The sequence below is a fragment of the Labeo rohita genome, chromosome 16, assembly GCF_022985175.1.
Source record: "Labeo rohita strain BAU-BD-2019 chromosome 16, IGBB_LRoh.1.0, whole genome shotgun sequence".
In the NCBI taxonomy this organism is placed as follows: domain Eukaryota; kingdom Metazoa; phylum Chordata; class Actinopteri; order Cypriniformes; family Cyprinidae; genus Labeo; species Labeo rohita.
This window is the reverse complement of record NC_066884.1, coordinates 36,731,377-36,863,462: the sequence shown is the minus strand read 5'-3', so window position 1 is coordinate 36,863,462 and position 132,086 is coordinate 36,731,377. Positions and strand designations below refer to the sequence as shown.

General features: G+C 36.3%; 4 protein-coding genes and 1 non-coding gene across 8 annotated transcripts; 3 read left to right on the top strand and 2 right to left on the bottom strand.

Annotated features, from left to right (window-relative positions):
• Positions 1-46,243: 46,243 nt before the first annotated feature.
• Positions 46,244-74,042, bottom strand: ube3d (ubiquitin protein ligase E3D). 3 transcript variants are annotated; one of them, XM_051132377.1, is made up of 10 exons: positions 73,865-74,042; positions 72,820-73,022; positions 70,696-70,786; positions 70,342-70,555; positions 68,020-68,095; positions 65,742-65,844; positions 65,552-65,660; positions 64,698-64,867; positions 54,502-54,640; positions 46,244-46,568 (listed from the first exon to the last, which is right to left on the bottom strand). In XM_051132377.1, the coding sequence occupies exons 1-10, from the start codon at positions 73,939-73,941 to the stop codon at positions 46,548-46,550; spliced, it is 1,203 nt and encodes a 400-aa protein (XP_050988334.1). In that variant the 5' UTR covers positions 73,942-74,042; the 3' UTR covers positions 46,244-46,547. The 3 variants fall into 3 exon arrangements, with proteins under 3 accessions (XP_050988334.1, XP_050988336.1, XP_050988337.1); XM_051132379.1 differs by having other exon boundaries at positions 68,020-68,092; XM_051132380.1 differs by having other exon boundaries at positions 72,820-73,019.
• Positions 74,043-74,533: 491 nt separating this feature from the next.
• Positions 74,534-99,999, top strand: rpa2 (replication protein A2). 2 transcript variants are annotated; one of them, XM_051131682.1, is made up of 9 exons: positions 74,534-74,665; positions 74,915-75,006; positions 75,854-75,955; positions 78,107-78,220; positions 83,112-83,186; positions 84,426-84,542; positions 88,090-88,218; positions 90,645-90,739; positions 99,694-99,999. In XM_051131682.1, the coding sequence occupies exons 1-9, from the start codon at positions 74,653-74,655 to the stop codon at positions 99,779-99,781; spliced, it is 825 nt and encodes a 274-aa protein (XP_050987639.1). In that variant the 5' UTR covers positions 74,534-74,652; the 3' UTR covers positions 99,782-99,999. The 2 variants fall into 2 exon arrangements, with proteins under 2 accessions (XP_050987639.1, XP_050987638.1); XM_051131681.1 differs by lacking the exon at positions 74,534-74,665 and adding an exon at positions 74,688-74,838.
• A 74-nt stretch (positions 100,000-100,073) lies between these two features.
• themis2 (thymocyte selection associated family member 2) lies at positions 100,074-112,948 on the bottom strand. The gene is made up of 6 exons (XM_051131680.1): positions 112,800-112,948; positions 110,271-110,411; positions 108,003-108,428; positions 104,305-105,482; positions 100,350-100,458; positions 100,074-100,216 (listed from the first exon to the last, which is right to left on the bottom strand). Exons 1-6 carry the CDS (start codon positions 112,894-112,896, stop codon positions 100,134-100,136), a joined length of 2,034 nt encoding a protein of 677 aa, XP_050987637.1. The 5' UTR covers positions 112,897-112,948; the 3' UTR covers positions 100,074-100,133.
• Positions 112,949-113,423: 475 nt separating this feature from the next.
• On the top strand, positions 113,424-124,881 carry ppp1r8b (protein phosphatase 1, regulatory subunit 8b). Its single transcript, XM_051132347.1, has 7 exons — positions 113,424-113,539; positions 113,849-113,909; positions 116,376-116,529; positions 116,612-116,829; positions 121,360-121,504; positions 123,404-123,468; positions 123,558-124,881. Exons 1-7 carry the CDS (start codon positions 113,490-113,492, stop codon positions 123,909-123,911), a joined length of 1,047 nt encoding a protein of 348 aa, XP_050988304.1. The 5' UTR covers positions 113,424-113,489; the 3' UTR covers positions 123,912-124,881.
• Positions 115,516-115,686, top strand: LOC127179207 (small Cajal body-specific RNA 1). The gene has a single exon (XR_007829507.1). It is a non-coding gene; the product is annotated as a small Cajal body-specific RNA 1 (non-coding RNA).
• Positions 124,882-132,086: the final 7,205 nt, after the last annotated feature.

The following is a 132,086-nucleotide window of genomic DNA, read 5'->3' as shown; positions in this document are numbered from 1 at the left end:
TTCATCATTTTTATCAAAGTGTAATCATTTTGCCATCTCTTTCAGCTGACGTCACATCTCCCTCCCCTCTAAACCACCTCACTCCAATCTTTTACATAACATGTGCTGCTTGTGATTCAGTCGAATATTTTTCTCATTCAGACTCAGAATTCTGTTGCACTTAGAAGTATGTTAGACTACAGAGCTGAATACTTGACTTGAGCCATAAGCTCCCTCTCATATGTTGGAATCGTTGTTTTTTCTTTTCATAGAACTCGTTGTTAAACAATGAGGAAAATATGATTAATTATTCAATTAGGTGACGCATTAATATTTGGAATGCAAAAAGGCAACTGAAAATGAATGTTACAGAATCTGCAAGCTGTGAGATTTCATAGGTTTCATTAGAACTAATGATAAGACTGGTAGCAGAACTTGAGCTGAGTGCTATACGAGATACTTGTGGGCCACCCAAACAACAGCGCATATATACATTTCATCTCCATTCAAGCTTGTGTATCCACATGTCATTTTACCCACACTTGGCTGTGCTCTTTTAGCTTCGAATGAGCTTAACACAAAAATGATAGTTTTGTCTACTGTAGATTTATAGTGATTTGCATTTGAACTGTATTCCAGGTTTGGATGTCATGACATGATCTTTGACGAGGTTAATGGAGTTAACCATACATTATTCATTTAGCATTCAAGGAATGTAATGTATCAGTATGTGCATTACCTGGGAATTGCACTCTTGACCTTGGCATCGCTAAAAACCAAAACAACCAAGCATTCAAGCGTACTTGAACAGTATGTTTCTGGCCTAATGTTTGTTTCTGGTTTATTCAGAATTGCCTGATCGAGCTAATACCACCAAGTTCTCCCAATTGCAAGTCTTGCACGGTAAGCATGTGTATCAGCGCCGTCAGCTCTGATGGTTTGTTGACATTGTTCACCCGCTGAGCTGAGCAGGAGCGTGATGGTTGTATCAGATGCGGCTCTTTCTGTTGGGTTGAATCTGGCAGCCGATGACACTCCAAGGAATCGCCACACCTTCCCTAGAGGACGGGGCTCGGTCGCCCCTCTCCAGGGAAGGAACAGGTGCTTGCTATCTGACGTTTCCACGGTGACAATCTCGACCTCATACGCTCGCTGTGCGGCGGGTGACTCTCGGCAGACTTTTATTAACTACAGTAGCTCAGACGTGCATGGCAGGGCAGGTGTAATTTGGATGGAACAAAAAAAAAAGGCTGGAGAACCTTTAAAGGAGGGCTGGTGCTTTCACTTTGCTATTGCAACCCCTTGTGCATATTAAACCTGGACTCCAGATAGATGAAAGCAGCACTGAACATTTCAGCCAACTGAGACTTGACATCTTTTTACACTGCTATTCATTTCCCAATGTAGAAATACTCGGTTTTCTTGAATCTGCTTCACTTCCCATCACTTCCATCTTCTTTTGTTCTCGCCTGTTTTCCAATTAAGTTTTAACTGTCCATTTATTTTAAATGTACAACCGGGAATACATAGCCTGCAGCATGTGACATTCTTTTATTATTATTTTATTGTAGGGCTTGCCTAGACTCGCATAGCAGTGAAATGGCACAGAGTCTGGTCCACATTGCAGCTTATTCACCCCACAGGAAGAGGATGTTTTCTCATTGATACAGTATGTAAGGTAACTGATTGTAGTCTATTTGTGACCCTGGACCACAAAATCAGTCTTACGTAGCATGGATATATTTGTAGCAATAGCCAAAAATATCATTGTATGGTTCAAAATTATTGATTTTTGTTTTATGCCAAAAATCATTAGGATATTAAGATCATGTTCCATGAAGATATTTTGTAAATTTCATAACGTAAATATATCAAAGCTTCATTTTTGATCAGTAATATACATTGCTTTAAAGGTGATTTTCTGAATATTTAGAATATTTTTTTTTTCTCAGATTCAGATTCCTCAGATTCATCTAACAAACATCAATGGAAAGCTTATTTATTCAGCTTTCAGATTATGTATAAGTCTCAATTACCAAAAAACTGACCCTTATGACACCAGAGTCCAGAGTCACATTTTGTTTTAATGTCCTCTCTAGGGCTGAGAATATTTAAAACTACATTTAAATCATGGGTGGGCATGAAAATACTTTAATTACTGGCATGGCATTCCCCACAAATGGAATATCTGTAGACTTAGTAATTAAATTTTGTTAATTGAAAACTAATAGATACTGATGATTTTACAAAGGAAACTTAGGCCCTCACAGATTCACCTAGTCCATATATACGACCAGTCAAAAGTGTTTTTTTTTTTTACGATACTTAATGTTTTTTTTGTTTTGTTTTGTTTTTTTTAAGAAGTCTCTTCTGCTCACCAAGCCTGAATTTATTGGATCCAAAGTACAGCAAAATTTTGAAATATTTTACTATTTAAAGTAACTGTTTCTATTTGAATATATTTTAAAAAGATGAATTTTTAGTATCATTACTCCAATCACATGATCCTTCAGAAATCATTCTAATATTCTGATTTGTTGCTCAAAAAGACATGTATTATTATTATGCTTAGTAGATTTTTTTTTTTCTGGTTTCTTTGATGAATAGAACGTCAGCATTTATTTGAAATATATATTTTTTTGGAACATTTTAAATGTTTTTATCATCACTTTTGATCAATTTAAAGCATCCTTGCTAAATAATAGAACAAAAAAAATATATATATATATATATATATTGACTCCAAGCTTCTGAATAGTATAGTGTATAATGTTACAAAAGAATACTGTTACAATAGAATAGTGAACATATTTCAAAATCTTACTGTTTCTTCTTTGGATGAAATAAATGCAGGCTTGCTGAGCAGAAGAGACTTTTTAAAAAAAAAACATTATAAATCTTACTGTTCAAAAACTTTGGACTGGTAGTGTATAACTGCATGTGGAGCCATACTGCAGAGTTTAGAATAACATTCTCCTTAAAAGTATTGTCAAGTTTTGAAGATTTACAGTATATAATGTATTACTGGCTAGACCTTTTGTTGGTTCGAAATGCAGCTTTTAAAGTCCTTAACACATAATGTGATCACATTTTCCACATCATTGCTTTTGACTACCTGTTGTGTTCTGATGAAGGATAATGATAAATGATATGATAAAATACTGTAAAGCTGATAAAGGAGAAGTTCAGTTCCAGAATAAAAAAATTCTGATAATTTTCTCAATCCCGTGTGATTCAAGATGTTCATGTCTTTCTGTCATCAGTCGAAAAAAAAAAAAATGTGTTTGTTTTTGAGAAAAATATTCAGGATTTTTCTCCATATAGTGGACTGAGCGGGTTAGAGGTCCAAATTGCAATTTCAATGCAGCTTCAAAGGACGCTAAACAATCCCAGCCAAGGAATAAGGGTCTTATCTAGCAAAACTGTCGAATTGTCATTTTCTAAAAAAAATGTAACCTCAAATATCCGTCTTCCACCACCTCTGCAATGCGCATGCATGTCTTCACGTATTATGTAATCATGTTGCAAAGAGCGGACGTTTCCAACACGATTACGTAATGCATAAGGTCGGGCTGGTGCAAAACAAGCATTTGTGGTTAAAAAGTATATACATTTTTATTGTTAAGAAAATGATCAATCATTTCGCTAGATAAGACCCTTCTTCCTCGGCTGGGATCATGTAGAACTCTTTGAAGATGCACTGAGACTGCAATTTGGACCTTCAGGAAATTTTTATTCGGGAAGTGAACTAATTCCTTTAAATACATAATTATCTTCATGATTTAAGCACTGCCATCAACTAAACATCATCTTTGTGTTTCTTTTCTAGATGTGTGAAAAAAAAGATTGATTTAAGAATATACTGTATCTATACCCTAGTCCCATGTCTGTAATTATGGAATTAAGGGAAAGCTTCTTCTGCTTAATATGGCCTTATGATGTATTTTGCAGTGCCAGTTAATGACTCCCTGCTGAGTGTTATTAAATGACCGTAACAATAAATGAAGACAAATACGAGTCGACAGCTATGCCGGTCCAATGCGGCAGTTCTCTGGACTCCACTGGGATAACATGAGAACTAAATGAGACATGTGCCTGCAGAAAGGAAAGAATGGCCTTCATTTATTCTGATAAAACACTATTCTCAACCCTTGAAATAATAACCTGTAGTTACCAAGAAAGGTCAGCCATTACTGTGAACAGAGCGGAACTGTGATTCCAATTTGAGTGAATTTGGATAATGATGATTGAAAGGCATACTTCATTTCTAATTAAAAGTGCATGGTACATCAGTACCATTTCCAGCTTTTGTTACCTGAACTCTAAAAAAAATCAGAAACCATTTAACAACAACTTAAATACAGCTGTAAATGCAAGGTTTCATGGAATTGAAACACATTTATTGATTTAATTAAACCTTTTACTGCAAACATTATTTTCCCATGCACAAATGTAGTATTGACGCAGTTTTGTTTACTACACAAATACGGTGACGCTCACAGTATTTTCAGCCTCTGCCGACTCTGAGAGTCACTTCGTGAGCATTTTACCGTTTCTTTTGTGGAAAACTATCCTCATATAATGAAGACCCTAAAGGTCTCCACAGCAACCCGTCAAAATAAAAGTTCGGTTTAACTTGACAGTCAGAAATATATTAATATATTACTCAATGTAAAGACACTACGACTAAAACAATGTTTTAAGGAATATTTACCAGAAAAAAATATATATTTACCAGAATTTCTTTACCAGAATATTGTAAGTGCACAGCCACAGTATTCCTGAAAAAGAAGAATTACCCTATAATAAATTAACTCTTTATCGAATCTAATTATCCATTATAAATAAATAAGACATGCTTTTGATTATTAAAATGTAATGAAACAATTAAAATAGAATCCAGAAAATTAATGGAAAACCGAGATTCACAAACAAAACTGAATTTGAGAAAAAAATATTAAAACGTATTTCATAGGGCCTTAAAAACGTGTTTTTTTGTTAAACATTGTTAAAAATAAATTGCTGTTAAATTCTGCAAGTTTTAAGATTTCAATTCATTAGATATGCTTTTTTTTGATAAATCTTTTTTAAATGTAACCATTAGAGTTTAGAAAAATTAAAATGGAATATTGTGATATTTTAGTCAGGTGTCGTATCGAAGTCAAAATTTTGGTATCGTGACAACACTAATGTCTAATGCATTTGTGTGGACGCATGTATACCTATCCTAAAACCCGTCAATACATGTTGATATGATATAAAAGATAAACATGTATTTAAATGGTTACAAAAATATACAGTATATGAACATACTGATTTATTTGAATATGTTATTTTAGTAATGTTGTATATATAAATAAATATGTAGTTGACATATATGGTTGCTTCATAAAATACTATAATAAAAGTCACTGTATAGCATATTGTTAATTATTAGCATATACTGTTAACTATGGGGATTTTATATATGTTATAAACATATATCTTCATCTACCCAAAGAATGTAAAAATCACGTATGTGGAAATATCACTCTTGATAAAGGGCAATATATATGCCATTTATTACATTTCCATATGGATTGATGAGTTCTGTTGACATCATAATGTTGATCATTATTTCAGCTTAATATTGTGTGTAATTTAAACCTTTTTTTTAACCGAAAGTTTATTATTCTTATTTCCTTTTAAATAACTTAATTAAACACTCTTGCTAACTGAAAGCTACTTCCGAGCATGCTTTGCATAGGACTAAATCAGGAGAATAAATGTTTTTGTGTTTTCTACTGTAAGATCTGTTAGTGTTAATGCTGCTATGTTTCTGTTATGTTGAAGTTCTTGCATTTCCCATTGTGCTGAAGAGCCAGAAGTGAAGAACATCCATGTATCATCAGTTCATACCACAGACCTTGCTTTACTTATAAACTGAGAACCCCATAATAATATCCCATAGGAAATTCTTCCGGGTTTTGACATCACCGCTGCAGTTCTCTAAATATGAGGTATTTTCGAGTAAACTGGTTTGATTAGATAACAATTTTGGTGTTGAACATACTAGTCCTGACCCATTTAACCTATAAGTGGAGTTGTACGGTTGGCACAAGCCCAGCCCAGCTCATCGCACAAGAGCCCTCAACCCACCGTCAAGTACTGCGCTGATAGCAACATGCTGCGGCCACATTTCTGGGGTCTTGTACGTCATGTCATGGTATTTAAGATTTCTATTTTTAATTGAACTTGACTGCAACATACCCACATGTTAACCTTTAAAGTGTGGTAGTGCAGTACATAACGTTTCAGAGAGAAACACTTAGGAGGTGCATTCAGACACAAACGCTGCCTGACATCTTGAATTTACACACACAGCTACAGTCGAGCTGCAGTGTCAAGTATACATGACAATGCATTAACAGTTTTGTAGGTTTATGCACAAGCGCACAGTGCCAAGGCCAACTGTAGTCTCATTTACATGTATTTGATTCTAAGTTTTTTAGTCTAAAATGTTTGCCACTTAAATTTTGGTCTTCTTCACACAAAGCATATGACTTATGAAATATAGTGCACAATTCATAGACTATTTTAAAATCTGATTTGGAGTTTGAAAAAGAGCAGCTCTCACATTCTGTGTTGAAAATAACATAATATGCTATTGGAACAACATGAGGGAGAGTAAATGTTCATTTGGGAAAACTGCCCCTTTAATAAGTATAGTAGACTAAAAAAAATCAAATATGATGTGAATACACAGGATATCTTCACCGCCAGGGGTTGTGTTTTCAAGTTTGACGTGGATCAGAGTTTGAGTCACAGGTTACTCATGAGTCTTCCCTGCTAAGTATGGCCCTATTTGGACAAAACTAGTTTTCCATGAGGAGGTAAATGACCTAATGTGTGTGTGTTTTTTTTTTTTTTTTTTTTTTTTTGTTTTTTTTTTTTTTTTTTTTTTTTGATAAGTCTGTGTCCTCTGAGAAATCTAATCCTGTCCAGATAAGAATATCTGTGACTGAGATATTTTTTTCACAGTTCTTCTCATTTATTTTGACCTTTGTCAAATACAGTAACTCAAGCTAAATTTCCCTTTGCTCTGCTTGATTCACCTTCATTATGGATTTTGACCTTTTTGCCAACTTTATGGGTAAAATAACAGTTGGTGGTTCAAATATTGCTGGAATCCAATCTGACAAAAGGAAAATGAAATCAATAAGCACAGTTTGATCCTGGAAAATGAGCAGAGCGTCCACTTTATCATACAAGAACTACATCTGAATCATTTTCTTTCTTGCTTTTTATATTTTGATAGTTACAGTTAATGTACATTTACAATATATTTCATATTGAATAAATTAATACTAATTTATTAAGAAAAACAAACATGACTTAATGAAAAAAAGTGTAATTCTAAATTAAAGGTGGAATAAGTGATTTCTGAGAAACACTGTTGAGATTTAAAATCACAAGCCAAATGCAAAACAAACATGCCCCTGGCCAAAAGGTCACTCTCTTATCTTGATAGCTCCGGCCCCAAATGTGCAAACAGGCCTGACCCTATCACACTTGGACACGCCCCTTACTGCTGATTGGCTACAAATGTGTTTTCTTGATCGGTCTTATCCACTTTCAACAGCATTTCTCAGAAATCACTTACTGCTTGACTTAACCTAATTGTTATTCCATGATACTTACATGATAATGCATGATAATGTAATTCATAACTAATGAGTTATAATTTGAGTGGCTCATTTTTTTGTCTTTTAAGAGCTGCTTTACAGCAGAATTAGATTCATCGCAAAAACATTATTTTTTCTGTTTATCACTGTAGAGCTGCTTGACAACTTGTATTGTAGAAATAAAGGTGAATTGACCTGACTTTTAAATAAAATGGCCAATAGCATTTTGTTTACATTACAGCCCGACAAAGCCGTATTTGACAGCTTGTGACAGCTGCCGTTGTATTCAGTTGTGTTCTGTAAGTCTAAAAGATTCCACCTTTAGATTTAATATGAAAGTGCTACTATAAAGTGACAAAAAAAGCAGAGAACCTGATGGGAACCAGAAGTGCCAAAAGACTTCATCAGTATGGAAACTGGTAACTATCCATATGGAAAGAGACTTTCAAATGCATATTTCTTTAAATGCAAATATTTGCTTTGATTTGGATCACATTAGCTTACATATAAACTTAAGGCTGACATTGTTTCTATACTGCAAATTTTGGTATTGATTCGATCTCAGATACTGATACCGATACTTTTACCTTTTAAAAACATACATTTAAATGACCAATTACACTTTGAAAACTAACAATAACTAATGCTGAAATGAGTTCACAAGCAGTAATGCTTATAGTTTCATGTTAAGTGTTTTCCTCCCATGGAGTTACAAAGAAAAATTTAACTTAAACTAGTGCTTAATGCATTAAGAAAGTAATATTAAAAATCCAAACTTAGTATACTGATGATGAAGCAAACTATATGGAGGCAGTCATCCCAGGATATAAACACAAAGTGCATGCATGTTAATGGTTTTCCGCTGATTGAAAACATTTATAAAGAAAATGAAATTAGATAATTTTAATGGGTCTGGCCTCTGGTCTCATCTGCTTCCAGCAATTTTTAGCTGAATAAAACAGCTTGTTTTGCTTCTTGATATTGAAAACCGGTGTTTCTTATCATATTATTTTAATGTATTTTCTTAATTATTAACACACAGGGTGAATAGCACAAACAATTTCGCCATTTATTGAATTGTTATTTTTCTTATTATTATTTCTTCTTATTTCTATTTGAAATAAGATGGATAGTGGTGTTGCCACAGTAGCGAATATTTACCGTTTCATCTCTCACTGTAGCCAATAGTATCCGCTTGCGTATCCGCGGCATATACACTGACATGTCTATCTTTGTTGAATGTATTAAGCAATGTATTAAGTGTAGAGGAGAGAAAAAATAACTTGAAGTATTAATCTCAGCAGGCTAGTATCAATCCAATACCAATACCAACGTTGGTATCAATACTATTGATATTAGGATCGATCCGCCCACCCCTACAGGTGATTGTGAGATTAAAGTGGCAGAGTTTAAAGAGCAGGTAATATGGTTTTTCAAAGTGTCCTAATATTGTGTTTGAGTCCCCTACAACAGGTTTAAAGGAGAAGTCCACTTCCAGAACAACAATTTACAAGTAATGTATTCACCCCCTTGTCATCCAAGATGTTCATGTCTTTCTGTCTTCAGGGCTGTAAATGATCCCAGCCGAGGAAGAAGGGTCTTATCTAGCGAAACATAAAAAAAAAAAAAAAAAACAAGACTATGGAAGTGCAAGTAAGTCAAATGTTGTTTACACACAAAAAGGTACAACGATGTCGGACGATTCTGAAGTTGTAGGAGAAAATAAAATGGAGTTTTTCGACATACTCTACCTTTTTTCGGATTTTTATTTTCCAAAAAAAAATGACCGATCGTTTCGCTAGATAAGACCTTTCTTCCTCGGCTGGGATCTTTTAGAGCCCTTTGAAGCTGCATTTAAACTACATTTTGGAAGTTCAAATTCGGAGCACTAATGAAGTCCATTATGTCACCCTGGACCACAAAACCAGTCATAAGGGTCAATTTTTTAAAATTAAGATTTATGCATCATTTGAAAGCTGAATAAATAAGCTTTCCATTGATGCATGGTTTGTTAGGATATATTTGACCAAGATGCAACTATTTGAATATCTGGAATCTGTTGCCCAAATGAAGTTCTTGCCAATGCATATTACTAATCAAAAATTAAGTTTTGATATATTTACGGTAGGAAATTTTCAAAATATTTTCATGGAACATGATCTTTACTTAATGATTTTTGGCATATTGCTATTGCTACAAATATAGCCATGCTCCTTAAGACTAGTTTTGTGGTCCATGGTCACATATCTTTATGTATAATGCAATATTTTTATTAACAGCTTTGCAGACTGTTTACATTGAAGGATAGCTACATTAGAAATAAAATTTACCAATAATTTACTCACCCTTTTGTCATCCAAGATGTTTGTGTCTTTCTTTCTTCAGCTGTAAAGAAATTGTTTCTTGAGGAAAATATTCAAGAAATTCTCTCCATATAGTGGACTTCAATGGTCGCCCCAAGTTTGAACTTGTAAAATTTAGTTTAAATGCAGCTTCAAATGGCTCTAAACGATCCCAGCCGATGAAGAAGGGTCTTATCTAGCGAAACGATTGGTCATGTTTGAAACAAATTGACAATTTATATACTTTTTAACCTCAAATGCTCGTCTTGTCTTGTCTCTGCAATGTGCATGCATAGTCTGTGTAATCCGGATTAATACAGTTAGGGTATGTTGAAAAACTCCCGTCTCGTTTTCTTCTTCAACGTCAAAATCATCCTATGTCGCTGTTTTACCTTTTTGTAAAGGGTATTTGATCTTTTTTGCATGTTCACTTTGTAAACACTGGGTCGGTACTTCTGCAGCAACGTAGGATGATTTTGAAGTTGGGGGAAAACAAGATTTTTCAACATACCGTAACTGTATTGACCGCATTGAACCGAAAAAAAAAAAAAACAGAGTTCGCGCAGACTTAGACAAGACAAGCGTTTGAGGTTAAAAAGTATATAAATTGTCAATTTGTTTAGAAAATGACTAATTGTTTTGCTAGATAAGACCCTTCTTCCTCGGCTGGGATCCTAATCCTGTCTGAATCAGGACACGCAATAACAGGTTTCATATGTTAATAATAAAGAAATAATTGTCAGAAGTCATAAACTGTGTTATGCTGAGTCAGACTGCAGCAGCTGTGTTCTGTTGTGTTGTGCTGGAGGAAGACAGCTGTGCTGTGAAGTGTGACAACCGATAGTGAGCTTGAGCACAGAGAACATTGCCATCAATCTGTCCACTTACTGGCTGACAGAGGGTCTGTGATAGAAAGCAGATTCAGTGGGAGTTTTGGAGGATGTGTTTCCATTCTAAGGCTCTGATGCAAAATCTAGTGAGCTGCAGACTCATATGCATAGGCAGCATCTGAAATGAAAGCTCATCAGCGACTGATTTGATCACTGTAGCGGCGTCATGCTAATAGAGCTCCTCATGTGAAGTGTACTCGACTTGATTGATTTCAACAGCATGTTGCTAAGCCAGTGATGCAATATTCTAATCAGCATAAAAATACACAGCACACACAAATATTGGGAAAAATTCTGTTTTATTTAGTTGCATTCTGCAATTGCCTACGTGAGCAATATACATGCTGCTACCTAACATGCATTCACACATCTGTGTAAACTTGTTCCCACCATGGAATTAAAAAAATTGATAAAATAATTGTGACTTTTTATCTCAGAATTCGGACTCTTTGTCCGAATTCCAAAATATAAACTCAGAATTCTGATTTTCTTTCTCGTAGTTTCAACTTCAATTCTGAAGGTTTTGTTTCCACCACAAAATACAAAATAGAAAGAAAAACTGTTACTTCTCACAATTCTGATATTATATCTTGCAATTCTGACTTTTTTCTCACATAAAAATACTTCATACACATACTTCATTCATTCATTCTGCAGCGAAAACAGGGTTTCACACACACCCCTTTAAAACAAACAAAAGCCTATAATTTGTTACTGTGATTTCTGCTAGAGATTTAACTTCTGTCTTCATCAGTAAGAAATTCTGCTGCTGAACAAAAATGCTGTTGAAGAAATATATTGAAAAACTTAACCAGAAACTTTTCAGTATTCAGTTTTAGAGTGGCTTATTATATTATCTCTTTTTTTTTTTTTTTTTTGAAGCTGTTCAAGCATTGGGCAAAATAAAAGTTGGCAGGGGACAGGTCCGGAGAAAAAGAAAGTCTATTTCATGCCTCATTATGCTAAAGCATAAGGTGCTGATAAACACTGAATATTGCTTTTTCTATAAAAGTGAAAAACTATACAAATAATCATATTTAGGAGCAGCTCTGTGCGGCAGTCCTGAACCCACATTCACCATCATCTAACTCAAAGACACACACACACATTCAGTGTGCTGACAGGCACTGAGAGACAGATAAGTCCACCCTGCAAATACTTCCTTTCATGTCCAAACAAGAGCAGCTCAGGTTATGTTCTGGAAGTCAATGAAAGCCAAAAGAATCAGTAAGGGTCAAAGAGCAAAATTCCATCTTTTACCATGTAATAGTTTCCCCTTAGAATCACTACTAATAATCTCAATGTTTTATGCAGCAAACACTTTTCCACCCTCTCTTCGAACCTTAAAATAAAAGTCGGCATTAAATTAAAATTGGCACTGTTTAATTTTTTAATGCATGCTACAGGTCTTATTATAAACAATTCATCCATGCATTTAAATTTTTATATATGATTTTTTTTATATACACTGTAAAAAACAATTTGTGAGTCAACTTAAAATAAATTGTAACCTGGCTGCCTTAAAATTTTAAGTTCAGTCAACTCAAAAAAAAACTCACACTCACTGATGTTTCAGAAGGAAACACAATGCATTAAGAGCCGGGAGTGAAAACTTTTGAACAGAATGAAGATGTGTACATTTTTCTTGTTTTACCTAAATATCTTTTTTTTTTTCATTTAGTACTACCCTTTAGAAGCTACAGAAGATACTTACATCAGTGAGTGTTTGAACCTTCTGTAATAGTTGCATATGAGTCCCTCAGTTGTCCTCAGTGTGAAAAGATGGATCTCCAAAATCATAGTCGCCACACTGTTGGAAAGAATTTGGGACCTGAAGGATTTTTCTAAAGAACAGCAGGCAGTTTAACTGTTCAGGACAAACAAGTATCTAACAAGTAACTATCACTAAACAAAAAACAAAAACAAAACAAAAAAAAAACACAGCTGTGGATCATTCAGGTAACAACACAGTATTAAGAATCAAGTGTATGTAAACAGGGCCATTTTTATCAATTCAACTATTATTTTCTCTTGTGGACTATATGAAACGTCTTTTATGTGAAATATCTTTTTCAGGTCAGTACTAAATAAAAAATAGCATGCATTTTGTATGATCACTCTTATTTCGGTTAAATAATTAACATTTTGCAGATTCTGCAAGGTGTATGTAAAATTTTGACCTCAACTGTATAATCACTTATTTAGGCATAAATGTTAGGTTTATCACTTCATAAAACTTTTGGCATCTGGTTGTTCGTTAACAGTATATCACTCCAAAGGTACTTCTAAGCATAGAACAAAAAAGAGTGAGTGCATCTGTGCCTTAAATCGCATTGAGTCTCTAGCACAAGCAATAAGTTGCTGGCTGAAGTTCACTTAACGGCCACCGTTGTAACTAATAACAAGGGTTCCCCTTCAGTCGTTTCACTACAACGTTACATATGGGAACTCGCTTGAGAGTCCAATCATCTCCAAGCCTTATTCAAAAGGCCAATGAACATTCATGAACATTGGCGAGTGGTATTTGCATGCCGAGCCACTCCCCCGTACATACGGGTATATAAGATGGCGGCGTGCAACCACTCATTCAGACTTTTGCTTTTGGAGCCTCGTCTTCCTGAGCCGTAATATATAAAAAAAAAAAAAAGAGTTCCAGAGTTTCCACTCTCTCTACTGACGTGCTGCCAAACAACTAAAAGAGCTAGCTTCTGAAGAGCGTTTGGCAGCCGTCAGCAAAATCCTGCGGGCTGCCGTTTTCACGGCATCAACGCCTCCCGCACTCCAGCGAGCGCCCCGTCTGAGTGCACAGTTGTGCTGCGGTTCCTCCCTGGGCGGACCGGGATTTCAAAAGAGTGAATTTCTCACGGCTGTCGAGGGCATCTTCCCGGTATGTCTCTCCGGCCGTGCGCTTCCGGGTGCAGTAGTTTCCTCGCTTCTGTGGACGGACATGATCGCTGTCTCACGTGCCTGGGCCGAGAGCACGCTGAGGCAGCGTTCACGGATGGTACATGCGTTCATTGCGAGCGTATGTCCATGGCCGCATTAAAGTCCCGCCGCTCATTCATGAGTAGGCACCCCTTGTCGTCTTCCCGCGGTAAGTCGTTGAGCCATCAGGGTTTTTCGGCTGCCGCGGCAAGGCACTCGGAGGACATTCAAGTGACTGTACAGAATGTTCCGTCGGCCCTTAAAGCCCCGCGGACTTCTGTGTCACTGCGCGGTCCTGTTGAGCTGCCAGAGCAGTACACCTCCCCGTACAGCGGACTGGGTGTCTCCTTTGGCGCTCCCCAGGACGTCGAGATGTCTGCTGCAACATCAGAGGGAGAGCCAGGCGGTGAGGCTGACGACTCGGCGGATCGGTACCCCTCTGCGGTTGCCGCCCCGTCTGAGAACTGACGGCTATGCTCCTCCGAGCCGCCAAGGAGATCGGTCTGGAGGTGCCCAAAACACCTCCGGCCGATCCCTCTAGGCTGGATGATTGGTTTCTGGGGAGGGCTCCTGCGGCGCCGCCGCGCTCTCCCCCAGTGCCTTTCTTCCCGGAGGTGCATGAGGAGTTGGTGAGGACTTGGCGAGCCCCGCACTCTTCTCGTCCACGTCCCAGCTCCTCTCCCCGCACCTCTCTTGATGGCGGTGCAGCCCGGGGTTATGAGGCGGTCCCTTAGGTTGAGCGCGCTGTCGCGGTGCACGATCAGCTTCATCTCCCCTCCAAGGCGTGTAAGTTCTCGTCCGCTCTCGCGGGCCGAACTTATCACGCCGCTGGACAGGCTGCCACCACCTTGCACGCCATGGCCACCTTACAGGTGTACCAGGCCAAGGTGTTGAAACACCTGCACGAGAAAGGTCCTGACCAGGTGCAATGGAGGAACTCCGCGCCGCCACCGACTTCGCCCTCCAGGCTACGAAGGTGACGGCGCGTTCCCTTGGTCAGGTAATGTCCACCATAGTGGTCCAGGAGCGACACCTATGGCTGACCCTGGCCCAGATGGCAGACGTCGACAAATCGCAGTTTCTCGACGCTCCTATCTCCCAGGGTGGCCTATTCGGCGACACCGTCGAGGACTTCGCCCAGCAGTTCTCGGCGGTTCAAAAGCAGACGGAGGCGATTAAACACATCATGCCCCGCCGTGACATTCCATCCACGTCCGCCCGACGTCGAGCTGCCCGCAAGAGAGGGGCGCCGCCCGCGTCTCAGGGACCGGTCACCCGCAAAAAGATCTGCGAAGCGTCCCTGACGCGGGCAACCTGGAGGTGGAGAGAATCGCTCTTTGGGGGACGACAACATCAACGTCCCCACTCCCGGTGGAGGGCCGGGAGCTGCTGTGTGCTCAGACGCTGCCGTCGGCCTACGGGTCGGCGGTACCCACAAGGTCACAGAAAGAGCCAATTTTCTCACCTCCGGGGTTCAGGCCCCGAGTTCCCTCTTTGAGCAGCGCCCAAGAAGTGTCGACTCGGACTCGGACTCGGAGCCTGATGTCGCCAGCGTGGGAACCAGGGAAGCAGGTAAGCACTGCTCAGTGCAGACTGACTTTTCTCCAGGACGTTCTTCCTTCTGGGATCAGTCCCCTTCCCCTTGCCCCCCCAGTCTGCCCCACTGCGGTCACGTCGGTCAACGTCCCTTTGATACCCCTGGCGACCAGGCTGGGGAGCCTGGCTTCAGTTTCCCAGCCCCTCGCGGTGGTTGATTCGGACGGTACGTCTCGGCTATGCGATTCAGTTCGCCAGGCGTCCGCCCAGGTACAGACGCCCTTTCCACTTCTGTCTATTCGGACACACATGCCAATGTGCTTCGTGCGGAGGTTGCAGTCCTACTGGCGAAGGACGCAATCGAGCCTGTCCCTCCAGCCGAGATGAAGTCAGGGTTTTACAGTCCTTACTTCATCGTGCCCAAAAAGAGCGGTGGGTTAAGACCCATCCTGGATCTTCGAGCTCTGAATCGGTCCCTTCTCAGATGATGTACGATTGCAGTAATGCTTTCCTTCCTGCAGGAAAAGTTGGAGCGCAGGCTGTCCCCTTCAACTCTCAAAGTGTACGTTGCTGCCATTGCAGCGTACCACGATGCAGTGGATGGAACATCCCTAGGTAAGCACCAACTCATCGTGAGGTTCCTGAGGGGTGCGAGAGGGGTTAATCCCCCCAGGCCGCACCCCATACCCTCTTGGGACCTCTCCGTCGCCCTCCAGGGTCTGCGGGAGGCCCCATTTGAGCCACTTGCGTCAGTTGAGCTAAAATATATGTCACTCAAGACAGCGCTCCTGACCACACTGGCCTCCATCAAGAGGGTAGGGGACCTACAAGCTTTCTCTGTCGACGAAGCGTGCCTAGAATTCGGGCCCAGCGATTCTCACTTCATCCTGAGACCCCGGCCTGGTTATGTGCCCAAGGTTCCCACCACGCCTTTCCGTGATCAGGTGGTGAACCTGCAAGCTCTGCCCCTGGAGGAGGCAGACCCAGCCTCTGCGCTGCTTTGTCCAGTTCGCGTTCTGCGTATATACGTGGACCGCACTCGGCACTTCAGACGCACCGAGCAGCTCTTCGTCTGCTTTGGAGGTCAGCAGAAAGGGAATGCTGTCTCCAAACAGAGGTTGGCCCATTGGGTGGTAGATGCCATCTCCCTGTCGTATCAAAACCAGGGAGAGCCATGCCCCTTAGGTGTTCGTGCCCACTCCACACAGAGTGTTGCCTCATCCTATGCGTTGGCTCATGGCGCCTCACTAGCAGATATCTGTAGAGCTGCGGGTTGGACGACACCTAATACCTTCGCCAGGTTCTACAACCTTCGCGTAGAGGCCGTATCCTCCCGTGTCTTAACATAGACATCACAGGCGAGCGGGAGTCCGGCTGGTGTCGGCTTGCTGCGCCATTCCTAATGGATCCGTGCACTATTTCCCTCAGTTGTTCCCTCCTGCGAACCTGGGTCCTCCATACCCCGCAGTCAGGCCTAGTGCGGAGTACTGCTTGTCTGTGCTCCGGTTGGGTCTCCTTCGCCCAGCAGGTTGTGGCAACATGTTTCTTGTGTTCCACATGTAGAGATTTCATGTGCTCCGCCCCCCCAACTCCTGCTTCAGTACAACTGGCATCCCTGTGGGGCCCCCTATTGGGCCCCAGGGCATTGGGAAGGTTACGCTCATATCCGTCTGCTGACACGTCCGCCTGTCGGCACGCGGTGTGTTGCGTAACGCGACGTCTGGTTCGTGGCCTGTTCCATGGGTCTGTTCCCATATGTAACGTCGTAGTGAAACGACTGAAGGGGAACGTCTAGGTTACGTATGTAACCCTCGTTCCCTGAAGGAGGGAACGGAGACGTTACATCCCCTGCCACGACCTGACGTCGCGCTGACACCGGGCTGCAGCTCGGCTCCTCAGCAAAAGCCTGAATGAGTGGTTGCACGCCACCATCTTATATACCCGTATGTACGGGGGAGTGGCTCGGCATGCAAATACCACTCGCTAATGTTCATGAATGTTCATTGGCCTTTTGAATAAGGCTTGGAGATGAATGGCCTCTCGAGTTCCCATATGTAACGTCTCCGTTCCCTCCTTCAGGGAACGAGGGTTACGTACGTAACCTAGACGTTTCTGAATTTTTTCATATACACTGTAAAAAAACAATTTGTTGAGTCAACGTAGAATAATTTGTTACCCTGCTGCCTTAAAATTTTAAGTTTAGTCAACTCAAAAAAAAAAGTTTATTCAACTTGAAATGTTAAATTATACTAAGTGACAACTTAGATATTTGGGCTGAATCAACTTAAAATTTTAGGCAGCTGGGTTACTTACACATCTGTTACGTTTAGCAAACACAAATATCTAAGTTGTTACTTAGTACAACTTAACATTTCAAGTTGACTAAACTTATTTTAGTTAAAATTTTAAGGCAGCAGGGTAACAAATTATTTTAAGCTGACTTAACAAATTGTGTTTTTTATTTTTTTTACAGTGTAGGCTAGTGTCTTTAAAGCCAAGTGCACACTACAACTTGAGCCTTTGATGTTTTTAGTTGCTGATTTGTCTGTTGTAGTTCGTGCACTTATCATATAACTAATGGCAGTGTCATGTCAGATTTCACCTGTTTGATGAATGCAGCTTAACTACATGATGCACAAGAGCACCAATAAACAGCAGCCAACGAGTGCAAGAGGAAGGGCTTTGGGAGGTGGGAGTAACAAGAAGAAGAAGAAGAAAACATCTAACTGCACTTTTCCCCAAGCATTGTCTCATCCACATTTTCACCCCTTTTTTTTCTTATGTTTATCTTGTTCAGTGCAAAAAAAAAAAACATCCGCAAGCCTTCCCTTGTTGTCTGTTGGCATGTTGTCAAGAATCGGCTCTCGCGTTGCTGTTTGTGCGAGAATGTATTCAGGTTCAGTCAGGGTGAAGAATGATTATAATTGACTATAATTGAATCCTCGTAGTCTGTGATTAGTACTGTAGTGTTTGCACCGACATGACGCATTACCAGAGACTGAGAGTCTTTATATGTGTGCATGTGTTTTGGATTAGCAGCATCTATTCACGTCCTCCTCACTGTGATGGGTGAGCCACGTTACTGAACATGTGTAAAACTGAACACTCGTAGGTTAAAGTTGTAAGATGTCAGAAAACCAAACATCCCTGAACAAGACATTTAAGACAGCTATAAGACAGCTTATAGTTTCAATACATTTTTCTGAAAGTTCTGAAAGTTGTTTTAAAGTAAATTTAGTTCAGTGTTATTGATATGCTATTATAGTTTTATGCTATTAGTCTTAATAATTTGAATTTATTGTTATATATTTAGAGTAATAGAATTTTATTATTTAATTATTTATTTTACTATTTTTTATTTCATTTTATTGTTTTAAATGTAATATTAAATTATGTTTTAATTTAGTCTGTCATTTTATTTGTTTTTTAAAGTTAGTACTTCAGTTCAGTGTTATTTTAATATCACTGAAATAGTGCAAAAACAATAAAAAACTATTTGTTGAATCAACTTAAAATAATTTATTACCCTGCTGCCTTCAAATTTTAAGTTCAGTCAACTCAAATAAGTTTAGTCAACTTGAAATGTGAAGCTGTAATAAGTGACAACCTAGATTTTTGAGTTGACTAAACTAAAAATTTGGATTGTTAAACTTAAAAGCTGGGTTTGTTACCCAGCTGCCTTAAAATTTCAACTCAAATATCTAAGTTGTCACTTAGTACACCTTAACATTTCAGACTGACTACACTTTTTTTATTTGACTGAACTTAAAATGTTAAGGCAGCAGGATAACAAATTATTTTAAGTTGGCTCAACAAATTTGTTTTACAGTGTACTGTAGTTTTTAGATTATATTAATATTTCATGAATATATTTCAGTTTTTATTTCATATATTCTGTTTAAATTTTGATTTCAAAGGTTTAGTAGCTCATTTTTTGTATTTTTGTAAGTTTTAAAGATATCTTATTTCAGTTATATTTCAATTTTATATTTTTTATGGTTTTAGTTAATAGTTTTAGTTTTCGAAAATTAAATATTAAATAAATTATATAAATATTAAATATAAAATTATATAAAATTGAGGTGCATCTCAATAAATCAGAATGTTGTGGAAAAGTTTCAGTTTTATTTCATTTCAAATTGTGAAACTCGTGTATTAAAAAAAATCAGTGCACACAGACTGAAGTAGTTTAAGTCTTTGGTTCTTTTAATTGTGATGATTTTGGCTCACATTTAACAAAAACCCACCAATTCACTATCTCAACAAATTAGACTATGGTGACATGCCAATCAGTTAATCAACTCAAAACGCCTGCAAATGTTTTCTGAGCCTTCAAAATGGTCTCTCAGTTTGATTCATCAGGCTACACAATCATGGGGAAGACTGCTGATCTGACAGTTGTCCAGAAGACAATCATTGACACCCTTCACAAGGAGGGCAAGACACAAACATTCATTGCCAAAGAAGCTGGCTGTTCACAGAGTGCTGTATCCAAGCATGTTAACAGGAAGTTGAGTGGAAGGAAAAAGTGTGGAAAAAGCTGCACAACCAACTGAGAGAACCGCAGCCTTGAGAGGCTTGTCAAGCAAAATGGATTCAAGAATTTGGGTGAACTTTGGCTACAGTTGTCGTATTCCTCTTGTTAAGCTCTTGTTAAGGTCCTAGAGTCTGGAGGAAGGGTGGAGAAGCTCATAGCCCAAGTTGCTTGAAATCCAGTGGATGCTAATTTCATTTTCCAGCAGGATTTGGCACCTGCCCACACTGCCAAAAGCACCAAAAGTTGGTTAAATGACCATGGTGTTGGTGTGCTTGACTGGCCAGCAAACTCACCAGACCTGAACCCCATAGAGAATCTATGGGGTATTGTCAAGAGGAAAATGAGAAACCAGAGACCAAAAAAATGCAGATGAGAGGCCACTATCAAAGAAATTGAATTGCCAAATTGAGGCAGTAATTAAAGCAAAAGGAGCTGCTACCAAGTATTGAGTACATATACAGTAAATGAACATACTTTCCAGAAAGCCAACAATTCACTAAAAATGTAAAATACTTAAAATACTTAAAATACTTATGAAGTATTCTAATTTGTTGAGATGTGAATTGGTGGGTTTTTGTTAAATGTGAGCCAAAATCATCACAATTAAAAGAACCAAAGACTTAAACTACTTGGTCTGTGTGCACTGAATTCATTTAATACACGAGTTTCACAATTTGAGTTGAATTACTGAAATAAATGAACTTTTCCACGACATTCTAATTTGTTGAGATGCACCTATATATGCAATTCATGTTTATTTTATTTAAAGTAACAATTGTTTAGTTTTAGTTAACTATAATAACCCTGTTTTTTTTTCCTCATGATATGAGCCCTCAAAATAAACCAAATATTATATTGCAAGAGATGTTACTTGCAAACAGACCAATTATTACTGTATTTTCTAGGCAAGTGTTAATGTTGGCTCTGCCTATAATTAATAACTACTAAGTGCAAGGAACAAATGTTTTGCACGAGAACAAATGAGTGTTGGTTGAACTCATAAAGAAAAGAGCGTCTCTGGAGCGTCACGACACACGTTATTAAGCATCTGGTAATGAGATGTGCATCAGTGGTGCATGCGAGAGAGAGTAATGATCACACAGGCCCGTACACAGACGCACACTCTTACATTACCACAGCATATTAGACTTATTTTTCAGGATATGTCTTTTCTTCTTATTAAAACACTCAGCGTGACTGAACTCCCCATGATGTGAACAGTGTGTCCCGCTCTCCCGCGTCTCTCTGCCCTGGAGACACACGCAGGTTTACTCAGCCTGACCCTGTCGACAGGGACATAAAGCACTGTTCTTTGGGATACACAGTATGTGGGAGAAATATAACGAACTGCTTTTAATTACTTCAATGTACCGCTTACCTTCTGTTCTCAGGAGAAATGAACAAACAAGTTCCACTGTGCCAGTTTACAGAGAGGACTTCACACACCTGAATACCTGCTTAGACTTTGGCAGATTTTTGTTTAAGTGCTGTGCGTTTAATTCATATATTTATATTTTAATATTAGTATATAATAGTTTAATTCATATTTTATTCCATTTAAGCTTTATTTTAATTTCCTATTTTTTTCTTTAAATGTAGTTTGTTAGCAGCATCACTGGTGGTCACTTCAAAATGTTGTTGTTTGAAAAAGAGCAGCTTTAAGCATCTCTGAAAATGTCCAAACTTGAGTAAATGATGACATGATGCTCGGTTTTAGTTGAATAAGTCCATTAAAAAGCTTTAGTGGTAAATTCCCATGTCACACTGATCTAAGGACCGATAAAACGAGGGGCTCCAGAATGGTTTGCAATATAATCTTGTTAGGATGCTTTTAAGCGGGACCCTTGCTGACTGTAATGGAGTGTACAGCGCACGCCTGAGTTGTGGTATTACGACTAATGACTTCTCTCAGAATAAATCATGAGCTGGACTCATTCATTACTTTGCACTTGTTCTAGATCATGCGGTATTGACAAAATGGAAATACCACTCTCTCTCTCAGTCATTTATTTGTCATTGGATTTGATGGGGATACTCCAGTTGGGACACAGTGCAATCAGCATGACTTCACTCATACTCTCCATGCTGAAGAGAAAATAACAGGATTTTAGCAGGAGAAACACCCTCAGTTGCTTTGCTTTTTAACCCCATAAAGCCTGCTGTATCATATTTGATGCACATATTTCTAAGGCCACTAAACTTTGCTGTTAAACCTGTTGCACACAATCTACTGCATGCCTTTTAGACGTTTTCATCAAGTACAAGTTCTTTTAGTATAGTTGTACAAACATCCACCTTCAGCTTGTGCTTCACATATTTCCATATAAACACTTACTGGACTAGCAGTAAATTCCCATTACGTAAGCTGAATTCCGGGCGCTGATTCAATGTTTGTATGTTAACGAGTCTGTTGAGCAGATTTTTAAAAGTGTTTGAAGTGTTTTTAAAGTGTTTTAAAGCAAAGACGATAAGCCTGTGGAAGACTGTGCTTTTGCTGCTGATTTATTGCGGAAGAACATTCTCAGTTCTGGCGCAGTTTTGGCAGAGAGCGTGCTAGTGACGAGTAGGGAGTTTTTGTTGGGTTTGCGTTCGAATGACGTCTTGCTTGGAATATTCTTGAATAACTAATGCTGCATTGTCAGTATTAGTGCAATTACAAGATTTCAACTTGTAAAAAGCATTCACATTCTCATAGACCTCATAATTACAGCTTGTAGGCTTAGAGTTTTCTGAGAGGTACGACTTGTACCACAACCACAGCAGATTCATTTAAAGGAGTCCTATTATGCCACTTTTTGCAATTTGTAAAATAAGTCTGAAGTTTCAGCTCAAAATACCCCAAAAGTCAACCGTTTTAAAGTCATGTTTAAACTTCTGATATAGGGTTTTCTATGGAAGCCCATTTCCGCCACTGAATTAAAAAATAAAAAAGGTAATTGCGACTTTTTATCTCACAATTCTGACTTTTTTCTCACAATTTCAAGCTCACATCTTGCAAGTCTGACTTTTTTTTCTCAGAATTGTGCGATATAAATGCACAATCGTAAGTTATAAAATCAGAATTGCTAGACGTAAAGTCAGAATTGCGGGATATAAACTCACAATTACAAGAAATAAACACTTTTTCTTGCAATTGCAACTTTGTATGTCACAATTCTGACTTTCATCTCAAAATTATTATATACAAACTCGCAACTGCGAATTATAAAGTCCAGTTCTGAGGAGAAAAAAGACTGATAAGTTCACAGAATTGCGAGTTTATATCTCACAATTCTGACTTCATTTATGAACTTGCAATTCTGACTTTATAACTCACAATTGTAAGTTTATATCTAACAAATTCTGAGCATAAAAGTCAAAACTGTAAGATAACAAGTCCCAATAACCTTTGTTTTTATTTTTTTATTCAGTGGCGAAAACAGGCTTCTATAGTTTTCAGAGTGCACACATCCAAAGCGCACGCACAGAAAGCAACTGTCACACAGCATGCAAGTAATAAACCAATTTTTTCTCAATTTCATGTCTTATTGCACTTAAACGGTCAAATACACACAATTTATGTTAAAAACACACTGGAGTTACAAAAACAGTCGGTTATGTCTATGAAGGTAAACAGCTGGGGAAAAAAATCATGTTCATATTAGATCTGTGTGGCAGCAGTGTAAAATACAGTAAATAAATCAATAAATGCACTGCTCTCTTGTCTCCTCTGAGGCTGGGACTCTAAATAGTGTTCTGTGCTCATCTGTGTAAGCAATGACAAAACAATTAGCACACTTTGCTCAAATTTTTGGCATGGCATTAGAACTGGTACACTGTTGTAGCTTGTGAAAACAAAATGACAGTGCCGTGGGTGGAAACGTGCAGATTTAAGGGGTGGTAATATTATAATAAGATCCCCTTTCTACGTCACCGGGGGAGTGAAATCTGAGTGGCTTGTTTTTTCACAAACTTGGGTTGTTCTTCTTCACGTTTTCTGGGTTGGTAGATGCACCGGGGACCCGATTATTGCACTTAAACACGGAAAAAGTCAGATTTTCATGGTATGTCACCTTTAAAGCTGCCTGGAAAGGAATTAAAGGGGTGCTATTATGCTTTTTCACTTCTTGAATTTTAGTCAGTGTGTGGTATGTATCGTTGGGCATAAAAAAGATCTACAAAGTTACGAATCTGGAAGTCCACTCCACAGGGAGATTTTTAAAGAACTACAACAAACGGCTCCTTTGGACTACAGCGTTTGTTTTCCGCATGCAATGATGTCACAACGCGGTCCATTAGAATATCATTAAATTAAACCCCGCCTACGGAAATTCGAATCGTTGGGAGGGGGTGTAGGGACGAGGTGGGGAATTAGCCAAACTTTAACAATGCAGCGCGGAGAGCCACTTCAACGAGCCACAGCGCGGCGGGTATAAACACAAGCATTGACTAGAGTGGCCGCGTCGGAGCTGTAATCCGCCGCAGATGTGTGCAGTGTGTGTTAAGAGATTTATTCTCATACAGTGTAGATAGATTCACTTAAAACCCGAGTGTTTTTTAAAATGCTTAAACTTGCACTAGAATAGTCTAGGCTAATCAGTGATGATGTTGTTTGATAATGTTAGGCTGATTTTAGCCTTATGCTGCAGCTGGTTTCGGGCAATGAAACTATGTAAACTAATTAAATAAATTAGCATGATAATATCATGTATCTGCGATCTCGCAGATTGAGGATGGGACTCAACACTACTGTAGCATATTATTTACTCACCCTCCATGGATCCTAGGTGTATATGATTTCCTTCTTTCAGACAAATGCAATTGGAGTCTAATAAAGTCTAATAAAGTGCATCCATCCACAATAAAAAAAAATGTCTCACACAGCTCCCGGAGGTCTCCTGTAGCGAATCAATGTGTTTTTGTAAGAAAAATATCCATATTTAAAACTTAAGATTCACAAATTAATCTAGCTTGCGCTAACTGCTTCGACAAGGGTTGTGGCAGTACTGAAACACCGTCTGAGCTGTTCGCCAATCACAACGCACTGGGATAGATAACCATTCATAACACATTTATTTTTTTCGGAAGGTGGGCCTTCATCAAACCCGCAACTAATTTGTGCCAGGTTGGGAGAAAGGTATTGTAATAATGTAAATGATGTGAAAAATAATGTTTTTCGAACCACCAAGCATGACAGCATGTTCTAGTACACCCCCAAAACAACATCAAGACTTTGAAAAAGAGCATAATGGGACCCCTTTAAGAGTATGGCTGCAGTAAGTACATGGGTATCAAATCAGCATATGCCAATGGTGAATTATGATACTAATTTCATTTTATCTAATAAGTATAATGACTCTTTTTCTCATTTCAATACATCTTCCACAGGTGATGAGATGGTAGCTTTTAAAGACACTTTGAGTTTTTCTAATAATTTTAAATTGAATCCATTTAATATATTGAAACAGTTGAGGGACATACGGTTTAATAAGCCCCAGCTCCAGATGGTATATGTGTGGTAGATCACTTAGTCACTTTGCTGAAGAGCTTAGTGGAGTTCTCCACTTACTTTTTTTCAATCTTCTCTAGATCTAGGGCTGGTACCTGATCTGTGGAAAAGCTCAATTATTGTACCAGTGCCCAAAAAAGCTAATGCCAGAATCCTTGAACGATTACCGTGCTATTGCCTTGACCTCTTTGGTCATGAAAGCTTTTGAAAAAGAGCTCAAACAGTATATGATGACGGTTGCTGGAGCGGTCCTACATCTGTTGCAGTTTGCATGTCATGCTGGAAGAGGCGTAGATGATGCAAAATTGTTTTTGTGAAATGCTCTCTGTCAACATTTGGAAAACTGCTTTTGTTTGTGGACTTCTTGTCTGCATTTATTTTTTTGCAACCTGTTATTTTAGGGGGGGGGGGGACTTCTTAGTCAATGTAATTTTATCCATGATTTAGTTTTATGGATAATTTTTGAACAGACAGGAAACAAAGGGTTAGGGCTAATAGGGTCTTATCGGACACAATAAACATTTCTCACCAAAAGATTGAAGCCCGTTTCCAACACTGAAAAAAAATTAAAAAAGAGACTTTTTTTCTCTGAATTGTGAGATATAAACTCACAATTGGAAGTTATAAAGTAAGAACTGTGAGATATAAACTTGCAATGCTGAGAAATGAAGTCAGAATTGTGAGATGTAAACTCAAAATTGTGAGAAAAAAGTCATAATTGTGAGATAAAAACTCACAATTATCTTTTTTATTTTTAATTCAGTGGCGGAAACGGGCGTCTATAAGGTTGTGTACTTTCTCCTATACATTTTATATTATAGACAAATGATTGTCAGAGTTTACAAGACAATAGTTATCTGGTTAAATATAAAGATAATGTTGTGTATGATTTTATTTTATGGTGTAAGAGATGAAATTAGATCTAAATGTGTCAAAAACTAAAGAGATGATTATCAGTTTTAGTAAGAAAATACTTAGAATACAAGTACTTAGGAAGGATTACTGATAACAGGCTGAAGTTTGATCAAAAAGGATGCAATTATTAAAAAGTCACACCAAAGATTGTTTGTGCTGAGGAAGCGAGTTATTCACAGGTGTATATTTATAATTTATCCTGTCCTTTTATTTGTTGGTTTTTCATCATCTACAAAGAAGAAAAAACATGTTTGTAAGGTATTGTTAATATGTGCTCAAAAATGATAGTCCTTTTCTTTGCGAAGTTTTACATCTTATTATAAACAACAAGTGATGAGGATGGCACATAAAATAATAGGAGAGATGAATGATGTTCTACAAATGGTTATAAATGTACTTTTATGCTTAAAAAAATACATGTAACCTACTTAGTTGATTTAGCTGATTTTTTCCCCTATATGATTTTATGCATTTTGCGTATTTTTGAGTATTTATACTGTATATGCATGTATGTTAAGTGTTGGTTGTACAGGTGCATCTCAATTAATTAGAATGTTGTGGAAAAGTTCATTTATTTCAGTAATTCAACTCAAACTGTGAAACTCATGTAAATAAATTCAGTGCACACAGACTGAAGTAGTTTAAGTCTTTGGTTCTTTTAATTGTGATGATTTTGGCTCACATTTAACAAAAACCCACCAATTCCCAAATCTCATCATATTAGAATACTTCATAAGACCAATAAAAAAAAAACATTTTTAGTGAATTGTTGGCCTTCTGGAAAGTATGTTCATTTACTGTATATGTACTCAATACTTGGTAGGGGCTCCTTTTGCTTTAATTACTCGGCATGGAGGTGATCAGTCTGTGGCACTGCTGAGGTGGTATGGAAGCTCAGGTTTCTTTGACAGTGGCCTTTAGCTCATCTGCATTTTTTGGTCTCTTGTTTCTCATTTTCCTCTTGACAATACCCCATAGATTCTCTATGGGGTTCAGGTCTGGTGAGTTTGCTGGCCAGTCAAGCACACCAACACCACTCAATCATCATTGCATTGCATCGCATTATATGTTTGGATAATTTAAAAATCATCTTACTAAGACATATTATTGGAGCTATAAAGTGATGACTGATATTTATATAATTTTACGTAAGTATCTGCTGTACTGTCATAAAGTTATCATTGATTTACGTTACAAGCATCTTCATATAAAGATCACCATGTGCACCGAATTGCATATTTGAATAAAATGGTGTTTTCCGCCATATTCTCACTAAATCCAATGAGCCATAAAAGCAAAAACCACATATGCAAACATTGTTTTAGATTAAATTATTGAAAAAAATTCTGAACGAGTCTCCATTGTAAATCAGCTGATGTTTTCTATGCAGTCAGCAAAGCTGCTCACGAGGGTTTGAAAAACAGCTTCTGCTTTTCCAACATAAACACTTTGACATAACATCTCTTCAGACGGTAAAACCTGTATCTAAATCCCCGTCCTGTTTGCACAGCTTGACATGTTGCTCTTGTCTTGAAGTGTTCTGAGTCTGTAAGTCTCACAATCGTCTGACATGCATGTGTTTGAACAGGTCAGCCACGCTGGACTACTGCTGCATACAGTTTGAGTGTGTTTTGATGTATTTTTAGCCATCATCTGGTTACAATCACACTCCCCTGTGGCAAAGTGACGAATGCTTCTCTTCAGCGTATGTCTTGTAATTACCTCCATCCTGTGTGGCACAAAATAACTTCAAAATCGGAACCTGTCCAGTACAAAGAGAGTCTGTACTGAAGCAGCTCATTCTGTACTTTTTGATGTCAGAAAACCAGATTCATTAATGTGACTTTTACATGTCAACAACAGCTATTCTGTGTGCAAGATGGACTTGGTGAACATGGCTAGAGAAAACAGAGAACAAGGATTTTTTATTTATTTTATTTATTTATTTATTTTTTGATTTGGGTGCTGCCCCTCCGTACGTGGGAACCCAACAAAAGTTTTTAACAGCACTATGGCTGTCAAATATCCTACTGGATGAGACCAAATTGCATATTTTGCATTATCTGGTGGTCTTTTAGTAACAGATAAGTGGGTAGATCTGGGTGCAAGCAACTCAGAGAAGGAATAGGACTACACATTGTTCATTTGTATGTGCTACTGAAACTGCAACAGTACAAAGCTGGTTAAAAACTGGCTAAATTGTTCTCTATTGAGCCCTAAGAACCAACACTATAAAATGTATGTGCAGTCACTGGGGCAAAAGGTAAAAGGTACACCTTTGTATCTTATTTACTCTTAAATGGTACGTGTTAATACATCTAATGTACATATTAGTACCAAAATAGTACAGATTTATACCTTTTGAGAGGGTACTGCCCCAGTGAAAGCTTTTGTACTTTTTTACTGAGACTGAAAAAAGCCATGTAAAAATTCATTGCATTTATTTTGGAATTCTAAGTAGTAGAATGAAACTTGAAGTCAGAGTATAGGAGGAAATCCAAACTGATTCCACAGAGATGAGGATGCATAACAGCTTAGAAAAATGGTGGCACCCAGAGACAATGATAATGAAACCTGATCATAGACGATCTGTTATTGGACGTTTAAGTGATCCATGGCTACAGGGCCGTCATGCTCCTAGTTTTTAGGCGACAGCAATGACAGCGCTAGTACGTCATCTGAAGGCTGTGAAATATGATAGTGGAGTAATTTTTGTTCAGTATGCATAGGGAACGCATTCAAATCCTGATATAATTTATTATAATGAAACAAGCTAAATTGAACTGAAACGCCTGGTGTTTTTCATGCCATTTTGAAAATGTTAGTTAATGTTATCACATTGGACCAAAACCCACTGACTTTGCTCACACAAGGCATAACAGCTTTCCCACTAAAAATGGATCATTTTTGTACTTTCATGGATTTTTTCCCACCTTGTTACACTTGTGGTTTTTCACTGGTCTGCCAAAAATAAATAAATAAAAATAATAATAATTTCTTTTTGGAACTGATTGGTCTCACTGACCATGTTGGGGGTGACGCATTACAACTAACGTGAGTTATGTAACCAAAGTACTTTTTCAAGTAACTAGTAAAGTAACGCATTGCTTTTACATTTACAAGAAAATATTGGAGTTACTACTTCAAATAAGTAACACAAGTTATTTTGAATTTCCATTTATTCACTCACAGCTCTCCTGTCCCGTGTTAAGAGAAATTGGGAGTGAGGAGCAGAGCCACTTTCTTCAGCCTGAGGCTTATTCATTTCACTTTTGATGCTAAAGGGCTTATACAGTTGCCAAGAATACAACTTGTTTTTTTGTTGTTGTTGTTGTTGTTATTAAAAACAACCCATTACTAACCCATGCAACCCATTACATTTAAAAGTAACTTTCCCCAACACTGCTCATTGATCTAAACATATGCACCTCAGTTTTTGAGTGAAAAAAGCAATATTTGTTGATAGTTTTGGAAATATTCACTCAAAACCACGTGTTGCTGATAATATGGCATAAACAGAGATTTACAGGAGATTTACAAGCTCATATTTGACTGGGAACACCAAATTAGGTAAAAGATTTTTAGCAAAGCACAAGGGTTAGTGCCTGTACATATTCTATTCCAGAATATTACAAATATTTATAAGTCCTGCGTCGATTCCGTCGTCCATGTGTTGCGTAGGAAATGAACTTGAACCATCAGCACTCAACACTTCTAGAATAAACTGCACTTTATCTCTGTGTCTTTAGACACATTTTGTGAATCAGAGGCTGTTGTTTGTAGTATTTTATGCACCAGATCCCCTAGATGTGCCATTTTCAAAGGCTGACATTTAAATGCCTATATAATACATACATCTCATTAAATGATAAAACTCTTTGGTTGTTTTGCACTGACAAATTAATATTTAGTAAAATCTGGACAACCACCCACACACAAAAAGTCACTGGTTCTGCACGAATCACCACTAGATGACACATTTTGGCTTCAAAATGGCAAAATTAACCAAAAGGCAATAACTTGTGGGCACTTAATAAAAAGTTATTTTTGTATCGATATTAACTGTGCTCATCAAGGATGCATTTATTTGATCAAAAATACAGAAAAAAACAGTAATGATGTGACATATTATTGCAGTTTAAAATAACGGTTTTCTATTTTTATATACTGTAAAATATAATTTATTTATGTGATGCAAAGCTGAATTCTTCATCATCCATTACTCCAGTCTTCAATGTCACATGATCACTCAGAAATCATTCTGATTTATTGACAGTATGCTGATATATTATCAATGTTGGAAACTGTTTTTGCCGCTTAATATTTTTTTGCAATGTGTGATACTTTTTCAGGATTCTTTGATGAATTAAAAGTAAAAAGAACAGCATTCATTTAAAATAGAAATATTTTCTAATAATATAAGTCATCACTTTAATTTAACACATCCGTGCTGGAAATTTCTTTCAAAAATAAAAATATAAAAAAAAAATAATAATAATAATAAAAATTACCGACCCCAAACATTTGACCAGTAGTATATATTATTACAAAAGATTTATTTTTTAAATAAATGCTGTTCTTTTTTACTTTTTATTCATCAAAGAATCCTGAAAAAAGTATTACAGGTTCAAAAATATATATATTAAGCAGCAAAAACTGTTTCTAATAATGATAATAAATCAGTATATTAGAATGATTTCTGAAGGATCATGTGACACTGAAGACTGGAGTAATGATGCTGAAAATTCAGTTGCACATTACAGGAATATATTATATTTTAAAGTATATTAACATAGTAAACTATTATTTTAAATTGCAATAATATTTCATAATATTACTGTTTTTTCTGTATTTTAGATCAAATAAATGCAACTTTAATGAGCATAAGAGACTTCACATCCTCAGGGGTAGAAATGAAATGAGAAAAAACATCTGGATATGAATTCCTTAATGTGTATGCAGGGCTAGTGTAATTTGTGCTTACAGAGAGCGGCCCGTCTGAAGCTTGCTCTAATTAAACAGTACATGCTGTCCTGTAACACGAAATGTAATATTGCTAAAGTGGCGTGAAACCTGAGTGTGCGGTATAGATAGCAGATGTGTGGCGCTCAACCGTAACACTTCTCTTCATCACATCGCTGATAGAGCCAATTACTTCTTCTCTGGTTACACTGCCTTTCTGAGTGGGGGGCAATTTTGATAAGAGCTTACTGATATACATATGTAATGAGTGACCTGACAAATTCATGCGCAAAAAAGCAAGAAGCACCATAAAAGTAGTCAATACGACTCGTACACTATTTCTGACGTCATGTGATGCTTTGAGTGTGAAACACACCCCTTTTCAAGTCATTATTCACTGATTAGTCACTCTCTGTTTAGAAGGTCTCAAAAGAGTTTGCAATTGCATTCAGATTAAAAATAGTTTTGCACCAGATTTGACTTCATTGCAAAACATACACGTCTGTAGTCTGATTGCATAACAAATATGTCTTATGATCTGGTTCTTTATTAGTTTTTAGTTTCATACAGTTGTTTAATAGATAAGGCCAATGAATGGATTACATTTATGCCTCCTCTAAAAACTGCTTGTTTAAACTTGCATTTACATGTTTCAAATGTATTCATTTTTAAAATAATTTCATTGTCATTTAATTTCATTATTGGCAGTTAAATTGCATTTATGTGTGTATTTATTTATTTCTTTTTAAAAATGTATTTCTTTAAAGTACTAAATTTAAATATCTTCAGTAGGGAAGGGAAAATGTGATGGTTTTAAATGTGGCCTGTTTTCTCTGTCCTTTTATTTCCTCTATTCTCCACTGTGCTGTGTGGTTTTTTTCCCTCTCACCTTCTGCAGTTCTCTGTGTTGAGTGGATATAGACCATTTTACATACAAAGAGAAAAGAAACAAAACCTTTCTTTGGCAAATGTGGCAGGTGAATGGTCTAATTGGGGAATGCAGCAGAAAGCGAGAGAGAGAGAAGAGACTTACACAAGCAGCAATAACTTACAGAAGAATAGAAAGTGGATGAAGACACATCTGCTGTGTTATATAGTTCAGTGTGCATACAAATATTTATTTAAACATCATTCAGCAACCAAACGTTTTTTAAGTTGTGACCAGGGTTATTATAGTTACAAAACTATAAACTAAAAAAATACATATAAATAATAATAAATACATATATATGTGACCTTGGACCACAAAACCAGTCTTAAGTAGCACGGGTATATTTGTAGCAATAGCCAAAAATACATTGTATGGGTCAAAATTATTGATTTTTCTTCTATGCCAAAAATCATTAGGGTATTAAGTAAAGATCATGTTCCATGAAGATATTTTGTATTTGTATTTATTTTAAATAAATTCAATGCACACAGACTGAAGTAGTTTAAGTCTTTGGTTCATTTAATTGTGATGATTTTGGCTCACATTTAACAAAAACCCACCAATTCACTATCTCAACAAATTAGAATACTTCATAAGATCAATTAAAAAAACATTTTTAGTGAATTGTTGGCCTTCTGGAAAGTATGTTCATTTACTGTACATGTACTCAATACTTGGTAGGGGCTCCTTTTGCTTTAATTACTGCCTCAGTTCAGCATGGCATGGAGGTGATCAGTCTGTGGCACTGCTGAGGTGATTTGGAAGCTCAGGTTTCTTTGACAGTGGCCTTCAGCTCATCTGCATTTTTTGGTCTCTTGTTTCTCATTTTCCTCTTGACAATACCCCATAGATTCTCTCTATGGGGTTCAGGTCTGGTGAGTTTGCTGGCCAGTCAAGCACACCAACACCATGGTCATTTAACCAACTTTTGGTGCTTTTGGCAGTGTGGGCAGGTGCCAAATCCTGCTGGAAAATGAAATCAGCATCTTTAAAAAGCTGGTCAGCAGAAGGAAGCATGAAGTGCTCTAAAATTTCTTGGTAAACAGGTGCAGTGACTTCGGTTTTCAAAAAAACACAGTGGACCAACACCAGCAGATGACATTGCACCCCAAATCATCACAGACTGTGGAAACTTAACACTGGACTTCAAGCAACTTGGGCTATGAGCTTCTCCAACCTTGGATTCCAAATTAAACACAAAACTTGCTCTCATCTGAAAAGAGGACTTTGGACCACTGGGAAACAGTCTATTTCTTCTTCTCCTTAGCCCAGGTAAGACGCCTCTGACGTCGTCTGTGGTTCAGGAGTGGCTTAACAAGAGAAATATGACAACTGTAGCCAAATTCCTTGACACGTCTGTGTGCGGTGGCTCTTGATGCCTTGACCCCAGCCTCAGTCCATTCCTTGTGAAGTTCACCCAAATTCTTGAATCGATTTTGCTTGACAAGCCTCTCAAGGCTGCGGTTCTCTCGGTTGGTTGTGCATCTTTTTCTTCCACACTTTTTCCTTCCACTCAACTTTCTGTTAACATGCTTGGATGCAGCACTCTGTGAACAGCCAGCTTCTTTGGCAATGAATGTTTGTGGCTTACCCTCCTTGTGAAGGGTGTCAATGATTGTCTTCTGGACAACTGTCAGCTCAGCAGTCTTCCCCATGATTGTGTAGCCTGATGAATCAAACTGAGAGACCATTTTGAAGGCTCAGGAAACCTTTGCAGGTGTTTTGAGCTGATTAGCTGATTGGCATGTCACCATATTCTAATTTGTTGAGATAGTGAATTGGTGGGTTTTTGTTAAACATGAGCCAAAATCATCACAATTAAAAGAACCAAAGACTTAAACTACTTCAGTCTGTGTGCATTGATTTTTTTAATACACGAGTTTCACAATTTGAGTTGAATTACTGAAATAAATTAACTTTTCCACGACATTCGAATTTATTGAGATACACCTGTATATCAAAACTTAATTTTGGATTTGTGATATGCATTGCTAAGAACTTCATTTGGACAACTTTAAAGGCAATTTCCTAAATATTTAGATTTTTTTGCATACCATACATCAATGGAAAGCTTATTTATTCAGATTTCAGATGATATACAAATCTCAATTTTAAGAAAAAAATGACTGGTTATGACTGGTTTTGTGGTCCTGGGTCACAAATAAAAAAAAATAAAAATAATAATAATAATTAGCACTATAATATAAACATTAACTGACATAAAATACAAACCAAACTAATTTTTTTTTTAAAGTAACTGATTTATATATATATATATATATATATATATATAATTGCCATGGCAACATTTCTGGTTTTCATTTAAATTGATGTACTAAAATAATTTAAAACTGAAATTAATGAAAGACATATTTTTAAAAACAATAACTAAACAAACTGACAACAAATATCAAAATTACTAAAACGTTAATAAAATGAAATCAGAAAAATGTAATAACAGCTAATTCAAAATATTAATAGAAACTGCAGGCTAAAAGTATCTAAATGATACTAAAATAACACTGTAAAAATGGCATTCAAATTAAAAATGTGTTAAAAATCAAACTGAACAACTAATTATGCAGTGATAACAATAGTAATTATTAATAAATAATAACTGATTAAGAAACAGCTTGGTTCTGCCATGGGATAAAGATAATAATAGAAACTTTTATCTTTCAACTTTTTATCTCACAATTATATATTTTTTCTCGTTATTAAAATCAGAATTTCTCTAAATTCTGACTTTTTTCTTGCCAGTTTTTCCCAGTGTTTATATGTCTTGTGATCCTGTTTAGAACAAGCTTCATGTTCTTTTTTTTCTTTCTTTGATCAAAAAATAAATAAATAAACATTGCAGTGTAACATTGCAACATATTTGAATTCGGTGCTATAAGTTGGTTTTTGTCACTCAAAAAATGTTTGGCAAAATGTTTCCTAGGATACACAAAACTGAAAACATTCCAGAGCAGAAACTCTCAGTAATAGCTTACAAAACTGTGACGGTGACAATAATGAAGCCCAAGAGAGCAATGACAAAACTTTGAGCGTCTTAGTCTCGAGATTCATTAATAACTTCACATTTGTTGGCAATGAAACCCACGTACATGCAGAAATACAGAAAAAGAGGGAGAAAACCCCACGGCCACAGCTGAATCTTATTTGATTTCATGCAGAGCTCTCATGCAATAATCAAATGAGTGAGATATTGCTGCTGCGTCCTCAGGCTCTGTGTTCAACACACAAAACAACAGAACAGGGAGAATAGAGATAATTCAGTGCTGAACTAAGGGGACAAACTCATTTTTCTGAAGATATTAAATCACACACAGCCGTTCACAGAAAGCATTCAGGCCCTTAACCATTTCTCTCATTTAATGAATTACACATCCTCATGTGAATCTCTCTGAAATGTTTACGTTTCAAAACTAAAACAGAAATTATTTTCATCTGACATTTTCTGCCAGAAAAACATACAACTGAAAGAACACCGTTTTTGTATCATCTTCTATCGCTTCTGCAGGAATTACAGTTCTCTTTAAGTATTTGCTAGCTTTGCAAACTGTTCAAGTGTGATTTTGCTCAAGGTCGTTTGATTGGCCCGATGAGACGCCGTGTGTTCGAGATGATGTTGTCTGATGATGGTGATATTACTCCAATTTCTTGGTCTCAAAGTGGGCAGACAGCCACGAGGCCGGTGGCAGAAGTGTTTGCCGGATTAAATTGGGCTATTTATCTTGTCCATGCGGAGGCAAATGGATTGGCTCCTGCCTCACTGTCCATCTATCATTACCAGCTCCTCTGTGGAGCTCAGAACAGCATGCTGTATAATTCTACTGACCCCTTGAGTTCTGAACAGAGCATGATCTTTTTGGGAATAGATGCACTAGAATAATACAGGCTTCCTGTCTAATGAAAAAGCATAAATGCATGGAAGTCTGGGTAAATACAGATGGGATCTTTGTAGAAAGGGGAAGCTGCCTTTGACCTTTCACATGCCCACTAAAAAGGGGTGTCAACATAGGGATGTCAATATAACACAATAAATTATTAAAAAAAAAAAAAAGATTAACAAAAGAACCTAAAAACACTGCTGTTCAGAAGTCTGAGGTCTATCGGATTTTGTAATGTTTTTGAAACAAGTCTCTTCTGCTCATCAAGGCTGCATTTATTTCATCGAAAACACAGTAAAATATGAAATATTATTGCAATTCCAAATATCTAATTTCTATGTGAATATCTGTTCAAATGTAATTTATTTCTGCGATCAAAGCTGAATTTTCAGCACCATTACTCCAGTCTTCAGTATGACATGATCCTTCTGAAATCATTCTAATATGCTGATTTGCATTTCTGATTATTATCAATAACAGTTGCTGTATTCAGAACTCAGTTTGAAGGACTCTTGTATTATAACCCATAATAATAATCACTCCTTCTGCAGGTAGGTTTTATACTTCAGGGCTAAACTTTGTAAATCATTATTTGATCTCTCCTCCTTGACAGCTCTTTCATTTTCTTTGTTAGCTGTTTTCTTTGGATGCACCGCAGACACCCGACAGGACTTTCAGAGACAGATCATCAAAAAGTCGAAGCGCCAAAAAGTTCTGCAAACTCGTTCAGATTTATTTGCTGAAGTAAGAAAGTGGAAAGTTCTCACTGTGGTGCTTCTGCGACCCGACCAGGGTGGGTTTAACTTCACTACGCTTACACTGCAGGTTTGTTTCATTGTGATGTCTGTTAAAGAAGAAACCCTCAAACCACTGCATAACAAACCCGGATTCACCGGCAGACTCTGCCCGCAGGCTTGGCCCTTCTGTAGGTTCAGCGGCACACGGCAAGGAGCTCCTAATGAGACACAGGGGACTCGCACTTAGAACCAGAATCTTCTCCATCTTGAGAGAGAAGGACTGGCGACACATACAGGACCTGAGTGATGAACAGGACAGGGTGACAATGGTGCAGCTGGAAAGTGCATTGTAAGAAGTCTAAATCTAAGCTATCTGCCCTGCTGAACGTTGCAAACACGTAAGCCCTGTTCCAAAACCTAGTGAACGGCCAAACTAGACAGCATGTTGAAGCAATATTCTGATTTGCTGCTCAAGAAACATTTCTGATTATTATCAGTGTTGGAAACAGTTGTGGTGCTTCATATTTTTGTAGAAACTGTTGTACAGTTCACAGATCAACATAAAGTCAAAAGAACAGCATTTATTTGTAATGAATTTAATCTTCTGTAACATTATAAATGTAATTCTTTAAATCTTTCGTTAATTTGTTTCATATGTACATATGTATCGGTTTGGTATTTTTGTGTATTTATACTCTTAATCATTTTCATACCAGGGGTACATTGTCTGTTCATCACAGCAGTCAACATAGGATCACATATTATAACGCTGTTACAACTGTTCCCATCTAAAAAACTTTGTCTGATTTTCTCATCAACTTAGCATGCTAACATATGCCAGAAAAATGATACTGAATACTTACACTGAGAAGTATCATTTAAAATTGGAAGGAAACAGTTCACTTGATTTTGTCACAGAACTTTATTGTGTTGTCACAGGCATTTCTCCCTTTTTTAAGGGGTCATCGGATGCCCATTTTCCGCAAGTTGATATGATTCTTTAGGGTCTTAATGAAAAGTCTATAATATACTTTGGTTAAAACTTCTCAATGATTGTGTAAAACAACACCCTTTTTACCTTGCCAAAATCAGCTCTTCAAAAATCATCTCATTCTGGTCGAGGTTGCTTTAAATGTTAATGAGCTCTGCTCGCCCCGCCCCTCTCTTCTCTCTGTGGAGTGACGAGCCTGTTTACTTTAGCCGCATTTAGCCACTAAACTTGCTAACTAGCACATTATTAGGAAAGACAATTGCAAAAATTCATAAAAAAAACCCTTATACTCACTTCTGCCGTAAGTGAAGCTGGATCACGAATGATTCGCGCGAACATAGATGGATTTATGTAGATCGGGAGGCGCACTCACTTTACAAACAAACATAATCCACTGCATCTTCAGCAGCTCAAATGTCGGGAGTAAATGACGACCACTATGTTCATTATTACATCCAGCAACACAACACCTCAATCGCTCAATCGGAGATATTCTTGTCTAACTTACATCCCTGCTCCGGCATCGAAACAAAGAGGGAGGACTGTTACAACTGATCTGAGGTAAAACGCTCATGTCAATCAACTATCGTGGGAGCGGCCTCTGTCGGTGCATCTGAGAATGGCTCAATTTGAAAAGGGAATATTATTTTTACAGATTAATTAAAAACCACTGCATGGATTTTTATCATTATAGGGTAGATTTGCACATACACTGCCAACACACATGTTCAAACAACATGTAAAAGTGAACTTAGCATCCGATGACCCCTTTAATTCATCGGAAGACATCACTCTACTAAATAAATGTTTAAAAATCACACAATCATCTACATGATATACAGTTTAAACAAATATCACAGTTCACTGAACTGATAGAGATCAGATTACCAGCTTAATTGACAACAATATTAACCCTATAAATCTTATTTTCCAATTTTTAAGACCTTTACACATTATTAACATGAACAAAACTGAAAAATCTACATGTAATCTACATCTACAGCATGCTTTCTGTCGTCTAATTGTTTAGACTTTTTAATCAAGTAAAAGGTTTTGTAGTATAATTGTACAAACATCCACATTCAGTTTATGCTTTACATGTCTTTTTTTCCGTGAAATCTTTACTGATTTTTATAACGTAAATGTAAGAATAGCTTTGATATTGTTCGAAATACTTCCAGAGGAACACTTACTGGACTGAAACAGCTTTACTTGAAACTTGAGTTTCAAATCTGATCATCAGGCTTTTGAGAAACGTTCTCAGTCTCTCAGTCATCATTGTATTGCATTGCATTATATGTTCTGATTATATAAATCTCATCTTAATCAGACACATTTGGAGTTTACTGTTATAAAAACCCTGTTGCTGTACATTACAAGCATCAGAATTTCATCTTACTTTTTGTCAATAAAAATATCTGCATCAAATTGTCTCTGAAGTGTTTTTCCTTCTTGAGTTTGAGCTCCATATTCTTATATCATAAGAGCCATAAAAGCCTGATGTATCCCATATTTTACTGAACACATATTTGTAAATAATATTTTAATACAGTAGTCAACATTTGAAGTGAATCAAAAAAGTTTATTGAAGTTGTCCTACAAGAATGAGCATTGTTTTGGTTTGGGTTTTTTGTAGCCAAAACCCAGAAATGAGTTGCATTTTAGCACTTCTGTTCCCATCGTGAAGTTAATGGGGTTTTTTTTATGTTTTTTTGTTTAAATGCCTGAAATGTCTGTGTTTAACACACATATTTGACATAAAATATATCAGTAATTCCCACTTAGGACCTTTTAAAAGCTTTTTCTTGTCTTAACAAGTGTCTAAATGAGACTGCAAAGGTTGTCGGGACATTAAACATCATCAGACCGAACAGCTAAACTCATCTACTTGTTAATAACTTTCTCAAGAGCAGTTATAAACACCATGAGGTCTCATTGTGTTTATAATCATGTTTTTGAAACTGTTCTAACTCAAACTTTCAGGAAAATGTTTTTAAATAAAGCCTGAAAGAAGTTTAATGGTGGTATGTGACCACAGTGTAGTTCGTTTATAGCTTTACTTTCAGCTTTTTACCTCTGTTGATTGTATTTAGGCTTCAACATTCATTTGTGAAGATTATAATAATGAACTTTCGTTGGTCACAGAGTTTATTTTTTTCTGCAATAATCCAAAAGGCAATGGAAAAATCCTATTGGCTTTTTGTCAAGGGAACCAGGATGTTGCAAACTAATATAAGAGGGTTTGGATTTAATATTTTTGATTACCACAAAATCCCAATATCATTTTTTGTTTCTAGTTTTGATTACTTCACTATTTACTGATATTTAGAAAAGATCTAAATAAATATCTAAAGATGGTAGTGTAAAAAATAAAAAAATAAAAAAATCTAATAATAAAAAAACAATTACTGCAAACTAGTTCTCAGCGCATTTTGCAGGCAACTGTTAGAAGCAGTATAACTTTGGCTCCAGGCTGTTATTTGTCAAAAACACAAGTGCTGTCAGAGAAACAATGTGCAATGAGGATCTGGACTAACTGTGTTACTCGGTGGAACTGAACACCCGTCCGGCTCCCGGCGGCCCGCGCTGGCAGCGTCTCCACAGACAGCAGCGGCACTTTGATGGAGTGCAGCCTGCTGGCAAATGCGGTTTCCCCTAAATTAGGCGCTGAGTGAAGCAGTGCAGTGTATTTGTACAACTGCACAGGAAAAAGGCCAGGGTGGCAGTGGTCAACCAAAAATACAATAAAGACGACCATACACATATTTTTATGCCATTCTTCAATGCTTTCTACATCTAGAAATAGACATTCATACATTCTTCTGACGTGTTTGAATGATGTACAACACCTAGAATGTAGTATTACTTGTAGAAAGACCTACTTTTGTAATAGTTTCATGCTTTTGTCTTTTTTGGAGCCTGATGGTTAAAATCAGCATCCACCAATTTATGGGAAAAAGCTGATCAGACATTCTGGAAAATTAATTTCTTTTGTTTTTCTCACTGTTATTTATTTATTTATTTTTTTTTTTTTTTTGAGGTAACAAAAAATTTTGAGGTAACACTTTACAATAAGGTGTCCTTTGTTAACGCTAGTTAATGCATTAATGAACTAATAATGAGCAATATATTTGTTAATGTTAGTTAATAAAATGTTCCTGTTCACAGAGCATTAAACTAATGTTAACAAATGCAACTTTTGATTTTCATAATGTATTAGTTCATGTTGAGATTAAATTGGTTAAAATAAGGTTCCATTTGTAAACTGTTAATTCTTCCACTGCTGTCGCTCTCACTACTGTTGATGCGGCTGAATAGAGAGCTTATGGCAAGCTTCCCCCTCTCAACGAGGTGGTCACTGTGCATCTCTGCCCACCATAAGCCTGGTGATTGAAGGCCCATGCAACGCAGCCATCTAAGCCCTGCAGGACTACCTTCACTCTGGTGTGCAGCGCTTATTCAGCGGTTGGCCAGGCTGGCTCAGTGCTTCACACAATGGTGGTGCTCCAAGTTTTTCAGGCCAAACTTCTCCACACAATGGACAAGCTAGCCAAAGTTCTGAAGTCTTCAAGGAGCTGCACACAACGACTGACCTGACTCTGGAACTTAATGAAAATCAAGGATGCTGACAAGATTGCCTTCCTTGATTTCTCAGTCTCTCTCAAGGCACTCTTTGACCCTGCCGTGGATGAATTTGCCGAATGGTTTACGGCAACACAGATGTCATCCCAGGCCATGCGTCACCTCCTGCCAAAGTGCTCCAGTTCACTAGCTGGTCACGAGAAGGCTCGAGGGGGTGGCATATCAATATACAGTTCTACCTTTCGGACTGTCCCTTGCCCTGCACAATTTCATCAAGTGCGTAGACATTATGAACTACATCGACGATTGGCCTGTGTTAATGCAGATTGAAGCGTGAACTTTTCACTCACAGGTCACTGCTGCTTAGCCACCTGGAGTGTCTTAGGCTGAAAATCAATTTAGCCAAGAGCTCTTTGTTTCCCAGAGAGCAGGTGTTCGTTCTGGGGAAAGTTTTGCACCAGAATACTCACTGACAATTCAGCGGCTAGCAGCATTATTCAAATTTGGGACTTGTCGTCCCCTCAGAGTTTTCCATTGCTTGGCCTCATGTCAGCTGCTTCCTCTGTGATTGCATTGGCCCTGGTCCATATATGGCCCCTCCAGTTTTGGCTCAAGCCCGAGTACCATCCCACGCTTGGCACCTGGGACGTCTTTGCCTCAGGGTAAACCACCAGTGTGTCAGAGCCGTGACTCCTTGGAAAGACCCTCACCTGTTTCAGGTAGGCATTCAATTGGGATTGACCTCTAGAAGGAAGGTATTCACCCAACTCAGGCTGGGAAGCACTGTACAAGGGCACACCAGTGTTCGGCTCTAGTCCAGCCTGGAGCAATGTCTGCACATCAACAGTCTAGAGATGTTGACGGTTTTTCTTGACCTAAAAACCTTCCTGCCAGCCTTGAGGAGAAAATACATACTCTTCCCCTCTTTATAAATCGCCAAGGCAGTGGCAGGTCACACTCCCTTTACAGAACAAGGAGACACCTCCTACGGGCACAGTGCAATTTGCTCTCACTGAGGGCAGTCCACATGCTGGGCACACTGAACCAGGAAGTGGACATGCTGTCCTGGGACAATGGCGTAACTCTTCACCTCAGAAGACAACTCTCACTGCCCAATATATTTCTCAAAGGAAAAGGATGCTCTGGCCCACGAATGTCCCAGCGCTCGCCTGCACTCAGGTGTGCCTTCCCTCCAATTGTCCTGCTCCCTCAGGTTATCAGACGGGTCAGGGAAGTCGGGTGTTCAGTCCTCTTGGTGGCCTCACTATGAAGGAATCAGACGTGGTTCCCTGAGTTGATTCAGCTGTTATCAGCAGCCCCTCTCTCAAGCAAGAGGCATGGTCTGACATTCCTGGTCCGAGCTGTAGAGCCTTCATGTTTGGCCACTCGACTGGCCCTTTACAGCTTCCAGTGAGGGTGGCTAATACCATTTTGGAGGCTAGAGCCCTGTCTACAAGGTGCCTCTATGCCTTTAAATGGTCAGTATTTTCTAACTGGTGTGCAGCACAGAATAAGGACCCATCCTCTTGTGACGTGTCATCCGTGTTGACCTTTCTGCAAGAGCTGCTAGACTCCTCACCCCTTTCACTCTCAGTGTATGTGACAGCCATACTCTGTGAATCACCTACTCATGGCCAGTTGATCGTCACAATTACCGGGTTGTTACGTTCTTGAGGGGAGCTTGGAGGTTGAATCCACCATGTCCTCATACTGTGCTGACATGGTAATTATCCATAGTCCTTAGGATTCTATGAGGGCCTCCCTTTGAGCCCCTCCAGTCAGCCGACTTACAGTCCCTGTAAGTCGTCCTACTTCTGGCATTAGCATCAGTCAAGTATCAGTCAAGCAATTGGGTGACTTACAAGCACTGTCAACCAGTGCTTCATGCCTTGAGTTTGGGCCCAACGACTGTAGAGTCACCTTCAAACCAAGACACAGCTATGTGCCTAAGGTTCTCTCCACTCCGTTCAGAACACAAGTTATCACCCTTCTGGCTCTTCCTAACTCAGAGGATAAACATTCTGATGAAATGGCACTGAGAGCCGACTAATATAGCAGTCAGCTCCACCCCTTTTGTCGGGCTGAAGTCCCATTTGTTTGTGCAGCTACATGAACATGAACAAATCAGGCTTCAATATTCAGAGTAAACAGAAGTTTCCCCCATATGCATAGCAAAACAATGCTTGTGCCCTTTATCTTAAGGAACTGAGGTTACATTTGTAACCAGAGCGTTTCCTACATTAGTTTACATGAACTAACAATGAAAAATACTTCTAAAGCATTTATTAATCTTAGTTAATGCTCCCTTCTCCACCAAACTTTGGTACAGATGGCACAGTGCAGTCAGGCAGGTAACATTCTCCTGGCATCTGCCAAACCCAGACTTAATCATCAGACTTCCATAAAGAGAAGTGTGATTTGTCTCTCCTCACAACAGGTTTCCACTGTGTCCTGTGTTGGTGTGCTTTACTCAGTCCATCAGATGCTTGGCATTGCTCTTGGTGATGGGAGGCTTGCAGCTGTTTGGCCATGAAAACCCATTCCATAAAGCACCTGATGCATAGTTTTTGTGTTGTTATTAATGCCAGTGAAAGTCTGGAAGTCTTCACCACTGGAATTAGCAGAGCGTTGGCGACTTTTACGCACCATACACCTCAGCACTCGGTGACTCCAGTCCATGACTTTACATGGTTTTCTGCTTCGTGGCTACTTTCCAATAAAACCATTTATAGCTGACAGTGGAATATCTAGTAGGGATGCAATTTCACAAAATGACTCATTGCACAGGTGGTGTACTATCAGAGCACCACACTTGAATTCATGGAGCTCATCAGAAAGACCAATTTTTTCTACAAATTTATTTTACTGGTAAATGTCTAATAAATGACTAAAAGTTAGTAAAAATGGTAAAATAATAATAATTAAAAATCTGTAAGAATCTGTAAACTAACATTTCCAGAATTCCCTGGGTGACATTTGGTGGTATTTTGTTCATATAATTGTGTGTACCGATAGTTTTTAATCATCATTTATTTATATTAGTTATGTATACTTTCTCTTTAGCACCTGTGTTACTGTGGTTGTTTAGTATTATGTTATGTAGCATCAGAGTGTGAATAAATAATGACAGAATTTTCATTTTAACTTCAACAGTTCAGTCATAAAGTAACAGAATCATCCATAAGACAGAGTAGCGTTTGAAGCACAACACTAGAGTGATGTGATTGATGTGATTTTGCTGTTTAAGGATAAATTTACCAGAGTTTCCTCATGGGAGTGTGTTCAACAGTGCAAAATAGATTTCATCCATCTCTCTTAAAACTGGAGGATCTACTTGAGGTTTGGCACAATATATATCAAAACAAAATTAAGAACTAGGAAAGCGTTATAGAACAATAAAGTCGAACAATTCCATTAAAGTCACATACATATACAAGTATGTATGTATGCATGTATGTATGTATAGACACACACAAACACACATTTATAGATAAATATGTTTATTTATATATGTTTAGTTTATCTTGGTGCTCCAACTGTCCAGGTTTTATAATTATGACTTTATTTTTTTTTTTTTTTTTTCATTTTAGCATTGGTGTCTGTATGAAAATTTTAGCTATTTAGCTATTTTTTGCACTTGCTATTCACTTTCAGTTTTCACCCATTATTCTTCTTCACTGACGAAGTCTTGCAGATCATAAAGGCTGATCAAAATACCAAACAACTGGGCTGTTAAAAGTTTGTGATAAATTAATCTTATCTATAGTGGGTCTTTCCATATCCACTCTGTTTATAGTATGCTAGCAGCTCTACTAAAATGTCAAAGAACAGTTTGTGCCATTTCTCCTACAATTAGTAAAGTAGTGCTATTCATAGAGGCCTGTCACAGTTCACTAGTACATGTGCTTAATTAGCTGATTCATCCCTTCAGTGGCACAGCAGTCCTATGCAAAATATCACCTCACTGTACTAATAAATACACACACTCACCTCACCTTACACAATGTGATTTATAAGTTTGATGTTGGTTCTGGAACAACATTCCCATCAAACACAATATCAGCACTACACCTACTGTAACCATGCTGTATAAATGTCTAACCTATCAATCAGGAAAATAACAGTGTTCTGTAAGCTTGTGTTGGAGTTTTTCTAAATATTTTTGACTGTAACTCATCCTCAGCCTATATACACTTACACTTCAAATCTTTAGGGTTTGTAAGATTTCTCTTATGCTCACCATGACTGCATTTTTTGTTACTAAAAATCAATTAAAATATGAAATACTATTACAATTCAAAATCATCTCCATATTTAAATGCACCCATCATTATACAGAAAGTATATACTGAGATCAATCTTGTCCTTATCTTATGTTTGTTTTTTGGCCTGCATGAGACAAAACTTTTTTTTCCCTTATGAACTCATGTCTACATTGTCTATTTGTAGCTCTCTGATGGAGAATCATGATGGTTTGAGTATTTCAAAGTGTGAGCATTCGGATCAGACCTAAGTGTTCTTCAGACTGCGTTAAAAACCTTTAAAATGAATAACACCAATAACAAATAGGCTTTATGCTGATTTTAAAATAAAACAATGTAACCTTTCTGTACATTTCTGTGCATTACAAACAAAGCCAAGCAACCTGATGACACGCAGACATTTGTAAAGGTAAAGTGTGTTCCCAGCTGTCATCCTGATGTGTGATGGAGCACAGTAAGCTCTGAGCATATTCGGAAAGATCTATGAATATATTTACTCAGTCACGTCTGGGAACACAGTGTTTCCCGTCACTCACTGCTGCGAACTCATAAAATCCGGAGGAAGCGCACAATTTCTAAGACAGAAAGTGATCCAAACTACCAGTAACATGTTTTAAAAGTGCATGGAATGACATTTAATGTGCTTGTAATGAAGCATGATGGGTATTTACACAGGTATAGATTGCCAGACAACACCTGTCATCAAAATATCTATTAAAAAGATATACAAGACACTTCATTCTCAAATCATGCAGACCTTGGTTTACTATAAAAAAAAAAAAATAACACAATAAGAGTTTTATACAAAAAATGTTCCATGTTTTGCATTTAAAAGGTTTTCATGGCCTATCTGACTTCACGTGTTGCTGCGCTGTGATGATAAACTGCTCCAGCGGTTTCCGAGCTCAATGCATCACATCCGCATGTAGGCCACCTGTAGAGAGACGACAAACAGACTGTGTTTAGATCACCATACTAAAATACTACTCTCACAATGTCTGCAGTATGTACTACAGTATGTACACTGTGCACAAAAACCACAGAGGATCTGTAGGACCTACTACATGCCAAAATGCGCAGTCTTAATATTAATACACTACCTAATGCATGAAATACTGTATCCTATAATGAAAACGCTCAATTATGAAAACATACTAAACTGAGTTGGTATTATTATGAACTTTTTTTTTTTTTTTTTTAATTCTTTCTCTTAATTCTTAATCTCAATGGGCTACTAACTGCATTTTTTTTTTAAACAAAATTGGTTTAAAAATGCAAAACAGTTATTATTTCCAAGATGACAGCTGGGTTTCACACTCACTAGTCTAAACATGATGCAACAACAATTAGTGTCTGTCATTGCAATGGACTGCATCATTTCACACGAAGGTTGACAGTAACTATCTATTTTTTCTTTCAATAATTGTTTGAGTGTTCGCATAAACTATCCTTTAAAAGTTTGGAATCAGTAATATGTTTTAAAATCTGCCTTTATTTGACCAAAAATGCAGTAAAAACAGTAATATTGTGAAATATTATTACAGTTTAAAACAAATGATTACTATGTTAATATATTATACATATTCTATGTAATAAATTGTATTGAACATTTTTGATTATTATCAATGCTGAAAACAGTTGTGCTGCCCAATATTTCTGTGGGAACTGTGATACATTTTATTTTTCTCAGGATTCTTTGATAAAATAGGAATTTGAAAAGAACAGAATTATATGAAATAGAAAATCTTTTGTAACATTATAAATGTCTTTACCGTCACTTTTGGTCAATTTAATGCATCCTTGCTGAATTAAAGCATTAAAAAAAGACGTGTACAGTGTACATTAAGCTGTTGCATTAAGCTGAGTTTAACTTCAAAAACAGCAGCATTATCATCATGTCCACCTGCTGAGAAATGACTAATTCTGAAAACTAAAAAGTTGCCACAAATGGCTACTGAACTTTAATAGTATAATGTAAAAAAATGTGGCAAGCAGAAAGGAGTGACATTTAACCAAATCCGCTTTATGCAGGCCTTGAGTCCTGGGATAAATGATGTTAAACTCTGGCTCAAGGCTTTGTCTCTGCTGTGGGTTCCTCTCGGCCTTCAGTGAGCTTTACAACGCCCCTAACTCATGCACGACATCAAATAGACTGTCAAACCAGCAGTATTTCAATTACATTCACCAGACTAGAGCTACGACTGAGTGGTCCTAGATCACGAAATCATACATCACTGTAAATGATGTACACTACCATTCAAAATGCACAATCAGTTTTTTTTTTTTTTCTCTCAAAGAAATTACACTTTTATTCAGCAAGAATGCACTACATTTATCAAAAGTGACAGTGAAGACATTTATCATGTTACAAATGAATAATGGCTGCTCTGCATAACAGGAATAACTTATATTTTGAAATATATTACAATAAAACAATTTTATAAATTTAAAATTTTCACAAGGTTACAGTTTTTTAGTGCTGTGCAACAATTAATCGCATCCAAAAAGTGTTTTTGTTTACATAATATATGTGTGTGTACTGTGTATATTCATTATGTATATACAAATACACACACATGCATGGATATATTTAGAAAAATATGTTGTGTTTATATATATATATATATATATATATATATATATATATAAACTATATTAATAAAAATAAATACATGTAAATATTTTCAAAATATATACTGTATGTGTATGTATTTATAAATACAGATAGTACACACACATATATTATGTAAAAATAATTTTGGATGCAAATGATTGTGATTAATCATGCAAACCAAAACATCAAATAATAACTTATAAATGTTGACTGCAAAAATGAGTCTCTGAAGCTCTGATTCTTTCAGATATGAGCCGGATCAACACTGGTAAACATCTGTTCATGTAAACCTGATCAACAATAACCTTTTATTATCTATATAGGTCATTGTGTTGTGTGTGTCTGCTTGTTTTCAGCACAACAGAGGCGTTGAATGAACTGTACGCGGCATTCCCAGAGGCACATGTTCTTGACGATGCCTGTCTGTCATTTTATCATGAGAGCACTACAAAAATTGGCAGGATGAGTGATAGTTTTCCACTTGATGGAGAAAGTTCAATGGCTCTGACAGCTCCAGCAGAGCAAACACATGTTGCTAGCATGAGAAACAAGGTCAAAATAAACCACAACAACAAAAGAAGGAGCAAAAAAGAAGCTTGTTTAATGTAATGCAAAGCTTTTGGAATTTCAATCACCCTATGAATGACCTAAGCTGCCTTTTTTTTTTTTTTTTTTTTTCCCAAAACTCCACACTGACCACATTATTATTAATTATTAAAAACTGAAAGCAGACTCGTTCCCTCACAACTCAAGTTTTACAGACCCTACAAAAACTCCCCCTTTTCCAAGGAATTCATGCACGCCTCTTGTAAAATTTTCCTCTTTATCAGCTTATTTTTCTCTCAGTAAGAATGTAGATAGAAATCTAGACTCTTTTGAAGAGGATAAAGTTGCACATCAGCATTGGGTCAAGCCCTGAAACTCTTACAAGTGAGCAGGGGGAAAAAACTGCCAAGAGACAGATGTTTTGCTTCCTTAATTGGGAGCAAATATGCTGGAGAAACTGAGGCAAGCGTTTCAAGCAGGATATCTGCCTGATAACAATGCATATCTGCTTCAAAGAGATGTTATATTTTGTTTCATGCATAGGGCTATTGAAAGCATTCATCATATCCACTCCAAGGCAATTTCAGCTTAAGCGATGCGGACGAAAGGTACTAATGTCAGCTTAACTGAAGGTAGGCAATTAAAAATTTTGTCAAATGGGGTAACAAAACTTTTAGATAAAAACATCTAAAGTCACATATAGAAGGTAGTAAGACGAGTCTTGCTATCATCCATCCTTATTCTGCTTGATCTGTCTGCATCCTTTGACATTCTATGGCATCCTATGATCATTATGGGAACAAGACTTGCTGGTTAAAGTCCTACCTCATAGCCTGATATTTTAGGGTAGTTTAGTAGGTAGAGGTGTTTTACTCACATTAACTAACCACTGGGGTACCTCAGGGCTCAGTATTTGTCAGGGCTCTATGCTTACCATTTTCTAAAAAAAAATAAAAAAATTGGAACACAGTCAAAATTTCAGGAGTAACTTCTAATCAATAATCAAAAAAAAAAAAAATCTGATTAAAAAATTCCCATTCCCAAGTGATATTTGACTCTTTAAATTGATTTACAGAGAAATTTAGTTTTTACCTGTGTAATGGCATTTTTCTAACTTTATTAAAAGTATGTCATCTTTCATGTCAAAAAAAAAAAAGATTTTTCTAAGCTTTTTAAAATTTCTAATTAAAGCAACATAATAAGAACAACAGAATAAGAATAAGACTACAGAGGTGGCACAGATGAACACAAAAGTGGCTTGTAGGAGTATTTTCATATATTTAATGAGGCTCAGAGGTGGCATGAGTGCAGTCAAATTCATAAACTCATGTTAAGATTAATGTTTTAAATATAACATTTTGAATACAGAAATATAAAATGATTTAAATAACTGAAAAGATACTGATTTAATTACTGAATCATATCTGGAATAAAGCAACCGACTTTCTTTATGAATGGGATATTAAATCATTGACTCACTAGATTCCTTTAAAAACGCACGTTCATTCATAAACGAAACAATCCTGTTTTTGAATGGAGATGCACAGCGGCTCAGTTGTGACTTGTTTCAGACTATTTCTGACAACGAAAGTTGTCAGAGCAAAATCAGACAATGGTGTTATGGTCAGACAATGTAAGACACTTAATATTAACTTCTTGTTTATTTAACTGTTGCATTAGATCAATATCTCATTCACAAACTCCCTTAAAATCATTAAAGGAGAAGTCCACTTCCAGAAAAACAATTTACAGATAATGTACTCACTAGAGGTTGACGATGTATCGGTTTTGCCGATTAATCGGCACCGATAGTTGATTGGCGGAAACTATCGGTTATCGGCAAAAATCCATGCCGATAGTTTTTTCTGGGTTGGGTCCATTGCTGGAGCGAAGTCCCTATAGTCTTTGTTATACAGCACAAGAGCGGCCTCTAGTGGCGGATCACTGACAGCTATGCTGTTTGTTTAGACACATGGGACACTTCAAAGGCGGATTTAAAACATCAACAACGAAACGGTGTGTACAGTATACTGTAGTGCATGTTTTCATGATACATATGTCGACTAGATGCTGCATTAGTGGAGAAAGGACAGCAGTATACATTTGCCCGTTTGGTGAACGTGACGCGTCCAGTGTGTGTGATACCAGATAGCTGTGAGTTCTTCTAGATGCGGCGCTGCACTTTTGCCCGTTGTGTGACTAACATATTTTTATATTTTGATTAGATAACCACAAATGTTCTAGAATAGAAGCAGTTAAATTGTCAAAGTACACAATATCCATATGTATGCAATTTCAATACTGTGGCCTTTGTGTAGATATTTAAAGGTGCAGTGTGTAATTTTTAGCGGCATCTAGCGGTGAGGATTCAAATTTCAACCAAAGGCTAAGTCCCCCGCTCACCCCGCCCTTTCGAAAAGCATACAGAAGCTACGGAAGCTGACACAGGACAAAAATGTCGTCGCCTGTTACACCTGACAGTAGCCAATCAAGCGATGAGGTTTCTGTACAAAGGTAATTCAAAGAATTATATTTACTTAATTATTCAGTAAACCAATATGTTATTGCGAATATTATTGTTACTCATTGATCATTGTCTCAGGTTTATTCGCTGACTTTAGTTAGATTTTTTGTATGACAGTTAGTAGGGTTGGGCGACGTCTACCAAATTGGCATCGGACGAAGTCTACAGTGAAACATCCTGATGAAAAGTGAAAGTGAAATACGTTCATGCATACGAAATCAGTTTCAATGCCATGCACATTACTAGCGTCCCCTGATGCCCGCAGTTTATATACAGTATAATTACTTAACGATATAACTGCAAGAGAAAGTAATGATATATATATATATTTTTCCATCTAATGTTTATTGCCTTTAAAACACAACTTTCTTTCCGAACACGGCACTGGGATGCGGTGGCTTGCGGGAGGGGAAAGGGAGGAGGGGGTGCGATGGGATCACGATGCCGGCTCAACATCGTTATGTCTGTCAGCCCAACCAGTGGTACCCACTTCTTTATCAGGCGGCTTTGAGTATACCCACTTCTAAATCGCCTCTGATGCGCATCATACACTTGCGTCATGCATTAGCCAAAATTATGATAGTCTACCACATCCAGTCATATGTGAATAAATGTAAATATTCACTAAATAAAGCCCCAATAAAGACAGTGATGATGCAGTTAAGACCGCGATGCCGGCTTGCTTTGAAATATGTTTGATGATGCGCCTGCGCCCGCCCCGTCTCTGGCACCCCAGTAATTTGAATCAGCACATAATAACAAAAACAATACCTTACAAATAAAAAGAAGCATAAATTAAGAGTAGTGAAGCAGCTAGCCGTTCAAACCGTTTAACCTGACTGACAGTGAGATAGCGTTAGCAGCAGACATTTTCTCCCCCGTTTACAAAGTCAGGGACAACCAGAAACGAAAGGCGCTCTGTAGAAGTTTGTCCGTTTAGGGCTACTACAGAAACATGGCGGCACTAAATGGCGACTTCCATGTAAGGGGACCCGCGGTATATGTAGATATAAATTGCTCGTTCTAAGGTTATAAGATCATAATGGCTTATTATGTAAGGTCTTTACACACCTCTGAAAACATAGTTTTGTATGTTATATTGCATTTCTGCCAATAAATTCTCCTAAATATTACACACTGCACCTTTAAAGATGGCCATCTTTAGCTTGATTGTTCATGTAATGGTAACACTTTACAATATGAGTCCATTTGTAACATTAAGATTAATAAAAGCTGTAGAATAGAAGTATTGTTCCTTGCTAGAGTGTGTTAATTTACTTTAGCATTTACTGATATATTTACATTTTAGTTGCTTTTGTTAACATTAATGAACAATGAACTAACTATAATGATCAATATATAATTAATATTAATATTTTTTTATTCATTTTTAATTTTAATTTAATTTTTTTTATAATTTTTATTCATTTACATAGTATGGTTCAATTGGCTACTTTTTTTTTTTTTTTTTAAATTGTAGAGCACTACTTATTTTCCGTTCGGTCGATTAATCAGTATCGGCCAGTGTGGTCCAACCTAGTTATCGGTATCTGTAAAATCCAATATCGGTCGACCTCTAGTACTCATCCAAAATGTTCATGTCTTTCTTTCTTTAGTCGTAAAGAAATTATGTTTTTTGAGGAAAACATTTCAGGATTTTTCTCCATATAATGGACTGATATGGTGCCCCAAGTTTGAACTTCCAAAATGCAGTTTAAATGTGGCTTCAAACGATCCCAAATGCGGTTGTAAACAATCCCAGGAGAGGAAGAAGGGTCTTATCTAATGAAACGATTGGTTATTTTCATAAAACTAATACAATTTATGTACTTTGTAATGTCAAACGCTCGTCTTGTCTTGCTTTTCCCGACCTCTGTTTTTTTCCGGTTCATGACAGTTAGTGTATGTCGAAAAACTCCTATCTCATGTTCTCCCTCAACTTTGAAATCGTCCTATATCGCTGTTTTACCTTTTTTTTTGAGGGTGTTTGATCTTCTTTGCATGTTCACTTTGCAAAGACTGTGTCGGTACTTCTGCAGTGATGTAGGATGATTTTCAAATGACTTTTGAAGTTGAGGGGCAAAATACGATTGGAGTTTTTCGACATACCCTAACTGTCTTGAGTCAGAATACACAGAGTTCACGGATACAAGACAAGACAAGAGTTTGAGATTAAAAAGTATTTAAATTGTATTTTTTAAAATACAATTTTGCTAGATAAGACAGTTTACAACTGCATTTGGGATTGTTTGAAGCCGCATTTAAACTGCATTTTGGAAGTTCAAACTTGGGGCACTATATCAGTCCATTATATGGAGAAAAATCTTGAAATGTTTTCCTCAACAAGTAAAATTTCTTTACGACTGAAGAAAGAAAGACATGAACATCTTGGATGACAAGGGGGTGAGTACATTATCTGTAAATTGTTGTTCTGGAAGAGGACTTCTTTAAAAGCTGTCACTCATCTTAGCTCATCACGATCTTACAAAGTTCCATTATAATCAGCAAAGCTCTCTACGCTGCACAGTCAGTCTCTTATTTACACTCTCTCTACACTTTGTTTATGAAAGGATTCATGAGATATGTCTGTGATACATTACTCAATGTTGCAAAAACATGGAGAAACCTTTGAAGCTCCCCTCAGAGCAAACACAAATATGCTAATCGGGTCAGTCGTTAGTGTTCCTAAATATTTTTTCATAGTCACAGGCAGTAGTTTTCAGGTTTTCAGTACACTACATCGATACGACATTCAGAAACATGAAATTGCCTACCACTGTTATGCCAATGACACACAGCTATACATTTTTGGTATATGACATATGTTAATGACAATATGACTAAACTCACTGTATCCACATTTTGCACTGTGGAAGTAAGCTCTTTTCTGTGAATGTGCAAGAGCAGCAATAGTTTAATAACTAGTAGAATGAAGAAACAGTGCAGTAAATGGTAAAACTATTTGTGCTTTATGCATTTAAAATTACAATTAAAATCACAAATTCTAAGTTAATATCTTTCAATACTGACTTTTTGAGAATACAAGATTCTGAGATTTTGTATTGTGTTTCTGATATTCTTCTTGTAGTTACTTTGGATAAAAGCATCTGGTAAATAAATAAGATTATGACTAAGCAGTTAAGTGTTTGTGCATGCATGCGTGTGGTCAGAGCGGTACGTGACCTGATATGAGTTCATGCAGCGCAGGAATGCAGGCAGTCTGGAAGTGCTGGACATCAGAAGCTGCTGGAGCTCCTCACACGAGCTCTGGGGGAGCGGCAGAGGATGAACGCTAATGTCCTTCTCCCAGCCATCCACAACACTTTTACAAGAGGAAGAAAAACACAAGATGAGATAGGGAAATGAAGGTACACACTTCTGTTCCTGCCAAAATAATTTCTCAAATCTGATCTTAATGAAGCTGGAGCCCATCTGCATGAACACAGATTATTAGTAAATAAACAAACAGTGGGTTTCACCGGGAGTGCACTAGTAAAAATGCTTCTATTTTGCATTATTTTCTAGTTTAATATTTTATTACTAGTTATATTATCAGCAAAAAGGCAATGTCACTAATTCACTTACATTTGATTAGTGTTTTGACATAGTACAGAATCCAAAACTTTATGTCATGACTTTACCCGTTTTCAGGGTTAAATAAAAAGGAAAATCCACATTTTCAAAGTGGTTTCAGATTTTTAGGCCCCACCGTATCTTTTTTTTTTTTTTTTTTTTTTTTACTTTTTATTTAGCTTTTTACTTCTGGTGATTGTATTTAGGCATCAATTGTATTTTAAACTAAAGAAAAATCCACATTTTCAAGTTTCAGACTTTTAAGCCCCTCTGGATAATTTATTTATATTTCATAAAAAATACATAAATCTAAAAAATAAAGCTTAAAAAAAAGTATAAATTATTGATTATACATACAATGTAAAAAATGACCATAAATTTAGCGATAAAAGGCTGTAAAATGCTACAGTAAAAAACTGTTAAATGGTTAATGGGAAGTTCCCCTACTATATACAGTTAAAATCGTATTGACATTGCATGTAATTTTTACGGTAGTATACCGTTTTTGGAAGTGGAAAAAGAGTGTATAATTACAATGAATAACCGTAAATTGACATTCCTGGAATTCCCTGCATTTCATTTCAAATTTGATGTTTTTTTGTTGAAATAACTATGTTTCTTCTTAGTTCTTTCTAATTAGCTTTGTACATTAGGGTTGTATGTTACATCTGATGTTGTTAAATGAATGTTTATTGCATTATTTCAGTTTCTTGTGTGTTTACCATGATGGTGTTTAGTGTTTGTGTGAATGAGACTGTGCACCTCTTATCTATGTTAATACTTAAAAGCTGCTTGTGATGGGCTTTGGCTCGTCATGTGACTTTCTCATCACCACCTGCTTTTGGTGGTTATCACTGTATTACAAAGTACAAAACAGATTTCAATACTTCAGTAGGTTGGTACATTAACATTATATCAGTTAATGAAAATACGGTATTTAAATGTAAAATCTAAGTTAAAACCGTAAAACCAAAAACACCACAGCTCCCATTTTTTACTGTAAATTTTACAGATTTTTTTTTTTTACAGTGTACATACACGCACACACACAAATAAATGTGTATGTGTGTATATATCTATTTATGCATCTATAAAATTAAACATATATATTACTGTATATGTATATTATCCATGTTGTTATAAGTAGTTTAACATAAAAAAAAAAAAATAAATAAATAAATCCTTAAAAACATTATAAAATGTACATACCGTTCATTAATTTAGATCATTTTTATAAACATTTTCATATTTTTTATATTTTATAAAATATTTTTAACATATTTTTAACATAAGTGCTATCTTTTTATAATTTAGAACAGCTAATTATTTGTAAAAAGTTTCAAAATAAACATTAATACACAATCCGCGTCCAGCTATTTTTAGCTGTACAAAACAGCTCATATTGCTGCTTGATATTGCAAACTGGTATCTCTTACCACATTATTTTAATGTATCATCTTAATTATGAGCACACTGGTTTGTTGCGTAAGCTGTTTTACCGTTTACTGCACGTTGTTATTTCCCTATAGCAGCTAATGAACCAGAGTCTAGCCCATAAAAAAAAAAAAAAAAAAAAGTTGGATAGCTAAACTATTATCTGAAATTGCTGAAGTGTTCAACACTATTATTGCTAATACTATTATTGAACTGAACTGAAAGAACATTGAACTGACTTGAGCTGAATAATGACACTTTAGAACTGCACTGCAGCGCTGCTATACAGATGAGTTTGTTTCATAATTGACCAATTTTTCAACTTTAACATTGTTTTCCTGGCTATTACTGTGCTGCTTTGAAACAATCTGTATTACATGAAGCACCACAGAAATAAATCTGACTTATAAACTGTTCTGTATTAAATTATTAGTTTTACTTTTTCTTTGTCAAAATGGCACAGTGAACGGTTCTAGTCCACTGAGTGTTTCTGTTCAGATAGCTGAAGCTTCTGACAACAAACATGACAAAAGACAACAAAAATGATCAGGAATACTGACTAAAGGTGAAAACAGAAAGCCTTACTACCTCTGTGCAATAACGCTGTACCCACACAAGCAGCTGGACCTTAAATTATATTAATCTGACAGTTTGAAACATTGCCGTTTTAATCATGTCACAGTAATCTGTCAAAACGCAGCACCGAAGACAGCCAAGCGAGCGGAGAAACGGAGAGACTTATGTCCTGACACACATTATGGTGATGATCTATTCAGGACATTTCATTGACATTTACCCATCTGTGCTGTAATTCCACAGGAAGCGCACATGCAGCTCTTAAAGTAGAAACGCTGGAGAAACCCAGAGATCAATATGCACTACTACAAACGAGGGTTTCTCCTCAGTCAGACACACTCTTTTGTGGTAGTTGGCCAATTAACATAACATAACAGTAACTCATTTTTTCAATTACACAATTTTCTATTTCAAAGTGCAATGGGAAGTCTGAGCTAGGACTGTGCTTTGAATTAAAATGTTGCTCCTTTACCTCCTTTATCTCTTAAAGGAATAGTGCACCCAAAAATGAAAATTAGCTGAAGATGTAGATGAGTTTGTTTCTTCATCAGATTTGCAGAAATGTGTCATTCCATCACTTGCTCACCAATGGATCCTCTGCAGTGAATGGGTGCCGTCAGAATGAGAATCCGAACGGTTGCTAAAAACATCACAGTAATTCCCAAGAAATCCACACCACTCCAGTCCATTAGTTAACAAAATAATTTTGTTAAGAAACAAATTTGTCATTAAGACGTTATAACGGCTAACTAAAAGTCCTCTGCCCAAAATAAAGCTTTCCTTCAGTGAAAAAGGTGGATTTTGATGTGAGAGACAACAGGAGATTAAATTTTTCAATCGATTATGGACTCGCATTTTTGAGGAAGCAATGGTTTGAAGTTAAAACACCTTAACGATGGATTTGTTTCTTTTGAAGACACATCATTTTGATTCACAAGATGTTAATAGATGGACTGGAGTGGTGTGGAATGCTTGTGGATTATTGTGATGTTTTTAGCAGACGTCATTCTGACGGCACCCATTCACTGTAGAGGATTTATTGGTGAGCGAGTGACGGAATGCTTTATTTCATTTTGATGTAATGCTACATTTTTGCTTCTTCCTATTAAGAAACAAACTTGTCTACATCTTGGATGACTTGGGTACATTTTCAGCTTATTTCAGCAAATAACCAAAGGACAAACACATAGCTTGGATGATAATTCATAGCGACCAGATGCTCTGGTCTTATAACCTATAATATTTCATTCACATATAAACAATGATCAACACATACATAAGACTCTTCAAATATTGTAAACAGAAGCTCAAACATGCTTGCTACCTAATTAATGACAGAATTTTAATTTTTGGATGAACTGTTCCTTCAACAGATCATTGAAATGCCTGTTAAAATGCTACAGTTACTACAGTTGGTGCTTCTAATGGCACAATGTTTTCTCCTCTCTTACTCATCAGTGCTGTTTTCAAATGTCAAGGCTGTCTTGTTGTTTGACATGTTTGACATGCTTAACAGTGCTTTAAAGTAGAACATTTTCAGTAGAAATCAAACACACACAGTGTTCACAAACATTCTGATACATGCTGCACAATAAAAAGGAGAGCTTTCTCAAAACAACAAGCTCTAATCTACTCTGCCCTAAATGACTGGAGAAGTCTTGCAAGCGTCACTAGAGAGAAGTCTGTAGTTTCAGTTACGAAATTCAGAGTAAAAATATGAACACTGCTCACAATAAGATCCACAGCATGCATTAAGAAAATAGATGATGACTTTCATTTCATGCTGACTTCAAAAGTGGCCAGGCTAATGCAATGTGCAAATGTAAAGTAAGGAAAGGTAAGGTATTTATTTGTCCCCTTAGGGAAATTCATTTGAACTACTAGTTTGAGCTAAAACTTTTGTCAAAGTTTTTAAGGTCCATAGCATTGAATCTTTGAAAAATATGCAAGAGTTTAAGACACCTTACATAAATTAAAGGATAGTTATTATGCCCCTTTTTACTAGATAGTAATATAAGTCTCAGGTGTCCCCACAATGTGTCTGTGAAGTTTCAGCTTAAAATACCCCACAGATCATTTATTATATAATTTTTAAAATGCCTTTTTTGAGTGGAAGCAGAAACACACTATTTTCATGCATGTCTCTTTAAATGTAAATGAGCTGCTGTTCCCTGCCCTCTTTTCCAGAATCAGTGTTGCCAACTTAGGAATTTTGTTGCTAAATTTAGCAAGTTTTCACACTACCCTAGTGACGTTTTCTTCCAAAAGCACCTAGCAACAAATTTAGCTATTTTAAAAATGTATTTGACAATTTTTGATAAGTGACTCAAACAATAAAAAGGCACACAATTTCCATCTAAATTACACAAAATGAGGAAACCAAAGATGCCTAGCAGTACACACATCACATGAATTAAGTTAGCTGCTATTTGCAGTTGTTCCAATTTAATAATAATAACAATTTAATAATTGTTCATTCACAATACACCTTAGCTTGTACCTGAAATTGCTGATCAGTTAGCACACCGTAAGAAAATTACTGAGAAAAATGGAAAAGGTAGGCCTACTAGTAATTTTTCAGGACATTATGTATTATCCATTATCAATGATTCAATGCTGTATTTAAAAATACAGCATTTTACAGTATATACATATAATGCAATTCTATAATTTTACGAACAAATCTAAATTAACATCCAAAAATATTTTTTGCTGAGATGTGATGTAGTGACACATTTGTGCACCGTAATTGCACAACGTTTAGCGACAAATCGACCTTCCTTCCTGAAAATTAGTTGGCAACACTAAATAGGGCTATGCCTTTACAGCGCATACATCAGATATTCTGCTAAAAAAACATCTGTTTGGTTTTGATTATCTGTGAAATGATGTGTTTTAAACCATATCAGTTTAAACTTGAACGCACAGATCTGAAGCACACGCACAGAAAGCAGCTGTCACATGGCATGGTAGTACTAAACTAAGTTTTCTTATTTTCTTATTTTAAACTAAGTATGTCTTATTGCGCTTAAGCGGTCAAATACAGGTTATGTTAAAGTTTATGTTAAAACACACAGGAGTTACAAATACACTTTACGACTGTGAAGTTAAACAGGTAGGAAAGAAATCTTATGTTTATATTAGATCTGTGTGGCAGCAGCGTTTATAAATCAATCAATTTATGGATTTATAAAGCAATAAATTCATTGCTCTCTTGTCTCCTCTGAGGCTGGGACTCTGAGGCTGTGTTCTGTGCTTATCTGTGCAGCCAACAACAGAACAGTCAGCATGCTTTGCTTGAACTTCTGCTATGGCGTTAGAACTGGTACACCGTTGTCACTTGTGAAAACAGAATGGCGGCGCCATGGATGGAACTGCACCGATTGAAATGCAGTAATATTATAATAAAATCCCCTTTCTACATCAACAGAACAAAGAAATCGGACATGCTCATTTTTTCACATGCAGAGAAAGACTTACCAAAATAAAAGTTACTGGGTTGTTCTTTTTTTAAGTTTTTTGGGTTGGTAGAAGTACCGGGGACCCGATTATAGCACTTAAACATGGAAGAAGTCAGATTTTCATGATATGTCACTTTTAAATATTTAAAATAATGTAATACAATTAAATATTCCATTGCACACCCAAAACACTTCTGAGTTTTAAACTGAACCCTCTTTTAAACTAGACCTGGCCAGTGGAAACTGTACAATGTTTGCCAGCCAGTAGAGATTCTGCATCTGCATCTATATATCCTTTATATCCGACACCAATTAGTTTTAAAAATCTGACAGCAATCAAAACTTGAACATAACCTCCAAGCGGTGTCACGGATGAACGTAAACAGCTCTGTTGATTATAATGGGGGTAATTTAGTGTTTGTTGTGTTGTGATATACTGCTGACGCCCTGAACAGAGATGATGTGACTGAAGGTCGTTTGTGGTTGCCGCCCAACTGCAACTGCAGTGCAGTGTTGCAATTCAAAATATATAATTTAAATTACAATCTGCAAAGTGGAAAATGTTCAAATACTCTTTAATGTCAAAGAACTGAAAATATGTATTAAAAAATTCCCCCCACAAAATTTGCAACATCTTGCATTTTCTTCTGTCACTGGCCATAATTTTAACCTTAAATCCAGATTAGGCATACAATAATGTCATCAGGATCATTCATGCATGCTGAGAGTTGAACAAATAGTCATAATCTGGCTCAGAGGAAGACAGGAATCATGTCTTCGTGGCAGATTTTTCTGCTGAGTAAAGGAGAATACAAGACTTCACCTTACATTTGTTTGTCAAAAGCAAAAATGTCATGAAATGCATCATATTTTGTGAGAAAGTGTCTTGTTTGAGCAAAACAGACACTATTTTTGGATTTTGGATTTCATTTGGCAAATACGATGCAGGGCTTTGTTATTAAAACCATTCGTTGCTGGATTATACACCATTACAATGACACAAAAATGCCATAAATGTAAAATAAAAATGCTATAAAAGTAATTTAAAAACGTAATAGTCAGTCCGTCACTTACAGTGTAAGGGAGCAGTTTTTGGCCAGACTAAACTGCGATGTTAAGCAGACAATATGTGGGTAGTCAAAAGTCTGGTTCCTGTAAGACTATCCTCTATTTAGCATAACGGCTCAGAGCGTCATGAATCATGTTTGATCCCCGCACCTCTACGTACAGCGAGGAGGAGAGACGCTCAAGCGCACCTCTTAGCACAGGGTAGGAAAACAGGCAGAATTAATGTACACTTGAAAAAAAGGTGAGCGAGACGAGGTAAGAGGTGTAGAGAGTCGTGACGACCTTCTGGTGTCAGAGAGACAATGAAGTGCAGAACGCACACCCACAGTCCCTCTGTGATTCACCCGCTGATTCCAGCATATCCGCGGCTCCTCAAGCTCTTACAATGGGAACATTATACATACTGAGGAAGCATTTCTCTGAGCTTGTGCATTTGCAGTCTATTCCTGGCTACTAGCTGCTGTACTTACACAGTTTTTACAGTGGCAGTTCCTTTAATTTATTATTATTCTAAAATATATTTCTAACAATGTAAACAACAATTATTAAGGTTAATTAATACTGCCCTGCAATGACAAAACACATATAACTGCATATATTGTAAAACCGAAATTGAGTCTCTTTTTACATGTCAATTTTATGCAAGTACATCAGTGATCATTACTAGATAAACTAGCGTGTTTTAGCCAGTGGTGTAGTCCTAAAGAAAAAAAGTTGTTTACTATTCCGGCATCAAAACATAGAGGTCGGACTCTTACAACTGATCTGAGGTAAGATGCTCATGTCAATCAACTATTGTGGGAGTGGCCTCTGTCGGTGTGACGGAACAACGCCAGGCATCTGAGAACGGCTCGATTTGAAAAAAGGGGATATTATTTTTACGGATTAATTAAAAACCACTGCATGGATTTTCATCATTATAGGGTAGATTTGCACATACACTGCCAACACACATTAATGTTCAAACAACATGTAAAAGTGAACTTAGCATCCAATGACCCCTTTAAAGCTTTGCAGGATGTTTTCATTCACTTCGAGCTTGAAGGGTATGACAGGTAATGTTTTAAAAATCCATAATAGGGGCACTTTAAAATTTTCTAATAATTTACTTCAGTCCAAAAGAAATTAAGGTTTTTGAGTAAAACATTGCAGGGTTTTTCTGTTCAATGGTTTGAAGGTCCAAATTGCAATTTGAGTGCAGCTTCAAATGGCTCTACATCATCCCAGCTGAACATGACCGATCGTTTTGCCAGATAAGACCCTTATTCCTTGCCTGGGATCGCTAAGAGCCCTTTGAAGCTGCACTGAAACTGCAATTTGGACCTTCAACCCGTTGGCCTACACTGACGTCCACTATATGGAGAAAAATCCTAAAATGTTTTCCTCAAAAACCTTAATTTCTTACATGAACATCTTGGATCACATGGAGGTGAGCAAATTAACAGGAAATTTTAAATCTGGAGTGAACTACTCCTTTAACATTTGTGTGTGCAAATGTACTTAGTAATAACATGACAAAATAAAACTAAACACAGCATCAAAAATGTTACAAAATATTATAAAAATATTAAGTTTCATTATCAATCCAGTTAACACGTTTGCTGTTTGACATTTTAAACAGTTTGTCTCTGATTCTGACACTGAGAAGAGCATGTTAAAAGTTAAATACGACAAAAGTATTGTTTAGTTTGTGATTAGTCATTAGCTGGTGTCATATTTTGAATATTTCTAAGGCCTCTAAATGATCAACATGCCTTCTGTTGTCTGATTGATAGTTTAATATGATTTGATCAAGTTCTTTTTGTGTAATTGTACAAACGTCCAGCTTCAGCTCGTGCTTCATGTGTATTTTTGCTGTGAAATCTTTACTGATTTTTAGAATGTAAACGTAAGAATAACATTGATATTATTAGCAATATTTACAGATGAAATCTGACAGGACTGAAGCAGCTTGGCTTTACTTGATTATACAGATATCACTTCAAAAATCAGTGAGTCTGATCATCAGGATTTTGAGGAATGTTTATTTGTTCATCTCTCAATCATCATTGGATTGCACTGCATTATGTTTTGATCACTTAAATATCATCTTACTAAGACATATTATTGGAGATACAGAGTGACGACTGATATTTCTATCATTTTATGTAAGTATCTGCTACGCTGTTATAAAGATATCATTGAGTTACATTACAAGCTATTAAAATTTCATAACAGTCATCCAAGATGTCTTTCTTTCTTCAGTCGTAAAGAAATTATGTTTTTTGAGGAAAACATTTCAGGATTATTCTCCATATAATGGACTGATATGGTGCCCTGATTTTGAACTTCCAAAATGCAGTTTAAATGCAGCTTCAAACGATCACAAATGTGGTTGTAAACGATCCCAGCCGAGGAAGAAGGGTCTTATCTATTGAAACAATCTGTTATTTTCATAAAAATAATACAGTTTATATACTTTTGTACGATTACGAATGTCAAACGCTTGTCTTGTGTTACTCTGCCTGAACTGTTTTTTTCCGGTTCATGTCAGTTAGTGTATGTGGAAAAACTCCCATCTCATGTTCTCCCTCAACTCAAAATCACCCTATATCGCTGTTTTACCTTTTTTGTCAAGGGTGTTTGATCTTCTTTGCATGTTCACTTTGCAAAGACTGTGTCGGTACTTCTGCAGTGATGTAGGATTTTGAAATTTTTTTTTGTAGTTATGGGAGTTTTTCGACATACCCTAAATGAACCGAAAAAAAAAAAATAGTTCAGGCAGGGCAAGACAAGACGAGTGTTTGACGTTAAAAAGTATATAAATTGTATTATTTTTATACAAATAACCAATCGTTACACTAGATAAGACCCTTCTTTCTCGGCTGGGATCGTTTACAACCGCATTTGGGATCGTTTGAAGCCGCATTTAAACTGCCTTTTGGAAGTTCAAAATCGGGGCACCATATCAGTCCATTATATGGAGAAAAATGCTGAAATGTTTTCTTAAAAACCATAATTTCTTCATGACTGAAGACAGAAAGACATGAACATCTTGGATGACAAGAGGGTGAGTAAATTATCTCTAAATGTTTGTTCTGGAAGTGGATTTCTCCTTTAAGTTGTTTTACCAAGGTCTTCAAAGATATTAACACAGGGTACATCTATTACTAAATTAGAATACACAACCCCAAAAGTCATTTATTTTAAATGATGCAGTGGAGTCTGATTAGATATGGACATTAATATGAGTAATAAACATAGATGTCAGGGTGAACTATGACTTACTCTTTGAGTTTGCTGTCAGAGCAGAGGATGTACAGCACTTTGACTGCTTGAACAGCCTGACATGACTGATGCTCTCCGGGATGAACGTCATTTGCGGAGATGAAGCTGTCGCCCCTCACTGCTATAGCAGGAAATGAGGCGACCAGAGCGTCCGTGTTCAGAAGCCACAGCTGGTAATTAAAAGAGAAAAGAAATTACCTTCAGATTAGTTTTAAAGGGGACATAATGTGTAAAAAAGTCATCTTGTTTTAAAGTTTTCTCTTTCAGATCAACTGCTGTCATGGCAGAGAAACAGTTAAATGAACTAGATGAGAAAAGTTTGTAAACAAACTCTGACGTTGGCAAAGCCTTGTCTGAAAGTTTGAAATAACGTTGGAATGTTTGGAATGTTTGAAAGTTTGGATTAGCTTTGGAATGTCTGGAATGTTTGAAGATTGGCAACACTTTATATTATTAGATTATTATACACTTTAGATTATATTAAAATTATTAGCATGAATATTACTGGCATATTGGCTGTTTATTAGTATTTATAAAGCACATATTAATGCATTATTCTGCATAACCATAGTTTAGATATCCTAATCTTTAAACCCCAGACCTTAACAACTAGTAGTTAGAAGAGTTAGAACCAGTCCTTAAAATAAAGTGTGACCAAAATTTGGAGTAGGATTTACTTGAAAACAAGAAAACATTTTTCACACTAAAAATCCTAGTAGATTTAAACAATTAAAAAGCAATGCCAAGTAACACCAACATGAAATTTATATGTAGAAAGACTGAATAGTAATTGTAAAACATACTCCAAGTGATCTTACTCCATTTTTACAGTGTATGAGGTTTAATGTCTGTACCAAAATCACAGCTTTGCCATCTGGGGTTTGGATGGAAAAGCGAAATATACTCTGTGCCGATGACAGCTCAACCAGCCGGGATGCTAGAGTTTGCTCCAAGAATCGCTGCCTGTTTGAGAGACAACAAAAACCCTCCCACTGAATATGATCAGATGACAACAAAATTAATAAACCAAATGAACTCACTAACCTTTCTGAATTAGGCTTGGACACTAAACTGAGCTGTGTCAAATCACACTCTCCATCGTCACGTGGCTTCACTAATATTTCAGTTATGTAAAACTTCAGCACCTCTGAAACACAAAGGACAGTGAAATATATTAAACACATAAAATTGCACATTATCAACAGCTGGACGAGTAAGATTATAAGAAATTACCTCTCAGATAATAAGTGCATAATATCTTTTCTTGTAATAAAAAGTTATAATATCATTCTGAGCTCAAGAAATGTTTTCCAGGCCAAATATTGAAAGCTATTTTGGGATTGGAAATGAGTCTCAACTGAATACTGTGTGGAAAACAGTGTAGAAATAGTAGGAATATGTTAGCAGCTGTTCTATATCATATTGTTGTGCCTCTGCAGACTGGTGTGTAATTAATTATGTTTGGAATATTTAATTCTGATTGGTCAATTGCAGCATCCTGCAGTCAAGTATTTTTGTATACTAACTACTATGTATACTAACTACCAATTAAACTAACCATTTAATTGGCTATTGTTAAGTTAAGTCACATGGATTTATACAGCACGTTATACAAAGATTGTTTCAAAGCAGTTTCACATTAATAAACAGAAAAATAACAGTGTTAATGTTATAAAATACATCAGTTATGAAACAAATTAAATTGCAGCTGTACAGAAGATAATAGAGTCATTAAGTCAAGCCATTAAGTCAAGTGTTTCACACAAAACAGATGGTTTCAAAGCAGCTTCACATTAATAAACAGGAAAATAACAGTATTAACGCTGTAAATTTCAGCTATAAGGCAGCTCTACAGAAAACAATAGTGTCATTATTCAGCTCTGTTTAGTTAGGCGACAATTCAATTCAGTTCAATAAACACGCAGTGCTACTGTGGGTTTGAGTTTTTTTTAAACAAGATCATTTGTAGAAGTTCTTAACATTTTAGTTTTTATTGAAATATAGAAGTTTTGCACATTTAGCTGAACACTTTCAAAGTTTTTTAAAGTCACAACCAGGGTTAGCAGGTGCCAAAAAACCCTTAGCCGACTCAAAACCCGCCCAAAGGGAATGGAGACGGGCACAATTTCCTCTCATCCAATCACAGCTGACAACTGCAGGATTCCCATAAAGAGCCTTAAAATAAATGTTTTGATTTTATTTATTTTATGCTTCAAATATTTGGATGAGTTTAACTAGATTTGTTTATAGCATATGCATGTTTAACTTTTGAATTATATTTGATTCCTCGTTTTTGTGTTTTGATAGTGTTAATTCTTCTTTTACTCTGACACTGATTTAATTTTAATCATTTAATTATGAGCTATAAATATGAACAACACTGTCACAATGTGATACGCTAACAAAGCCATCCATAAACACTATAACTATAGGCTTTTTAATACCCTGAAACGCATATTGTCCTTTCACTTTCCCAATTCTTTTAACATACTGTAGTTGTAAGACATACAGGGCTCGATCAATGTCTCGATTTTAATCGATTCTCATTTTTACAAAACGATACTGATTCTTAAAAACCCCCTGTAGTGAAAATCGAGATTTTTATGTTGTTTATTTGTCTATGTGGTGTTTTTAATATGCTTTTAGACAAACCATGTGCCAGTCCATTAATCAACACCATTGCTGAGTATTTTCTTCTTAAAACTGTAGTTTCCCAAGACAAGACGAGCATTTGAGATTAAAATATATTTAAATTGTATTTTTTTAAATGAAAATAGCCAATCGTTTCACTAGATAAGACCCTTCTTGCTCAGCTGGGATCATTTACAACTGCATTTGGGATCGTTTGAAGCCGCATTTAAACTGCATTTTGGAAGTTCAAAATCGGGGCACCATATCAGTCCATTATATGGAGAAAAATGCTGAAATGTTTTCCTCAAAAAACATAATTTCTTTACGACTGAAGAAATAAAGACATGAACATCTTGGATGACAAGGGGGTGACTGCATTATTTGTAAATTGTTGTACAATTGTTGAAAGTGGACTTCTCCTTTAAGGATTATAAAATATGAGGGTGAGTAAATGCACGCTCATTTGTGGGTGAACTATCCCTTTAAAATAGTGGCAAAACACTACAGAACTTGAGTCTGAAAACATTTAAAAGCATATTAGAGAGTCTCAGGCTGTTGCTAATGGAAACAATGAATGGCTGATATGCATCATGGGTAATGGATGACTTCATGAATATATAGAAAAAGCTCTGGCTTTCTTCATTTGCAATGGTGTGTTACCACAGTTATTACACTGCTTTGCTTTCCATACCTGCAGTGACTTCCTCTCCCAGCACCACAGAGCAGCTCCTGCAGGACACGGTCACAAGCTTACTGCTGCGCTTCTGCTGCAGACACACACAAATACTGCGGTGAAAGGCAAATTTGGTCATACACTGACTTATATGGCAGTGTTATATGGTAATACATATTACAGGTTCAGATAGTTCACCTGGCAGCCATATCCATAACAGCAAAAACAGCAGCAATGTCCAGCCATGCAAGTACTTCGTACTATTGTGTGCTTTAAAAAAAAACAATCCATTGCCAGCTTATGATTTTATTTATTTATTTATTACTTTTACACGTTATAAGTTTTAACTGGATGTGTCAGTTGCAACCATATCATACAAGTTATTGTTAAATAAATAAATAAAACAGAATATATATATATATATATACACTACCGTTCAAAAGTTTGGGGTCAGTAAGACTTGTAATAGTCTTTAAAGAAGTCTCTTATGCTCATCAAGGCTGCATTTATTTGATTAAAAATATAGAAAAAAAAACAGTAATATTGCAAAATGTTTTTACAAAATAAAATAATGTTTTTTTATTTTAACATACTTTAAAATAGAATTTATTCCTGTGATGAAAAGCTGAATTTTTATCAGCTGTTACTCCAGTCTTAAGTGTCACATGATCCTTCAGAAATCATTCTAATATGCGGATTTATTATTAGAATGATCCATGTTGGATAATATCAACAGTTGTGCTGCCAAATATTTTTTGGAACCTGTGATTTTTTTTTTGTCAGGATTCTTTCATGAATAACAAGTTTAAAAAGTACAGTGTTTATTCAAAATATAAATATTTTATAACAATGTAAATTATTTATTATTAACTTTTAATAAACTTTAATTATTAACTTAATACATCCTTGGTGAACAAAAGTATTAATTTCTTAAAAAAAAAAAAAAAAGAAACAATAAAAATGTACTGACCCCAAACTTTTGAACGGTAGTGTATATATATATATATATATATATATATATATATATATATATATTTTTTTTTTTTTCTTTTTTACAGAAAATATAAACTACTTAAAAAAAATTTATTCAGTAAGGATGCATTACATCTATAAAATCTGGCTGAAAATATTTTTAATGCTACAAAAGATTTTGATTTCAAATATATGTTGTTCTTTGGAAATCTATTAATTCTATTAATAATTAATAATTTTTTATTAATAATTTTTTATAGAAATAATTCTATAAAAAAAATTAAAAATAAATGCATCATGGTTTTCACAAAAATATTGGGCAGCACAACTGTTTTTAACATTGCTAATAATCAGAAAGGTTTTTTGAGCAGCAAATCAGCGTATTAGAATGATTTCTGAAGGATCATGTGACACTGAAGACTGGAGTAATGATGCTGAAAATTCAGATTTTACTCACAAAATTACATTTTACAATATATTCACCTAGAAAACAGTTATTTTAATTGATAATAATATTTCACAATATTACTGATATTTTTGTATTTTTGATCAAATAAATGCAGCCTTGGTGAGCAGAAGAGACTTCAAAAAAAATCAAAATATTACTCTAGACTTTTGAATGATAGAGTAAATTCAATATAACGTTGGTTTCTGGATGACAAAATAACAAGCCTAGTTTATATTAGGCAGGCTAAATCTGCAAACCTGTGACTTGCCATTTTGGTAACAGCGTTAGAAAATTGCAAACCTCGTGTAAAACGGACAGAAAATAAAACATTCTCATGTAATATTTATTCTGAGTTCCTGAGGCTGAACACTTCTTTTCGCTAAGCATTTGTTTTAAAAAGTGTTTCACACTGCTGCACAAAAACTGCAAGCAATTTTTCAACTTGTTTTCAAACTTCTGCTTCAACTGTATGCTGAAAATATTTCGTTAAAAAAAGAAATCAATAAGAAGACAGACGACTGCGTGCTGAAGTCGTTCAGGATTGAAAAAGTGCTGGAAAGCGTGTTTTTATCTCCTCGGCATGGCCACAGGCTACACACAGATTGAGCTTGAGAAAGAGAATCAATCCCTCTTAAAGACATGATCGGTTCTCCTCCGCAGCCCGGCTGACCGTAATGTTTTTAAGACTGGATTTCCTCCCTGCCTCTTCAGCCATTATTGTGATGAAAGGAAGCCATCTGCCTGCTCTGTCATCCCTCAGGCTGTGTAAGTGAGATCCGTGCACTACTTAGGGTGGAGAAATCACAACTGCACGTGTCTTTGTGTGAAGAGCTCTGAAGCTTCACCAGGGAGGAATCAGACGTTTAGCACTTAGCTGCATTAGTGACAGTGCTATTTTTGCTTAGTTTAATCATGCATACCTCTGCAGAGGCTTTCTGAAGCGAGTTTTCTTCCCGTACGAGGGTCTGCTCACAGCTGCCGTCCCGAGCCAACAGAAGAAACGTGTCACCGAGCAGACAGTCTCCATCACGCGGGAGCAGCTTCCTGTTCGCGAAGGGATCGGGGTGGCAGCACCAGTCATCCACTAACGCATTCCAGTTTCCATTGGGCAAAGGAAGTACTCGCCCAAAAGTCCTTTAGGAGTTAGAAGATTTATTGAGTTTAGTCTGATAATAGCTGAACACTGAAATAATGTGTCTGATAGCGAACTTATCACTATCCTTTGACGTATTACTTCACCAAATCAGAGGAAATAACAAATAAACACTCCTAACTTGTCTTGAAGCACCACAGACCCACAAGATTGGCACAGGAAGGAGTACGTCACACTGACCCGCAGCTGTCCAATCACACTGCAAGGAAATTCTGCAAGAAAAAACACAAAATAAACAAAACTAAAGCAGAGGTTTAGGGAATATGCCAAGAGATGATACTTGCTGGACAACCAATGATTCATCTAATGACACAGATTAGAGAAGATACAACTTAAACTTATTTTACTTCAGTTAGTTGTCACAGAAACATTTTAAATTTCCCTTTTAAGTGCTTTAACAACATTTAACAGTAATAACACTGCTGTAGAGCATTGCAAACATTGTCAAATTAACATAAATAGTATAAATAATATCCTCAATTTTTTTTTAAAAAAAGTCTATTTAAACTGTGTTTTCGGAAAACACTAGCAGTAGTGTAGTATTATTAACACACTATTACAGTATGTATTAAAATTTAAATTTCACTTATTAATATTAGACTTTTTTTTATCTTAGTTTAAATTGAAGTATTTTTGTTATACATTTCTGTAAGATACACTGCCATTAAAAAGTCTGGGATCAGTAAGATTTTTTATGTTTTTTAAAGAAGTCTCTTCTGCTTATCAAAGTTGCATTTACTGGATCAAAAATACAGAAAAAAAGTAATATTATGAAATATTATTGCATTTTAAAATAATGGCCTTCTATTTAATATACTTGAAAATGTAATTTATTTCTGTGATGCAAAGCTGAATTTATTTAAAATAGAAATCTTTTGTAACAATATAAGTCTTTACTCTAATTTTTTAGTAATTTAACACAGCCTTGCTGAACAAAAGTTTTAATTTCTTTCAAAGAAAGAAAGAAAAAATTACTGACCCTCAAACTTTGAACGGTAGTGTATATTGTTACAAAATAATAATAAATGCTGTTCTTTTTAATGTTTTATTCATCAAAGAATCCTGAAAAAGTATGACAGATTCCAAAAAAAAGCTATTAAGCAGCACAACTGTTTTCAACATGGATAATAATCAGAAATGTTTCTTGAGCAACAAATCAGATTATTAAAATGATTTCCGAAGAAATCATGTGACACTGAAGACTGGAGTAATGATGCTTTGATCACAGAAATAAATTACATTTTAAAGTATATTAAACTATTATACGAAGATTATATATAGAGTTTATTTGCAAAAATAAAGATTAAAAAATCCTGTTATTTCATTGTACATTCCAATTAATCTCAATGAAACTGCAGTTGCCTTATTTTGATTTGAAGTAAAAATAACTACAGCTATCAGCTAAAAATACAGCTAACTAATACAATAAGTTAGCCTTAGTTTTTAGTACTTAAAACAACTTTTAAGTTGTATTTAAGTTGCAACATTTGTCATTTTTGTTTAAGTGCTTTACATTATCTTATTTCAGCGTTATTGCAGCTTTACACACACACACATGCTGTTTATAGTTAACTTGTTATAACATAAAATCTTTATTAATATTTATTCTTTATTAATATTTGTAGAATGTTTCTCTTATTTATATGAATTTGGTTTCAAATATTTCTACTTAGCCTTAATTTATTTCCATTTCAGTTTTAGCACAGTAATTTTAGTTCTTCAGTTTGATTTTGACACACCCCTTCCAGGTGCACCCTAGACACATCATCAGTAATGTAACTTAAACTTAAATTATTTATACAACTTAACTTATTTTACTTCAGTTAGTTGTCACAGAAACATTTTAAATTTCCCTTTTAAGTGCTTTAACAACATTTAACAGTAATAACACTGCTGTAGAGCATTGCAAACATTGTCAAATTAACATAAATAGTATAAATAATATCCTCAATTTTTTTTTTAAAAAGTCTATTTAAACTGTGTTTTCTGGGATGAATAATTTTGAGTCAGGTGACTGTGAGTCGTTCTGACAAGTAGAGAAAGCAGCAGGTCACATTGCTGGAGTTTGCTTTGTTCTTTATTAATCTCTGTTAATCTGGTGTGTGTGTGCAGCTCATACACTCACTACCCACATTCCTCAAGGAAATCCAATGAGAATCAGATGAGAGTGACTCTTTAAAGACTTCCACATGCTGACTTGGGTTTGGTGAGAAAGGGCTCTTGGGTAATAATAATGAGCGTGTACCTGACGTCTCTTCCACCTTCAGACGCAGTCTGAAGTGGGATCCGCGTTCATTGTTTCCAGGACTCTTTTGGCATGTTGTCTCCACCAGACGCACTCCAGGTGTGAGGTTCACCTGATAGGTCCCGTCAGGGGTCTGAATGCTCAGGATGGAGTCTTGTTTGGACTCGACCTTCACATCTGCATCATCCCTGACAACGTCACTGCTGAGGGGGCAAAATAAAACGTCTCTATAGAGTTTCAGCTCTACACAACATTACAAACACCCAGTTAGAAGGCCACATACATATGAAGAGTTCAGATGCAAAAACCCTCTAAAAGCCACTTTGGATAAAAATGAGATAATGATACTGAGTGAATGCTCTCGACACATACTACACTTCAAACTCGCTAAATCCCAGCTTCAGCCCAATCAGAAGTACCGGTACTTAGGTGGAAACCTATATATGTGAGTTTTTGTAACCATCAAACGCCATCAGAAAAGATTAATGATGGACTAAAAAATGCATTTCAACAGTATCACTAAGTGTCTAGAATAGATTATTATATAATTATGCATGCAAGGTTAGTAAGTTCATATTAATTATCAAATTACACAAAATATTTGTTTTTATAAATCCATTTCTCACACAAAATGACTTTAAAAAAAGCACCTCTTTCATTTTAATATTCACATGCATTATTGCTTTAAAAAAACTAATACTGTCTAATACTGCCATCTAGTGTTACATTACTGCACTACTGACTGCTGTGTAAAGCTATACGGTGCCAGTAGCTCTGTCAGAAATGATAAACTGTACTGTACACTCCACTGAATATGTTAACAACTACAAAAAAACTGACCACTACCAGAAATTATTATATTTTAGTACTGGAGTTGTTTTTATTTTAGCTCTGGAGTTGTTACGTGATCCGTACAGCGTTCTGAACATCTATTAGAGCAAAGGTAATAATTACTGTCATGTAAATAGTTTCTTGCTACTTTAACACATCCTCTAATAAAACACTGTACAACCGAACAGTACAGAGAGATAAAAACACACTTTACCGAACGAACAAAATGCCACTTTGCAGCTTCTGTCTAAGCTCAAGAAAGACAAGGTCTTGTTGCGCAGTCTCTTCCATTTATATTCATTACCAGGAATATATTTTTATATTACAGAACTGATTCATTTATCGATACTGATGAATCCCACGCGACATACAAAACACCGTGACAACAAATCTCTGCGACACAGTCGTGACGTCAGAAAATGCATCATTTCAAATTAAAAGTCTTCAACAAAAACTTCCTCGGTACTCCTAAAATCACTGTACGGTGTTATTTTAGGTGTGCAAGTAACACTAGACACACCTTATATTATTAGGAAAATTGTTACATTTAATTTATATGTATATATTAATATATCAAATGACTTAGCGCGGACCGCTGACCTGCATTAACAATTTTTACGTGACACAGTATTTATTAGAAGGACAGATATTAACTCAAAAGTTGTGCCTAAACACGCAAAAACGGGTGTGAATGCGATTTGTTAATGTAATGCATTCTTTCAATTATTTCCGAAACTCGCAAGTCCAAAACTGATCAAACGCATTAACGGTTTTTAGACTTTAAACTGGTTTAAAACAAAAAGGGGTCTCTTTGTTTAACATTTCTTTTGTTTATATAAAAAAAAGACCGGCCGAAGGATTTTCGCGGTAGTGCATTTCTGCGCATGCGCATATTCACCGCGCGGACTTGACGTCAAACAGTGCGCTAATAGTGGTGGCGGGAGAATTTCGAGTGTCGTGTCGATCTAGTTCGTCTTCAGGAGAAAAACATTCTCGAGTAAAATGTGGAACCAAGGTATGTGGTTTCAGTAGTTGTCTGTGTGTTACACTTCCTGGCTTCTAGTTTACTGAGTTTTACTAACCTGCTAATTAGAAATCGCGAAGCTCAGTCAGTGTCAGTGTAATGTAACGTTAGTCAGTCTTGTGTTGTCAAGATGTCTGTTACACGCACTACAGTCATGCTTCACAGTGAGTAAATATGCTCATATTGTTTTCATACATGGAATATTCTCAGTGGAAATAGAAAATGTTTATATTTTGGCAGGTAAATACGGTGAGGCCAGTATGGCTGGATATACACAGTCTCCAGGAGGATTTGGATCACCAGCCGCCTCTCAAGGAGGAGAAAAGAAAGGGGTCAGTCTGTCTCAACTCTGCATGAAACCTGTCAGAGATATGTGTCTGTGTATATGTGTTATATAAATCAAAAACCAAAATAAGAAGTTTATCTGTAGAACTACTTGTTAATACAATACAGACGTTCATGCACGTTTAAATTCACTATTCTAATTACTGTAATGCCGATTTTGTTTTATGTATTTGATTATATTTGTTTTATTTTTAACATTTTTAAATTATTTTTTAAATTAAAATGTTTATTTAAGTATTTATGCATTATAATATATATATATATATATATATATATATATACATATATATACACACACACACTCTTGCTTCAAAGTTAAAGTTTATGGCTTTCAAAGTTATTATCTTTTATCAGATGTTTATTATTTTTAGTCTGTCTCTTGAGGAAATAGACGAAAAATAGTGATGACACCATCTGTTGCTTGGGAACAGTGTTGTTTTTGTTAACTAAGCCTAAGATTATTATAAATAATTTTCATTAACTGAAATAAAGCTGAAATAAAATGCATATATTAAAATGCATACATCCTAAAAAAAAAAAAAAAATGAAAATGAATGATTAGTACCGCCAGGGGTATGGTTAATTAAAATAAATTTAAAAAATGAATAAAATAATAATGATGTAAATTAAATGTTTTTTCTGTTTTTATGCAATATAGGTATATATGTTTTTTTTATTTTTTTTTTATATACATATATGAAATATGTCACATATTTTCTTGATAGGCTTTTGCTGACGTATACATGACATTCTAGTACTTACATTTTATATATAAATGTTACAGTCATTGTTGCTGAGTGTCAGTAATGAGTAATGTTTATGTGTGATGTGCAGAGAGCTCGAGCACAGCAGATCGTTCCCTGCACCGTGTCCCAGCTGATGTCTGCGGTGCAGGCGGAGGACGTCTTTAAAGTGGGAGAGGTAGAGATCGCACAGGTGAGTCTGATCTCTTTAACGCGAGGTCACCAAATGTCTAGGGCTGGAGTCTTCAAATAACCAACCACAATCAGGTTCCGGAGCCGGCTTGATTCCAGACATTTTACAGTTTCAACTAGGGCTGTTGCGGTTCGATTCAGTTTGAGTACTCGATTTTAAAAAATCCTCGACTGCAATTTGCCTGTGTCGAGTAACTGGCAAAATAGCATAAGTGGCGCATTCCACAGACAAGAATCCATGAAACGCATTATTAGACCATTTGCCAAGGCTGCATGGTATATTAAACCCATTTAAAAATCATGATAAAGCATACTGCAATTATGAATTCACAAACACTCTGATTCAATCAAATAAATATATGCATTGCTGGTTTAATATATGCGCTTTAATTATTTACATGTAGGTTACATGCGTCTCATAGCTGCTCTGTTTACAGTAAATGCTGCTTGGCATAAACATAATGAGCCTAAGCTCTTTTCAATAAAATCCATACAGGATAGGATGTACTGAATATTCTTCAGTTTTATGCAAAACAGAAATGCGATCATATGGCCAAAAATAAATGCAAAAAAAATGCTTTTTACATGACACCGTAACAATGTATCTTACAAGGTAACATGATGTAAGCTTGCTCTCACTTGTGTCCCCATGTGAAGTCCTTGAATTTGAGGGTATTGGACCTGGAAGGTCCTTGAAAGGTCCTTGAATTTGAAGTTAACCAAGGTGTGGGAACCCTCATTGCAATTTCAGAATAAAATTATTAAATTAGTAGTGAACTTTTCTGCCCTCACATCTTGAATTATGGGATCATTCTAAATGCATTTTAGGAAAGAGAGTAAAAGAACGTACTCTAATGCGTATGCGCACTAGTTTAACCTCACTTATAGACTTCATCAAGTACTGCATACTTGATAATGTCAAATTGCACATTGTTAAAAAAACAATTACGATATTATCGCAGATGATATACATCACAGTATACTGAATCTCTGATTTAAACACAGTTAAGAAGAACCAGAAACAAGCAATTGCATATGTAAGCAGATGAATATGTAAAATAATGCAGTCATTAGACATTAAACAGCATCTAAATCAAAACTGCCTAACGCTTGCAAATGAAATGTCAGCGCAGGAAGTCCTTTAGGACGGAAGCTTTGGGGGTGTTAATGGAAGCAATCGACTCCATTGTTTTGCACGATGCGATTTTTCTCAGATTTTTTTGTGTATTTTAATTTGAAGCTTCTTTTTAGAAAATTGTTATAATGCTCAAACCTGAGGGTTTTTGAGTCAAAAGCAGGACGATCTTTAAGATCTTTACGAGCAAAAAGGCTGTCATTTTAAAGAACAGTAGCTATTTGGATAAAATATGTCTTTTAAAATGGTGTACATTTTGTTTTGTGTACCACCTGAGGACGCTTTTGGTGGTTTGTCTGTCATAGAACCACTTCTCTAAATTACTACCCTTAAAATACCACAATGCCACAGCATGCATGAGTGTGAGAAGAGAGACCAGATGAAATCATGATGCTCCGAACAGATCACACATGAACAAACAATACACAAATGTACACAATGAACCATATTTTAATTGTGATCATTATTTCTGCTTTGCTTGTTTAAGCATAATCGCCTGAGATTATTTTTACACTGGTTATTTATCCTGAAAATGTTTCATTTCACATTTGTGTTATCTTGCATTGATAACAGGAACCCCCACAAGCAATAATGGTTGTGGTTGCCAGATATTAAAATTTTAAAACCCCCCCAATAAAAGCTTTTCTCTTAAATCGACACATTTTCTGCCTAGTTGTTTACTTAATCTTCCCAACCTGGCAACCATGTGCATGTGATTTCTCTACATTACGGAAAAACCACTGATGATCTGCAAACATGCATGCTGTTTGCTCATTTCTGCAGCTAAATCTGTTCCTTATAATTTAAATTTTACAAAGGAAAAAATATAGTAACTGAAGTCAAATTCAAAATATGAGAAGCTGTTTTAAACGAACATGTAAATTGTGAAACAGGAAAGTAGTTGTGTCAGCAGTCATTGCTGATACACTTAGGCAAGCATTTTCTCTAATATGTTTACATGGAGGCTCTTTACTTATTTGTCAAGTTAATTGAAGGCTGTTTTGTCTGGCACTGCAGGTAACTATAGTTGGTGTCATCAGAAGCACTGATAAATCCACAATCAACATCCAGTATAAGGTGGATGACATGACGGCAGCTCCCATGGACGTGAAGCAGTGGATCGACACAGAGGTACTGGTTTAGATGGATTTGAGCATTGTTTTAAGAGTTGTTATACACAGCAAACTTGAAATTGTTCGTTCACATTAATTCACTCTTACGGTGTAAAATTTGCACTTATATAGGTCCGTACCAAATAGAGTTACACTAACACTTTAAATAGTGTTAAAACAACACCGTAAGTGTTCATCATTAACACTATTAGTGCTTTCCCCCTCATTTACACCAAGATAGTGTTGAAACTACACTATGTGTGTCAATAGCTTAACACCAAGGGAGTTTTTTCCCCACTAATATGATGTTCATACAAACCCTGATTAAATGTAATTTAATGTAATTTGCATTGAGTTAAACTAAAAATGCATAATGCAATCAAGAACAGTCAAGACCTTGTGTCAGTTTGAACCTTTATTTTGGACAATGACACATCTTGGACAGAACACTTAAAACAAAGATAAAAATTCACCGTCATATCACCCATGTGAGCTCTGCAGGTCGAAGACCTGTAGAACTTCAAGATGGCTGTTAGAAGTACTCTCAACTTGAAATATCTTTGTACTTTATATTAGGGCTGCAACGATTCCTCGATTCTATTTGAGCATTCGATTTCATTTTGCCCTTGTCAAGTAATTGGCAAAATACAGGAAGTGGCGCATCCCACATATTAAACTCATTTAAAAATCATAATAAAGCATAATGTTATTAAGAATACACAAACGCTATGATTCAGTTAAATAAATATATATACAATGCAGGTTCAGTATATACATGTGTGTAGGTTACATACATGCATCTTTTCACAGTAAATGCTGCTGCACAAACTGACATCATTTACATTTGTGGAGCGTCTCAGACTCCACTTCTGCTTGTTGTTGTGAGTTTGGGTTTATTATAACATGCATCTGGGATCAGTGAATGGGATGAAGTGTTTCATCAGATTTGTAAGGTAAATCATTATAAACCTACGCAAACAAGGGAGAATCCATCATCTTTCTCAATATGTTAACTGTTCATTTTGATTTCAAAGTAAAGATTTAAATCATCACTCTTGAGTTTACGTGTTTTCCACATATTCAAAAAATTACAGTGGCTGTAGCTTTTCTATCATAAAGAAATGGACAAATATTAAAAAATTAAGTGGACAGTTTAATTGTTGTTGAGTCGATATTGAGCACTGATTAGATCATGCAGTAAAATGTAAAAACAATCATCAGGCCATTGGCGCCCTCTGCAGGCATTTGTAATGCGTAATGTTTATAATGCATTATGTATTTTAACAGATTACGGTCGATTTTGATTATTTTTTGGTACCTTATTTGAACTAATTATTATTGCCTCGTTGCTATTATATATGTATTTTAAGTCATTTTAAAGGCTATTGTTCCCTTAGGTCTATTTTTATTACTACAAAAAAATTAATTATAATCATCCGATTACTCGATCAATCATCAGAATAATCGACAGATTACTCAATTACCAACATAAACGTTAGTGACAGCCCTACTTTAAGTACATGATGCTCTAAAAATGTTTTGTCAAAAGTTTTTCAATGCTTTGCATGCAATTCCTTTACTTTTGGCAACTCACTGCTATGAACAACAGTGTAGCAGGAAGATGAAGACATTGACAATGACCTACTCATACAGCAGGTTGAAAACAGTGCAGGGTTTGTATGTTCATGAAAACCCCGGAAAAGTCATGGAATTTAAAAAAAGCAATTTCCAGGCCTGGAAAAGTTTTGCAAAAATAAATAAACCCAAAAAGTTTTGGGAAAGTCACGGAAATCCACACAGACTATCAGATCAAATCAGTCATTCAAAAACAGTGTGAGTGATTCAGATGTACCGCGTCTTCCCTCTATGACTTTTCTTAAAGCGGCTTCACATCAACCGATCTTGTCTGCTCTACAAGAGCTGCTGCTCGCGTTTCGGTACAGTTTACAGGACTGTCGCTTGCCTAATCGGATCATGGTTGCATCGCCACAAAAATATATTATTTGTGCGGTTTTTAAGCTATTCGGTACTCGCACGCTCCAGAGGTGGTTTCCTGTGCATTCGGTCACATCCAAAGCACACACACGTGTATAAAGCCGACTTGCAAGTACCAAAGTAAGTACTTACAAAGTAAGTACTTACTTTGGTACCAAACATGCGCAGTAGAGCCCTGCATGGTCCTCAAATGTAGGCCCTAGCCCTTTCCCTCGTCTGACAGCTTATCAGAATTCTCTGCCTGCGTCTGACTGGAGCCCATGTCTTTTTTTTTTTTTCCTCTCTCTTCCCCATTAGACAGCTGTGGTTGCAGCCATTAAAGCACTTAAAAACCATTGCTATTGGTTTTTAATAGCAAAGTGGTTATATTTGTTTTTGTTTCTTTATTAATTTAATATGTTTCAAACATTTTTTTTATTGTGAAATTAAAGTTTTTGTATTTTAAAATAACGACCAAGTGGCCAGCGCTAGACAGTGAGTTAATCCTCGCCTATGTTTGATAAATTTAGCCTTCTCAAATCACAACTTGCCTAAAATAAAATCTATAGATATAAAATACTTCAAGCATATCACAATGTTAGTTTAAACATTTAACCTAATCTGCGTTTAAACTGCAAGTCTTAATGCACAGATCCGATCTTTTCACCATATCTGAATTTTAAAATTTTTTTTGGCCTGCCTGTTTACATTCACTTTAGACACGCCTCGTATCCGATATCCGTGTTTACGCTAATCTCCAGCATAAAATCATTCCACTGGCTTTCACGACCATGAGTGCAACAACTGACCCTTGAATTCTGGATGGACTTATTTATATTTTCCCAAGTCAGCAAAATATACCCGACAGCAAATAATTAAAGAAAGCGAAAGTGGCTTTTTAATGTTGCCATCATAAGGACGGCGTTAATGCTTTCTACATCAGTTTCTTCAGCGAGGCTGGCTGCACAAGCTTTGATGACAGCTAATTCTTGATTTACCAAGCTCACTCACTGTATTTCATCCTGTGTTTTAATAGGGTTACAAGCTCTTTTCATGTTATGTTAATGCTGTAGCATACTGTGTCATGTTCATCAGAATCGTCTGAGACGTGCTCAGTGCTTTTAGCCTATATCAGAATTGAAATTCATTACTAGTAAGAAAATACATTTGTTAAATACACACTGATATATGTAACTGTTAATGCACTGGTGTGTAAGGAAAGCGGCAAAAATTCTTTCAATAAAAATCAGACGACGTATTTTATTCATATATAATACCCCGATATATATAATGCTGTCTCGTTCTTGAGCAGGAGCGCTTTGCAATGATGAACTGAAACCCAGTGAATGCTTGTTGCACAGGCGTCATAAATATATCTTGAAAGCTTTAAATAACTACTTTAAAATGAAATCATTCAATTAGAAAACAATATGTAATCTGTAAAGATGCGTGTCTAAAGGCGTGTCCAGTGACGAGATGGCGAGTCAGGATCGTCAACTTTATCTTTGCAACACTGCAATCACTAGTTTATTAATAAATTCAAATATCTTCTTACTGCTCCCTCCCGCCCAACACATTAATAGTAATTACTTATGCTGGGGTTTTGCGTCAAGCTTTAGTATGCGCTTGAATGTGGGACTTTTCCAGCTGTGCTGACGGTACACTCGCTGCTGCTTCTGCCTGCGGGACACTAAACACCGTTCGAGCTGGTGCTTTAACACTTGCGGTAGCCTGCTCTCATGTTGTTTCCACCAGTGCAGCAAAAACTTTTCATCACCATAATAATTGATAGATATCTAACGTATAAAAATAAAGAAGGAAGCCTAAAATTAGCCCAATGCCCGGCCCGCATCTGAGCTATGATCTGTAGATTGTGTCAAAGCTGTAAATAAGTCGGGGCCTGTCAGGCTCGGGCTGAAATGCAGGGCTCTGAAGCACAGCTTGTTGCTATAATAATTTAAACAAATTTTTATTTTTATTGTAAAATAATGGAACATTAGGTCAAGAATATTGTCTCAAGTCATTTAAATTTATTGGTAAAAATGTGTATGAACCCTGATAGTGGAGTTCAGTAGCATTCAAGGAGCTGTCACCTTATATGAAGTGTGAATACGGGCGTTATTTATTTATTTTTCTGTATTTAAGTAAGATCTCAGTGATTTAAAAGCAAATAGAAAAGCTTTGAAACCTGGAAACAAGCCCTGTGGATTTATGTTATGGACTGAATGGTTCTTTGTGGAACTAAAAATGGTTCTTCTGTGGCATCGCTGTGAACAACCTGTCAAAGCACCTTTATTTTTAAGAGTGTACTTCACATTTTATTTGAGATGCAAATTTTGGAAAATTTTAACAGTTGAGTTGATGCTTTAAACGAGCAAAATATTTGTCAATAGGGAATTAAAATTAGCTTTCTATTTGAATTAAGTAGATTTTCTGCTATTTTCATGGCATTTTTAAAATAAATGTGTCTTGTTTTTAAAAATCTTCCACACTGGAAAACAACAAATTTCCATATTCCAAGTGTTTGGGAGCAGGGCCTTAAGCTATTTTTAATTTAGTTTTTATTATTATTTCCATGCTAGTAAGTAATGGAGATCTGTTGGAAGTTGTATTTTGCTCTTATTGTATTTAACTGTAATTATAAGTGTTCTACATAGATATTTACATTTAGAGAACATACTGAAGTATTATTTTCTTCAGTTTATTCCTTAAATATCCTTTACTTGGTCTTTTTAAAAATGTTTTTAAAAACTCTTAAATTTACCATCAACAAACCTGCAGAAACCCTGAAAAAAATGTTTAAATGTCCTTCTTTAGAAACCACAAAGTTCTGGAAAAGTCATGGAAACTGACCCAGAGGTTAATGACCTCCACATTTTTATTTATACATATTTGTGTGTTTATTTTATTTTGTTGTTGTTTTTTTGTTTTTCCAGGACATGGGTGTTGATAACTCAGTCATTCCTCCAGGCACTTACGTCAAGGTCTCCGGCAACCTCCGCTCTTTTCAGGTCAGAACTCATGTGTAACTAAAGTAATTTAAAGGGGTCATCGGATGCTAAGTTCACTTTTTCATGTTGTCTGAACATTAATGTGTGTTGGCAGTGTATGTACAAATGTACCCTATAATGATAAAAATCCATGCAGTGGTTTTTAATTAATCTGTAAAAATAATATCCCCTTTTTCAAATCGAGCCATTCTCAAATGCCTGTCGTTGTTGCGTCACACCCGCAGAGGCCGCTCCCACGATAGTTGATTGACATGAGCGATTTACCTTGAATCAGCCGTCACAGTCCGCCCTCTTTGTTTCGATGCTGGAGCAGGGATGTAAGTTAGACAAGAATATCTCCGATTGAGCGATTGAGGTGTTGTGTTGCTGGATGTAGTAATGAACATAGTGGTCGTCATTTACTCCCGACATCTGAGCCACTGAAGATGCAGTAGATTACGTTTGTTTGAGAAGGGAATGCGCCTCCCGATCTACATATATCCGTCTATGTTCGCACAAATCATTCATGATCCAGCTTCACCTACAGCAGAGGTGAGTATAAGGGTTATTTTATGAATCTTTGCGATCGCCTTTCCTTATAACGTGGTAGATAGGAAGTTTAACGGCTAAACGCGGCTACATGCGGCTAATGTAAACAATAGCATCTTTCCACAGAGAGAAGAGAGGGGCGGGGTGAGCAGAGCTCATTTGCATTTAAAGGAACAACCCCTTAGAATGAGATGATTTTTGCAGAGCTCATTTTGACAAGGTAAAAAGGGTGTTTTTTTACAAAACCATTGAGAATTTTTAACCAAAGTATATTAGAGACTTTTTATTAAGACCCTAAAGAATCATATCAGCTTGTGGAAAATGGGCATCCGATGACCCCTTTAAATTAAAGTGCTTTTTTATATGCTCTTACATTTGTAAGTTGAATTCCAGAAAGTGTGGATGAAGTTGTTACGTTAATTATTAAAACAGAATTTCCTGTGCATTCTGCAGTTTGAGAAGTGATAGAATCTTTTTTAGTTCATGCAGTAAAAATCACCAAATCTACTGCGTTTGTCACAGTAGTTAGTTGAAATAGAGTAACCCTACTGGCCCGTTGGTCTCTATCCATCATGGCCCCCTTAACATCTCCAGTAATACATGCGTATGAGTGTATAAAACTCCAGTGTGGCCATCACCTGTGTGTTTCCCTCCTTTTTTCATGTGGTTTCTTCTTGGGCATGGGTGTTGAGTGCTTTGGTCTCGTTGCAGAATAACAGGTCTCTGGTTGCGTTCAGCGTCCGAGTGCTGGAGGACATGAATGAAGTCACTTCACACATGCTAGAGGTTGTGAGCGCTCACATGCAGCAGAGCAAACCACAGAATATGGTGAGACTAACACATCCTTTTCTCCCTAGACTTCTGCTTTTCATGCTCTCATACTGTAGCTCACAGCTAGTTGACATTTGACATGCTTGTTTGTGCATCATAGGGGTGGTTATAAATTAAACTAATACAGGTTTCTTTTATGTCTCAAAATGTAGGGCTCAGAATTTACACCCGTAAAAAGCCTCAAATATCTGAGGTATTAAACAAATCTTACTTATGATTTGGGTCTTGAGATGCTGAATGGAAGATTTTCAAATCCAATATTATATAATATGGAACATTATAATATAATAATTAGGGTTCTATAAAAATCCATTTTATTTTCCCAAGTTCTCTTTTCCATTAAATATTTAAGTGTTAAGTTGCATGTATCTGATGCTAGTTTTCTCAAATGAAATGGCAAAATGCTGGTGAAGATGAAGATGAAGATGATGGTGTTAATGTCCTTATATAGTGAGACACAGATGCGTGTCATGCATGCTTGAGTTTGTGCAGCAGACCAAACTGTGACACGCAGATGATACATGCTTCACTTTTAAAGAAGTAGACTTTTAGCGCTGTCATATTCTCAGACACTATTCCATATCAGAACTTAATTGTACAGCCCTACTTGTAGTGCCCTAAATAATATAAGGCAGCAATGGATTCTATTTGCAAGTGTAAATAGTAGGGATGCACCGATAGGACTTTTTTTGGCCTATACCGATTTTAACAAACTATTGGCCAATTACGATACCAAAGACGATATTGGTCAATTGCGTAAAGCAGGGCTTAAAAATGGGGGGGGAAAAAGAAAACTTGATTCGTTCACTCATAGCAGAATCGGTACTTAAATGCTTCTTTTCCTGTGTTCCTCTGTGTTATTACTGTTCCGAAACTGTTTTGAGTAGAAAAATGCTGGTTAATAACGTCATTTTTAAAAACTTTTTCTTTGCATATGATAATAATAATAAAGTTCAGCATTTTCCTTACTCAAAAAGATTTAAAAAATAATAATAATAAAAAATAAAAGCAATGAAGAAAGTAGGAGTCGACCGATTATCAGCCTGGCCAATTATCAGCGCCGATATTAGGCATTTTTATGATTATCGGCATTGGCCATTTTCAAAGCCAATTCGCCGATTAAAATAATTTAATTTTAAAACGCTCTATTTGGAGCTGATGCTGATGCATTCTGTCAGAACCCACCACTTCGCCCACCGCCAATCTGATTTGTTGAGAGTCACGAGTACGACCAATCAACACAAACACATTTTTTCACACTGAAAGCGCTTGCTAACCAGAGGCTTCAGTGAACACTCATGCATCAGTTGTCTCTCAAAGTTAAGGCAGCAGCAGACATTGCTGAAATTGCAGTAAATCTCAATTCACTAACTGAAGCTGCAAAACACCTCAATATTATCTATGAATTCCACGATGCGGAAAACACGGACGGAATCACGGAATCCAGTCATAAATGGAATTTACTGTATAACGCAGATTGTCACAGAGTTTGGTTCAAAAGTTAATCTAAAGTAGGTTAGCAGTAGTACCCGTAGCCTAAATTGAATCACGATATGGACTAGTGTCTGTAAATATTAAGCCACAAACATACCATTTAAATATGAATCTGGCATGTTCTGCACGGTTTTGTTTATACACATATGGAAGTGCGTGATGATGCTCGCTGTGATTTCAGCCGCGTCTGTTTTCTCACTAAATGATGACAAAAAATACATTATCATAAGTTAATCCATTGATGTGGATTAGATGAAATGAATAGTCAACTCTACTATTTTAGGTTGTTTTAGTCATCAGAAAATAATTTAGGAATTACGAGAGGTAACGGTATTACACATACATTTCTAACATGTGAATTATTGAAGCCAAATGCTTACATTTCCCCAAGCTGTTTAGCTGTAGTACAGTATTCATAGGCTTAATCATGAAGCACACAGTCAGCAGGGATGCAGTGGCCCCACTTTTAACTCTCTCTTTATATTACCCTTATTGTAGATGGATGCACAGAGGTAGACAACAGAAAGAAGTGCAGTGTGGGAGTTCTACACTCAGTTAACACCAGGGAAGGCGGTTTTCGTCAGAGCCCTTGTTATTCTTATTTTGATATTCATTTTAATTTTTACACTAGACATATATATCGGTTCAAAATATTGGTTATCGGTCCACTTGATTTGTAATAATCGGTATCAGCATTGGCCCTGAAAAACACATATCGGTCGACCCCTAGAAGAGAGTCTTGCTCTGGTAGCTTATCTTGCACTTAGCCATAGCCAATACAGCGTCATCTTTTATAGATTTTGATAAAATTAATTAAAAGAAAAGAAAAAAACTGTCAGTGGTTTGAAGACATTAAAGTATGTTTTCAAGATATTTTAAAATGTTCTACTACTACTCCTGTGAGTGTTTTGAGAGAAAAAAACAGAATAAATTAGTAGGCTGTACGTCGCATTTTATTACTACGTAAAGAAATAATGTAGGCTAAAATTATTTAAAAACATTACAAACACAATTAGGCTATTTTAGTTAGGTGTGTGATTTATGTTATGTATTTTTTTATATTGTATTTTAGTTTAGTTAGGTGCGTGATGTGAATCCGTGTTGTTTGCTATCTTGCCATTTTTGCTGGTTTCAAACACACACAAAGCTGCATATACCCTGCCATTCATTTTTACTTAAATGTAGGCGTCTGGTGATTCGTGACATATCCTCCGATAAACCAATGGTGGGGCATTGCCATTGCAAATTACCTATGATGAATTTACAGCTCTGGCATTTCACTCGTGGGATTATGCAACAGACATCCAACTGTTAATAAACCATCGGTATCATCCCTTTTCGTCCTATTTCCGATATGCCAGTGGCTTTAAAATATTAATAATAATAAAAAAAAAAAAAAAAACAGCCGATACATTGGTGCATTCCTAGTAAATAGCAGTATTTTTTAGCATTTTGCTATTTACAATGTTAATATAGCAGGATTTTCTGTTATTTATACTAATTGCAAATAGTGTAAATTATCTGCACCTCAGTATTGTAGTATATTACAAAACAGTATGCAATAATAACTTATTGAGTGTAAATTATCATTTTAATTCAAATTATTAAATGGATGCCACCTTATTGGGACAATAAAGCCTGCCCTAACCCTACCCAATACTTTGTTTTAAATGTTTCGATTAATTCCTTAATTTTTATTGAAAATAAATGCCTTTAAAGGCGGATTCGAACCCGTATCAAAAAGACTACAGCACGCACTTTACCATCTACGCCACTGGAGCTGATGTTTACCAACCCTCTTTTCTAGTGTTGACTAGCTCGATCAAACATTGATGGGTGGAGGTAGTTTCAATAGCCTCTGCCAACAAGGCAGGCTGTTTGCACTTAGTGTCAGTAGACACTGATAATATAAAATATAATTTTGAAATATGGTATTGAAATATGGGAAAGCAGCAAAATATTGACCTGGCCAATCTCACTATTTTGTTGTGTTTGCATTAATGTTTTGTGACTGTAGGGTGTTTGATAATCAATGCTGTTTATTTTATAGATGGGAGGAGGTGGAGGAATGAATATGATGCCCACATCTCACACTAGCATGAGCAGCATGGGCTCCACAGGAGGTTATTCTGGTGCTAGTATGATGCTAGTCAATGGTTTGAGTGCCAACCAGAACCAAGTGAGTCAAATACTTTTACTCCGCAAGGATATGTGTTTATACAACAGTTCTTTCTTGTCCTTGAATCTCATTGGCTAATAAAAGTGTGATATTAGGGTGATATCAGAACTCCAACAGCTGTTTCACAGTTTGTAATTGTATCACTCCGCTCTGATGTCTATATAGTGGTTAAACATGAGATATAATTTGTTTTGGGTAAATCTAACGGCGGTCTTTAGTCACTTTAAACTATTATTTAAGCAAATAGTTTTGGCAAATTCAGTGCTGTATATCAGAGAGCTGTTTATGATGGCTGCTGCTGCTGTTGTTGTTTAGTAAATATTATTATTTAATAAATAAAATTTTAAATAAATAATAGTAGTAATAGTTTTTAGTATTGAGAAACGGTGCGTAGTTTTCTTGATGGTGAATTTAGTTCCATTGTTCCACCATTTCAGGGTTCCGGTTTGGAAAAGTATGGAATTTGATTTAAGTAATTTCCAGTTCTGGAAAAGTATGGAAAAAGAAAGCAAAGTATGGAAAAATATTTGCATTTCCAGACTTTTACCCCTATTTAGTGTTTTATAATAGAAAAGTAAGAATGTAAAGAAAATAAATCACAAAAGAACTGTTTTCTCATGGCAGCTGTTTAGTGATTCTTTAGTGATTGTCAAAAACGACTGAATGGATTCAAGGTGCACTTTTTCGTTATGCAAAATGTTTTGCATTTTGGGTTTCTTCTCAATATCCTTAGCACCATATAACATAGCCTCATATATGAAAAATATAAAGACTTTTATGTGCGCACAAGAAACCGTTAAACTTAGCATATAGGACAATGCACACTGAGTGTGAGGTTTCTTGGCCACCACAGAGTATGTGTTAAAGTATGTGTTGTTGTTTTTTTTGTTTTTTTTAATATATACCCTTAAACTTGGCAAATAGGACAGTGCACACAGCTGTATTATGCCATTAGCCCATTTCGTGTCATTCATTTTTTTTTTTCTGCCGCCACAGAGGATGTGCTAAATTGGACAGCAGGCCTTGATATTAGAGGTGCTACCATAAGGAAAGCCAAATTTGAGCAAGTAGATCTCTTATTCTTGTGCATCTATGCTTTCCCTTTATTCAAAGTAGGATGCAGTGACGCACAATGGAAGTAGGTTATATAAAACTAGAAACTATAATGCGTAAGCATGCAAAAAAACTCCCATGCACATGTAAATAGTTTCTGGAGGGTACAAAAAAAGTTTCTTGTGTACATGCAAAAGTCTGTTTTTTGTTTTGTTTTTTTTTTTTCCCTTTCTTTCTTTTTCTTTTTATATAATTATTTTTTTTTTTATCTTAGGTGCTCTGTTGAAAAAATAAAAATATTTACAGATGACTGTTTTATACCAAATATAAAGCTGAAAATAATGCTGTATGAACCATTTTTGATAAATACGGTCCGAAAATCTACTGAGAAATTTGAACATTTTATTCTGGAAAATATATATACATCACGTGTGTTCAGCTGGATCGGCATTTAATACACAGAGCCGTAAATCACTGACAAGCTTTCGATTGCATTGGATTATGATTGTGATTTAGCTTGTCAGTGATTTACGGCTCTGTGTATTGACTGCTGCTCCAGCTGAACGCATGTGATGGAGATTTACTACTAATCACAGAACTGGCTTTACTGACAAGATGTGCATGACAATCGCATGTGATTTATTGTGCAGCCGTAGTCTGGTAAAGTATGGAATTTGTATAAAATGTATAGGAACTCTGTTAGATGAGCACAAGAGACGAGTCAGCAGTAGAGACTTTTATATTGAAAAAATAAACGCTTTTACAAACTAAGTTATTTTTAGTTTCAACAATGGCTTACCACAGCGTCCAAATGCACTGAGCAGCGCTGTCATCAGAAATCACTCTTAACAGATGAAAGGCTATTAATGTTATGAAAAAGATAACATTCAGACTAATGTTTTATTGTGAATACAAGACCGATCTGAAGAATGAATGCTGTATCATATGCAGGTAATCATGATCGCTTAGTCCATATCTCTCTCATAATACAGTTAGCTTTTAATACAGTAATACAGTAAGCTTTCAATGAAGCAACTCAACATTCCTTCATTACTAGTTCTAAAGTGATGTTTTTGAATTGGTAACGGAGGTTTGAGCTCAGCTGTCAAACTGAGTTTTGAATCCGTGGCGGAAGGAAGTAGTTCTGCACAAAAGAGGGTTTTTCAAGACACTCTACTGTTGTTCATGTATTTACACACTCGTGTCGTCGAACTGTTGTATAAACAAAATATCACACTCGTAGACGTGAGAGATGGGTTTATATCAGCATGTTGATTACCTGCGGCCTTTTCATGATTCTATTTCCATTGTGTGGTCTGTTGTGCAGTTTGTGACCGTGTGTTTTGCTGATGTTGTCTCTGGTCTTTGTGCAGGTTTTGAGTCTGATCAAGAGTTGTCATGAGCCTCAAGGCATCAGCATGCACGACCTCAAGCAGAAGCTGAGCAGCATGAGCGTCACTGTCATCAGGTACAGACCCCTCCTCATGGTAGTGGCTCTCTACAGAAAGGGCTTTTGTAGTGAACAACCCAGAAAGAGATTTGACGTTTCTCTTCCTCTTTCTTAGTTTCAGTCTCTCTTGTTTTAATCGGAATGCATCTTGAGAATAGAACATCCTTTATTTCCCTGAAGAGGCTTCCTCTATTCTGTCATAGAAAGGTTCGTGTGATTTCGCATGAACTTGAGCTAAATTCTCATCATATTTGCGACTCGGTGGTTTGTTTCCTAATCTGAGGCTGATTCAGTTATTGTCTAAAAATGGAATTTCAGGTCCAGGTTCTGTCTTTAACAATGTTATTGTAGTTTTGCATTTACTTTCATTTTTATCTTTCATACAGTTTTCAAACTGACTTGTAGTTTCAGTTTAGGTTTTGTTAGTTTCGCCAATGAATTTGTAAGATACAGTTTTGTTCTTCATTAATGCTCATTTTTATTTTGTTGTAAATTTATTAGTAATCCTAGTTAATGTTGTGTTTTGGTCTTTTTGATCCAGAGAGGTTCTGAATTTCTTCTTAGCAAATATTGGATCTCAGTTTTTTAAGTGAACTTAGCCAACATTATCTACAAATGTTTTGTTTTGATTTTTCACTCAAAAACTGAGATGCATCAGCTCTGATCAGTGAGGCCTACAATTGATCATTTCCACAAAGAAATACAATACCTGTGCTAATTGAAAGTAAAGCAAGCTGACAAAAACACTGAATCCAGTATTTGGTTGTAAGACCGCATAATTAGAGATATTTACAAAGGTTGGTCATTGTTGACTGGAAACATTAAATGAGGTAAAGGTTAATTTACCAACGCCATGCTGTTTTTTTCAAGTGGTTATGTCTCAAGTAACCAAAACCTTTTGAATATAAAGTCATCTTTAAACGACAACAGATGTATGTGTGCATCATGAACGTGTCTGTTATTAAAAGAACTGACCACAAATAGCACCTTAGTGCAGTACTTGGAAGTACATCATCTAAAACAGTGAAGACTCTTAGATCTCTCAACTCTGTTTCTGAACTGATTATTCTGATGACCCTTTCTACCTTCAGCTCCACACAGATTACACCAATTAAAATAACCATCTCAGTAGATACAGTGCCCTCCACATATATTGACACCCTTGGTAAATATGAGCAAAGACAGCTGTGGAAATAAATCTGCATTTTTTTTTTTTTTTTTTTTTTTTGATCCTTTTGATCTTTCATTCAAAAAATTCACAAAACTCTAACCTTTCGTTGAAGTAAAACAATGGAAATTGGGGGAAACTCTCATTATGAAATAAATGTTTTTCTCTGGTTCACGTTGGTCACAATTATTGGCACCCCTAGAAATTCATATGAGTAAAATATCATATGAAGAGTTCAGATGCAGAAGCCTCTAAATCCATCTGACGTATTTCTTTAAAATGAGCATTTCTTTCTGGCTACTTTATAGGTTTCTATGTAAGTACTGGTACTTCTGATTGGGCTAAGGCTGGAATTTAGCAAGTCTGAAGTAAAAGTATTTGATGGACGTATACTATGTGTCAGGAGCATTCACTCAGTGTCATTATCTCATTTTTGACCGAGATGGCTTCTAGCTGGTTTTGCATCTGAACTGTTCATATATTCTCATTCATATTTAAATTTTTTTTTAACACACCAGGGTGGAGCTAGGAGCATGAAACTGTCCAGCTATAACTTCCTGTTGCACAGAATTTTAAATATGAGGAACACAAAGGCCAAATTCCCTTAATTGGCCATCACAAGGAGTAAAATCAAAGAACATAGTTCTGATGTGCAGAACAAGATTGCTGAGCTTCACAAAACAGAAAGTGGTTCTAAGAAAAAAGCTGAAGCATTAAAAATCCCCATTTCCGCCATCAGGGCAATAATTAAGAAGATCCAATCAACTAAAGTTACAAATCTGCCTAGAAGAGGACGTGTGTCTATATCGTCATAAATGGATGGTGAGGAGGAAACTTTGAGTGGCTAAAGACTCTCCAAGGATCACAGCTGGAGAATTGGGGCCAGAAAGCCTAAAAAAAAAAATTCAAATAGCCCCTTCATCACCAAATCACCAAGGTTTCAAGAGAAATCCTGCTTGCTCAACCAAAAACAAACTCCAGCATATTTAGTTTTCAGATACGACTAGAACTTTAAACGGGACTGGCTTCTATGGTCAGATGAAACTAAAAAGAGCTTTTTGGCAGCAAACACTCAAGATGGGTTTAGTGCAAACAGTGATTAAAAAGTACCCCATGCCCACGGTTAAATAAACTGCGGGATCTTTAATGTTCTGGGCCTAATTTTCTGCCAGAGATCCTGGACATCTTGTTTAGGCACATGGCATCATGGATTCTATCAAATACTAAAAGAAAAAAAAAAAAAAATCTAAACCTGACTGCCACTGTTAGAAACCTTATATTGGGCCGTGTTTAGATATTCCATCAGGACAATGATCCAAAACAGACACGAAAATGTGTCACTGAGGACAAAATGAAATGGCTGTCCCAGTTCCCTGACCTAAACCATTTAGAAAATGAGTGGGGTGAACTGAAGAGGAGAAGCACCAGCGTAGAGCTGGGAATCTGAAGGATCTTGAGAGATTATGTATGAGGGAATGATCTCTGATCTCTTGTCAGGTGTTCTCCAATCGCACCAGGGATTATAGGAGAAAATTCAGAGCTGTTATCTTGGGAAAAGGACTTTGCAATAATTGGGTGCCAATAATTGTGACCAACATGAACTAGAGAAAAACATTTATTTCATAATAAGATTTCCCCCCCAATTTTAGATATAACTCAAGATGGCAGTGCGGTCGGACACAGCGGCTACTTATGTCTTTTAATGTCGTCCGTTCATCTCTAAACAGTGTTAATCTACCGCTAATTTATAGGCAAAGCACTCCAAAACACACTTATGATCGCCAAAGCCTTTTGGAAATCGGCAACGCACACAAACACCAACTCTCGTCGGCAGCCATTGAGAAGCTTCAAGGCCTTTGTATACGGCTGAAGCCGGACCTCGAGACTGCGGCCTCGCCTTCTGACGCTACCCCTAATCCCAGCATACAGACCACTTGTCAAATTGACCAAACCGGTTCAAAAACAGATCACAGTATGGCCAGACAATGCTACCTCTGCACTACAGGACTGCTTCCAGGAAACAGACTGGAACATATTTAAAGAGGCAGCCACCTACAATAACCACACAGACCTGCAAGAATACACAGAAACAGTGACTGCTTACATCAGAAAGTGCATAGATGAGGTGACAGTCACCAAAACCATCACCACACATGCTAACCAGAAGCCGTGGATGACAGCAGAGGTTCGTGGGCTGCTAAAAAATATGAGATGAGGCATTCAGATCAGGAGATAAGGCGCTCTCAAAACAGCAAGAGCCAATCTGTCTCATGGCATCAAGAAGGCAAAACATCAATATGCTCAGAAAATCAACAATAAGTTCAGCGACAGTAAAGACACTCGGTCCCTGTGGTAAGCCATTCAGACCATCACTGACTACAAGCCCCTGCCATAAGCCAGTGACACTCAACCATTTCTTTTTACATTTTGAGACATAGAACGACACTCCTGTACAGAAACTCCACACATCTCCAAATGACCAGGTACTCTGTCTTTCTCCAGTCTACATAAGGAAGACCCTATCCAGGATAAACCCATGAAAGGCTGTGGGCCCTGACAGCATACCTGGCCGTGTACTAAGAGACTGTGCTGCACAGCTGACGGATGTCTTAACAGACATCTTCAACACCTCACTGAGCCAGGCAGTCGTCCCCACGTGTCTCAATTCCACATCCATAATTCCAGTTCCAAAGAAGTCACCTGTGTCCTGTCTGAATGACTACCGTCCCATAGTGCTTTGAGAGGTTAGTCATGCATCACATCAAGTCCAGTCTCCCAAACACGCTGGACCCATTCCAGTTTGCATACCGTCCAAACCGCTCCACGGACGATGCAATATCCAGCACTTTCCACCTAGTTCTCACTCACCTGGAACAGAAAGACTCTTATGTTAGAATGCTGTTCATTGACTTCAGCTCAGCATTCAACACAATAATCCCTCAGCAGCTCATCCACAAACTAAAACTGCTGGGCCTAAACACCTCCCTCTGTAATTGGATCCTGGACTTCTTAACTGGTAGACCGTGACGGCCGCAACACCTCAAGCGCTACCACGCTGAGCACAGGTGCCCCACAGGGCTGTGTTCTCAGCCCACTGCTCTTTACGCTGCTGACCCATGACTGCACTGCCAAATTCAGCTCCAATCACATCAAGTTCGCTGATGTTACGATTGAGGTAGGCCTCATCAGCAACCACGATGAAACACTACAGAGAGGAAGTGGCACAGCTGGCTAAATGGTGTGGCGCTAACAACCTGAAGACTTCAGAAGAAACTCTGTTGACCACCCCCCACTGACAGCTCGACTGTGGAGAGAGTCAGCAGCACTAAATTCCTGGGGGTGCACATTACAGAGGATCTCACCTGGACCACAACCATCACGTCGCTCAACAAGAACACTTTCTCCGCCGGCTGAAAAGGGCAAGTCTCCCTCCATCCATTCTCACCACTTTCTATAGGGGCACCATTGAGAGTGTGCTGACCAGCTGCCTCACTGTCTGGTACGGGAACTGCAGTGCTGCTGACCGCAAGACCCTACAGCAGACAGTGAACACAGCTACAGAGATCATCGGTGCCCCTATCCCCCCCCATCCTGGACACAGCATGGCCTCTGGCATCATGAAGGACCCCACCCATCCCTCCCACAATCTCTTCCAGCTCCTGCCGTCAAGTACAAGGTACCGGAGTTTCAAAGCTCGCTCTGTCAGATTTCTCAACAGCTTTTTTCCCCAGGATGTGAGAGTCCTTAACATGAAAACATGAAAACCTCAACCTCCTCCCCCCAACTCATTAAAACTGCTGACAATTTTCCAGAGTGCAATTCTGAGTGTGTTACACACAGGTGAGTGGGCTATACAAACCACTTGTAGTAACACACTTATGTACATTAGACACTTTCTATAAACACTTGCTGCTACAGAGACTCAATAGGATTATATATATGATTATTTGTGCATTACACTATGAATCATTTTGCACTATTCGCTGCTTCCCTCAGAATCTCTCTTCTGCACAATTTAATGCACAAAATATCTCTTTTGCACATTTTCATGTACAAGTGTGTCTTTTGTAAAACGTCATGTACAGTACTTATGTACAGTTTTTGTCTCAGTTTTGTATGTGTAGTCAACTATTTATTATAGTTATAGTATTTATAGTATATGTATAGTCAGATCGTTAACCGTTGTATAGGTCTATAATTGCTTGTAATTGTAGCACATGTAGCAGAATGACAGTAAAGCTTGACTTGACTGTTTTTTTTTTTTTTTTTTTTTTTTAAATGGAAGATCAAAAGGATAAACAATGCAGATTTATTTCCACAGCTGCCTTTGCTTATATTTACCAAGGGTGCCAATATTTGTGGAGGGCACTGTAATAATGCTGAGGAAAAATGCAACAACTATGTGTCTCATTAAAATCACAATGCCATTTTTATGAAAAATAAATGTCTTTTCCTCAAATAATTTATTATTAATTACTTATCAGTTACTAAGCCATTTGTCCGGCTGTAATTATACTTATGCAAAAGCCACAGGACAAAAAAAAAATCAGCAGTGTAAATTAATGTGTGGCATTGTGCTGAAGTGCAGACTTAGTGACAAGTATGTTTGTGTCAGCTAACATAAGCGCTAAACTGATAAAGTCTCACCCACATGAGAAAAGTAGCAGCTAATGGTCACGAAAGTGGATGTGCTATTAGTGTTCAGTCAGCTTTATTATAATACGATTTTAAATAACTGCGTGTCTCATTGCTTATGGACAGCAGTGCGTGTTCTTTTGCATATATAGTCTCTTCTGCTCACCAAGGCTGCATTTATTTAATCAGAAATACAGTAAAAACTAATATTTTGAAATATTATTAATATTTTAGGACTATATTGTAAATTTATTGCTGTGATCACAGCTAAATTTTCAGCATCATTACTCCAGTCCTCAGTGTGACATGATCCTTTAAAAAATCATTCTAATATCCTGATTTGAGCACTAGTTATAATTAGTGTTGCACAATAAACTGGTACTAAAATCACAATATTCTGCAATTTCCTAGTATCTGTATTTTAAGAATGCATTTTAAAGAAGTCCACTTCTTGAACAACAGTTTACAAATAACTTACTCACCCCCTTGTCATCTAAGATGTTCATGTCTTTCTGTCTTCAGTCGTGAAGAAATTGTTTTTTGAGGAAAATTTTTGTCTAGGATTTTGAACTTCCAAAATGTAGTTTAAATGCATCTTCATAGGGCTCAAAAGAAGAAGGCTCTTATCTAGCGAAATGATCGGTCATTTTTTTCGAAAAATAAAAATTTGTTTACTTTTTAAGCACAAAAGCTCATGTAGCACAGGCTCTGGGATGTGCATCCACAGGTCGTTCTTGAATGATTCTTTCATTTTGCACAAATCTTTAATGTGACTCAGAAGAACGAGTCGTCTCGGGGAGTGATTTGTTCAGTTGCGGATGCGCAGCTTCCTATTAGGTTCTGTACTGGAATTAGTTCACCTATTTCGAGTCGTTCGTTCATCTTATGGGGCTGTCATGTGATGCTGACTTTGGTAAAATTAACAAAATGACTCTCAAAAAAGATTCGTTCATTTTGCTGAACGAGACTGAAAGGTCCGAGTCGCTAAAATGATCCGAACTTCCCATCACTATTACGAATCACATCTACGAATCACCACAAGTTCATCGTCTGTGTGCTCCGGCTCAAAAAGGTAGAGTATGTTGAAAAACTCCATGTTATTTTCTCCTACAACTTTAGAATTGTCCGACATCGTTGTACCTTTTTGTTTGTAAACAGCGATCGACTTACTTGCACTTTCTTAGTGTTTGCGCGTTCGCTTTGTAAACACTGGGTCTATGGTTCCGCCTACTTTCCGCATGACCCTTTGACGGGATTTGAAAGTAGGAAAAAATGACAGATCGTTTCGCTAGATAAGACCCTTCTTCCTCGGCTGGAATCCTTTAGAGCCCTTTGAAGCTGCATTTAAACTGAATTTTGGAAGTTCAAAATCCTAGACAAAAATGCTGAAATGTTTTCCTCAAAAAACATCATTTCTTCACGACTGAAGACAGAAAGACGTGAACTCCTTGGATGACAAGGGGGGGGGAGTACATTATTTGTGAGTTGTTGTTCTGGAAGTGGACTTCTCATTTAATAAGAGCCGTATTTCCTGAGTAAAATACTGGGATGAAGAGATTAAAAGTAGTAGTTTAGGACACTTAAATCAACAAGCGATGGACTAGTGTCCATGAACATTAAGCTGCATGAATCATGCATATTCTGTGTGTCTGTTTTAGTAAATGGCGCAGACGCGCGGTTTTGTTACACACATACTGAAGCGCGTGTGACGCTTGCGGTGTTTTCAGCCTCTGCTGCCTCAATATACGTGAACACATGAACATAATCTCTGGAACTGCTCTGAGAGTCACTTCATGAGCATTTTACCATTTCTTTTGTGGGAAAACTATTGTCATATCATATACAAACAGAATCCATCAAAATAAAAGTTCAGTTCAGCTTGACAGTCAGAAATATATTACTTAATGTAATGGTAGTACTGCTACTAATAATAAAAATATTATTAAAACAATATTTAAGGAATATTTACCTGAAAAAGTATTTACCAGAATTTATTTACCAGAAAATTGTAAATACACAACGCAGTATTTAAAAGAAAAGAAAAGAAAGAAATAGCCTATACTAAATTAATTCTTTATCAAATCTTATTATCTTTTATAAATTCATTAGACATGCTTTTGATTATTGAAATGTAATGAAATATTTAAAATAGAATCCAGAAAATCAATGGAAAACGGGTTCACAAAAACAAAACTGAATTAATAAAATGTATTTCTTTTTTTTTTTTTTTTTTTTTTTTTTACTTTTTGCAGTTTTTTTGTAAGATGCTGTTAAATTGCAAGTTTCATGATTTCAACTAATTAGACATGCTTTTTGATCAATATTTTTAATGCAACCATTAAAATATAGTGTAAAAAATTTAAATGAAATTTAGGACAGATTTCTTAGGGCCCTATTTATTTAATTTGTGTCTTTGTTTTATTGTAATTAAAAAATTATCAAATTTATATCATGATATAAATTGTTGTTGTAAAAAACAATTACTATATCATAAAATAAGATATGACTTATCTTTTTATCTAAGTTACCAGTATAGCGAAGATGATGATCATTGATACTCACCATAATCCTGTGTAGTGGCACTGCCATGTGATTATTTGTATTTATTTATTTTTATTTTTTTAAAGGGGGGATGAAATGCTTTGTTTTAATAGATTAACTATGATCTCCGTTTAGATCATCTGTTATTCAGTTCATTTTTCTGTTCTAAGTTTTTGTCATAGTATCAGTTCAGTAGTAGTATTGTAATATTTTAGTCAGTTTTCATATCAAAGTAAGAATTTTGGTATCGTGATAACACTAGTTATAACTGATAATAATTGAGCAGCATTTTAGCTGCCTAAAATGTTTGTGCAAACCATGATAGGTTTTTCAGGAATCTAAGAATAGAAAGTAAGAAGAGCATTTATTTGAAAGGGCGGTTGTGAACTTGTCTCATTTTCAACCACCAAATTTTTTCACAGCTTACACTATGCAAATGCTCGCCAACACCATTTTTTCCTGCGTAATGCTAAACTAAGACGACTGTGTGCAAAACCATGTGAAAACACAACCCGGGCCAGCTTTCAAAGTGAATTGAGTTTTCAGTCTAATATCTGTCTGCTGCGCCTACACCTCGTCATCAAATACTAGTTTTCACTCCTTTTCACTTCTCTTTATATTTCCACAGGCAAATTGTGGATTTTCTCAGCAACGAGGGACACATTTTCTCGACCATTGATGAGGACCACTTCAGATCAACAGACAATGAAGTCTAGTTATGTATTTTTTTCCCCTCATCAGATCTGTATTACCAGAGCCCTAATAAGCCCATTTGTTATATACATAGTTTTCAGGAAAAAAAAACTCTTCAGTTCAGATCATTGTAATAAAAGCATACTCATTTATTTTGTTTCTTTAGAGTTCAGCATGTGATTAAAAGCAGTGAAAAGGACTTTGTCTGATTTACAATAAATGGTATATTTGATAAACCTTGCATGGTCTTTGAGTATTTAGTGAAAAGTATTTCATTTTAGCATTAGGTGTGGGTGCAGTGGTGGCTCCATATTAGCTGGTACTTTCTTTGGCACGTCTTCCAATGAAGACAGCAGAATACAAAGTGTGCTTGAACTAATAAAACAAGCTTTCATGGGGGTTTTTAATTGTTTCTTCGATAGACTCGTAATCATGTTCAGAGTCAGAGTCTGTAGTTGCTGTTTTTGGAGGAAGAAAAGGAAAGAAATAGCATAGATTAGTATACGTTATATTTTAGCTTCCTGTTCCAAACATTGAGGTTAAAACTCATTGGAGCAACAAATGTCTTAACAAATGCAAAGAGAAACCAACCTGATTTGTGTACTGCCATGGGGCTTTTCACATACGTATTTTGCGGGCTGACGCTGTCTGTTATTGACATGCTTTTCCTAGGCAACACAGGAGGCGGCTGATCTGGGGTCTGGTGAAGTTTCACAAGAAAAAAAAATTGAAGTTTTTGTAAGCTGCTGAGCCAGCTAAACAAACGAGAAAAGAGGAACATGACGATACTGTGTTTCGTGTTCAGTAATACACAAGCGCATAGTAACCATCCCACAGGGTTTTTGCAGCAGACTTTATAAGTGATGTTTTATGCATGTAAGAATTAACCCAAAAAAGGGAATCATTTACTCAAGCTCGTGTTGTGCTAAACATGTATTTTGTTCCACCGAACAAGAAAAAAATTACATATAACAATGAATGACATGCTCTTTATATTAACAGTAGTATTTGTAATGTTTTTAAAGTATCTTCTGCTCACCAAGCCTGCAGGTATTTAATCCAAAGTACAGCAAAAACAGTTTTTTCATATTTTTACTATTTAAAATAACCTTTTTTTCTATTTGAATATTTTAAAATGTAATTTTTATTCCTGTGATCAAAGCTAAGTTTAAGTTTCATTACTCCAGTCACATGATCCTTCAGAATGTATTCTAATATTTTGATTTGCTGCTCAGAAAACATTTATTATTATTATTATTATTATTATTATTATGTTGAAAACAGCTGAGTAGAGAAGAACAGCGTTTATGTGAAATAGAAATCTTTTGTAACATTGTAAGTAGCTTTATCATCACTTTTGATCAATTTAAAGCACCCTTGTTATATATATGTATGTATGTGTGTGTGTGTATATATATATATATATATATATATACGCACACACACATACATATACATGGTGTGAAAATAAATTATACAAGCTGTTTATTTTGTCAATCTCATAATTGTATAAGGTGGCAGGGGGGGCCTTTTTTTACCCCACACACGGCGTAAAAGTTTTTTTTTTTTTTTTATAATGTTTAAGTTAATACTTGTTCAAAACAATGTGCAAAGTCTGTACTATTTTATGCTTATTTTGATAAATAAAATTATTTTTTGTTCAATTAATATACTGTCATTAAAATGTTAATATAAAACATTTTTAACAAAAACAAAATCATTTCAAAATGTAAAGATTCTGAAAGCATCAGAGGAGATCCCATAACATTTTAATATAGATGTACAGTAGTAGCAACAAATTATATTTTATTATATGATATGATTAATATCATGTTTTTAAATATGATGGTTTCATTCTAAACATGGTGATTATTTCTAAGATGGACACCCAACATAATATATATTTACCATTTGAATCTAACAATGTCATGTCAACAAATGGAAAAGTCAGCCTTCTATTAATTATCATGTTAATTATTGTGCCTTTTAGCCCCAACAGCAGGGGCACTTTTTATCCCAAATACCATACTTTTACATATTCTTTTGTTATTTGAAAACTGCTGTTTTATCTTAAACAAAACTGAAAATCATTAAGAAGACATTTGTCTCAAGTTATATTAAATAATTTTAGCGATTCTCATTTGCTACTACATCCACAACATTTTTAAAAACAGCAAATATTAGATCAAGTAAGCACAGAATCGATTTTGCTCCGCTGCCTGAGATTGCATCAAGGATCAACCAATATCGCTAGTGTATGTTAAAAAGCGCTACGCCACGTTTTTCTGCCATCTAGTGGTTTAGAGGGTAATAATATCAAAGACGCCTTTTACCCTGGGGCGCCTTTAGCCCCTTCGTACCCTATATATACAGTCATGGCCAAAAATATCGGCACCTTTGCAGTTCTGTCAGAAAATGCAACACTTCTCGGAAAATTGTTCCAATTACAAGTGTTTTGGTATTCACATGCTTATTGTTTTTGTTTGCACTGCAACAAGACACGCAAAAAAACAACAAAAAAAAAACAAAGAAGAAAAGTCAAACTTGATCAAATTTGACAAGAACTCAAAAATGGACTGGACAAAATTAATGGCACCTTGTCAAAATTGTAAGAAATAATTGCTTTTCAAGCATGTGATGCTCCTGTAATTTGTATTTAGACACACCTGTGGCACTTAACAGGTGTGGGCAATATAGTAATCACACTTGCAACAGGTTAAAATGGAGACAAGTTAACTCAACCAGAAAGCTGCGTCTCCACCAGAGGTCATGGGTCTTCCAACAGGACAATGACCCGAAACACACTTCAAAAAGCACTCAGAAATGGTTACAAACAAACTGGAGAGTTCTGAAATAGCCAGCAATGAGTCCAGATCTGAATCCCATAGAACACCTGTGGAGAGATCTCAAAACAGCAGTTGGGAGGAGGCATCCTTCAAATCTGAATGACCTGGAGCAGTTTGCAAAAGAAAAGTGGTCCAAAATTCCAGTAGAGAGGTGTAAGAAACTCATTCATGGTTACAGGAAGCGACTGATTTAAGTTATTTTTGGTGAAAGGTGGTGATACCAAATATTATGTTAAGGGTGCCAATAATTTTGTCCAGTCCATTTTTTGGGTTGTGTGTGGAATTGTATCATATTTGACTTTTCTTTTTTTTTTTTTTTTTTTTTTTGTTCCAATGCAAACAAAAAATAAATAAATAAACATGTGAATACCAAAACATTTGCAACTGCAACAGTTCTCTTGCATTTTCTGACAGAATTGCAAGGGTGCTGATATTTTTGGCCATGACTGTCTGTGTGTGTGTGTGTGTGTGTGTGTATATATATATATATATATATATATATATATAGTCATGTGCATCATTCCAGAATAAATCAGTCTTTTCATTTTATTTTATATTTCTATATTCAAAATTTCACTATTGTAATAGCTGTGTGAATGCCAGCTGAAATGCAAAAAACAGTGTGTAAATGCATCTAAATCCTGTAGTGTCTTATTATTCTAAACAAATTAATTAAATCTAAGAATCTGACATTCAAAGATGTGTTTAGTGGAGTTAGAAAATATGTGCCCATATAAAAGGTAAACCCAATATAAGGGGGAAAAATTATTTCTGCCACTAAATAATTGCCTACATTGATTCTTTTTAGAGAAATATCCATCTATTATGCTGTGCTGACTATGCATAGACATATACAGTTGTGCTCAAAATTAATCAAACCCTTGGTAAATATGATCAAAGGTGACTGAAAATAAATCTGCATTATCCATTTGATCTTTCATTCAAGTTTTTTTTAAAAAACTGAAAGTGGGGGTAAAACACATTATATTTTTCTCTAATGCACAATGGCCACAATTATTGGTAACCCTAGAAATTTTCACAGCTTTCTTTTGATCATGTTTACCAAGGGTATGAATAATTTTGAGCACAACTGTATGTATGGACAAAGTAAATGTTTGTTGATGTTTAAAAATGTAATATATAGTATATATAATTCTGCTAAACATCTTTTGTTTCACAAAATATATTGTATGGATTTGGAACGAGATGATGATCAAACATGAACTATTTTTTATAAATTGAGTGCTATAATATAGCCCAAGCTTTAAAAGAATTGTTTTAAATTGAAGATTCATTATTCTGTATGGTAATTTGCTGCCGAGGTTTTTCTGTATGTTCCTTTTAAGTTACTCTTAAGTATTAATCGCTGCACTTGTGGTTTGGTGTTTCTTTTAATTAATTTATTTATTTTCTTCCTTGGTACTTATGCTGTCACTCAAGCTCTGTAATGTTATTATTTCAAATAAAAAAAAACCCCATCACAAAACAAATTAATTGCTATGTTTTAACTTTTCCGTGTAAGTATGTGAGCAATAGATTTTTCCATCATTCAGTAACATGAACCACAGAGGGGAATTTGTAAAATGCAGTAATAGATAATCCTGTAATGGCTAACCTAAGAATAACTCGTTATGAAACCTACATATTTATGTTTGAATACATTTCTGTTTTAGTAGGTGAATAAAATCGTTCATGCTTACATCCTCTGGCGGAGGTGGAGCAGGAGCCCGTTTTCCCTTTGTCAGACCCAGCGAAAGGTCGTCGAGCTGTTTGGTCACAGTGCTTTTTAAGTTTTGTGATTTAGATCCAGGCTTGGGGGACCTTTTAGGCAACTCTGAACTGGATGGCTTCCTCTTTGGTGGACGAGGAGGTGGTTCCTCAATTTTACTTATAAGTTTATGATATTCATAGTAGAATTTCTCTGTCACTTCAGTGACTGTCTCTACATGAAGCTCTGGGGACTCATCACTGGACCACGGCAGACGATCGGACGTGAAACAGAGAGACATTTGTAACCAGCTTACTGGCAACTCGAAGCACCAGTCTGGTTTATGTGGTAGGCTCGTTAACACCGTGGTCTCTGTGAAAGTTTCCTCAAGCTTAAGTGCTGGTAACCCCATTAGGGGATCTTTTTCTAGCTCTTTATCTCGGGTTACGACTTTAATATCCAGAGGCAAAGAGCTGCTCAATAATTCTGTTAATTTATACTTCTTGTTGTCTGAAAGCTTTTCTACAAAGTGACCTGGCATAAAGAGCGGCAGAGATATTTCCTCACTATCATCTTCCTCATCTTCCTCTTCATCGTCGTCCACCTCCATAGTCCGTTTGCAAATTAGATTTTCGACTTTCTGAGCAGCTCCAGATTTATCCTTGAGTCCATCCATCAGCGACATTCCCAAAACCTCCAGCTGCTCACCGACACTGAGTGCAGGCATTCCCTCTTCCTCTACCTCCTCACAGTGCCGAGTCACACTTACTTTTAAACCTGGAGACTGAGAAGACGCCAAGTATAGCTCATAGACTGATCCGAATTCCCGGGCCCTCCTTCTTATTCGTCCACCATACCCCTTCGAGATGATGAAGTACTGTTTTCCCTTCCTCCCTTGTGGAGTTGAGGCTAATATCAGTGTTGTTGTGCCACACCCATGTAACACGAGGCGCCTGCCTCTCTGCAGTTCTTGGAACCAGCTGCAGTTAAAAAACTGATTGCCTTCTGGGCCATCGAGGATCTCCGCCATAGTCGGGAAGGATGCTTTTGGCTGACTCGCAACTTCAGTCATTGATAGTGGAGTTATGAAAACTAAATCCTGGCTCTGTTCTGTCACATCTTGGACGTCCACTTCCAGGCTGGATGGGAACTTGACAACGTTCTTCCTCACTATTTAGTAAAAAAAGAATTTAAAAAATCATGAGCAAACATTTATTCCAGAACCATTTCCATGCATCAAGCCTCTATGATTAGGGTGTCCAATCCTGCTACCGGAGAGCCAGTGTCCTGCCGAGTTTAGTGCCAAGCTGCCCCAACACACCTGCCTGGATGTTTCTAGCAATCCTGAACACCTTGATTAACTGGTTCAAATGTGCTTATTTAGGATTAGAGCTAAACTCTGCAGGATAATGATCCTCCAGGAAGACGACTGGACATCCCTGTTCTGACACATTTACTCAGTCCCACTTGTCGAGGACTCCATTTCTGTGCCAACACACCAGTGTGTAAATTCAGGTAAACTAAAAGACCTTGATTTGCTGGTTTAAGTATGTTGAAACTAAACTTCAAAGGACAGTGGACCTCCAGGAGCAAGATTGGACACCCCTGCTCTATGACAGGTGAAGTCCCACTTGTGGAGGACTCAAACTCTGGTCCAACACCCCAGACTGTAGTTTTCGGGTAAACCCATAGACCAGGGGTGCCCAAACTCTGTCCTGGAGGGCCGGTGTCCTGCAGAGTTCAGTATAGTTAACCTGCAGTAGAAGGATTGGACACCCCTGCTCTATGACAGGTGTACTTTGTCCCACTTGTGGAGGACTCAAACTCTCCTCTAATGCCCTAGCCTGTAGTTTTCAGGTAAACCCAAAGACCTTGATTAGCTGGTTTAAGTGTGTTAGAGTTGGTACTAAACTTTGCAGTATTGTGGACCTCTAGGAACAGAAATGGACACCCCTGCTGTGTGACAGGTGTACTTAGTCCCACTCATGGGGGACTCCAACTCTGCACCCTGTGGTGCCCTGTAGTTTTCAGATAAACTGCAGGTTTAATAAAAGTCATTGATTAGCTGGTTTAAGTGTTTTAGGTTGGAGTTGGAACTAAACTTTGCAGGATAGTGGACCTCTAGAAGCAGGACAGGACATCCCTGCTCTATGTCAGGTGCACTCAGTCCCACTCATGCAGGACTCCAACTATGCATCAATACACTTCCCTGTCACTTTCAGGTAAACCCAAAGACCTTGATTAGCTGGTTTGAGAATGTTAGAGTTGAACTAAACTGAACTAAAGGACAGTGGACGTCCAGAAGCGAAGTGGAGACCACTGCTCTATGACAGGTGTAATAAACTTGTAGAGAACTCCAGCTCTGCACCAACATTCAAGGTCTTCACGGGTCCACTTGGATCCGAAAACCTAAGGTCTGACCCAAGACCCGAGCGGGTTCAGGTCCAGAACTTCTGCAAGTGCCTCAGATATCATGTATATCTGTTCAATATTAGTGGCCTGGGGTCTCGGGTATTAAAAATAAATGTGTGGGGTTTTTTATAATGGACCCGAATTCTGTTAAACTATCCCAGATGCATAGCCTATTTGTGTGTTAATTTTTGAGAAACACACTTCACTAGAAATGGGGTAAATAACGTTGCAGTTTCGTTTATTTTTCCAATCCACTGGTCACAATTAAAAGTCAAACTCAGAGATAACATGTATCTGTCCGGAAGGCAAAAATATAGAGTAATAATAAATAAGTAAATAAACTGAATGAATGTAATCGAGCAGCAGCCAAACCTGGGTTCAGTAGGCCCTCACTAAAGAACACAAGATCCAGGGGGCGAGGTTGGATCCACATCGGACATATTTAGGAATCCACATTACATATTTAGGAATATGTAAGGTGGGAGGAGTTGGATCTGGATACAACCTCGCCCCCTGGATCTTGTGTTCTACAGTGAGGACCATCTTGCGGAGCTGCAGGCTGTGCGCACATCAATGCCTTTTACTTTTGGGGCCAGTCGGGTTTGAAAATAAATGGCGTCGGGTCAGGTTTATCTTTTAAAATAATTTATTTATGCACGTTGGGTTTGGGTAAGAAGTGATTTGGGTCGGGTATGGATTTTAGGACCTGAGAAGACCTCTAACTGACACACCACTCTCTAGTTTAAACTTTGCAGAACAGTGGACCTCTAGAAGCAGGACTGGACACCACTGCTCGATGACAGGTGTACTCAGTCCCACTCATGGAGGACTCCAACTTTGCTACAACACCTTGGCCTGTAGTTTTCAGGTAAACCCAAAGACCTTGATTAGCTGGTTTAATTATGTCAGATTAGAGCTGGAGCAAAACTTTAAAGGACAGTGGTCCTCCAGGAGCAGGATTAGACACCCATTCTAGTGTGTTATAGTTGCAAATAAACTCTGCTGTCAAAAGTCCCTTTTAGGGAAGTCAGTTCACTCTGTGAAACATATTTGCAAACCCTAGTGTTTGATAAAATGCAAAACTATCTGATCTGTGTAATATAGTTTTGCTTGCATCATTCTGGCTAGATTCTGGCTCTGATATTAGTCTGGTTAGACACCTTTTACTTGAAAATGGCAGCTGCTAGCACGCTTATTTTCTGCAATAATCCAAAAGCCAATTGAAAAATCCTATTGGGATTTTGTTGAATGTTTAGCAAGTAACACTGTTGTACTTACTGTGCATAATGGCACTAATTTCATACACTGGGCTGAAAACCAACAAGCTTCCACCGCTCTTCTCATTTATACTGCAAAAGCGCCGGCAGCTCAGTCTGAATGATGACATGATTTCCTGTAGAGAGTAACCGCGGTCACCTTGACACTCATAAAACTCTCCTCTGAGGGATAGAGGAAGGAGAATCTCTGCAGAGGCCATGTTCTGCCCCACCAGCTGACACCGTGCCAGTCTTTTTCCATTTTTGGTGACCTCCACTGACAGCAGGGTTAACTGTTTTCCTGCAGGTAGTGTGAAGTTGTCTACAGTCAACTCATTTTTGCACATGAAGGTGAAGGAGCCGCAGGCGTCCACTCCAACAGGACACAAACCCACAATCTCCTCTATTGTATTGTATGGTAGGTCCTCAGCGACGAGTCTGAAATGACCTAGAGAGATGCAGAGTGCGTTAAAATCGATAAACTTGCCCAGTTAGCTTTTGGTTTACAAATTAATTTCCTAGAATAACAGATAGCTTGAAAGCTTAAGCTCTTAACTAGCACCATTTTTTATTTTATTATTATTTATACTTAAATATTTTTAGGGGATCAGTCTAGTTCAGACAGATTTTCAGCTGGAAGTCCAGTTTTTCCGCCATTTTGGTGAACTCCTCATAGGCCTTTTGTCCAGTTCACTCGAAACTTGGCATGCATCATCTAAAGACCCTCATGGCAAAAAAATCGATAAGAAATCGAAATCAAAAGGATTTCGATCAGTGAGCCAAAATGTTCGAAGTAGGCGGGGCCTCTTTTACTAAAATGGCTGTAACTCTTGAATGAAATGAGGTATTTTCACCAAACTCAGAACACATATGAATGAGCTTCTTTGGTTCTTCTTTCGATCTTTGGTCAAATTTTAAAAATTGGGGAGTTTGACCACTTGGTTGCGCTATAACAGGAAAAAAAAAACATGAAAATGGCTGTAACCACACACCCAATAATCCGATTGACTTGAAATTTGGCATGCAGTGTCTTTGTACGAGGTCCCATCTATATTCATAAGGGCATTTGTGTATCTCAAAAAACAAGGCCCGCCATCAGCCAATCAACTTTGAGCACCTATTAGAAATAATTAATGAAGACTGATCGGAACGAAACTCGATGGGCCTGTTTGGCTCATGGTTCTAGAGGTCTGTGAGAAATTTGAATGAAATCAGCCACTAGGTGGTGTTTTCGAGTTATACGCCTCGTATATCACGATTTTTCACACATACACACAATATTCATATCATATGTTAGATCTCTTTATTCTGAACAACATTGCCTCTAGAACCACTGCTGTCAATTAAAGGGTTTGTTAAATATTTGACATTATGTAAAAAAGCTACTTTTTCGAACTCGTTCTAGGCGGTTCATCTGATTTTCACCTAAATTCATACAGACCATCTTCAGATGGTCCTAACAAAAAGTTATCAAAAAACTCAACCATTCTCAAATAACACGAATGAATTCGATGAAGCCAAAGAAGACATTAGGCTATATCTCAACGCTTTATTGTATTTAGTTCAAGCTTGGAGTTTTTATGACAACCATATCCTTGAGTTACCTACACAGGTTCAGCACAGTGCCACCTAGTGGTCAGGAGATATGCAAAATGATTCTAAGCCTGTTTTTCTGCAATTCTTTGGCACCAATCTGTGTGTCATCGTCACCCCTAGTTAACCACACCACATCAGTTTGGGAGCTACTGATTTTATTTATGCTTTTTCAGCATTTTTGGGTGAAATAATCTTAAAATGTCTATAACAGCTCAAGAGTCTTAAAACGGTTCAACCCCGCTGACTGCTACTTGCAGCTATATTTATGTAATTGTTTTTAGTAAATAATTTCTTCTTTCCTACAGTTTGGATTTAAATGCATGATTACAACTTAAAGCATTGTTTTGTTTGAACACCCTGGCACAATGTAATAAATGATGGATAGGATAGGACAGATAGAATCTCTTTGCCCAATGGTAAGAAAACAATCTTTAGAATTCCATTTGGTGATGTTAACGCTGTAGAAATAACACACTTTGCCATTATTTTCATAAATGCATTAAATGGAAAGTACAGCTAAATCTACAGTATGTGAACCGTGTCCCAGGTTACTTCTAATCATATGGGCTGTTATTTACTCAATAATGTAAATCTATGTTCAATAACCCATGAAGTGGTTTAACTAAGCCCAAATGCTTAACTCTGGTTTATAATAATTTACTTATACACATGTTGCTGTTGTTTAGTGGCTCACCTGAATATTCAGTAGGCAATTCAAATGACGTTCCGGTGTCAATCTCTTCACAAGACACAGACAGGAGCTCTAAACCAATGATCTTTACCAAATCTCCAGTAGATAAACACACTTCACTCCCTGAAAGCTCATAAATGGAACCTGAAAAAACACACACACACATCATCATGACCTATTTGCATAACTTCCTGGGTTAATTTTAATAGGAATTTCCTATAAAATGTTACAATAGACTTTGATCAGCCTAGCCTCCTGAGAACCATAAAAAGTTGTAAATTTCCTCTTTTTTTATCATCATTACAATGTTTGGAGCATAAGAAACAAATGCCACAAACTAATTTAATAAGAACATGAAAACAAGATGATCAGTATACCAGTCATTTTTTTAGGTTCCAGCCTACTTTTTTTCTATAATTTGCCCTGTGTAAAACAGAATAATGAGAATAATGTTGGAAAAATATAGAAAACATTTATATATTGCATTCTGTATGCATACTAGTGCCTGCATTTAATAGGCGTTTAACGGAAATCTGAGTTTTCAGGTCTTCAACTGCTCCAGGAAACTTGCACTTGAACCAAACTTTGCACAAAGATTTGTACAAATATTCTCAACCATCGTATAAAAGATATTATAGAACGATTTGATATACTATTTTACTTGAAATATTGATACATAATTTATTTCCCTATTCACTTATTTTGTCTACCTAAAATGCCTGATAATCATGAATGATGTCCTGGCGTCCATTACGGAGGACGTGTATGAAATTGATGCGTGTCTCACAACAGAAAGTCATGCTTTGAAATCCCACTAAAGTTTTGCTGAGATATTCATTTAAGACAAACAATTTGAAAAATAATCCACTTTAAATTATACAAAATGTTATTATATTCCATAAGAGTGTTGAATCTATTTATACAGAGAATGTCTGACATTATTTAAAGTTGTCATTATCGAACCTGCAAAAACAGGACTACAAAACCAAATCTCAATGAGATCCATATATCACAAAGCTGAATGAAAGATGAAGATTTCCACTGATGTATGGTTTGCTAGGATAGGACAATATTTGGCTGAGATATAACTATTTGAAAATCTGGAATCTGAGTGTGCAAAAAAAATAAATAAAAAAATTGAGAAAATCGCCTTTAAAGTTGTTCAAATGAAGTTCTTAGCAATGCATATTTACTAATCAAAAATTAAGTTTTGATATCAATAATTCTGAAAAGAAAAAACAATAATTTTGACCCCTACAATGTATTGTTGGCTATTGCTACAAATATACCCGTGCTACTTAAGACTCGTTTTGTGGTCCAGGGTCACAAATCGCTAAAATACAATATCCTCTACAGAGGACAAAAGATACGGATATTAAATAGATCTTTCTTTGTGATAGATCTTCCTTTTGTTCAGTGATGTACTTTAATCAAATATACAACATCCTCTTTATTTAAAGGCTTGGGTTTTCGATATTTCTTGAATGACAGACAACTTTGATACTGTGCTGAGGTCACAATTCAATGTAAAATATGACTTCTGACAACCACTGACTTAAAGTACACAGTCATGACTTCTGTAGTTTTATGCATGTGTAAAAGCAAATTCGACAGATAAATAAACATAATACTGCATAAAAAGCTGTAGTATATGAATCAAAATTATCCTGATGTGCATGAACTACTTGTGTTCACATTTGATTTGAGATCACCCTTTATAAGAAACAATCATTATAAACTATTGTTTTTTGAAGGCAACAAAGTTGAGACTAAACCCGACCGCTCATCCGGTCACACATCTACTTGTACTGAAAATGCACAGCGTAAACCACACTGCGATGAAAAAAAAAAGGATCTTAAACCACATGTCCTGTTTGGGGACCCCACTGCCATTTCAATAACACAAAGACACAGTTTATGCTGAAGTATGTGATTTTAACTTGGTGGCACGCTCAGCAAACGTTACATTACTTGAGTTTGGGCTTTCAGAGATCCCAGACTTAAAACACAACAATGTGCATTCCGGTTTCATATGTATTTTTCACTCTGTGTTTGCAAATGTAAAAAATAGGTCAGATTTACTCTAAACTGAAACTACATTATACTGGGCAAGTGACATCTCTAAAAGGTGCATGCCTATTTAATACAGCGGGTTGCAGCTGTAGTAATATTTGACAAATGATTGTTAAAAGAATGAGTGAGTTTAATTTCAAAATGATTTTTTTTTTTTTTTAAAACCATTGTACATTATCAAGGTCTCTGGGACCAAAGTTAGAGTCAATCTCAACACAGCACAGCGTTACAAGAACATTCTTGTTCCTTATTTTACAAAATGATGACGGCTGGAAGATACATAAAACTGGACAAATTATTAACAGTCACAATGCAAAATAAATGTATGGATATAAGAGAACAAACATACACACAAAATTATTGGGTGAAGAACAATATTATCTTGTTTCTTTTTTTTTTATGTCTTTAAAAAGTCATGCAGAATATGCAGAGAGAGAGAATAAAATCACATAAACCTACCCTGGAAATAAACCCCAGAGCAGATCTGCAGGATGCGGGGTAGAGACTGTTGATCCAGACATTTGATGAAGTCTCTCAGAGACTGGAGGTCTCCCATCTCTCTCAGCTGACAGACAGTCACGCACTGAGCTGATATTCAGCTTGCGCACACTTAAACTATATAGTTCAGAGAGGAAGTCTCAGAGGGACTCACCCAGAACCACAAACATCATAGTGAACTGCACACAATCCTTTTATTTGCATATATTTATTCATTTATTTATTTAAATAGATACATTATAGTTAAACATCAATTATTGTATATATGTACCTTGTGTTTCAACATATAATAGCTGCGTTAATAATTAACGTTTGTGCGGTTTCACTTGTTGTAGTGTTGTCCTGCTTATACAATCGGAAGGCGAAGTTCCAAATCCTTTTATGGTGAAGGCTTAGCTCATGAATATTAATTAAGCAATACTGCTATTGGTTAATCTTCCTAAAGGGGCGTTCATTTGCGGCCGTCATTCACCGCTGAGGGATTCGTTAATTCGCCCGTTGCGTGACGCCCACTTGCTTTTAAGCCAATGAATCGCGAATATTGAAAGAACGTCGTGTTACATCGTTAATATTTATTAGCCGGAAGACGATCAGTTTGAGTGGATTACCCAGGATGCTCGGCGTCTTTGTAGCAAGGGAGAATGTGTGACAATGGCTGCAAATAATACAGCAAAGAACCCACCTTTCGACTGTCCATCATGGTAAAAAACACTCCAGTACTTGCTGGATTTAGTGCATGAACGATGCTTTATCGTATCCCGCATAAAAACAACAATCTTACAGCGAGCTGTTAGCTGTAGTGCTCTTTAGCAGACCTACCGTCACACTCTGGAACTCAAACTTGTTTTACGAACTGCATTCTTTGTGTGTATTACGTTTATTTAATCAACGTAGATTCTAATAGAGAGCATCTCAGATGCAGTATGCTTTGTTTATGACCATATTTTTAGTAGATGAACACTGGTAGAGGAGCGAGATGATCATGAATTCATGATTTGACTTCATTTCAGGGCAGGAAAGCCTCCAGCAGGGCTGCATTTGGACGTGGTGAAAGGAGACAAACTTGTTGAGGTATTACATTGACATCACACTGACAGACATTTTTAAGAAAACTAGTTAATTATTTGATTGTTTAATATATAAAAAGATTTCTAACGTTATATATATATATATATATATATATATACTACCGTTCAAAAGTTTGGGGTCAGTAAGACTTGTAATAGTCTTTAAAGAAGTCTCTTATGCTCATCAAGGCTGCATTTATTTGATTAAAAATATAGAAAAAAAACAGTAATATTGCAAAATGTTTTACAATATAAAATAATGTTTTTTATTTTAACATACTTTAAAATATAATTTATTCCTGTGATGAAAAGCTGAATTTTTATCAGCTGTTACTCCAGTCTTAAGTGTCACATGATCCTTCAGAAATCATTCTAATATGCTGATTTATTATTAGAATGATCAGTGTTGGATAATATCAACAGTTGTGCTGCCAAATATTTTTTGGAACCTGTAATTTTTTTTTTTTTTTTTCAGGATTCTTTCATGAATAACAAGTTTAAAAAGTACAGTGTTTATTCAAAATATAAATATTTTATAACAATGTAAATTATTTATTATTAACTTTTAATAAACTTTTAATTATTAACTTAATACATCCTTGGTGAATAAAAGTATTAATTTCTTAAAAAAAAAAAAAAAAAAAAAAAAAAAGAAACAATAAAAACAATGTACTGACCCCAAACTTTTGAACGGTAGTGTGTATATATATATATATATATATATATATATATATAGAAGTCTGCTCGGCTCACTAAGTCTGCATTTATTTGATCCAAAGTATAGCAAAAGCAGTAAAATTTTGAAATATTTTTACTATTTAAAATAGCTGCTTTCTATTTAAATATATTTTAAAATATAATTTATTTCTGTGATCAAAGTTGAATTTTCAGTATCATTACTCCAGTCTTCAGTGTCACATGATCCTTCAGAAATCATTCTAATATGCTGATTTGCTGCTCAAGAAACATTTCTGATTATTATTATCAATAATTAAAACAGTTAAGTACTTTTTTTAGGATAATAGAAGGATCAAAAGATCAGCGTTTATCTGAAATAAAAAGCAAAGTCAGGTTATTTTTTCTTTGAGGGGAAAGACATTTTTAGAAATTAATACTTTTGTATAGCAAGGATGCTTTAAAGTGTTCAAAAGTGATAATAAAAACATAATGTTATAAAAGATTTCTGTTTTAAAAAAATGCTGTTCTTAATTTTCTGAAAAAATTCTACTCTGCTGTTTTCAACAACAATAATAATAATAAATGTTTTTTGTTTGATTTTTGAGCAGCAAATCAGCATATTAGAATGATTTCTGAAGGATCATGTGACATTGAAGATTGAAGTAATGATGCTGAAAATTCAGCATTGAAATCACAGGAAAAAATAAATGTTAAAATATATTCAAATAGAAAGCAGAAAAATATTTCATAATATTACTGCTTTTGCTGTTTTTACTGCTTTCAGATAAAAAAAAATGCAGGCTTGGTGAGCAGAAGAGAAAAAAACATTAACAAAATCTTTAAAAAACATTAAAAAAACCTTTTGACTGGTAAAGTAGTTTTTATTTTATTTTATTTTAAGAGACTGTCAGCTTGTCCAGCCTGTGACAGGGACGCACCAGATACTGACCTGGCTGCCTGCGGCTCAGTTGATTTTTCTCATACTGAAGCATGCATGACTGTGGCCGTCAGGTCCAAACGGTGCTACAGAAACACAAGACCCTGAGATTTAAGCTCTGAGAGGGGAGTCACTCCCTCAGGTGTTATAACTCAAGGGCACATTATGACACATTAAGAAAATACCTGTGTAGGGCTGGGTTGTATCACAAAAATATCGTTATCTGTAGTGTTATCTGGGTGTATGATGTGATTAACCGGGGATTATTTTGTTGTTACCAGCCGTTCTCTGTAGGTGATGCTATGCTAATTCTGTAAAAGACAATTTCTCCATTTGCATTGAACTTTGAGCTTCGTAACTTTGCAGATTTTACGCTTACACAGCTACATTACACACGAACAAAAGTTAAAAAGGTGAAATAGTATTATATGACCCCTTTAAATGTGTATTTTGGATGTTGTCTTTTTGCTAGTCTGGAAGAAGCATGTTATAAGACCAAAATAGCCCAAAAATTCAGAGTTGACCATTGCATGGAAAAAAACAAACAAAAAATTCTGGGATACAAAATCAAAGATGAATCCAATCAATTCTGCACTATTTATGTGTGATAAATCAAGTGTAAATGAAAAAAATGCAAAATAGAAGCTTTTTCAATTGTGAACTTGTTGCGCCAAATAGAAGAGGACTGTTATTTTCCATTTACTGGACGCCACCCCGAAGATACGATTATTAAATGGTCAGCTTATTTACATGTACTGTCACACTGCCCAGTCCTAGCCACTTGTATCTGATTGTATGTGTTGTTAAAGTAGTTTTGTCGACTGCAAACGGCCTACTGAAGTGCTCTCTCTGCAGAAACTGATCATTGACGAAAAGAAGTATTATTTGTTTGGGAGGAACCCAGACGTCTGTGACTTCACCATCGACCATCAGTCGTGCTCTCGCGTGCATGCGGCCCTCGTCTACCACAAGCATCTCAAAAGGGTGTTTCTCATCGACCTCGACAGCAGTAAGTGCATCAGACCAATGACAAACATGCTGCCATATACAGATATCCATAGACAAGTTTGTTGTTTGTTGACTTTCTGTAGCACATGGGACGTTTCTCGGACACATTCGTCTGGAGCCCCAGAAGCCCCAGCAGGTTCCTATCGACTCCACTATGTCGTTTGGCGCATCCACACGTGTTTACACCATTCGGGAGAAACCTCAGAGCCAGCCGGGCACCGGTGTCGGGGATGGTAAAACTGGTGATGACGAGGAGCTGAAGGGTCTTCTGGGACTTCCTGAGGAAGAAACTGAACTGGAGGTACATGTCTGCTCTACTAGTTTGCACCAACTTATTCCTGTTATTCTAGAATGATAAAGTCATCAAAACAGAAGTATGGGAATATAACATAAAATAACAGAAGTATGGGAATTCTGTAGTGAAAGAGCCAATCAAAACTCACACCATGTTTTAACTAGTGTTGTCATTCTGCTACATTTTCAGTAGTCATTACCAGCACAAGTAAAATTTCACTGTTATCAGAACCAATTTGGGTACCGTAGCAAAAACTGTCAGAACTATATGAAAATAAAAACAATATGAAATTAAATTAACCCTTGTGTGTTAATAAAACAAAAGTTACACATAGGTCCATAGTGGACAAAAATGTCAAAAAACTGTCATAAAAAATGTAAAGCTTGGAAGCACAGACTTAAGTTTGGTCTCATTTTAAAGAAGACCCATGGCAGATCACTGTTGAAGTAAAAAAATAAAAAGTGTAGCCAAAAAAAGTTATGGAGGTTTAAGTTGATGAAAATGATTTATGAACAATATTTTATATAAAATATATATTTTATGAAACATGCTGAACTCTAAATCTGCTAGAAAATGAAAGCCATAAATCTAAACAAGTTGCGTTCCAAGTTTAAGGTTGATATTTTGATACAATGAGCTTTTAGTAAGATTTTGTTTTGGGTGCAGTACCAAATTTTCCCCATTAACCAGTAAATGCCAGCAAAACTCTTTGGATTTGTGATTTGCATTCTGGTTTTTCTCTTTCAAATTTTACAAGCACACACACAATAATATGTGAAAGCAGAAAACAGGAATAAAGCAAGTATTTGCTTTAAAGGCCAAACCTGAAAACTTTTGAAGCCTTACCAACAGAATGAAAGTCTGTTAACAAAAATTGCATCATTTTACAGTATATATATATATATATATATATATATATATATATATATATATATATATATATATAAAAAAGCCAAACTAAATTGAAAAAGACAAAAATGTCCAAAAGGTCACACAAGGGTTAATGCTAAGGTAAATAAAACATGTAGCTTTCAAATTTTCAGACATAATTATGGTTTTAAATGGGTTAAGAGAAAAGTTGATGTTTAAGTTTGCATTTACGCACTACAAAACTTAATCTATTTTTTTTTTTTCAAGCTCTTCACACAGTTCTTGTAACCATCTTTCATGTCTCATTTTACAATGCACTAAAATTGCCAAAACACTTCATACATGTCAAATTAAACTTTTTTTTTTTTTTTTTCACAACACTACCAAAGGCTTTCAACCAACAAACACACTTTGTCACTCAAAAAAACAGCGACCTGAGAAATACTAACAACAGGTAGCCTTACACAATGTTTTCTTCAGTAAAATTTCTTTACAAAACAAGAATAACTGCCATTTTATGTACTGCTTATAGTTCACTGCCGTCTATGTTACATAGTCCATCTTTATGTTACAGTACAAAATTGTTCCTGAGTTTTCCCCTTTTGAATAAATAGGAATGGAATTAAAAGACTAACACTTGTGTAGATGTTCTACTACATCAAATTGTATTTTATTTTTTATTTTTTTTATTTTTTTTTTAAGATCCAGATTATATTTTAGTATGGTATTACTGCAGAAATGTAGCAAATGTTTGTTTTATTGGTGTTTCTTTTATGGTAAAGTTTGACCTTAGGGTCGTTCCGTGTCAAATCAACCAAATTCCCAAAACCTCCCAGCTCAAATTCTTGATTTTGTCAATATTTTTGGCAGTCTTTCTTCAGAAAAAACATTAGCAAAATGAAAAATTTGAGCCAGGGGTCTCTGGTTGATTTGATACAGAATGACCCCTCAAGTTTAACAGTTTGAAAAGAGTATGGGAATGTGCAAATTGGCTTGTATCATACATAATGTTTGCTTTGGTGGTGTTCCTGTCTGAGTGAGAGGAGAATTCATGTTATTTTAAAGATGTAGTCATTTAATACATTTTATGCCAAAGCAATGATAAATGGTTTAAAGTTTAGCCCACAGACTGTGCTCACTGTATGAAGAGTTTTGCAAGATTTCTATCAAACCTCTTAAATGTCAAGGTAGTATACACTCTGTTTGACCCACGTAAACAGGAACCTAGAGAATCTAGAGAAGTACCTTATCTGTACCGCTCTTTAGTATTTAAATGGACAGCATTGCAAAAGCCATTAGTTCTGAAGTTCAATGTAGATGATATCTGCATCTATACAAGCAAAATAATCCAGCTGAAGACAAACAAAATACAATCTTGGTCAGTGCAAAACTTTCCCACAAACTGTCTGTATGCATTTCTGTCGGCTTTATTCATTGTTCATGGATAAAGTTCCTGTTAAAGTTGTAAATAAGACCAGCTTTCTTGGTATCACTTTTGACAGCAATCTGTCTTTTATGCTTCACATTAAGATGCTTAAAAAGAAATGTTTTACAGCTATGAATGTTTTACAAAAAACAAACAGGGAGCAGACAGTTCAGCTCCTATGAATTTGTACAGAACTTTGATTTGCTCCAAGCTGGTCTATGCAAGTATCGTTTATAAATCAGCCAAGAAATCATATATACAATGTCTGGATACAGTATACCACCATGGCATATGATTGGCTTTAGGAGCCTACAGAACATCACCAGTCCAAAGTCTGTATGTGGAAGACAATGAACTTGGAAATCAGATGACTAAAGTTGGCTTTACAATATGCAATGAAAATGAAAGACAAATGAGGAAAATCCAGCCTGTTCAGATGTCAATAATATTACTTGCGTCCATTTGGACTACGCATTAAAATCCAACTGGAGAATCTGAAAGTGGATTTAAACATGTTGGACTAGACACATTTTTACAGAATTGTCAAATTTGAATTCGGTTAAATGCACAATCTTAAAGGAGAAGTCCACTTCCAGAGCAAAAATTTACAGATGATGCACTCACCCCCTTGTCATCCAAGATGTTCATGTCTTTCTCTCTTCAGTCGTAAAGAAATTGTGTTTTTTGAGGAAAACATTTCAGGATTTTTCTCCATATAATGGACTGAGTTTGAACTTCCAAAATGCAGTTTAAATGTGGCTCCAAACGATCTCAGCCGAGGAAGAAGGGTCTTATCTAGTGAAACAATTGGCTATTTTCATAAAAATAATACATAAATAATCCGGTTCATGACAATTAGTGTATGTCGAAAAACTCCCATCTCATGTTCTCCCTCAACTTCAGAATCATCCTATATCACTGTTTTACCTTTTTTGTTAAGGGTGTTTGATCTTCTTTGCATGTTCACTTTTCATAGACTGTATCGGTTCTTCTGCAGCAGTGTAGGATTTTGAAATGATTTTTGGAGTTGAGGGAGAAAATACAATTTAAGTTTTTCAACATACCCTAACTGTCTTTGGTCAGAATACACAGAGTTCAGGAAGAGCGAGACAAGACGAGCATTTGAGATGGAAAAAGTATTTAAATTGTATATTATTAAAATTTAAAATAACCTATCGTTTCGCTAGTTAAGACCCTTCTATCTCTGCTGGGTTGTTGCCAACCGCATTTGGGATCGTTTGAAGCCGCATTTAAACTGCATTTTGGAAGATCAAACTCGGGGCACCATATCAGTCCATTATATGGAGAAAAATGCTGAAATGTTTTCCTCAAAAAACACAATTTCTTTACGACTGAAGAGAGAAAGACATGAACATCTTGGATGACAAGGGGGTGAGTACATTATCTGTAAATCTTTCTTCTGGAAATGGATTTCTCCTTTAATGTCGATTGTTAGACTTCTCATATTGGCGCACGTGTCTATGTTGCTTGCTGAAAAAAAGACATTTGTGACCCTGGACCACAAAACCAGTCTTAAGAAGCACGGGTATATCTGAAGAGTTCAGATGCAAAAGCCTCTAAATCCATCTGACGCATTTCTTTAAAATGAGCATTTCTTTCTGGCTGCTTTGTGTAGGTTTCTATGCAAGTACTGATACTTCTGATTGGGCTGAGGCTGGAATTTAGTGAGTTTGAAGTAAAAATATTTGGATGTATAGTATGTGTCGAGAGCATTCACTCAGTATTATCTCATTTTTGACTGAGATGGCTTTTAGCTGGTTTTGCACCTGAACCCCTCATTTGTAGCAATAGCCAAAAATACATTGTATGGGTCAAAATGATCAATTTTTCTTTTATGCCAGAAATCATTAGGTAATAAGTAAAGATCATGTTCCATGAAGGTATTTCGTAAATGTATTACTGTAAATGTATCAACTTAATTTTTGATTATTAATATGCATTGCTAAGAACTTAATTTGGTCATTTTCAAATAGTTGTGTCTAAATACAATCCATACATCAATGTAAAGCTTATTTATTCAGCTTTCAGGTGATGTATAAATCTCAATTTCAAAAAATTGACCCTTTATTACGGGTTTTGTGGTTCAGGGTCACATTTTTCTTAAGAGAGATTTACACAGGCACAATTTGTCCACAAAACAAATTTTAAGCATTTCAGGTCTGTTGCAGTGAATGAACGGCTCTTTAAAGTGTTTTTTTCCTCTTTGGCTTTTCTGGCAGAACCTGACTGAGTTCAACACTGCTCATAACAAGCGCATCTCCACCCTCACCATAGAGGAGGGCAACCTGGATATTCAGAGACCCAAGAGGAAAAGGAAGAACTCCAGAGTGACCTTCAATGAAGAGGATGAGGTCATTAACCCAGGTAGAGTGATCAGCTGTAAAGAAAATTAGCATAACTGGCCTGCACCTCAATGAACCACACCAGTAGCATGCAAAAAAAATAAAATAAAATAAAAATGCAAGGTACTTTGGTTACCAAGATTATAACTGTTTAGCAAATAAATATTGCAAAAATGGAACCTTTGTGTTTGTGCTGACCAGGGGGTACACGAGCCCATAAATTAACATCTAGGGGAAAAGAATAATGCTGGCCTTTAAATTTTAAAGTACAATGAAACTCTTATTTTGTGATGTCTTGCTTTACTAGTTCCAGCTGCAATTTCTAAATCTAAATCCATAGTAAAGATTGTGAACTGCTAAATAAATAAAAATGAATAAAAACACAAAACCAGTCTTAGGTCGCTGGGGTATATTTGTAGCCATAGTCAAAACTACATTGCATCACATATTACTATTTAGATTATATTTCACATTTAGTTTAAGCTCAGTTTTTATTTCCAATTAAACTAATTTAGTTACCAAGGCAATATTTGTAATTGTTTGTTTTTATCTAATATTTATATTTCATTTTATTTTAGCTTTATTTCAGTTGAAAACATTTGAATAGATTTATAGATATGTTGACAATAACCCTGGGTGTTAATGACATCAAACCTGGCACAACAGGTTGAACTACCCTTTTTTGGTGGTGCAAGTTTGTTAAAGATCCTGATTTACAGTTGAGGTCAAAAGTTTACCTAAGTTTGCAGAATATGCTAAATGTTAATTATTTTAAGAGAGATCATACAGAATACATGTTTTTTTTTTTTTGTTTTTTGTTTTGTTTTAGTACTGACCTGAATGAGATATTTCACATAAGACATTAACACATAGTCCACAAGAGAAAATAATAGTTGAATTTATAAAAATGACTACTTTCAAAAGTTTACATACACTTGATTCTTAATACTGTGTTGTTACCTATATTTTTGTTTAGTGGTAGTTGTTCAGGAGTCCCTTGTTTGTCCTGAACAGTTCCTTCAGGTGCCACAATTTTTTTTTTTTTTTTTTCCAGCTTTTTTGTGTATTTAAACCTTTTCCAACAATGACTGTGAGAGACAGTATGATTTTTGAGATTTATCTTCTTACACTGAGGACAACTGAGGGACTCACATGCAACTATTACAGAAGGTTCAAATATTCACTGATGCTTCAGAAGGAAAAACCATGCATTAAGAGCCGGGGGGTGAATTTGAAGATCAGGGTAAATTCTGGTACCTCTGGTAAACAAGTAATATCTTCTGTAATTTTTGAAGGGCAGTAATAAATGAAAAAAAAGATATTTGGGCAAAATAAGAAAAACTTACACATCTCCATTCTGTTCAAAAGTTTACACCCCTTAATGCATGGTTTTTCCTTCTGGAGCATCAGTGAGTGTTTGAACCTTCTGTAATAGTTGCATATGAGTCCCTCATTTGTCCTCCGTGTTAAAAGATGGATCCCAAAACCATACAGTCATTTTTGGAAAGGGTTCAAATACACAAAAATGCTGAAAAAAGAAAAAAAAAAAAGAATTTGTGGAGCCTGGATTTTTCTGAAGAACAGCAGTTTAACTGTTCAGGACAAACAAGGGACTCATGAACAATCACCTAACAAAAAAAAAAAAACAGCTGTGGCTCATTCGGGTAATGACACAGTATTAAGAATCAAGTGTATGTAAACTTTTGAACGGGGTCATTTTTATAAATTCAGCTGTTATTGTCTCTTGTGAACTATATGTAAACATCTTTTATGTTATACTAAATAGAAAAACAACAAAACAACCTATATTTTGGTTTCTTTAATCACAGAAAGCCATCGTATGACTTAGGATTTGACTTTAAGCCTCTCTCACTATTTTGGTGACTTGCCATTTAACAATATTTGTTATAAACTCTTTTAGAGGACATCGACCCCTCTGTTGGACGTTTCAGAAACATGGTCTCAACAGCTGTGGTTCCTATTAAGGTAACTTCTCAAATCTCAAGTCATTCAACCTTATGCAAAAAAAGAGAGTAATTTACATGTTTACATGCTTCTGTTTGTTTATCCAACAGAAGAAGAAAATGGGTGGCGGTAACGCGCTGGGAATCGAGGAAACCGTGAACCGACACATGCACACGTTCCCTTTGCAAGGTGGACTCTACAGAGACCTTCCACCTGCCAGTCATGAAGCCCAGTCCACAGGAGTTCCCGGCGGAGCCACGATCCTGGGAGGTCTGCCGTTACCCCTGCCCAACCCGGCCCCGGACGTGGACCTGGCCCAGGAGGCCCCGCCACCACCGCTCGTGCTCAATCCCACACCGTTACCCGGCCCGTACGCCTCCGACCCGCTCAGCGAACCCCGCAAGAAGAAGTACGCTAAAGAGGCATGGCCTGGGAAGAAGCCCACACCGTCTCTGCTCATTTAGCTGCGTGCTAATAATATCAGGATATCCTCATGAACTTTAATCGTGAATCTGGCGAACGGACTTTGATTTCAACTGCACCGATTTAATGCAAGGGATTTGTACGTTTTAAAAGATCTTTCCTCCAAAAATTAACATTGACTCACTCTCGTATCATTCCAGATTCATATTACTTTCTAAATTCAGTGAAATGCAGATGGCAAAATCCTTTTTTTGCATAGTTCAGTTTAAACAAAAAGAAATTAGCATTTTGACCTATTTTGCTCTGTTTCCCACAGCTTAATCTGGTCCTGGTCTTATTAATCGTCCATTTTTGTTTTGTTAAAAGAACTGCTTTGACATTAGATCTTTTGTGTTCCACAGGAAGGTTGCAGTGACATGAGGGCGAGTAAATGACTAATGCATTTTGATTGATCTGTTTAAAACAGCAGCTTGAAAGTGTGTGAATTTAATGAAAAGCAAACAAAAGTACCTGATCCAAACAACAAAATGTGTCATGTTTAGCCTTAGATGGAAGTGGGTTTACCTTTTTAGATGTACTTTCTTCTTCTTTTTTTTTTATATCATTATTTATGTAAAATGTTCAGAAGATTTACCACTAGACAGCAGCAAGTTGTTTCAAACTAGTTGTTTGGCCATCACACTTACATGAGCATCAGATCTGGTAGATCATCAAAAAATCTGTTAGGTTTTCAAAATGAAATGAAATTTTGCAATATTGTAACACTTTACCTTGTGACGATATTTACCTCAGCTGTTCCAGACTGTATTGGTTTCAAACACTCATTCCCCCTTGATATACAAACAGAGTGCAGTGTCGTTTCACATGAACTGTTGATGATAACGTGGTTCATCAGGGCTCAATGCAGACGGTCTTCACTGTTAAAGAAAGTAAAAAAGTTTTATACTTGTTCTTTTTGGTACATTTGTTGTTTGTACATATCACTCACAATAAAAACCAGTGTATTTTTTATATATTTAAACCGATGCAGAAGTCTTTACCTACAAATTGAGAGTGGCTGCTCATTTTATATTCATAACTGAGCCTTTAATTTTCTTCACAACTGGTTTGACTTTCAATCCAGATGTCAGCAGCCATGTGACGTGTCATAAATTGTCCATCTTGGCCTTTCACTGCTACCGCATCCCTTTTCTTTACACAGGCATTTTCCTGATAAGAACTAACATTACAATTTTCACATATACAGCAATTATGGGCCTAGTACAATGCACATGCAATCCCAGTGGTGATTTAAGTAAGTACCTTTGACGCTTTTTGACTGATTGTGACCGTAAGTTCAGTGTCAATATATAAAATGTTTGCAGTCTTACTTCCTGTTCTTCATCAGCACACTTTGTGCTATTTCTGGAGACAAGCAGCAGACCCCAAAAATCTTTTGGTGGCTTTTATGTAGTTTCAGTTCATCTACCTCTTCAACATCCCCTGACTGCATTCTGATGCACATTAAAATTCACAAAGCAATTTATTCTTTAGGGGGGGGAAAATACATTGTTTCATCAATAAGATTAAAATTTAAATAATGTCCATGATTTCTGTGATTGGTGAAGATGTCTTTAGGATTGTGGGTAGTGAAGTTTGAAATTAGTGACTTATAAAGAGGTGTTTAACATCTTCTAATAACCTCTGAGCTCATGATAGGTCTGTACTGAAAGATTATATTTGTTTGAGGACAAAACGAATGGGATTTTTTACATCCGGATTCCTTCTGCTGCTCTCCAGTGACAGGAAATGATTTGTTTTTTATCGTTCCACACTGCTGAGCATGTGGCTCACTTCTGCTTATAACTTCTGCCCTGCAGTTATGTGAGGTGCTTATTAGAAAGCTAAATTTGCTTGTAAATGTAAATCCATATTATATGCTACACCAGATGTGTTTATATATACACACACAACCCACAGGCATAAATTATGAATCATATATGAATATGATTCATGCCCATGGGTGACATGTTAATTTACAAGGAATACATGATGAGGGTAAGATTAAAAATACATACATACCCATGGATCAATCAGTCCCAGTCATAATTATCCTCAGAACACAGTACTACAATAAAAATAGAAACTGGTTTAAAGAGCGAGTGCTCAAAGAGACGAAAAAGGAAAAAGACAGAAGTAAATGTGTATTTTGAACTGCAGGTCAATGACTTTCAATGATGTTTCTGATCTTCATGTTTGCAAGATTATTGGCATACAATACAGGGTGAATTCAGGCAAACTGGGACACTTTTTGCCATTGAGATGACTGGGAAAAATATATCCCTACAAATATATCTCATTATGAAGCAAACTGTAATTGTCCTACTAGTGTTTTAAGTTCGTCTGATTTATAGCACGTAATAAAAGCATTTCTTGTTCACTGGTTTTACATGGTGAACATATTTGCTGTTAAGGGACAAATGAAACTGGTGAGAGTGTAAAAGTCTACAGGTCCTCAATGACAGAAACATTTGTTGACCAATTAACCACAGACAGCACAAATCTTTGATTTACAAATCTGTGATGAAATCAGTGTTGGAATTGGGAGGGGGGGGATCCTCTGTTTTTTTTTAATAAAACTATAATACTTGAAACATGAAATTTAAATGAAATGTTTGAATGATTCGGTTCCATCGTAATGACTCGCTTATTAACAGTGAATTACTGCCGCCTACTGCTGATTTTAATTTCACATTTAAAGTCATTTCAAAAATCAGCATTCAACGTTTTAGGATTAAAATATAAAAACATTATTCATGCATTTGTAACTGCAGGTTAAATGCATTCATGTGCTGCATTAAACAGTGGGTAAATACATCTAAATGCCACTTCAGATGCACTGTTTTCCGTATTATTATTATTATTATTAGCCTATTACTATTGGTTATGATTTCATATTCGTATATATTCGTTTTTTTCCCTTCAATTCAATCTCCTGACAATCTTCAATGTAAATGATAGCCTACTGTAAATGCTCGACATGCCAATAAAGCTCTGCTATATGACTGTATTTTTTTTTTTTTACTTAAATGCAGCTTAATGGATGAATTTAACATATTTCATTTTATTTTGGCTAATTAATAGAATATAATTATAAATAATATATATTTATTATTTCATCTGTAAATGAAAGCACGCTCATTATCGTCACACACAAGCATAAATACAATCATAAAGTCAAAACTTTACTGGCATAATTGTCAGGCGTTTACAAAATATAGCCCTAACCAGTTATTAAAATAATAATAATAATAATAATAATAAATTACATAATAACTGGTTAGGGCTATATTTTTATAGTCTATTTATTGTGTATTTGATTTACTTTGCAAATACTGTAAACCCCTGACAATTATGGCAATAAAGTTTTGATTTTATGATTGTATTTATGCCTGTGTTTGACAATAAATTAGTGTGTTTTCATTTAAAAATGAAACTTGAATGTTGAATTCTGCATAGTGATTCAGTTCCCATGAATTTGAGCTGAGCATGTGTAAAGTTTTTACAAATTCGGCAATGACACTCAGATTTTCATGTATAATGATATAAAAACTCTGCTGTACCTCCAGCAACACTTCCTGCTTCACAGCTCATCTGTTCCACCATAAAAGATGCTGTGCATCTAGGTTCCTCTATTCACTGCACTGTTTGTATTCTGTTTTAAAGTGCTGATTCACTGCTTTTTTGAGCAGTGTTATAAGTATGACAAGGAAGGCTGATACATAGTGTACTAGATTATCACAACACAAAATCTAAAGAATTTTAACTGTACTATTTTATGGATCCATGAACTTGACACATGGGATTATACACATAAAGGAAAATCAGTTATACATTTCTATGTGTTATATGTATAATTTGTTTGTATTTTTAATTTTAAAGTTTATTGTCAGTTTACATACAGTGTGCATATCGCCACCTACTGGCCTTGTCTGAACAGTGAGTCTCAATCTTTTTTGACACTGAAGGCGGTTAGACATTGCACAGTATCTTAAAACCAAATCCTATTGCACCACTCAATTTCAATCTACATTTCTTTGTCATTTTCAGGGATATGCTAAATATGACACTGCAGGTCATAACCCAGTGTCATTAATGGAGAGTATAAAACAGGTAAACACTGTATTCAGGAATTTATTTAGACTGCAGTATGAAAGGCACTAGTTAGGATGAACATATATGCTCCTGGATTAACCCTAAGGCTTTTAGATATAAATTATAGTGTCATGTTGACTTATAGAGAAAATGCTGAATCCATTCTGTGCATGTGGGTATATTTTGGTAATGTAAAACTAAAGTCTCAGATTGAATGATTAATTAATAAACAGAATCCATCCATGTATTTTCTGTCCTCATTTTAGTATCAATGAGATGCTATTTTACTTGGTATTAACATTTTAATTTTTATATTACATTTATAAGATTTTAATTTTAAACCTTTATCCTTTTTGTGTTTTTGTTCAATTATTTTATGTAAATGAGAAATGCAACTAACTGGGTTTAGTTGTAGTTGACTGTAAATTATAACCCTAATTAAATAATGCCTAATGTTTTGAGGTTTTTATTTGGTCTCTCTTCTCCTTTCCTGATGAAAACATGCTGGTTTAGGCTCCATCTAGACCGGATCTCTGTAGCATCAGGACTCAGGTTTCAGCTGGCGCTGCGTGTTCAGCTCCTCCAGCATCCACACAGAGCCCTCACTCACGGCCCAGAGTGAAGCACAGCATTAAAAAAAACATGAAACGCCTGATGTCCACGTCCACTTGTCCACTGCCTGTCTCTGCTGCCACCGAATTACAACCAGTTACCTACATTTATCCTGACAGTACAATCCAACTGTCCAATGAACAGGAAGTCATTGAGATGAGTGTGATGTGATTGGTCACCTGTTGACTGTAACCAGGGATGCTGCTCAATGTCTTTATACTCCGAGTCCTTCAGGAGGTGTCTGCAGCCAAAGTCCAGCAGCTTGATCTCACTGGTGTTGTTGCAAATGAGCAGGTTCTGTGGCTTGACGTCCCGGTGGAAGACGCCGCGGCTCTCGCAGTGTTTGAGATCGTTAATGAGCTGCATGAGCACCTTCTTGGCCTGGCTCTCATTCAGACAGCAGTTCTCCTCACAGAAACTGTGGAGATCCTGGCAAAGATCCGGGCGTTCCAGGATCATGACGTAGCGGCCGGGATGTTCAAACCACTCCAGCAGCTTCAGGACATTGGGACAGGCAGGAGCCGAATTGACCCGGGTCATCAACGCGACCTCCAGCGGCAGCAGACCCTGACCTTCCTGCAGCGGCAGAGGAGACATGAGATCCTTTCATCATCGCTAGAGGACTGAATGTGGATGTATGTGTGTCATAAACCAATAAGACTCAACTTACAAGCTGCATGTCCTCGTGCTCCTCGTCTTTAGTGACGTACTTGATGGCGACCTGCAGACAGATGAACCACAGTAAATTACACCTGCTAATTATGACAATAACCTCATGCTCTGTATGCGTGAAATACGGTTTATCCCACAAGTGTCATGAATAAGGGAAGAAAATATCTTACTGGCAATCCATCAGAGCTGCGGGTCCCAGCAAACACAGAGCCGAATCCACCTTGACCCAGCATTGGGCCCTTTATATATGCATCTGCAACATACGATCATAAGAAATAAGAAAACAGACGAGTACAAGAATGTTGCTTTAATTATCAATCAGTGAATGAGCAATTTCAATGGCAAATCATGTAGTAATTCAGCAATGTCTTGAGAATAAGCCTGACCTTCACGAGAGCGTTTGGCGGGTCTCTCGTATGAGGTGGAGGGATCTTCATCCTCCAAGCTCTGCCGCTTCCTCTTCCTTTGAGTCGACTCAGAAGGCAGAGGAGCGATATAGCCGGGCAGCTCTGGACTCCATGGCTGGGTTGGGTTTGACAGTGTTTTCTGGATGTAGTCACCACACTGTCCTCCAACCTCCTGACCAGCAGCCATCTGGGTGAAAGCAGCAGCGGATCTGGAGCGGCCCAAGGCTGAAAGAGCAGCAGCAGTTTACAATCTATTTCACACAATTTGACATTGTGCTTGTTGTTAACATCATTATTATAACACTGTATATCACAGGGCTGGTTCTGAGTTGATGAACTTTCTTTGGTGTGCAATTATGTTAACGCAAGTTAACGCACAGCAATGAAGTAGTTCCAGGTCTGTCGACCACAATACAGTTTTTGAAGGAGATAAACTTACAGCTTCACTATTATTAGAGACATTAAAAAATAATCTGAGATAGATACCACCTGAAATCTGAGATGGTACATGAACATGATGCAAAGAGAAACATATTACTTTTTTATGAAAAGGCAGTTATTTCATATCTAATGAGTACAATTTGTGATTATATTCTAGATAATTTTGTTAAACTGCACACATTTATTAATGTTAGGGTAGTCCAACAATACACAACATCATAACATAACATACCAATAAAAAACATAAAAAATTAAAACACTCACCTCGTTTTTTGTCCATGTGAGCCATCGAAAATATCCTGAAGTATCTCTCTTCCACAAAGAGAGAAAAAAACAGATGACAACAAAAGAAAAGAAAGAAAGCAAAGAGAAAAAAAAAAAGTAAAAGAAACACTTCCAGCCAAATAAAAACCAATAAATTAAATTAAATTCTCCTCAGAAATAATGTAAGCTCCTTCAAAAAGTCAACTTAAACAAAATATCCTCCCAACTCCACAGAAATGCTTTGAACTCCTTCAAGAATCACTTTCTCCACACATACAAGTCTATCCAAAGTCTTGCCTTCAAACAACCCAACAATCGGAAATCGACGGATTTCAGCTTTTATACCTGCACTTGGAATCTTCGTCACATTAAACGTTGCTGTATCAACTCAAATTCAATTAACACACCTTCAAAAAGAAAAAGAAACAAGAAAGGATCCCAATTGAATCCATAATGGCGTCGCTCATTGGTTACTCAGGAAAAAGGTGGATTGATTAGATGTATTAACGAAAAACACCATAATTAAAACAATTATACTTTTGATTTTTATCTTTTTGTGTAGCTTTTGTCCTGATATATAAATACAGTAAAAAAAAATAAAAAATCTACTATTTTAAAATGGGGTTCAGTGCATTGTGAATATTTTAAGTAGGGCTAATTAATTACATAATGTGCCAAATAATTTATCGAATTAATGTAAAAGTAATGAGCAATTAACACATAATATGCCAATTAATTAAAGATAAAGTTATTATTAAAGAAAATTTAAGTTCATTATTGTGTTAAACTAGAAATGCACTGAATAAACATTACAAAAAAGTAGCTTTAGAAACAAATGTATATATATATATATATATATATACATATATATTGTATATAATAATAATATATATATATATATATATATATATATATATTTATTTTTTTTTTTGAAAATACAAAAATGTAAATAAATACTGAAATATAAAATAATTGTTAAAATGATGCTCTTATTATATAAAACTAAAAGTGCCAGTAGGTGGTGTCAAATCGTTGTAATATTTTAGCATATAAGATGTCTTAACGAAAAACAAAACAAAAAAATTCTTAAATATATTTTACTTTTCTGCAAAGATAAAATAAAAATGTATTCATACTTGTGATTTTTCTCTTTTAATATAGGTTTTGTACTGACACATAAATAACATAAAAAAAAAACTGTTTATTGAACCACAGGGCCTTCGATTGCTTGAAAAACCTTGATTAACCAGAGAGAATAACATAAAGGTTAAAAGAACTGAACAGAGCAGTTACAGCTATAAAATGTAATACAACAAGAAGTTTAACAGAGCAAGAAAATATCCAAAAACGACTTCCACCTAATTTCAAATAGTAATTCACTTAATTATGATGGAGTATGAATTCAAAAATACTTTTTATTGCATCCCATTTGAATATGCATAGTCTTAAAAATGCAATAGGATTGTTAGGAGCAAAAACATATTTATAACAGGTTGGAGTCCAAACAAATGTTTAGTGTGTGTTTCTCCCTCATTGTTTCCTGGACAATCATTGACATCCTGGCAAAGAGGATAAGTCACAGAAGGTGATTACTGAAAGGGGTGGCTGTTTACAGAGTGCTGTATCAAAGCATATTACATGCAAAGTTGACTGGAAGGAAGAAATTGGGTAGAAAAAGGTGCACAA

Bases quoted from the DNA above. Each gene is read 5' to 3' on its own strand.
- ube3d (XM_051132377.1), bottom strand. From the start codon at position 73,941: ATGGAAGAGACTGCGCAACAAGACCTTGTCTTTCTTGAGCTTAGACAG. The intron at 65,845-68,019 runs GTATGGAAAGCA...TTTGTGTTTCAG, and splicing joins GGGAGAGGAAGTCACTGCAG to AGGTGCTGAAGTTTTACATA. The intron at 54,641-64,697 runs GTAAGTCATAGT...CTCTTGTAAAAG, and splicing joins TCTGACAGCAAACTCAAAGA to TGTTGTGGATGGCTGGGAGA.
- rpa2 (XM_051131681.1), top strand. From the start codon at position 74,805: ATGTCTGTTACACGCACTACAGTCATGCTTCACA. The intron at 74,839-74,914 runs GTGAGTAAATAT...ATATTTTGGCAG, and splicing joins CACTACAGTCATGCTTCACA to GTAAATACGGTGAGGCCAGT. The intron at 75,007-75,853 runs GTCAGTCTGTCT...TGTGATGTGCAG, and splicing joins AAGGAGGAGAAAAGAAAGGG to AGAGCTCGAGCACAGCAGAT.
- themis2 (XM_051131680.1), bottom strand. From the start codon at position 112,896: ATGGGAGACCTCCAGTCTCTGAGAGACTTCATCAAATGTCTGGATCAA. The intron at 110,412-112,799 runs GTAGGTTTATGT...GTGTTTTTTCAG, and splicing joins CTCTGGGGTTTATTTCCAGG to GTTCCATTTATGAGCTTTCA. The intron at 108,429-110,270 runs GTGAGCCACTAA...GCATCTCTCTAG, and splicing joins ATTGCCTACTGAATATTCAG to GTCATTTCAGACTCGTCGCT.
- ppp1r8b (XM_051132347.1), top strand. From the start codon at position 113,490: ATGGCTGCAAATAATACAGCAAAGAACCCACCTTTCGACTGTCCATCA. The intron at 113,540-113,848 runs GTAAAAAACACT...ACTTCATTTCAG, and splicing joins CCTTTCGACTGTCCATCATG to GGCAGGAAAGCCTCCAGCAG. The intron at 116,830-121,359 runs GTACATGTCTGC...CTTTTCTGGCAG, and splicing joins AGGAAGAAACTGAACTGGAG to AACCTGACTGAGTTCAACAC.